The sequence below is a fragment of the Perognathus longimembris genome, chromosome 6, assembly GCF_023159225.1.
Source record: "Perognathus longimembris pacificus isolate PPM17 chromosome 6, ASM2315922v1, whole genome shotgun sequence".
Lineage (NCBI taxonomy): Eukaryota > Metazoa > Chordata > Mammalia > Rodentia > Heteromyidae > Perognathus > Perognathus longimembris.
Genome location: NC_063166.1, coordinates 28,987,805 through 29,131,983, shown reverse-complemented (window position 1 = coordinate 29,131,983; position 144,179 = coordinate 28,987,805). Strand labels below are relative to the sequence as shown.

Here is a 144,179-nt window from a genome sequence, read left to right as displayed (position 1 = left end):
AATAAAACCTGTCCGATTGCCACATTTCTGGGAACTTCTTCCTGGTGAAGGCGAACTACTTCTTGCTTGAGTCGCTGAAAACTCAGTTCGATAGTTAAAGATATGGCGTCTCTGCATATTTTGAGACTGTACAGTTTACTTATGGAAGATCACAAATATCAAGCCTCTGGATTTTTAGGCTCAAACTTCAAAACTCAGAGGTGTCCTCTTGCGTTCTGAGTCTGCTGTCCTTTTTAAGATACTCTACCACCCCATCCCCAGCCCCCAAGGAAAGCGATTTTTTTAAAAAGGCTCTAGAGCCCTAGGGAGGCATTGTGTTCAAATAGCTTTGAGTTTTTGTCTCCTTATTTTGACATACAAGTTGCATTCAAAATTTAAGCTGACAACTTAACAAAGCCAGATCAAATACACCAGGCTGTTTTTTTTAATTGACAGTACACATCAATTTTTATTTCCAAACTTAAAATGTTCTCTTTCTGCAGCCTATATTGTAAACTGTATAACTTTTCTAATTAGATAATGCCAGCCATGAGGTTGTGAATAGACTTATACAATTTTCCTTTGAAGTGTGTCATTCAAACCAATGAAAAGGAAGTTTTCTCTCTGGAAGCCATTGAAAACAAACACCCAGACCCGACAATTTATACACAGTTTCCTTTTGGACTTGACTGATCCCTCTGAGAATTGCAATTTAAAATGCCAGCATTACAGGATACTGAGTTAACTGTGGGCTTCAGCCTAAACATTTCATTTCTGATTCTGGAAAAGTGGTTTGCATTTGCATCAGAATACTTTAAAAGCAAAATTGTCTAAGATATTTAGTTCAACAAAGACTCTGACAATAGCATTTGACTTCTTTTAGTTTCAAACTCCTGAATGTTAAAAAAGATTAAAACTACAGGTTGAATAAAGAAAGCATGCTGAAAATAATTTAAATATATATATATATTCTTTTACTACTAGAGAGCTCACACCCATTAGATAAAATTCAGGGAAGCACAATATGCAATATTGTATAATCTTTCTTTTATTCTTTCTTTCTTTCTTTCTTTCTTTCTTTCTTTCTTTCTTTCTTTCTTTCCCAGTCATTGGGCTTGGACTCAGGGCCTGAGTACTGTCCCTGGCTTCTTTTTACTCAAGGCTAGCACTCTACCACTTGAGCCACAGCACTATTTCTGGCCGTTTTCTATATATGTGGTATTGGGGAATTGAACCCAGGGCTTCATGTGTACAAGGCAAGCACTCTTGCCACTAGGTCATATTCCCAGCCCTCATTCTTATATTCATACAAAAACTATAAAAATCACTGGGCTGGGTGTGTGTTTGCACCAGGTCAGCAACTTGAACTCAGGGCTTTGACCCTATTCTTGCTTTTTTTCTCAAGGTTGTGGTGTTCTACCACTTGAGCCACAGCTCCACTTCCAGCTTTTTTGGTGTGTAATTGGAGATAAGAGTCTCATAGATTTTCCTGCTTGGCCTTGCCTTAGGACTTCAGATCTCAGCCACATGAATAGCTAGGATTATAGGCATGAGTCTCTGGGCCTCGCTTTTCATCTCTCTCTCTCTCTCTCTCTCTCTCTCTCTCTCTCTCTCTCTCTCTCTCTCTCTCTCTGTCTCTCTCTCTCTGTCTCATACTTTATACTAACAAAATGAAATCTCACCAAACAGTGGGATTTGTTCTACTTTGGCAAGTTCTGTATTCCAATGCTAACATTTAATAAGAAAATCTATCTTATCATATTTGAAATTAAACAGTGGCACGGCTATCCTCCCAAGGAGATAGAATTCAATGTAAATTTTGACAGATTTATTCAGAAGTAGAAACTTCTAGACTCACAGAATTTCAAAACCTTATAGCTCTCATCACAGCTGGTGGTACTGGTGGTTCATGCCTATCATCTTAGCTGCTCAGGAGGCTGAGATCTTAGGACCATGGTTCAAAGCCAGGAAAAATCCATGAGACTTTTATTTCCAATTAGCCATCTAAAAATCAGATGTAGAGCTGTGGCTCAAAGTGGCAGAGAATTAGCTTTGAGAGAAAAAAAAAAAAAAAACTCAAGGTCAGTGCCAGGCCCTGAGTTCAGGCCTATGACCATTAAAAAAAAAAAAATCCCCAAACAAAAGAACCCCTTTCACCAAAACAACACATTAGGCTGGAAGTTGGTAGCTCACACTTGTAATCCTAGCTAATCAGGAAGCTGTGATTTGAGAATCATGGTTCAAAGCCATCCAGGCAGAAATCTGTCTGTGAGACTCTTATCTCCAATTAACCACCAGAAAACTGAAAAATGGCTCTGTTCCTCAAAGTGATAGAGTACTAGCCTTGAGCAAAAAGAGCTCTTGGATAGTACTTAGGCCTTCAGTTCAAGCCCCATCACTGACAAAATAAAATAAAACAAAACAAAAAACATATTATAGGCATATGTATACTGAACCCACTACACTTGTATATACTGAATCCAGAACAATTTTGTATGGTGCTATATCTTGATTTAAAGACCTGATTAAAATAATTTTTTTTTGTTGGTTGTGGGGCTTGATCCTCAGATCTCAGCCTCTTGAGTAGCTAGGATTATAAGCATGAGCCACCTACACCTGGCCTGATTAAAATAACTTTTTAAACTTATGAATATTTGTAAACCTAAGCATCCAGTGTGTTTAAAGGGGGTAGAGGTAAAACACAATGCTATGGGCTAACACCCCATACTCTAGCTACCCTGGAAGCTGAGATCTGAGGATCACAGTTCAAAGTCAGCCTGGACAGGAAACTCTATGAGACTCTTATCTCCAATTTAACATGAAAACAGCTGGAAGTAGAGCTCTGACTCATGTGGTAGAGCTGTGGCCTTGAGCACAAAAATTCACAGACAGTGCATAGGCCCAATTCAAGCTCCAGGACCAGTACAAAAAAAAAGCATATGAAAGATGGCGGCATGGGGAGGGGGGGAGAGGAGGGAGGAGAGAAGGAAAGGGAGGACGGAAGATGCTGTGTATTCATCACTAATTACAGACAGGAAATGTGCACGTTGAGGTTTAAACCTCCTCCAACACTTTAGCTCTGGATAAAGCTGAGAAAGGGCTCTTCAGGGGTGATGACTCCCTAGTGACTCTTTTCCTATCAGCCTCCACTGAAAACTACCAGAAAACTAGAGCAAATGTAAATCTCTGCCCTTGCCTGCACCTTTAACGTACCTTCAAGTGTTTGGAGGTAGGATTCACATTCTGTGGCAATAAAATTTCTGTATTTGAATTTAAGGCTTCCCATGTTAATAGGCAAGTGCTCTATCACTGGAGCTATACTCTCTTTCCTTTTGCCTAGTTTGTTTTTCAGAAAGGCCATCAAGCTTTTGCCTGGGCTGGCCTCTGATCAGCATCCTATCTCTGTCTCCAATGAGCACCAGTCATATCTTAATCTCCCAAGTAGATGGGGATTACATGTATAGGCCACCACCACCACTCCCTTTCTCCCCTTCTCTCCTCACTTCTCTGTCTCTTCCCTTCTCCTCCCCCTCCTCTCTGTCTCTCTTTCTCTCATTTTTACTATGTTTCCAGAATGGCTTCAATCCTCCTACATCAGCTTGTAAGTAGCTCTGTACCTGGTCACAGTTCTGTCTTTTCAAATCAACAGACAATAGAAGAAAAGCAGGAGCAGTTCCTCAAAAATCACTGTTTGCTTGGGAATTATCAAGGGGTGATAAGAAAATTGAGAAGAGGGTAGACATTGGATAAATTAAGGAAAAATTTAAAAGGTATCTTCTAAAAGGTAAATGTTTTATTCATCGATAATCATCTACAACAAAAATGGGTTAGAAGTCAGGCATTGGTGGCTGACACCTGTAATCCTAGCTACTCAGGAGGCTAAGATCTGAGGATCAAAGTTCAAAGCCAGCCCTGGCAGGAAAGCCTGTGAGACTCTTATCTCCAATTAATCACAGAAAAAGCCAGAAGATCAACTGTTAGAGTGCTAGCCTTGAGCAAAAGAAGCCTTAGGGACAGTGCTCAGGCCCAGAGTTCAAGTTCCAGGACCAGAAAAAAAAGTTAGAATAATAGACAATAAAAGGAAATTCATTTGATTATACTCATCCCCAACTCTGAGACACCAAATCACATTCGTTTCTATAAAGATGTAACTCAAAATTAATAAGCATTCAAAAGGACACGTCTCCAATTTAAAAGGATTTCTTTGCTATAACTGTAACCCCTTTGTACAACTACATAATAATAATAAATTTTAACGTTGATCAAGATCATATTCATAAACTGCTTTGTTAAGTGACAATTCCTTTGTACAACTACTTAAAGGTAATAAAAAAATGTAAAGGAGGATTTCTTTGCATAGCCTCTTAGCAGAATCATATTGAATTTCTGTCACTAATGCTTTAAAAAAAAAAAAAGAAAGAATCCCAGAACCAAGCTTTATGAAACCCTAAACAATGTCAATGCCCATCCATAAATAAGCCAAAGCCAAGCAGATAAAACCCACAGTATCTCTTTCCCAAACATTTTGCAAATGCATATGTAGATGTACAAGTTTCAAGTGCGATTGCAAGCCTAAATGTTTGCTGCCCTCATGTGTTCCTTTGAAAAACTGAGGTTAAAGCTAAACTGTGTCCAATGTTGGCTACCAAACCATCCACAGTGCAGACTCAGCAAATGGCATCAGAGAAATATACTAAGGATGGAGGAAAGAGCACCAGTGTGGATGCGGGAAGACGGGGGAGGGCTGACTTTCACCACAGATTTCTGAGGTAATCCACAGTAAACCACTACCTCTGTGTCCTGAGCTCCACAAACTGGAAAGTCGCGGCAGGCTGATGGATGAGGAGAGGAATCCAAGCTCCCTCGTGTTTCCTCCTAAGGTTTGGAAGATAACAAGGTAATGCAGACAATTCCAGCTGCCTTCATTGTAGATGGACGTGGGTGGGTCAAAACTCCTGCATTCATTTCCTGCTTTGTCACTGGAATTCATGACTTCGCTTCTCTGTCATCTTGGCAAACCTGCTCTGGAATAGCTCTGGGACAGAAGAGACAAGAAGAAATTTGCATTTTTTTAAATGTCCAAAGATGATTTGGTATACTGCTGTGGTTTTGGCATGGGAATCACCTGCCATGGTTACTGTGTGGGTTGGTAAAGACGCTTCTCTCCCATGATCTTAGAGCCCTGTTTTTGTTCAGGTCTCAGGCAACCATTTGTCTAGAGAGAGACTGGCTCCTTCCTCTGCCCGGAAGATGAATCTTGATTTGTCTTAAGAATTATATAGCCAAGTGCTGGTGACTCTCAGCTGTAATCCTAGCTAATCAGGAGGCTGACATCTGAGGATTGTGGTTCCAAGCCAGCCCCAGCAAGAAAGTTTGTGAGGCTCTTATTTACAATTAAACACCAAAAAAAAGCTGAAAATGAAGGTGTAGCTCAAACGGTAGAACACTAGCCTTGAGTAAAAAAAGCTCAGGGACAACATCCAGGTCCTGAATTCAAAGAATTATTCTTTACTGATTCTTTGCCGTAACTACTATTCAGGCTCTTTGAAGGGATACAAAAATATCGATGCCCAAATGCCTCTTCAGAAATGCAATTTTTTTTTTTTTTTTTTTTTTTTTTGCCAGTTCTGGGCCTTGGACTCAGGGCCTGAGCACTGTCCCTGGCTTCTTCCCGCTCAAGGCTAGCACTCTGCCACTTGAGTCACAGCGCCGCTTCTGGCCGTTTTCTGTATATGTGGTGCTGGGGAATCGAACCTAGGGCCTCATGTATCCGAGGCAGGCACTCTTGCCACTAGGCTATATCCCCAGCCCCCGAGAAATTCAATTTTAATTAGTATGAAAGTTGACAGTTTAGAAGAAGTTTCAGCCAGGTGTTGGTGGTTCATGTTTGTAATCCTAGCTACTCATGAGGCTGAGATCTAAGGATCATGGTTCAAAGACAGCTCAGGCAAGAAAGTCCATGAGACTCTTATTTCTTTTTTTTTTTCTTTTTTTTAAATTTATTTTTTATTAATTGGACATAAATTTTTTTACAAGGTGTTGTGCAAAGAGGGTGCAGTTACATAGTAGGGAAGTGTGTACATTTCTTATGATATCTTACGACCTGTTTTTCTATCCCTTGTCTAGGTCAGGTTGACATATATGCAATATACAATGTATCAAGAACATATACAGTATTCACAGACTTGGTCTCTACTGTCTCTCCGTCTCCCTTTGTTAACAGTCATATATCAGGGAGATCATGCCCCTTTGTTTTCTGTGTTCTAGGCTTGTCTCACTCAACATTATTTGTTCGAGTTCTGACCATTTCCCTGCGAATAACAGTATTTCACCATTCCTAATCGCTATGTAGTATTCCATTGTGTATAAGTACCATATTTTTTGGATCCATTCGTCTGTGGAGGGGCATCTGGGTTGTTTCCATATTTTAGCTATTGTGAATTGTGCCACGATAAACATGGAAGTACAAATGCCTTTTTGATATCTTGGATTTTGCTGTTTAGGATAGATGCCTAGGAGTGGTATGGCTGGGTCATAGGGTAGGTCTATATTGAGCTTTTTGAGAAACCTCCATACTGTTCTCCAAAGTGGTTGTACTAATTTGCACTCCCATCAACAATGGAGAAGAGTTCCTCTTTCCCCACAGCCCCCCCAGCATTTGTTGTTTCCTGAGTTCAGAGTATAGGCCATTCTAACTGGGGTGAGGTGGTATCTCAGGGTTGTTTTTATTTGCATTTCCTTTACTAGCAAGGATGTTGAGCATTTCCTCATATGTTTCTTTGCCATTTTTATATCTTCTCTTGTGAAGTCTCTCTTTAGCTCTTTTGCCCATTTCCTAATAGGTTTATTGGGCTTGGAGGGGCTTAGTTTTTTGAGTTCTCTGTAGATGACCGATATCAGGCCTTTGTCTGTTGCTGTGCTGGTAAATATCCTTTCCCATATCGTTGGCTGTCTTTCTATTTTGGTGGCTATGTCCTTAGCTGTGCAGAAACTTTTTAATTTGTAGTAGTCCCATTTGTCGAGATGAGATTCTTATTTCTAATTAACTACCAGAAAACTGGAAGTGGAGCTGTATCTGCAAGTGATAGAGTGCTAGCTTTGAGCAAAATTGCTCAGGGATAGTTCCCAGCCCTGAGTTCAAGCCCCAGGGCCAACAGGAGAAAAATAAAGAAGTCTCCAAGTGCAGCTAGATGTGACCTAGTGATAAATCATTCATTAAAGACAACGCCACTCGGATATCCCGTTCATTCTTTGTTTCTGATTGGTTTAGGAAGGAACACAGGACAAATTTTTTAGCTAATTTTTATATATTAAGACAAGACTTCTTCAGTGTTAAAAAGAAATAGAAGATAAGGTTACTTCCTTATATTTTTCTTTCAAGTTTGAGTAGTTACCACAGAAGGACATAAGAGATATGTTGTTGTCTGGAGCTTCTGCAGCTACCTTGTGGCATTTAGAAAGCTCCTACACAAACAAAAGCTTCCTTACAGCAAAAAAGAAAGGGAGGGAGTGAGGGAAGGAAGGAGGGAGGGAGGGAGGAAAGATGAGACCTTTTGTGATCTTGTCAAGCTACTAAATTAACCAATTCTGTTGATGTCTAATTCAGAACTCAGTGTGTATGTGTGTGTTGGTGTGTGGGCTAGAAATCAGGGCCTAGGCACTGTCCCTTAGCTTTTTCACTTAAGACTGGTGCTCTACCACTTGAGCCACAGCCTCACTTCCAGCTTTTTATTGGTTCATTGGAAATAAGAGTCTCAGGACTTTCTTGCCCAGGCTAGCTTCAAACCATGATCCTCAGATCTCAGTCTCCTGAGTAGATAGGATTGCGGGTGAGCCACCAGAACCCAGCCTGATCCCAGGGTTGCTATGCATGCTAGCAAGCACTCTATCCCTGAATTGACACCCCAAATCCCTCCCCCTTCTTAAAAATCCCAGATCAAGTATTTATATCTTTTCCCCTTCCAGCTTTTATACATACCCATAGCCCACTGATGTACAAAGAAACCCTGTGACTCCTCCTTAGCATGTGATTCTTTGCACATGTTGAGTTTGAGTGTGAGTATAGTAGATATACATCTGACACGTCAGGTTGCACACACTTCCTGCTTCCATTTATAAAAACCATACATTCAATACTCACAGCCCATGATGGGGGAAAGAACTAGGCTAGGGATTGCGCCCTTAATTGTTGATCTTCCCTTCCTGTGATTGGCTGGTTGGTTGCTTGCTTGCTTTTTTGATGCCTGCTCTGAGACTTGAAGTCAGGGCTTGGGCTCAGTCCCTGAACTTTTCAGCTCCAGACTAACAGGCATTGTATCACTTGAGGAACAGCTCAATTTTCAGCATTTTGGCAGTTATTTGGAAGTAATTGTCTCAAAGACTTTCCAGCCCAGGCTGGCTTAGAACCCTGATCCTCAGAGCTCAGACTGCTGACTAGCTAGGATTACAGGAGTGAGCCATGGGTGCCTGGTTTGTTCTTGTGATTTCTGAGCACATTGTGTGTTAGTGAAACATGGGTCATATTGTGTGAATTTCACACATGTGTACCCAGATGCAAATGTGTTCATATCCAAGACAGCTCTTACTTTCATCCCTGGTATTATCCATATAAACTTCACAATTTTTTAAACTTTTATATTTTATTTATTTATTGACACTCCTGGGGCTTGAACTCAGGGCCTGAGCACTGTCCCTGGCTTCTTTTTGCTCAAGGCTAGCACACTTCCACTTGAGCCGCAGCACCACTTCTAGCTTTTTCTGTGTATGTAGTACACAGAAAATGTAGGCTGTAGAATCAAACCTAGTGCTTCATGCATGCTAGGCAAGCTTTCTACCACTATGCCACATTCTCAGCCCTAAACTTAAAAAAAAAAATTTTTTTTTGGCCAGTCCTGGGCCTTGGACTCAGGGCCTGAGCACTGTCCCTGGCTTCTTCCCGCTCAAGGCTAGCACTCTGCCACTTGAGCCACAGCGCCGCTTCTGGCCGTTTTTCTGTATATGTGGTGCTGGGGAATCAAACCTAGGGCCTCGTGTATCCGAGGCAGGCACTCTTGCCACTAGGCTATATCCCCAGCCCTAAACTTAAAAAATTTTTTAAACTTGAAGTTGGAAGGCAGGAAATGCAACCTTTCATGCTAATCTATATAGATTTTTCAGTTTCTCTATTACTCAATGGCCTAATTTTTAACTGAGTAAAAAAATAGATCTGTAATATAAAATATTCATGTATCCTTATCTAAACAATGGTTCTATTATTTGATCAAGAAACCATTGGCTTTTTTTTTTTAACTACTGGGCTTGAACTCAGGGCCTCATACTCTTACCTGGCTTTTTCACTCAAAGTTGACACTCTACCTACCACATGGTCCACACCTCCACTTTTGGATTTGGCTGATTAATTGGAGGTTAGACTTTCCTGCCTGAGCTGGCTTTGAACTCGGGACCTCAGATCTCAGCTTCCTGAGGGGCTAGGATTACAGTGCTCAACACTTTTGTTTACTTTTTTTTTTTTTTTGGCCAGTCCTGGGCCTTGGACTCAGGGTCTGAGCACTGTCCCTGGCTTCTTCCCGCTCAAGGCTAGCACTCCGCCACTTGAGCCACAGTGCCGCTTCTGGCCGTTTTCTGTATATGTGGTGCTGGGGAATCGAACCTAGGGCCTCGTGTATCCAAGGCAGGCACTCTTTGCCACTAGGCTATATCCCCAGCCCTTTTGTTTACTTTTTACACAAGGACTTGATGTATTGCCTGTCCAGCCTCAAAACACACACACACACACACACACACACACACACACACACACATACACACCTTCCTATGTCCACCTCTCATACAGCTTAGATTACAGGTATGAGCCATTACACCCTTTGGAAACAAGTGTCACTTCAAGGACAGTATTGTCCACAATAACCAGAAGTTTCTGCTGGAGGAAATGCACAACCAGGCATCTCAAGACAAGCGGTAGGCTGCAGGCCTGAAATCCTTTGTCCTTAGTTAGGGCCACAGTTCAATTTGATGAGAGATCAATGATCCAGGAGGTCTGTGGCACCCACTGTTCATGCCTGTGGTTTTACCACTTCTGCAGTGCCTTCCCCGCCCCAGTTTCAGTCCCTATCTCTCTGATAAGCTCATCCTTTTCTCCACTTTCCTGACAGGCTTAAGTGTGATCTATATCCTTGCAAGGAGCGCAGAAGTGACTGGGATAGGGGTGCTCAGCTGTTTGCGGATGTTGATGCGTTTCCAGAGCAACATGTGACTGGAATCAGAAGAACTGGGTTCCAGTGTTGGCCAGCTGTGAACTGCTGGATGTCTTGGGCAAGTTTCTTCTTGCCCTGGGCCACATATCCTGGCCTGGAATGCATGAGCGTCAGTCCCAGTGATTTCTGATCTAAGAGCTCTTTCCTCATCCCAGAAGCCCCCTCAAATCCCACATAGTGCTCCCCTTAACAGCCCAACCTAGAAACAATGAACTTGAATAACCAAGTGGACAACTGAGAGAGCCCAGTCACAAGACTAGAAGACTTCCTTGAGTACATTTCATCATCTCCCAGTGGAACCCAGGTAAACAGCTTCAAGCACATGAGACTCCAGCCTGTCTTCACTCTGCATTATTTAATTTAGTTCACAAAGGCAGCATGTTGTTGCCAAGCTGGGGTGTGGCCCGTGGTAAATTGCTTGTTTACCAAATCCAAGGTCCTGAGTTCAAATCTCAGTACTGAGTAAAAACAGTACCAAATGTTTTCACTGATTTTTGTCTCTCTCTCTCTCACCTAACTTATAAAATCCTAGGAACTTTTGGCTGGCATAAAGAGAGGAGTCTCTTCGCTGAGTCTCTTCACTGAGGAGAGAAATCTGATTAGCCACATGCTCAGACTGTTCAGGAATATCGTAAAAATTATGACAGTTCCTTAAGGGACTGGTTCATACAAGTCGAGGGAAGAATATATAAATAATAGTGATAGGCAACTTTTCTATTGTGCTAATTTTGGGGTCTTTTATTTAAATATTTTGTTGTTACTTAAGATTAATAATAATAAAAGACACTTGGAATAAAAATAAACTTTTTGGCTGGGTGCCTGTGGCTCATACCTGTAATCCTAGCTACTTGGCAGGGTGAGATCTGAGGATTGTAGTTCAAAGCCAACCCAGGCAAGAAAAGTCTGTGAGACTCTTACCTCCTATAAACCACTCCAAAAAAAGCTGGAAGTAAAAAAAAAAAAAAAAAAAAAAAAAGCTGGAAGTGGCAGCCTCAGAACCAGCAAAAAAATTAAAAATAAACTTTTGTATTGGTGTGTGTGTGTGTGTGTGTGCGCGCGCATGTGCACATGTGAGCGTGTACACTGATACTAGGGCTTGAACTCAGGGCCTGCACTCTGTCCCTGAGAATTTTTTATCAAGACTGGCAGTTTGTCACTGGAGCCACAGCTCCATTTCTGGCTTTTTGATGGGCGGGCAATTGGAGAAGAGCATCTCATGAATTTTCCCCTGCCTGGCGTGGCTGGGGTGGCTTTGAATTGTGATCCTGAGATCTGAACCTCCTGAGAAGTTCGGACTACAGGCATGAGCCATGAGCACCTGGCTTGTTGTGTGATTTTTAACAAATAAGACTTGTTTTACAAAGTTTCTCATTGTCTAAGCATATAATAATATTGCATTTCCCTATTTCAATGCACAAAATCAGAAAGCCAGGTCCACTTGAGTCAGGAGGCTCCTGAGAAGAGGTGGCCTTCCTTTGCACTGCTGTGGAGTGATGATAAACATCACCAGGAAATGTAAAGTATGGAACTGGAGGGTAGGAATGGGACGGGGAAATGATAGAAGGGGTCACATTAACCAAGACTGACTTATGGAATTGTAAACCCTTTATACAATTACTGAATAACAATGAGCTTTTTTTTAATTTTTAATTTTTAATTTTTAACATTTTTTGTTTTTAAATTCAGTAATCTGCAGATGTTCCAGGCCTTTTTTGACAATGAGCTTCTTAAAAGAAATTGCCCTATTTTCCAGCATCATTTGTGTCTTTTTCTGTTTTGGGTGCCAATCCCGGAGCCAAATGCTGTCCATGAGCTTTTTTGTTTTTGTCCTCAAGGCAAGCACTCTGCCACTTGAGCCACTGTCCCACTTCCAGCTTTTTGTGGTGGGTAATTAGAAATAAAAGTCACCAATTTTCCTGACCGGGATGGCTTTGAATCTCAATCCTCAGTTCTTAGCCTCCTGAATAGCTAGAATTATAGGTGTGAGCCACCAGTGCCCAGCTGATTTCTCTCTCTCTCGCCCACCCCCCTCTCTCTCTGGTGGTACTAGGGCTTGAACTCAAGGCCACATGCTTGCTGAGCTGCTGTTACACCACTTGAGTTATACCTCTAGCCCTGCACTAGTACTGCCAAGTATTGTCAGCAACAGGTTACTGTTGAGATAGCATCTCTTTATCCTGCCCAGACATGCCCTAAGTCACAAGCTGCCTATTTTAGGCTTCCCATCACTACTGAGATTGTAGGCGCATGCCACCACAGCCAGCTTCCCTCCTTGATGGAGTCTTGTGAACTTTTCTGCCCAGGTTAGCCTGGGACCTTGCACCTAATCTCAGTCAATCTTAGCCTCCCCTGTAGCTAGGATGAGAGACGTGCGCTACCACATCTGGCTTGGATGTTTCCCTTCGTAGCCTATTGCAAAACCTGAGAATGCCTGTCTGATTTTAAAATTTTTCATCCAGTCTTTCACACAGTTGACGACATGTGATCATCTCTGGCTCTGCATAAGATTACACAATGACATTCTCAAGGTGTGTGTGTGTGTGTGTGTGTGTGTGTGTGTGTGTGTACGCTCACGTGCTCTGATAGTAGGGACTTGAACTCAGTGCCAGTGCTTGGGCACTGTGCCTTAGCTTTTTCACTCAAGGTTAGCACTCTACCACTTGAGCCACAGCTCCACTTCTGGCTTTTGGGTGGTTCATTGGAGATGAAAGTCTCACACACTTTCCTGGCTTTGAACCTTGATCCTCACATCTCAGCCTCCTGAGTAGCCAGGATTTCAAGCATTAGCCCCTTGCACCCAACTTCATAGGTATTTGTTGTTGTTGTTGTTATTGTTTTGTTTTCTTAGTTAGCAAACACATCTTTATAACAGCACTGTGCCTTTTGAGTCTACATCAGTGAAAACCAAACACAAAAAATCCATGTTTTTATAGATTTTGTGTGCAAAAGAAAAGAAAACCAACAAACTCAGTAAGTAAAATATGTAGTGTATTAGGTAATGAGATGGGCTAAAGGGACACAAACAAAGAAAGGAAGTTAGGAAATAGTAAGAGAGTGAATGATGTGTGATTTAGATTGGGTGCCCCCAAGGATAAGTTAACCATCTGTACAACCAGAGACATATTACAGACAGAGAGATAAGTAAGTGCAAAGGCCCGGAGGCAGAAGCATGACTAACTTGCCTGGTAGGAGAGCATGGGCCAAGGAAAGAGCAGCAGCAGCAGAAGCCAGGAAGCACTGAGGAGTGATGGAGGTCTGGGGGCCATTTAGAAAGACTTCAGCCTTTCCTCTGAGAGCAGAGACTTTAAGCGTTGGAGCTAAGGAATGAAATGATTTACCTCATGATGAGTTTTTGGTTGTTTTTTTTCTTTTTTCTTTTTGTGCCAGTCCCAGGGCTTGAATTTATGGTCTGGATATTGTCCCTGAACTTTATTTTGCTCAAGACTACCACATGAGATGAGCCACATCTCTACTTCCAGCTTTGGGGTAGTTTTATTGGAATTGCACAGACTTTCCTTTCTGCTAGCTTTGAACTGTGATCCTCAGATCTGAGCCTCCTGACTAGCTTGGGTTACAGACATGAACCACCACAGCTGGCTTAATTCATGCTTTAACAGCACTCCAGGGGCCAGGTGAGGAACTCAGGGCCTCACACTTGCTAGGTTGGCACTCCCCTGCTGCCCTGGTTTTCCATAGATTATTTTTTAGGATAGGACCTCACTTCCTGCCCAGGCAGGAACTGAGTCTTCACCTGCCTACTGTAGGCTTCCTGTCCATCACAGGCACTGTGTTTCCCTTCCTTGGAGATGGAACCTTACTTTTTTTTCTGGGATGGAATATTGAAATATTTGGAGGCTATGGTAATGACTAGGAGTCTGGCTGAGGTCCAAGAAAGAGTGGCAGATGAACAGGGACAAGGCTGGACACAGCTGGGGGCTCTACAGTGTTGAGAGTCAGACAGATGACAGTAAAGTGCACCCAGGACAGAACAAACATAGGAGGCTGGGAATATGGCCTAGTGGTAAAGTGTTCACCTCGTATACATGAAGCCCTGGGTTCGATTCCCCAGCACCACATATATAGAAAACCGCCAGAAGTGGCGCTGTGGCTCAAGTGGCAGAGTGCTAGCCTTGAGCAAAAAGAAGCCAGGGACAGTGCTCAGGCCCTGAGTCCAAAGCCCAGGACTGGCAAAAAAAAAAAAAAAAAAAAAAAAAAAAAAAAGAACAAACAGAGGAGCAGGGACTGTGGAAATCAAGCTTCCAGGGATGCACTCTGCTCTGTGGGTACTGGGCTTGGGCCACACGGTGCTCAGAGAGTGTGGAGGACAGAAAAGCATCGGGAAGACTGGAATCACAGGACCTGCTGAAACCCCAACCTTGTAAGCAATACCCTGCTCCTGGGCCCTCGTGCTCTGCTTGTCAGGCAGGTGGGGTAACTTGTGCCTGGGCTTCAGGGCTTGGAGATGCAGGTGTGTGTGCCTTTTCGGGAGATTGGACTAAAGGTGCTGTTGTGCAGGCTGGTGGCTGTAAGCGAACATGTACTTTCTCATGGCTCTGAAGCTGGAAGCTCAACATCCAGACACCACAGGGTAGTTTCTGTGAGGACTCTGTCTCTACTTGTAGTTGGCTGATTTCCTGCAGTGTCCTTGTAGGGCCTTTAATCTGTGCTTGCAGTGAAATTCAGGCACTCCTCCTCCTCCTTCTCTCCTTCTCCCCCCCCCTCCTCCTCCCTATCCTCCTCCTCCTCCTCCTCCTCCTCTTCCTCCTCCTCCTCCTTCTCCTCCTCCTCCTCCTCCTCCCTATCCTCCTCCTCCTCCTCCTCCTCCTCCTCTTCCTCCTCCTCCTCCTCCTCCTCCTCCTCCTCCTCCTCCTCCTCCTCCTCCTCCTCCTCCTCCTCCTCCTCCTCCTCCTCCTCCTGCTGCTGCTTTTGGTAGTACTAAGGGTTTTCAAACTCAGGACCTCAGGATTTCTAGGTTGGCACTTTACTGCTGAGCCACCCCTCCAGGCCTGTTTTTCACTGATTATTTTTAGGATGCACCTGAGCCTCAATCTGCCTACTGTGGACTTCCTGTCTATCCCTGTCATCGCACGGCAGTGGACTGGGTGCAGCATCCCTTCCTTAAGGATGGAGTCTCACTGACTGTCTTCTAGGATGGAGCAGAACCCCAGTCCTCTCAACCTCAGCCTCCCATGTCTTTGGGGACGGGACATGCATGCCACCACTCAAAGCCATGAGTTGAGAAGCAATCTCAAGAGCTTTCTGCCCTTCCTGCCCCTGAATGGCTCTTCTCCCATCCTCAGCCTCCCAAGTGTCTAGGATTACGGGCACGAGTTCCTAGCACTTAACTCTTCTTCTTCTTCTTCTTCTTCTTCTTCTTCTTCTTCTTCTTCTTCTTCTTCTTCTTCTTCTTCTTCTTCTTCTTCTTCTTCTCCTCCTCCTCCTCCTCCCCCTCCCCCTCTTCCTCCTTCTCCTCCTCCTTCTCCTCCTCCTCCTTCTCCTCCTCCTTCTCCTCTTCCTTCTCCTCCTCCTCCTCCTCCTCCTCCTCCTCCTCCTCCTCCTCCTCCTCCTCCTCCTCCTTCTTCTCATTACTGTACTGAGGATAGAACTCATGGCCTTGTTGTGAGTTATCTGTGTCACTGAGCCCCATCCTCACCCTTTTAGACCTCTTCTTAGGAGAACATCAGCCCTAGCTTACTAAGACTCTACCTTTCAGACATAACTTAACTTTACCTTCTTTATGACTATGTCTCCATCCAGTCACATTGCAGGTGAGGCCTTTACCTGTGGCATTAGAAAGGGAACACAACTGAGTTCCTAGCAGAGCCCCTAGAATGTATTCATTTTTAATGGTCAAAGCAGTTCATGCATCTCACAATTACTCTATTATTATTGCTTGTTGTTATTCTTATAATTTAGAGCATGACATAAAAAATAAAAAGCTGTCACTCAGAAATTGGAACATATAAGCTTGGCACCAGTGCTCACACCTGTCATCCAAGCTACTCAGACTGCTGAGATCTGAGGATCATAGTTCAAAGCCAATCCTGGTCAGGAAAGTCCTTGAGACTCATCACCAATAAACTACTCAGAAAAAGCCAGAAGGGTGCTGCAGCTCAAGGGGTAGAGCACTAGCCTTGAGCAAAAGAAGCTCAGGGACAGTGCTTAGGTCCAGAGTTCAAGCCCCAGTTCCAGCAAAAAGAGAGAGAGAGAAAGAGATAGAGAAAACTTTTATTTAATTTGCTTACCAAAGTCTTACTGGCATCATGGGAAATAATTTTTAAAAATTGGTCAATGCTGCCCCCTAATGGAATTTTGTTCAAAGATCAGTTGCTGCATGCTCAGCCTTTGTCAGCGCTGTTTCTTAGCCACTGCTGATTTTTTTTCTTCTAGTGAGAAATCAGATAATTTTGTTTCCAATTTAATCTATGGAAAGTATTCTAAGACATGCATTAATATCCTAACATGAAGAATTTGCCACCGGGCATCAGTGGCTCATGCCCATAATCCTAGCTACTCAGGAGGCTGAGATCTGAGGATCACAGTTCAAAGCCAGCTCAAGCAGGAAAGTCCGTGAGACTCATCTCCAATTAAGCACCAGAAAACCAGAAGTGGCACTGTGGCTCAAGTGATAGGGTGCTAGTCTTGCGCTGAAGAGCTCAGGGACAGTGCCCAGACCCAGAATTCAAGCCCCATGACAAAAAAAAAAAAAAAAAAAAAAAAAAAGGCTTTTTCTTAGATGGCTGAGATCTAAGGTTCAAACTCAGTAGACAAGTCCTTACCTCCCATTAACAAGTGAAATGCCAGGAGTGACGATGTGGTTTAAGTAGTAGTACACCAGCTGAAAGTGGAAAAGCAGAGCATGAGTAGGAGCCAGATGGATTGGAATGCAGTGTAAACATGTGTGGCAATATAGCCATGAGCCTTGCCCACCCCATGTAACTAATATAAGCCAATAAAAAAAGTAACAGAAGTCAGTCACTAGTTGCACACATCTGTAATTCTAGCTATTCAGGAGGCTGAGATCTGAGAATTGTGGTTTGAAGCCAGCCTTGACTAGAAAGTTTGTGAGACCCTTATGGCCAATTAACCAGCAAAAAGCTGAAAGTTGGAGCTGTGGCTCAAGTGGCAGAGTGCCAGCCTTTTGTAGAAAAGCTCAAGGATAGTGACCAGGCCCTGAGTTCAAGCCCTAGCACCAGTGCGCACGCGCGCGCGCGCGCGCGCACACACACACACACATACAGTAACAGAGTAAAATGGTCTCAGGGCATGAGTCAAAGCAAGAGGTTCTGAGGACCTAGAATATCACAAAAAAGACAACAACAAAAATAATAATAGTCATAACAGACTGGGTCACTAACTCTGCCCATTATCGTCGAAGGAAGCATTCTCAGGGTTGGGACAAGGTATGTGGAGGGGAGTTGGTTGCTAAGAGATGTGTCAGCAAATAAAAAGAATTGGATTGATTCTGTTGTTTCCCCCAAACCCCAGATATAACCAAACTTCAACCAATGCTTTGTGAATGAATGAATGAGACATGCCTAATTAGTGACTGTAAACTATACTAGAAAGAGGATTCTTTTCTTTGTTTCTTTTGGTGCCAGTCCTGGTGCTTGAACTCAGCATAGTTTCTCTCTCTCTCTCTCTCTCTCTCTCTCTCTCTCTCTCTCTCTCTCTCTCTCTCTCTGAGCTTTTGTGCTCAAGGCCAGTGCACTAGCACTTGAGCCACCACTCCCCTTCCAGCTTTTTAGTAGTTAATTGGAGGTAGAGTCTCATGGACTTTTCTGCCCAGGCTGGCTTTGAACTCCAATCCTCAGATCTCAGCTTTCTGAGTAACTAGGCTTATAGGCACGAGCCACCAGAACCCAGTATATGATTCTTCTTTTAAAAATAATTTTATTATTAAGTAGTTGTACAAAGAAGTGACAATTCCAAAAGTCAACTTGTAAGTACAATGTATCATGACCAATGTTACTCTCTCCATCATTCTCCCCCATCCCCCCATCCCATCCCTACCCTCAAGTTGTAAGGTTCAATGTTCATTGAATATAATGACTGCATATGTTCACTCTTCCCCCCTCCCATTCTTGTGCCTCATTCCCACCCCCCAATAAATCCGTGCTTCTGCTTCCTGGTATTCATTTTGTTAAACAGTTCCTTGGTTGTTCAGAGGAGTTACACCATCATTTAATCTGGTTGTATGTATAAAACACTGTATTTGCTGTTGTGTAGATATTTATTCTAGATCTAGATTCCACATTTGAGGGAAAATATTCACTATATGTCTTTCTGAGCCCGACTTACTTCACTTAACATAATTTTTTCCAGGTCCATCCATTTCCCCATAAATGACATACTCTATTCTTTCTGATAGATGAGTAAAATACCATTGTATATACGTACCACATTTCCATTGTATGGCATCTGGGTTGCTTCTGTAACTTGGCTATTGTGAACAGTGCAGCAATGGACATGGGTGTACAAGTGTCTTTACTCTATCCTGACTTGTAATGCTCTGGATAGATGCCCAAAAGTGGCAAAGCTGGGTCATAGGGAAGAACTATGTTTAGTTTTTTGAGAAATGTAATTCTAATGTGTGTATTTTAGAAAATCGTAGGAGAACACACACTGATACCGGGGAATAAATACATGCCAGAAATGACTAGAACTCAATATTAATTCTGACAAATGTCTTGAAAGGAGAAAAGAATCAGAAAAGGTAACTACAGCAAAAGGAAACAACAGATGGGTATTTGGGTTTGATGATTTGGATCATTCTTCAATGTGAGGCCCTCTTGAAGTAAGCGACACTTCTGCTTAGGAGAAAACACATTTGAAGACAGGCTTCAGGACACTACTGTGCACATGGTTATAAAGATTCCACTGTCAGATACATTCCACTTCAAGGCCCCATTAAGTTTGGTGAAGAAGGGCTGATCCTTTACTGAGCCCCACAGAAACAACTGGTGGAGCCAAGCATGGTGACATACATCTGAAGTACCAACTCCTCAGGGAGTGGAGGCAAGTGGATCAGGAGTTGGAGGACTTCCTGGACAAATTTAGTGAGACCCTACCTCAAAAACAACAAAGGAAAGACAAGAAACAACTAAAGAAGAAGAAGAAAGGAAAGGTGGGCAAAAACTTTCATTGCACTGGACAAACACTATGTAAAAATTGACCTATGTAACTTGAGGGTAGGGATGGGATGGGAAAGATGGGGAGAAGGGTGGAAGGGGTGACGTTGATTAAGAAGTCTTGTACTCTTCATCTGGCTAATGGAATTGAAACTCTTTAGTACAACTACTTAATAAAAACAAAGAGTAGGATGACTGTGTCATGTTTTTATTCCTAGAGGTTCAGGAGGATTGTGGTCTAAAGTCAGCCAGGGCAAGAAAGGCCTTAAGACTCTTGTCTCCAACTAATAACCAAAAAGCTGTCCATGGAACTATGACTTAAGTGATTAAGCGCTAGCCTTGAGCACAAAAGCTCAGGGACAGTGCTTAGGCATTGGGTTCAAGCCCCAGGACTGGCACATAAATAAATAGAAATAAATAGAAAGACAACAGCAACAAAAAGGCAGTGGGAGTGGCTCAAGTGCTAGAGTGCTTGCATAGCATGCGCGGGGCTCTGAGTTCAATCCCCATTACTAGTGTTGGTCTAGAATTTGCGGGATTTGGGGGTCCTGAGGCCTTGAGGATTTAGGGACCTCAGTATATTCAGTCTTCAGCTTTGAAGCCAGTCAGGCAGAGTCCACACACTGTTGTTCCAAACCGCCGCTTATCCCTCTCCCGCCCCCGCCCCCCCCCCCCCCCCCCCGCGCCCAGCCAGGAGCAAAGCAATGATGGAGACCGGACCCTGGAACTGGTACCAGGGACCTGCTTCGCGCCGTCAGCAACAGATCCCGAGGGTCTCATCAACCGGGCTTTTATTCAACATCAAATAGAGGAATACATGCAGAAAGCAAGGCAGCGGGCTCTTAGAAGTTACCCAGAATGGGGGAAACAATCCTGGAATTGGTGACTTCCTGAAAACGGGAGGTGAAAGTGAGCAGCAAACAAACACCTGTTTGGTGAGGCTCCTGCCAGGCTCCAAGGTCCCAAAGCTGGGTAGTTTACACCTAGGGGAGAATCTGTGGCCTTTGGAATGCTAAGGGCAAGAGAACTTCCCTCAGGCAGCTGTCATCTTTCTGAGAGAGAACTGGCATTCCAATTCTCTTTGGCAGACCTCTTGGCTCTGCACTTACAGATTCCCACAGACTGTATCTCCAAAAACCAGCAAAAAGCCATACTGGAGTCATGGCTCAGCTGGTAGAATGCCAGCCATGAGCAAACAAGCCAAATGGGTGTAGGGTCCTGAGTCCAAGTAATGTTTCAATCTACTTAGTGTACAATCCTATTGTTCCTTAATTGGTTCTATATTCAGCCCAATATTTTTAGAATGTATCTTCTATATAAAAGTCAAGAGAGGCTAGGGGTGTTACTTGTGGTAGAGTGCTTGCCTGGCATGCATGAGGTTGTAATTCCCAACACTGAAAAAAAGTGGATGTGGAAAAAGCATTTTGAAGATTCTTTTTAAGTAAATAAAAGTCATCTTCTAGTTAATATAGTAGATTGTATTCATATCTATGATATATGTATGTGTACATAGATATCCGTTATATTAGAACCTCAAGGAACAAACACATTGTTATATTTCCTGCCCCAATAAACAATATGGAACATTAAAAATAATATACATTCATGAACAAGAATAAGAAAATAGTTTGGCAGTATAAAATTAAGCACATTATAACTGGATGGTGTAGGAAGAGCTTGACTGATTTCTTGCAAAAAATTTTTAAAAAGCATTTCCAGCTGAACTCATACATATTCAGTAAAAGAAACAGCATGGCAATGAATTCAATGAACTGCCACTGAAAGCCAAACATTACTTTCTAGCATCTGTTGGTGGGAATTATACAGAATGCATGATGCAATGTGTGTTCACTGAGATCCTTGTTTTTGTTTCCCGACTAGTAAATTCACATATAAACTGATGTTAGTCTGAGACTCATATGCCTGTATTTATGGAAACTAAAATACAGTCACAGACGCAGACATCAACTTGGAGGCAGATCAGTCACTTTTCCACCATAGAGCCCCATGTAATAGCAAGTACACACAATTATGGGGGCAGGGAGGGAACCTGATGTGTTAGGTCATAGTGGTACATCTCAGATGTCTTGAAACCTTGCTACTCAAAAGTATTCTCCAAGCCAGGCGCCAAAGGCTTATGCCTGTAATCCTAGCTACTCAGGAAACTGAGATCTGAGGATCTTGGTTTGAAGCTAGCCTAGGTAGAAAAGTCCTTGAGACTCTTATCTCCAATAAACTACTCAGAAAAAGCCAGAAGTGGCTCTGTGGTCCAAGTGATAGAGCTTTAGCCTTCAGCACAAAGAGGGACAGCGCCAGGCTCTAGGACCAGCAAAAAAAAAATTCTCATAACCACCAAAAGACAAGGGCAACTTAGCTGTTCAAATGAGACCCCTTCCTTTCAAAAAAAAAAATAGGATAAAGAAGAACTATGAGGCTGGGAATATGGCCCAGTGGCAAGAGTGCTTGCCTTGTATACATGAAGCCCTGGGTTCAATTCCCCAGCACCACATATACAGAAAATGGCCAGAAGTGGCGCTGTGGCTCAAGTGGCAGAGTGCTAGCCTTGAACACAAGGAAGCCAGGGACAGTGCTCAGGCCCTGAGTCCAAGGCCCAGGACTGGTGCAAAAAAAAAAAAAAAAAAAAAAAACCTATGAGAAATTCACTTGATTGGGGGAATCATTTCATCATATGTACATATATCAAAATAACACTGTCCATATAGACTATAGACAATTTCATTTGTAAATTATACTTTGGTAAGCCTGCTGAGAAAGTTTTCTGTTTTCCCAGTGGATGGACTGCTTAACAAAATCAAGATTGGAAATGAGACCATCACAAGGAGCAGGAGGCAAATAAACTCTGGGCTTTTAACCTGTTACCCATTGAAAACATGCCTTTGACAGCGTTGTCATAAACAGCAGATGACTCCTCAAGGCCAGAATGTTTCCACACCGGGAGCCCTTGTGATTTAGATGAAGCCCACGCTAGTGGGGTTTAAGGTAACTATGCAAGTGATGGTGAGGACAAGAGGGGAGCTGTGACCAAGGGGAAAACCTTCACCCATGAAATGCCCATGGTGAACCCACCCTCAGAATCAGCTCACAGGTCGGGAAATCTGCCAGAGCTAAAGCTTAGCATTTCCCCTAGTGGCTTTTAAAATCACAAATGTGAAGATCACATGGGTGAGTAAGAAGTGCTCTGCAGATAAAAGCTCTGATGAGGTTATGCTAGGAGAGCAGCTGAGTTATTTGATAACAGTCGCCTGGGTTACTCTGTGACAACAGGAAGGTTGTTTATGAGAAGCGCCCTGACTCTGTCCTAGAGCTGTATCTGATGGGCCATGAAAACAGGCTAAAAGTCTCCCCATCCCTGTCTTCAGAGCACGTCTATCCCCTCTGTGGCCTCCACCCCCCGAGGAGGACTCTACTCAGCTCTGCATGTTGGCATGTTTGTCAGTTGAAAAGTGTTTTTTTCAAGACTGTGACAGAGGGCAAGTTTGGTTTCTTGCACAGGAGAGCATATATATATATATATATATATATATATATATATATATATATATATATCTTAAATGGCAGGAGTGGCCTCAGAGATGAATGCAGCATGGCCCAAGGAGGCCCGGCTACTGCTCATGCTGGCAGTTGACCCACAGAACTGTTTCTATCCTGCTGGTCTTGAAGGCAAGCAGAAAGGCAAGCATTCAGGGCCATGGAGACTTCACAGGAAAGTGTACAGGGCCAGGCAATGTGTGACAGGGTGAAGTTCCTTGCAGGTAGCCTCTGAATGAGTGGGCCATAAAGCTGTGACACTGAAGACTCAGTTGCCATGGAGACCACAGAATGACTAATATGCCCACCTCCTTAATCCACAAAAATGGCCTTAGTTGGGTTAGCATATTGCCCTCAACTTAAACTTTGAGGCTTCCCTGGCCAGCTTGCCAAGAATCTTGAAGTGAATGCTTAAGTAGCAGAGGCAAGGGCTCACATCCTACCCTGCTCTGTGCTCTGGTTTCTTTCTGTGCACTGCTCACCTCCTCCTCAGAGCCTAGAGCCACACACAGAGCGTTCTGCTTCTCTCCACGACAATCCATGCTTGTTTTACTTAGATGTGTGTGCACCAACAGCAACGACATTCATTAAGATCATCTTTCATTGAAGTAAAGACATCAGCCTTATTTTTAAAAAAAAGATACCACATGCTACTATACCAAGACTCATAGCAAATAAGGATGAACTGTTTGCTTCAACTGTAGAGAACCAATTCTGGTGCCCCAGACACCAGCGTACCACCCCCCTCCCCACAGTGGCAGACACATCCTGGGCACAGATGGGTCATCGTGGCAGGGCCAGGCCCAATGGTTCAAGGAACATGAGTCTAGGGATATGATGACCCTCACAGTCCTGCCATCTCACGGACCTTGCTACTGTGTCTTCTCTCTTCCCACTCATTTCCCAGAGAGACAGAAGTGGGCACTGAAGGGGCCTTCGAACTTGGGAGATCCTAGTATCCACCATGTTGTGAGCAACTTTGGGGGAAAGCCTCCAGGTCTGAGGCAGCCAGATGTGGCTGTTACAGGAGTGGCAACACTGATGGAGGCCAAGGAGGATGGAGCAACAAGAGGCGACATTGTTTCCTATGGGACAGGGGACTGTGAAGTCAGACCCAAGAGGGCTTTGTGCAAGTTGGCTTTGTCCTTATAAGTTGAGGTTTACTGTTAAGTTAATGGTGTATGGTCATAAAACAGACTGAAAAGCCTCAGGAATTCATGGCTGTGTGCCATGCTCAGCTAACCTTAGCAGGGAGCATCTGCCTTTTATGTGACTTTGAAGGTATGAGTTGAAAATTCTAGGCCAAGGCTGAGATTTGCAGGCAAAAAGTTGGTAACTTAAGAGCAGACTTTCTAGATTTTCTTGCTGCCGGGCACTGGTAGCTCACGCCTGAAATCCTAGCTACTCAGGAGGCTGAGATCTGAGGATTGTAGTTCTAAGCCAGCCCAGGCAGGAAAGTCCATGAGACTATTATCTCCAGTTAACCACCAGAAAACCAGAAGTGATGCTGTCGCTCAAAATGGTAGAGCAATAGCCTTGAGCTGAAGAACTCAGGGACAGTGCCCAGGCCCAAAATTTAAGCCCCAGGACGACCAAAAAAAAAAAAGATTTCCTTGCTGTTGACACTGAGGCAGATAGTATCTCTGGAGCAGATTTTCAAGGCAGAGGTTATCCCTGAGAAGTGGGTAACTAGCTTATTTCCTCCAGGATTTTGGCCGGGTTACACCAAATGAAAATAAATACTAAATGCAATCCTGAAAACAAAAAGCAACAGGTGTGAAAGTGTATGTATGTGTATAGTGAAAAGCTCTTTTAAAAAGAATTACTAAGTAATGCTTGTTTTCCCAATCACCTTCTTTTATTACTCAACAGAGTAGCAAAGGAAAGACTCATGTGAAAAAGGAAACAGAAAAATGAAAGAATAAAGCAAAAATGAAATAGAAAGGAAGGAATCATGGGAGATGGATCAGGAAACAAGGAAAGTAGGTCCAGGGGTGGCTCTGAGATGTTTGCACGTTAGCTAAACTGTTTATCTGCTGAATCCACCTATGAGACCATGTCCAGTGTGACTCAGGATCAGGAAAAGGATTTCAGCTCAGTAAATGTCAATGCCATCTAGAATTACCTTTGCTGGAAATGAAAAATACATGAGCAAATCAAGAACCAGAACTCCAAGTGCCATCGAAAGTCCATGATATTGGAGATGCTAGGTACATGGAATGTCTACCAAGAAAAACTACAGGGCTGAGAATGTGGCTTAGTGGTAGAGTGCTTGTCTAGCATGTATGAAGCCCTGGGTTCAATTCCTCAGTACCACATAAACAGAAAACACCGGAAATAGCGCTGTGGCTCAAGTGGCAAAGTGCTAGCCTTGAGCAAAAGAAGCTCAGGGACAGTGCCCAGGCCCTGAATTTAAGCCCCAGGAATGGCCAAAAAAAAAAAAACCACAGAGAATGAGGGGAGCCAGCCTCGGGACAGGACATATGGGCTACAATTGGCAGAAGCATGGGGGCAAGGCTGTCCAAGCTCTTGGGAGCTTACACTATGGCCCTGATACTGGATGTGGGGCTATGGTATTTAAGTTTCAGTCTTGGTGTGTGTGTGTGTGTGCGTGCACACATGCGCGTGCGCACATGTGTGCATGTGGGCATGCTGATGCTAGGGTTTGAACTCAGGGGCGGGCACGGTCCCTTAGTGGTTTTTTTTGCCCAAGATTAGCATCCTGCCATTTAAGCCCATTGTTTCATTTCTGACTTTTTGCCAGTTCATTGGAGATAAAAGTCTCATGGATTCGTGGATTTTTTTTTTAAGCTGAGCTTGCTTTGAACCACTATCCTCAGATCTCAGCCTCCTGAGTAGCTAGGATTACAACTGTGAGTCACTAGCACTTGGCTTGTTGATACACACACACACACACATTCACACACATATATAAATTGTTGTTGAATCAGTTAATAAATACTTAATACCTATATGTGTTAGGTACCTGTGCCAGGTCTGTTACTTATGTTTTGAGTATGTATTTATATTGTGTTATTTAATACTTATATTAACTCCAAAGGTAGGTCTTATTATCTCCATTTTGTAAAAGAGAAAGCAGATTACAAATAAAGCACTTTGCCCAGATTACACTGCTAACAAGTGACAAAATCAAAACTCAATTTACATTTCTAAGGATCACCCAATCTGGGTTATCAAGTTGGGACTAGAAGTTTCCTAGTATTCATGGAGAAAGAACTCATGGACTGACAACGAGCACAAGTAGCAGGAATAGGTGTATTAATGCAAAGTGACCTGAAAGTACGCTCTCAAGGCAGGGAAGTGGGTAGACTCAAGAAGGAATGGTTGCCTCAAGATTCTCAAGACCTTGAGTCTTTATTGGGGTCTGCAGGAGTAGGGGCAGTCCTTCCCGGAAACCAAATTATAAATAAAAATAATCTCTTCCTGCATGTTGAGCAGGGAGTTGGGGGATTTTTATTTCCAAGGGCTACAGAGGTTGCATGTTAACAAGATCTACTGGGTGTCACTAGTCATTCACCAAATGTGAGCAGGATAGGATATAATTTTTTAAGTCAACATTGAAGCCATTAGTCTCAAGCATAGATTTCCCAATACCCTGCCTCATTCCTGAATCATGCGTTTACTTATTATATTAGTTGCCTGTTGATGCTGTAGCAAATTACTGAACCTTTGGTGGCTTAAAACCACCTAAATGTATTCCCAGAGTCCCTGAGCCTGAGATCAAGGTGTCAGCAGGGAAGTGGGAGACCAGGAAATGTGAATTAATGAGCTGGGCACAAGGAACACCAAACTCCCAAGCTAAGCACATCTGCAGTGTAAAGTTCGGGGCACTGATTGGAGGGGAGGAGGATACAAGCATCTGTGTTAATGACCAATCATTCTCAACTTTTTTTTTTTTTTTTTTGGCCAGTCCTGGGCCTTGGACTCCGGGCCTGAGCACTGTCCCTGGCTTCTTCCCGCTCAAGGCTAGCACTCTGCCACTTGAGCCACAGCGCCGCTTCTGGCCGTTTTCTGTATATGTGGTGCTGGGGAATCGAACCCAGGGCCTCGTGTATCCGAGGCAGGCACTCTTGCCACTAGGCTATATCCCCAGCCCCCATTCTCAACTTTTAATTTCTTGTGGACCCTGGGAGCAGATATGAGCTCTCCTCCATAGCAAGTGCCAGCCCTTCATCTCCTATCTCCCTTGTTTGAAGACAGGGCCAAGGCTTCTTTCCTTCAAGACAGCCTACCTGCTAGTTGGAGGTGCCCCCCATCTCCCTTCCTGGGTGGTAAGCAAAAGCCTCTGAGATGCAGGGGCCTAAATTATAGGGAAAGAAAGGGCTTATCCTCATGAAAAGCTGCACAGCTCAACCAGCAGGGGGCAGCAAAAACCAAGAGAGCATGCATAGGACTGGCTTCTGAATGAGCTTGCTCAAGGTCAGAACAGAAATGCATACAAGGAGAGTGTATTAACTTAGTCTGCCTCCATGATACAGGATCCCTGGAAATGGATACCCTAACTGCTAGGACAGTGTAGAGGGATAAATGGGTCCCCCAAAAGATATCCTCATAGACCCGTGAATGTGACCTGACTTGATTGAAATACCTTTGCAGAATTAAGGATGTTGAGAGACCGCCGTCCTGCATTATATAGTTAAGCTCTACTTCTTCTTATGAGACACACAGAGAAATGGGGAGCCCACGTGGAGATGGAGGCAGAGAGACCACAGTGACACTGCTAGAAAAGACAAGACACTATTACCCCTGTCACCTTCAGCAGAGAGTAGGGCCCTGCTGACAGCTCTATTTCAGACGTCTAGACTCTGTAGCTGTGCAAAACTGTTTTTTGTTTGTTGTTTGTTGTTTTTGTGCCTATCCTGTGGCTAAAACTCAGGGCCTGGGCTCTGTCCCTGAGCTTTTTTGTAATTTACTGGAGATAAGAGTCTCACAAACTTTCGTGCCTGGGCTGGTTTCAAACAATAATCCTCAGATCTCAGCCTCCTGAGTAGCTAGGATTGCAGGAATGAGCCACCAGCACCTGGCTATTTCTGTTATTTTAAATCTATTTAGTCCACAGTCATTTCTTACAGTAGCCATAGGAAAGTAATACAGATGGCTTTGTGTGTGTGTGTGTGTGTGTGTGTGTGTGTGTGTGTGTGTGTGTGTGTGTGTGTACTGGGGCTTGAACTCAGGGCCTGGGTGCTGTTCCTGAGCTTTTTTTGCTCAAGGCTAATGCTATACCACTTGGCCCATAGTTCTACTTCTGGCTTTTTGCTGTTTAATTGGAGATGAGAGTCTCATGGACTTTCCTGCCCAAGCTAGCACGAACTGTGGTCCTCAGATCTCAGCCCTCTTACATAGTAATATTAACCAAGAAGCATTCATAACCCGACTTAGGGAATTGTATCCCTTTGGTGGAACTACTTAATTTAAAAGAAAAAGAAAAAGGAATCCAGATGGTGAAAGGAAAGGGATTTTCAACAGATTTTACAGAAACATGTTTGATTCTGAAAAAAAAAATATTTTGTACTTCTATTGCTTCATTTAAAAAACAAAAAGCATGCCCACTGGAGCCACCACCTGGATGGACAGAGAAGTGACACCATACAGACAGAACACAGGGGACCGGAAACAGCTCCCAGAGTGCATCTGCTCCCCCACCACACACACGTTTTCTCTCTCTCTGCAGTCCTGGGGCTTGAACTCAGCCTGGGTGCTGTCCCTGAGTATCTCTGTGCTCAAGGCTAGCACTCTACCACTTCAGCCACAGGACCACTTCTGGCTTTTTCTTGAGTAGTTTATTGGAAATAAAGTCCCATGAACTTTCCTGCCTGGACTGGCTTCGAATTGTGATCCTTACATCCGCTAGGGTTACAGGCATCCGCCACTGGCACCTGGCTCATCTGCCTGACTTTACTGAAAGAATCAGGTGGCTTTCAGACATAGGAAAAGAGATGCGCATGATAATTAATGGTGAGACGTCAGAATTGCCAGTATTGCAGACTGTGCTTGGAGTATTGAGTCTTACCTGGACTAGACTTGAGCATCTGCATAGACACTGTAAGGCCAGAGAACTTATAGGGATCACAGAAACAATCCTTCGCAGAGACCATGAAGCACCCATATCATACACAAGGCCCGTGATGGTGCTTGCAGGCTTGGGAAGGCAGTAGGAGAGCTCCCACAGAGCTGGGCTCATGGATAGATAGCAAGAGTGGGGAGAGGACCCTGGAACAATGAAGTTAGGAGGGGCACTGAACCCTCCAATGTCTTATGGATGCACTAACTATAATCAACAAAAGCTTCCAGTGGCAGTGAATGGCTTTAACCACAGAAAGCCATGAGCATTGTGAATAAAAGACCACTCTGTGTACAACTGTAATTTCCCATATGTAACCATGTTTCCTAAGAGATGAAGTCCTAGTTGGGTGCCAGTGGCTCACATCTGTAATTCTAACTACTCCGGAAGCTGAGATCTGAAGATCACAGTAACTAGCCCCTTCCTAGCCCCTGCATGATGCTGTGTCCTCCCTTTGGAACCCTCTCATCTAGCAGGAGTTCTGCTTATCTTTTTCTTCAATAAATCTTTGCTGTTTTCCTCCACCCACTGTGTCCTTGGACTCCATTTTTCAAGGCCATAAATACAAAGGACAAGCTACAGGTGTTCCAGTTATTTCACATCTGAATCTGACATCCCAGTGTATACTTTTCAGTTGGAGTGTGAAATGACCACTCAGCAGAAAAGTAAACCAGTTCAAAACCAATCATTGCATTTCTCAAGTACACCTGTAGAGGGTGCCATAAGCTTGCTTTTTCCTGTCAAGGCCAACAATCATGAGCTTTAAGACAGTTTGGGCTACTTAGCCTCTGACCGTGTAGGGGGTGGGGGTGGGTGGGGGTTGTATATGTTCCCATTTGCCTCAATTGTCCACCCCATGCCCCAGTGACTTTGTTTAATCTGATGGGGTTTTTGAGGATTGAGAATTCATCTTCTGTGGCGGCTTCTGCTACAGTCATAATAAGGCTAAATAAAAATCAACCTATTATTATATTACAGTGCTTCTAAAAACTTTTTTTTCTATAGAAAAAATGTGCAGAGCCAGGCACAGGTGGCTCACGCCTCTTATCCTAGCTACTCAGGAGGCTGAGGTCTGAGAATGACGGTTCAAAGTCAACCCAGGCAGAAAAGTCTCTGTGAGACTCTTACCTCCAATTAACTACCAGAAAACTGGAAGTGGCACTGTGGCTCAAGTAATAGAGCGCTAGCCTTGAGCTGAGGAGCTCAGGGACAATGGCCAGGCCCAGAGTTCAAGCCCCACAACTGACAAAAAAAAAAAAAAAGTTGTAGAAGTAAATTGACCATGTGGGCATAGATGAATGTTACCTCAGTTTCTTAGGACAATTACACTCTGGAGCATGCTGGTTCCAGGCTAGTCTGGGCAAAATAGTTAAGAAGACCCCATTTTAATAGAAAAAAGTAGGTGTGGTATACATCTGCCATCCCAGCTGTCATGGGAAGTATAAAATAGGAACATCACAATCTAGGCTGACCAGAGCCCAAATCTAGACCCTATCTCAAAAATAACCAGATCAAGCTGAGCACTGGTGGCTCCTGCTTATAATCCTAGTACTGAGATATGGAGGATTCTGTGGTTTGAAGCCAGCCAAGCAGAAAGTCTATGAGGTCTGTCTCTAAAATAACCAGCAAAAGCAGGGCTAGAGGCATGGCCCAAGTGGTAGAGAAAGCAAGCTAAGAGATTGTAAGAATCTGTGTTCAAACCTAACTAATGCCAAATAACAATGAATAAAAATTAATAATAAGGCTGGGAATATGGCCTAGTGGCAAGAGAGCTTGCCTCGTATACATGAAGCCCTGGGTTCGATTCTCCAGCACCACATATCTAGAAAATGGCCAGAAGTGGCGCTGTGGCTCAAGTGGCAGAGTGCTAGCCTTGAGCAAAAAGGAAGCCAGGGACAGTGCTCAGGCCCTGAGTCCAAGGCCCAGGGACTGGCAAAAAAAAAAAAAAAAAAAATTAATAATAACCAAAGCAAAAGGGTTGGAGCAGTAGAAGTCAAATGGTAGAGCATCTTCCTAGTTCAGATGATGTTCAAACCCTAGTACTGCATATATTTATCTCTGCCTTTATAGCTATGTATTCCTTCAAATGGACCCAGTTTTTCAAAAGAGTTTAGAAGAAAGCCAAGCACTGGTGGCTCTTGCCTGCAATACTAGCTACTCAAGAGGCTGAGAACTGAGGAATGTGGATCAAAGCCAGCGTAGGCAGCAAAATCCAAAAGACTTTTATCTTTAATTAGCTGTGAAAAACCCTGAAATGGAGTTGTAGCTCAAGTGGTAGAGTGCTAGTCTTGAGCACAAAAACTCAGGGACAATGCCCAGGTCTTGACAGCAAAAGGCTCTGAGTTCGAGCCCCACTACCAACACAAACAACAACCACACACACACACACACACACACACACACACGCACACACAAAATCAAGATGGTAATGGAGTGCGGATGATTCATGCCTGTAATCCTAGCTACTCAGGAAGTTAATCTTAGGATCATGGTTTGAAGCCAACCCTGGACAGGAAAGTCCATGAGACTCAGCTCCACTTAACCAGCAGAGAAAGAGCAAAAAGTAGAGCTATAGCTCAAGTGGTAGAGTGATAGCCTTGAACAAAAGAAGCTCAGAAAGTACTCAGGGCTTGAACTCAGGGCCTAGATGCTGTCCCTGAGTTTTTGTGCTCAGGGCAAGCAATCTACTACTCTGAACCACGGTACCACTTTCAATTTTCTGGTGGCTAGCTGGAGGTATGAGTCTCAGGGACTTTTTTGCCCACGCTGGCTTTGAACTGCTATCTTCAGATCTCAGACTCCTAAGTAGCTAGGATTATAGGCATGAGCCACTTGCGCCATGTGTGACGTGTTTTCAAGATTAACAAAAGTTAGTCTTCTAGGGAGAAGACTTAATTGAGCCATGAATTATCTTAAGAGCCTCCTAAATTCCCAGAATAAAGGGGTGGGGGGGGGGAGACAGGCTGACAATGTGAACTGGCTTAACACAGAAGAAAAACAAATGCTGCTTGTTTTGTAACTAGTTAGCCTTCCTCCTCCTTTGCAAAGTGGAAGGTAGACAGAGGCAACAATGGGCGCAGTGGGCGCCCTCAGCACCCCCCACCCCCACAGCTGCGTGGCAGGTGTGGCCCTCTGAGGCAAGCAAGGCTGGAATTGGAGCTCTCAGGCTCTGAGAGTAGAAAAGCAGCCAGCCTGGGGATTTTACACTATAGAACTTGTATACAGCTTAGAAATCAACACAATGCCTGACCCTGAAATGGGGGCAGGGAATGACAAAAGAACAAGGAAGTAAAACAAATTATGTGAGGACAAAAGAATGAGAAAATAAGGCTGGGGCACTAAACCTTTGGTGCTAGAAATTTACAGGAAACAGAAAGAGCTCTGCCATTCAGAAAGCCATCTTTTTGTTTTAAATTTTATTTTATTGTCTCAGTGATGTACAGAGGGGTTATTACATACGTAAGGTAGTGAGTACATTTTTGTCAAGCTTGTTACCCCTCCCTCTATTTTCTCCCACTTTCCCTCCCCCCAACTCTACCCCCAAAGTTGTACTGTTCATTTCCAACATATTGTCTTGTGAGTACCACTGTGGCATTGGTTTGCCCTTTCTCCTTTGTCTCACCATTTTGTTGTTACTTTTCCCTTCCCTAACTCAGATAAACATATATACAATACCCAGGGTACCAAAATCAAATACAGTGATAACAGTAAAGAAAACTAAAGAAAAAATAACTTCACATAGTGCATTAAAAACATCAGAAAGCCATCTTTAAGAATTTAACGGAAGTCAATTTATTTTACAAGGAACATGGCTGAGATAGGCTGAAGTACTGTCTGTCTCTGGCATGCACATGTTCTCTCTCTTTCCTTTTTTTTATCTTTCAAATTTTTATTATCAAACTGATGTACAGAGAGGTTACAGTTTCATACGTTAGGCACTGGATACATTTCTTGTACTGTTTGTTATCTTGTCCCTCATACCGCCTCCCTCCTCCCCCTTTCCCTCCCCCCCCCAGGTGTTCAATTCCCTTACACCAAACAGTTTTGCAAGTATTGCTTTTGTAGTTGTTTGTCTTTTTTTACCCTGTGTCTCTCAATTTTGGTATTCCCTTTCAATTTCCTACTTCCAATACCAGTATACACGATTTCCAATATACTTAGATAAGATTACAGAGATAGTGTAGGTACAACCACAGGAAAGTGATACAAGAACATCATCAATAATAGAAGCTACTTGGGCTGGGGATATGGCCTAGTGGCAAGAGTGCCTGCCTCATATACATGAGGCCCTGGGTTCGATTCCCCAGCACCACATATACAGAAAATGGCCAGAAGTGGCGCTGTGGCTCAAGTGGCAGAGTGCTAGCCTTAGGCAAAAAGAAGCCAGGGACAGTGCTCAGGCCCTAAGTCCAAGCCCCAGGACTGGCCAAAAAATAAAAAATAAAAAAAAATAATAGAAGCTACAGATGCAGATGGGACGTTGAAAGTAGTTACAACTGTGATATAACAATTGTTTCCATAACATGGGGTTTATTTCACTTAGCATCATCTTATGTGTTCATAAGGGTATAGCTATTGGGCCTTATGATGCTCTGCTATGACTTGCCTAAACCTGTACTAATTATTCCCAATAAGGGAGACCATAGAGTCCATGTTTCTTTGGATCTGGCTCACTTCACTTAGTATAATTTTTTCCAAGTCCTTCCATTTCCTTACAAATGGGACAATGTCATTATTTCTGATAGAGGCATAAAATTCCATTGTGTATATGTACCACATTTTCCTGATCCATTTGTCTACTGAGGGGCATCTGGGTTGGTTCCAGATCCTCGCTATGACAAATTGTGCTGCGATGAACATTGTTGTGCTGGTGGCATTACTGTGATTTTGTTTGTGGTCTTTTGGATAGATACCCAAAAGTGGGGCTGCTGGGTCATAGGGGAGTTCTATATTTAGCCTTTTGAGGAATCTCCATACTGCTTGCCAGAGTGGCTGAACCAGTTTACATTCCCACCAACAATGAAGTAGGGTTCCCTTTTGGCCACATCCCCTCCAACAATTGTTATTGTTAGTTTTCTTGATATATGACATTCTTACTGGGGTGAGATGGAATCTCAATGTTGTTTTGATTTGCATTTGTTTTATGGCCAGTGATGTAGAGCATTTTTTCATATGTCTCTTGGCCATTCTCATTTCCTCATCAGAGAAGTCTCTTTGTAAGTCTTTAGCCCACTTGATGAGGGGGCTATTGGTTCTTTGCGGTTTTGTTTTGGAAGAAGGTAATTTTTTTAGTTCTGCATGTATTTTAGATATGAGGCCTTTGTCTGCTGAATGTCCAGTAAAGATCTTCTCCCAGTCTGTGGGCTTTCTGTTTATCTTGCGAGCTATGTCCTTTGCCGTGCAGAAGCTCTGCAGTTTGATGCAGTCCCATTTGTCCAACCTTTCTTTGATCTGTAGCCTTTCTGGGTCTTTGTTAAGGAAGTTCCGTCCTGCGCCAAGGAGCCCAAGTGTTTCTCTTACTCCTTCCTTTAGAGTTTTCAGGGTGTCTGTTTTGATTTCGAGGTCTTTAATCCATTTGGAATTGATTTTGGTGCAGGGTGATATATAAGGATCTAGTTGTAGTTTGTTGCATGTGTTGAGCCAGCACCACTTATTAAAGAGGCTATCTTTCTTCCAGACTATTGTTTTAGCTCCTTTTTCAAAGATTAAGTAGGCATAGTTCTGTGGGTTCATTTCTGGGTCTTCAATTCTGTTCCATTGGTCTTCAGGCCTATTCCGGTGCCAATACCAAGCTGTTTTTATTACTATAGCTTTATAATACAGCTTGAAGTTGGGTATTGTAATTCCTCCAGCACTGTTCTTTCTGCTTAGGATTGTGTTTGCTATTCTAGGTCTTATATTGTTCCATATGAATTTCTGGATTGCTTCCTCTATTTCATTAAAAAATGGTGTTGGGATATTAATGGGTATTGCATTGAATTTGTAGATAGCCTTTGGCAATATTGCCATTTTGATTATATTAATCCTCCCAATCCAGGAGCATGGGAGGTTTTTCCATTTCCTTAGTTCTGACTTAGTTTCGTTTTTCAAGCTTTTAAAGTTCTCATCAAAGAGGTCTTTCACTTCTTTGGTTAAGGTTATTCCTAGGTATTTTATGTTTTGGGGGGCTATTGCAAAAGGAGTTGCTTTTCTGATTTCAGCCTCGGTCTTCGGGTCATTAGCATAGAGAAAGGCTGTTGATTTTTGAAGGTTTATTTTATATCCTGCAACTTTGTCAAAGTTTTGGATCAGCTCTAGTAGCTTGGGGGTAGAGTCTATGTATAGGATGATGTCATCTGCGAAGAGAGAAAGTTTAACTTCATCTTTTCCTATTTGGATCCCCTTTATATTCTTTCCTTTTTTTTTTTTTTTTTTTTTTTTGCCAGTAATGGGGCTTGAACTCAGGGTCTGAGCACTGTCCCTGGCTTCTTTTTGCTCAAGGCTAGTACTCTACCACTTGAGCCACATCACTACTTCTGGCTTTTTCCATATATGTGGTGCTGAAGAATCAAACCCAGGGCATGCACTTTTGTACTTTATACCACTAGGCCACATTCCCAGCCCTCTTTTTTTTTTTTGGATCCATAGCACCACTTCTGGCAGTTAATTGGAGATAAGAGTCTCACAGACTTTCCTGCCTGGGCTGGCTTTGAACCAGAATCCACAGATTTCATCCTCCTCAGCAGCCGAATTTGGGGTCCAGCTTATATGGGTCTCAACAAGGAAACAAAGGAGTAATAAACAGGGTATAGTTGCTCAGGGGAGCTAGGAGTGGGTACTTGTGGTTAGGTCCAGAGTGGAATGTTCCACTTGAATTCTCAAGGCTGAGCCCTGGTGAGAGTGGTCTGCCTGCCTGCCAGCAGCATCTAGTGCTTTGCTTCACCTGGGAGAATAAGGCGGGAGTCAGTCCTTCAACATCTGGACTGAATTCTTCTCTTGCCAGATGCAAGGACCAAGAACAACTTAGCTGTGCTAAATTTCAGGTACATATTTGGTGCATTGGCCAGGAACTTGGGGGTCAAATAGGTCTTTTTTTTTTTTTTCTTCATCAAAAGGCAACATTGCTGACTTCACTCAAGAATGAAAATTGGTCCACACTCTGGTGGCTCACACCTATAATCCTAGCTACTTGGGAAGCTGAGATCTCAGGGTCTCCGTTCAAAGCCAGCCTAGGAATATCTGTGAGCCTCAAAGAAAAAGCCGGAAGTGGCACTGTGGCTCAAAGAGCACAAGCCTTGAGTAAAAGGAGCACAGGGACAGCACCCAGGACCAGAGCTCAAGCCCTAGGAGTGACAAAAAAAGAAAGAATGAATAAATGAAAATTGGGAGAGATACTCTGTAACTGGGGTTAACTTTCACTCCTTAGTCTTCAGGTGTCCACATGGCAAGACTTGCTTTTCCCTTCTGCAGAACCAGCTTAATAAGGAGCCTACTCAGGCTCATAGGATAGCTTCCTCTCAGCCCAGCCATCTGGTTTCCCAGAGCCTCTGTCTCGTGTTTCTGTGGTCAGGACTTTCTCATGACACAGGAAACTCTGTATGTGCGTTGGGGAGAGTGCCTTGTGACTTCGCACACAGTGGATACACTCCTTGCCTAGTGCAAAGCCAATAAATAAAACCAGAAGAGAAAAGGAAAGAAAAGTTTGTTATTTGTAGCAAGTAAGGAGTGTACTGGAAACTAATCCCAAAGAGAAACCAGAACTTTAGACCCCAGGCTCAAACTCCAGGATTTCTACCCACCAGAGCTGGCCCCTCACTCCCATAAGCCGAATAAGGAGACATAGAAAAGGACAGAGAAAGGAGGTTTTATTATGTGGCAGCCATAGAAATATAGCAGTTCATAGTATCTTCAGTCATCTTTGGGATACTAGCATAGCTATATGCTTAAATAGATAGGGAACAAGAAAAAGAAAGGAGAGAGCAAGGAGAAAAGATACACAAAAATAGTCTGGTCATAGGTATATTCAGAGGTGGTAAGAAGTAGCATTGTAGTAGATGTTGGCATGGGGCATCTTGATGCTGTTTTTGTTTTTCAGTTTACTTCTTGGTTCTAAATTTCTGAGCCTGGAATCTTTTAAAAGGCATTCCTTTTTTTTTTTTTTTTGGTCAGCCATGAGGCTTGAACTTGGGGCCTGGGCACTGTCCCTGAGCTCTTCAGCTCAAGGCTAGCACTCTACCACTTGAGCCATAGATCCACTTCTGGTTTTCTGGTGGTTAACTACAGATAAGAGACTTTGAACCACGATCCTCAGCTCTCAGCCTCCTGAGTCGCTAGGCTTATTAAATGGCTTTTATAAATTCACTTTTTCATCTGAGGTTGCCCTTGGAGGACAGTTGGTAACATCTGGAGACATATTTGGTTGTCACCACTCCTGGCATGCAGTTGGTGCAGGCTAAGGCTGTCTTACAATTCACAGAACATCCCTAACATTAAAGGATTATTTGGTGTCAAATATGAGTAGCTCTGAGGCTCAGATCCACTTTAGGCAATAATGACATCTGGCTCATGAGAAGCTGTAGAGCTGCAAGCTGCTATATTCCTGCTTTCCAAGTGGATTTTTCTAGTGGGACAACCATTCTTGGGAACGTAAGTCTGTATGGATCTCTCACCATAAGTTCTTACAATAGCTGAATGCCATTAAACATGCATTAGCAAATGGGGGAAGGAGCCTGCACTGGTGGCTCACACCTGTAATCCTAGCTACTCAGGAGGCTGAGATCTGAGGATCATAGTTCAAAGGCAGCCTGGGCAGAAAATTCCATGGAACTCTTATGTCCAATTAACTATCTAAAAGTCCAGAAGAGAAGCTATGGCTCAAGTGTAGAGCACTATCCTTGATCAAAAAAGCTCAAGGACGGGCTGGGGATATAGCCTAGTGGCAAGAGTGCCTGCCTCGGATACACGAAGCCCTAGGTTCGATTCCCCAGCACCACATATACAGAAAAACGGCCAGAAGCGGCGCTGTGGCTCAAGTGGTGGAGTGCTAGCCTTGAGCGGGAAGAAGCCAGGGACAGTGCTCAGGCCCTGAGTCCAAGACCCAGGACTGGCCAAAAAAAAAAAAAAAAAAAAGCTCAAGGACAGTTAGTTCAAATCCCAGGACTGGCAAAAATAAATTAATTAATTAATAAAACTTTTTGAGGTAATTTGACCAAAATGCCAGGACATGGTAAATATGGAAAGACAGTGGGCAATGGTGATGAAGAAGGGTTTGGGTTGTCGTTTTTTTTTTTTTTTTTTTTTTTGCCAGTCTTGGGCCTTGAACTCTGGGCCTGGGCACAGTCCCTGAGCTCCTTTTTGGCGCAAGGTTAGGATTCTACCACTTGAGCCACCGTGACACTGCCAGCTTTTTCTGATGATTAATTGGACATAAGAGTCATCAGACTTTCCTGCCCGGGCTGGAATCATGATCTTTGGATCTCAGTCTTCTGAGTAACTAAGGTTACAGGCATGGGTCACTGGCCCCAGCAAGGAAGGGTCTCATTAGGTATTTTCCCTCATGCTGGAGACCTGAGCCAGTGGGTGGTAACAAACCTAGCACACTGGGCTTCTTCTGGAGTTTATAAGAATAATTTATTTACACAAGATAACAAAGGATCTAGAGGGCATTCATACATATGAACGTTGTTAGGATTAGATGCCCTTCAAAGGTGCTTTGAATACACCCATTGGCTTCAGTCACATGGGTTCCAAATCATTTTTATTTCACTTTGAATATATTTACCTACTCCTGATAAGTTTAACCCATGTGGAATGTTTTCACCTCTTTCAACATGCAAATATTTTTCCAAGCTCTTTGTAAAGCACAAATATTTTTATTAGGCTGCCGGCTGAGAGTAGAAAAGCCTTTAAGAACAGATCTCATGCATGTAAGATAATCCCATTCAGTATTCCATGTGACCTCCCGCAGATGATCGAATTGCAGGATTTTGCATTCTGAAGTCCTGGCTGTGGGACGGAAGGAAGAAAATGTGTTTGCAAGCAGCTGATGGCACTAGAAAGGAATGGCCAGCCGTCAAGATCCAGGTCACTTTCCTTTCCTGGCAGCATTTTTCTTCCCTCTTAAACTGCCGTCTAAGTTCCATTCTATCCTGTCATGGGACTGTCTTTAGCATTCCGTTTCTCTTTTGGTGATACTGGGGATTGAACTCAGAGCCTTGTGTTTGCTAGGCAGGTGCTCTACCACTTGAGTCACACCTCAACCCCTTTTATATGTAATTTTGCTTTCCAGATAAGGTGTCACAACATTCTCCAGGCTGGCCTGTAAACTCATGATCTCCCTAACTCCACCTCCTGAGTAGCTGGATTATGGGTATGCGTCACCAGTTCTGGTGTCATTTAACTTTTCCGAACTAAAAAACAAAACAGTGCTCAGGCAAATGACACAAAGGTAACTTTAAACAAAAATGATTTAAGTTTTATTTGAGTGTGTCTAGGACTTTAGGACACTCTTGATTTGTCTCCTATTTCTTTTCTTTTCTTTTCTTTTTTCTTCTTTGCCAGTCCTGGAGCTTGGACTCAGGGCCTGAGCATTGTCCCTGGCTTCTTTTTGTTCAAGGCTAGCACTCTACCTCTTGAGCCATGGCGCCACTTCTGGCTTTTTCCATTTATGTGGTGTTGAGGAATCGAACCTAGGGCTTCTTGAATGCTAGGCAAGCACTCTACTGCTAAGCCACATTCCCACCACCACGACTTTTGATTTGTAAGATTCATTTCTAAATGGGACAGGAGCCCAAGTGGTGTATGAAATCCTGGATGCGATCTCCAGCCTTCGTCTGCTCTCTTGGGGTACAGCCCTCCCGGCCAGCATACTCTAAAGGATCACCAGCAGGAGCCCAACTCCAGGCCTGGCTTGCTTTTATCCCTAATCTCACCTGTTTCAAGTCTCATATTTTCAGGATCTGTATAGTAATTGGTTTCCTAATGGGATGTAATGAGGTATAAAGAAGCTATCAGGGGGCTGGGAATGTGGCTTAGTGGTAGAGTTAGGCTTGCTTAACATTCACAAAGCCCTGGGTTCGATTCCTCTGCACCACATAAACAGAAAAAGCCGAAAGTGGTGCTGTGGTTCAAGTGGTAGAGTGCTAGTCTTGAGCAAAAAGAAACCAAGGACAGTGTTCAGGCCCTGAGTTCAAGCCCCAGGACTGGCAAAAAAAAAAAAAAAAAAAAAAGAATCTATCAGTCAGCCTTGTTAGATAATAACTTAAACACTGTGTCTTCTTATGGAACCTCTTGTTTTTATTTTTTGGGATTTTTTTGTTTTGTTTTGTTTTTGGTGTCTTGGCTTGATCTCTAGGCCACAAACTCTCACTCGGCTCTCACTCTTACTCATGACAGGTACTCTTCCACTTGAGCCATACCTCCAGTCCAGCATTTTGCTAGGTAATTGGAGATGCAAGTTTCTCACACTTTTCTGCCCAGGCTAGCTTGAAACCTCCAACTTCCATTCTCATCCTCCTGAGTAGCTAAGAGGACAGGAATGAGCCATCAGAGCCAGGCTTACTGGTATCTTTGTGGATATCTCAGCTAGCTGGCTTCTGTGGGCTGATTGAGTTGGATAGACTTTTACTGTCCCTCAAATGTCACATTGAGGCATGCCTTGTTGTATCTGTGGAGATTGTTCTTCCCTTTGAGCTGCTCACAGGCAAGGGGGAATAAAATGATTCTATGGCATGAACATTCTCCCTTCCTCTTCTCCTCCACCGGCCCCAGTCTTTTCAGCCCTCCTGAGTGAAAGAATAAAGCACGCTGAGCTATTCCATCTGAGCTTCTCTGAGCAGAGCCACTGCATGGCAGCACTGTCTCACCACAGCTAGGGCCCCGAGGGAGCCAGGCTTCCCAGGGCATTAGCCACACTGGTAGCTGGTAACAGTGAACAGGGGCAGGGCAGGCAGCAGTGAGAATGTTTACCACGTGTCAGAGTTCACACAAAGTACACATTTTTAACACAGGTATCCACAAAATCACCTTGATTGTTTTCTCCTTATTTTACAAAGACTGAAGCAGAAAGGTAAACTCACCTGCTCAGGTTACATAGCTAGGAATCAACTAAGCCAGGATGGAAATCCACACAAATTCCTATTTTCTCCTCTCTCAGGGGATCAAACCCAGGTCATCATGCATGCTAGACAAGCACTAGACCACTAAGCTACATGCTCAGCCCCGCACATATGTCTCTTTTTAGCATCCATATTCTGCTCTCACCAAATATGATGTCCATGTAGCATTCACCAGATCTGAAAAATAAAGCAGAGGGCAAAAATGGTACCATGCCTCCAACAGCCACCTTAATTTGTTGGAAACCTTTGGTGTATAGTTTGGCTGTCCCCTGGCACAAAGAAAAGGAGGCAAGCTGGACTAAATTCAGTGGTAAATGTTTACTCTGAGTGAGGGGCTGACAATACAGTGCTCAGTAGACAGGACTAGTGCCCCATGGATGGTATTAGAGTAAGTAGAAGAAGAATTTCAGGGAGCAGGAAACCCCATTAGGGCAAAAGAAGTGGCTCCCAACACAGTCTTGGGAGGGTCAGAAAGGCTCATCAGAGAAGCTGGGTTGCACCATGACCTAAAAGGAAAAGAAGTCATTCAGAAGAGATAGAGGGAGATAGAAAAGATAGAGTTGGAAGGCCTGTGAGCTGAAGAAAAATCAGGGTTGAGATCTAGGTGTAGTGGGATATGCTTTTAGGCCCAGCTACTCAGAAGGCTGAGACAGGAGGATCACATGAATCCAAGACTTCCAGGCCAGCTTGCATATCACAGCAAGATGTGTGTGTGTGTGTGTGTGTGTGTGCACGTGCACGCACACATTTATATATTTAGGTTTAAGACCCTATGCTACCGTGTGCTCATTAAATAGCAGGTAAGTCAACATGTTCTTTGGGCTTCAGTTTCCGTGTGTGCGCGCGCGCGTGCGTGCGCGCACGTGTATGTTGATTCTTACCTCCCAGGTTGGAGTGGTGAATGTTAGCTGTCATTCAGTTCTACTGTTCTCCATTTGTCAGCTGCTTGAATGAGTTGGGATGAACAGTCCATACATTCCCTCCAGCCTGGAAATACTCTGGAATTCTTGATCTTTCTTTTTTTAAATTAAGCTATTGAGCCATGGCTCTTCAGTTGGGGGTGCTGTTACTATCACCAATGACCTACTACTTCAAGACAAGTGACTGTCCCAAGTTGAAGAAGTGTCCTTTTTGTTCCACGGAGCCACCAGTGGTTGTAATGGTCACCTCTTCTAGAGTTGCAGGATGACATACGCCCTGTAGGCATACCACCCTGAGATGGCAGTCTTTATGTGATTGACTTGGACAGAGGTGCCCAACTGTGCTTGGCTGGTATTCAGTCCATCCACTGGCCCATGATTCTTTTTTTTTGGGGGGGGGGGCTTTTATATTTGTGTTTATTCTTCATTTAACTTTTAAAAACACTACTATAGTTGAATATTACAACAAAAAACAATAGCAAGTAGTGAACTTATTTATGATTACAGTCCTTCACACCATCACTATTGCATTTAAAATGCCAGTAGTGGGTGCTATTCACTGGCTCTATTATGAGGTTTGACACTGAATACCACCTCTAGGGTGATGTTCATCATCCTCGTAAGCTTCTCCATTATAATGGTGTCGTCTTTCCTGATTTGGATCAAAATCCACAAGTTTTATCTGATCCATTTCATCAGTCTCTTCTACTTCCTTCCTCTCAGGAAGGAGTTTTTCCAGCAAAGAGAGTTTGTCAGGAGAGAGGAAGCCGTTTTCAGCAAAGTTTACCTTAAACTCAATGATTAGGCGGCCCTTTTCATATGGTTGTCGGTAAAGTGGCATGCCTTCATTTAGCACACTTTTGATATCTCCATGCTTGACTTGGATGAGAAGTGATGATTATGGTTCAGCTGTCAAGAGTGAAGATTGGCTTATGGAAACCACACAATGCTTCAGCCAGTTGTATGTCCATACACATGAAAAGGTCTTCTCCTCGTCATGTGAAAACAGCATGGTCCTTCTGGTCTAATATGTTAGGTCCTCTCCCTGAGGGCTCCATGTAGATGCCCCCACCTCATTAAGTCTCCACCCAGTTACCTGGGTAACCTGCAGACCTGGAGGCAGTTACCTCCCCTTTCCCTGAGGTCACATCCTAATCCACCTGGCCACACCCCTTGCCCCTGCCCTAGATATAAGGCAGGGCTGGGTGGGGGTCTCTCTCTCTCTTTCCTTTCTCTCGGGCCATGGATCATCTTGGCCACAGGCCAGCAGTTCGGTAATAAACTAACTTTCCTGCCTGAATACTGCATGGCGTTCTCCATTACCGGCTACCTACTTTAAAAAACCTAACATAATACAATGATGATATCTCCAGGCTCCAATCCTGGTTCTTGGTCTCTTCACCATGAAATGTTATCTTCTGGCCATCTTTCATGCCTTTGTCAATGTGAACTTCCAGAATCTTCTCTCGAACTATTTTCCTTCCATTGCAGATTTTACATCTATCTTTAGGACTGATCCTTTCTCCATGGCCCTGGCACTCCATGCACACAGACTGAATTTGCTGAACCATTCCAGGTCCTATCTGATGAATTCGTATTCGCATCCCAGTACCTTGGCAGTTGGGACAGCACTCCACTGCCCCTTTTTTTACCACCACGGCCGTCACATTTGTCACAAATCACATTCTTTTGCAGAGCCAGTTTTCTTGTTGCACCATTATATAAATCTTCTAAGGTAACTGAGAGCTGATGCACAACATTTTTACCTCGCCTTTCTCTCTGCATCTTTGCTCCTCCTCTAAAACACATATCAAAGATGTCCATGGGGGAGCCAAAACCGTCACCTGCTCCACCCTCCTTAATTGCCTGTTCTCCTCCTTTGTCATATAATTCTCTTTTCTTGGCATCAGAGAGAACCTCATAAGCTTGAGAAATCTGTTTAAACTTTTCTCCTTCATTTGGATTCTTATCAGGGTGGTACTTCAAGGCTAGTTTCCTGTAAGCCTTTTTCAATTCTTCCTGGGTGGCATTGGGTTTGACTCCCAAAACATCATAGTAAGTGGTTTATTTCACCATTTTCTAGCCAGTGCGCGGGCTGGGGCCTATGAAGGAGCATGTAGCTGTGCGCAGCTGGGGCAGCTGCTGCTCCTCCAACCTCTCTCCGAGTGTTCTGGAAAGTTCCTGGCCCATGATTCTTATTCTCAGCTCCACCTAGTCCCTTCAGTATCAAAGAAGAATTTCAGATTTGGAATGACTCCCCTCCTCTTCAGTGAATTCTTGTTGAATTTTACACCTGTCTGAAAAAGATGTTATTGCCAGGCATTGGTGGCTCACATCTATAATCCTAGATACTCGAAGTCAGCTCACACAGGAAAGTCTATGAGACTCTCATCTCTAGTTAAACAACAAAAAGCTTGAAATGGAGATGTGGGTCACGTAATAGAGCACTAGCCTAGAGTGAAAAAGCTAAAGGAGAGAGCCCAGGCTCTGAGTTCAAGACCCAGGACCAGTACAACAAATAGAGAAATATATATGTACATAAACAAATACATAAATGTGGAGTTATTAAGGATTTCTGCAGACTGAGTCTGGACCTGACTTTGGCAATGGTGTGAAGCCAGACAAATGATAAATGAAGAAGAGGTTGTAGGAAAATGAAGTGGAAGGCATTCACACTTATCATGGGGCTCCTGGAATCTCAATAATACTTTCAGTCTTGTCTACCAATTATACAAAATTACCTGGGAGTGGGAAAAGTCTGCAATGCTTTACTCCTCACAGAAGTCTGTGACATGATTGTGATGGGGGAAAAGGTCTTGGGTGAAAGTGGTATCATGGAGACATCGAATTTGTCAATAGGACTTGATCCAAAACCACTAGATAAAGAAAGTTCTGTCCAGAGACGAATCTGCCTTTCTTCCAACCTATGTCATAGTTGTCCAGAAAAACTCTGATATATTCAAAAGGCTGTCCAAGGCCATCTACATGCCCCCAAATCTCTACTGTGTTCATGTAGATGAAAAGGCCACAGTTGAATTCAAGGAAGCTGTGGGACAGTTACTCAGCTGCTTCCCAAACGCTTTCCTGGCTTCCAAGATGGAACCCATGGTCTATGGGGGGATCTCCAGGCTCCAGGCAGACCTGAACTGCATGAAGGATCTGGTGGCTTCTGAGGTCCCCTGGAAGTACCTCCTCAACACCTGTGGGCAAGATTTCCCCCTGAAGACCAACAAGGAAGTCTTGTGGCAGCTGAAAGGACTTAAAGAGAAGAATATTCGTGGGGGGAGAGGGAGAGGGGGAGGGGGAGGGGAGAATGAGGGAGGAGGTAACAAACAGTATAAGAAATGTACCCAAGGCCTAACATATGAAACTGTAATCTCTCTGTACATCACTTTGAAAATAAATAAGAAAAACAAAAACAACTACCAAAAAAAAAAAAGACAGAGAAGAATATTACTCCAGGGATGCTTCTTCCAGCATCCCCCAGCCGGGGTTCTCTTTTCATCCTGTGGGATAGACTAAAAGAATCCTTACTCCTCACCATCTAACCTTTCACTTTGGCTCTACCTGTGTGACTTTTACAAAGAAATTTGCTCATTTTGTTCTTAAAGACTAGAGGGCCCTTGATTTATTTGAGTGGTCAAAAGAACTTTTCTCCTCATGAACACGAGTGACACTAAGCACAATTCCAGGTATGCCAGCCAGGTATTAGTTCTACATGAAGTTAGCACTGAGTGTGGTATGGTAGTGGTGGTGATGGCGGTGGTAGTGTGTGTGCGTGTGCATGTGCATGTGTGTGACATAGAAAATGTTCTTGAAGCCTGATGCTGGTGCTTCACACCTAGAATCGTAGCTACTCTGGAGGAGGCTGAGATTTGAGGATCATGGTTTGAATTCAGCTTGGCAAGAAGTTCCATGAGACTCTCATCTCCAATTAAGCACCAAAAAATGTCAGAAGTAGAGCTATAGTGCACCAAAAGCTCAAGGCAGCAGCACCTAGGCCCTAAGTTCAAGCCCCAGACCAGCCCCCCACCCCACTTTCATCTATATCTCTGTCTATCTGTCTGTCTGTCTGTCTCTCTATCATCCATCCATCTGTCCATCTGTCTGTCTGTCTGTCTGTCTCAAGGTGAATTGTCTCTGCTTGGGCCATGGCTGATTGGAGACTGGGAGCCACTGCAGGCCAGGCTGACATGATTCCTCAATCTAATCCTTCATGTTAAATCCCCTACCCTGTTCTGGGTAAAAAAATAACCAAAACCAAAAAGCAAAAAGCCCAACTTTTTCCTTACACAATTCAGTCTTGTGGCAGAAAATCTGGGAACTGCAGAAAAATGTAAACAAGAGAGTCAAAAGTACACACGAAATGAACTGACAATTATTTTCCTCTTTCTTTTTGTTTGCCTTATGTAATTTCCATACTCACTATGTAATTTTGTATCCTGCTACTTTTACTTAGCAATATAACATAACAATTTCTAATGACTGCATTGTTTTTGATCATGTACTGCATTGTTTTACATACACACATATACTCACGAGTAGGAAGTGGTTTTATTCCAACATAGTAAAAGGTGTAGAATTGTATGAGTAATTTTTAAATTATACTAACAATATCATTACTGATTGTTGCCTTTTTAAAATATACTTTTGCAAAAGGTACAAAATGCCAGACAGGGACTGGGAATATGGCTTAGTGGTAGAGTGCTTGCCTAGCATACATGAAGCCCTGGGTTCAATTTCTCAGCACCACATAAACAGAAAAAGCCATAAGTGGCACTATGGCTCAAGAGGTAGAGTGCTAGCCTGGAACAAAAAGAAGCCTGGGACAGCTCAGGCCCTGAGTCCAAGCCTCAGGACTGGCAAAAAAAAAAAAAAAAAAAAAAAAAAAAAAGCCAGACAGTGAAGAAATGGAGTCACATGCTAAGGAGAAAGCTGAATTGTTTATCTGTGCCTAACATAGGGCAGCAGGGGATGAGAGAGAAGAAATCCAAGCAAGTCCATTAAAGTTATTTTTCTAACTGGGCACTGGTGGCTCACGCCTATAATTCTAGCTACTCTGAAGGCTGAATTCTGAGGTTCAAAGCTTAAAGCCAACACAGGTAGGAAAGTCCATGAGACTCAAATTTCTAATTAACTAGCATAAAGCTGGAAGTGGTGCTGTGGCTCTGAATTCAAGCATTTTTCTACTGGATCTTACTGGTTCCTTTGGCTTTCCCTTCGGAGCAGGAATCCATTTGAATGAAACACACATCAAAGTCTGAGAGATATCAGCCTGGACCTGAGGCTATGGGATTTCTCCCTAGGAACTAAATGTGAAGGCAGAACCTTAAGTGCAAGAGATTGGACACAAGGGATCCAAGAGCTAGCTCCCTCTATGAAAAAGGCAGCTTTTAAGAGGCTAAAATGAAAGAAAGTCCCAGGAAAATAGCAGGAAATCATCATCCTGAGCTCTATGTCAGAAGGCCCCACGGGGGGGCGGGGTTCATACCCAGCAGGGTAGTAACTATGCGCCTGAGCAGATGGCTTCTGGTGACAAGAGTGAAGTTAGAAGCTCTCCTAGAGGGAGGGTTCGGTCTCACTGTGTCCCTCATACCTCGCTCTAGGATTCCAGACAGCAGCTGGTCCCTGTGGATATGTGTTTTCTTCTCTGAGGGCAAGGTTTGGGGGAGACAAACCTACCTTTGGAGGCAAAATGGCCTTTGCACTTCAGCATATCTATGTTTGTAGTTTTACTTAGAAACACTGCAGCTAACTCCCTTTAACTAGATTGACCGTCTCCTTGTAGAATGGTTCTGGGCAAATTTACCTTGCTGGGGTCTCAATAGAGACTAACTGTGGAAAACTACCAGAGGGAGGAAACAGGGAGAACCTGGTCTCCTCCAAGGCATCTGTTTAATCTCTTGCTGCTTTGAGAACCACGTGGGCTTGTATTCATTTTGGCTTGTATTTCATTTCTGAAGCCTAGTAGAGTGCCTGGCATAAAGTCAGCACACAAAATAGATTGACTGAGTGAATGAAACACTGGGGGATGTAGCAGACTTATTTACTTAGTCAGTTTGTTCCAGTACTAAGACAAACTCAGGGCCTCGGTGTTGTTCCTTAGCTCATTGTTCAAGGCTACTAACACTCTACCACTTGAACCACAGCTCCACTTGCAGCTTTCTGGTGGCTAACTGGAGATTAAGGTTCTCACAGCTTTCCTGCTTGGACTAGCTTCTAACTGTGATCCTCAGATCCTAGCCTCCCAAGCTACTATGATTATAGATGTGAGAAACTGGCACCAGTGAGATTTCTGTTTGGTTTTGGTGCCAGTCCTGGGCCTTGAACTCAGAGCCTGAGCACTGTCCCTGGATTCTTTTTGCTCAAGGCTAGCACTCTTCCACTTGAGCCACAGCGCCACTTCCGGCTTTTTCTATATATGTGATGCTGAGGAATCGAACCCAGGGCTTCATGTATACCAGGCGAGCACTTTACCACTAGGCCATATTCCCAACCTTACCAGTGAGATTTCTGTTTGTAAAGATTTTTCAAAGCTGGGTGCTGATGGCGCATGCCTATAATCCTAGCTATTCAGGAGGCTGAGACCTGAGAATCTCGGTTTGAAACTAGCATATTCATAGACATGCATGTCCCAGTACTAAGATTTGAATTCAGGGCCTGATCACTGCTCCTTAGCTTTTCTGCTCAAGACTAGTCTTCCTCCATTTGGGCCACAGCTCCACTTCTGGCTTTTCAGTAATTAACTGGAGATAAGAATCTCACAAACTTTCCTGTGTGGGCTGGCTTCAAACTGCAATCCTCAGATCTCAGCCTCCTGAGTAGCTAAGATAACAGGCCTGAGTCATTGGCTCCTGACTCAGACTGTGGTAGATCTTTGTGCTATGTTCTCTGACCAGCATATTGCAAATGGAAGGAAGAGAATTCCTAAAGGTTATTCTTGATCAGGGGCTCAACATCTCACTTCAAAATCATATCAACAACTAGCCGGGAGTGGAGAGAAGAGGAAAAAAAGAGCAGACATCTGTAGTGGGAGGAAATCAAGTCACCCCTTGTTTGGGCCCTTGTTCTATAGTCTCCCCATAAACCCACTGTCTAAAATACACCTAACATAGTCAAGTACCAGTGGCTCATGTCTATAATCCTAGCTAGTCTGGAGGCTGAGATCTGAGGACTAAGGTTCAAAGCAAGCCAGCCCAGGCAGGAAAATCTATGATTTGTATCTCCAATTAACCAGCCAAAAAAATAGAAGTAGAGCCACAGACCAAGTGGTATAGTTCCAGCCTTAAGCAAAAAAGCTAAGAGAGAATATCCAGGCCCTAAGTTCAAGCCACACTACTGGCCCAAAACTAAAGCAAATAAAATAAAATACACCCAACCTATAAATGCATTCAACCTTTAAAATACACCCAACTTATAAGAACCACCCAACTCAAACTTGAGTAAAGTTAGACTGTTAAAAAGTTTTCAGGTCAAGGTTCAGACTTCTTCTTTAGCATTTAAGGCATTTCAAGCCTGGGGTTATTCAGGAACTTTCAGTGTGCAAAGAGAAGCCCTAAAGTACCTGTCCTCAGAGTACCTGAACTCTACCTGTCCTCAACTCTGTCCTCCAGCCTCAACCTTACCTCGCAGCAATGACACTTGAGTTGGCTGGGTTTGGAAAGATTGTCTCCAGGCACCTGAAGTTAAGCAATGCAATTCCGTAACTTTCCTCCCAAGCCCTTTTTCTTTCCCTGGGGCTATTGCACTGGGCAGGCCTGAGCTGGGGGGAGTGGCTATAGGTACATGTGTTAACTCGTGAATCTTCCAAGAACACAATGTTGTCTTGCTTTGGACTTCAAGGTTTGATTCCCCGAGCTAGGAAGGAAGCTGGAGCTGGGAGTTGGAGATGTTGAGTTCACTAAAGCATCCCTGGCAGTCTTTGAGGAAGTTGTCTTCTTCACTCAGTCAAAATGAAACTGACTTCTATGAGATAAAATTACTCATCCAGGGGCTCCAAGCCTACCAAGAACAGCCTGGTTCACCCAGATACTTTCCCACTTCTTAAACCAATTTCCTGGCTGCTTTCCACCCTGTAGCTTTAGGCCATTTCCTGTGTAGTAAAGAAATGTCTGGCCTGGTGCTGGTGGCTCATGCCTGTAATCCTAGCTACTCTAGAGGCTAAGATCTGAAGAACATTGTTTGAAACTAACTGTGGCAGAAAAGTCCTTGAGACTCCGACTCCAATTAACCACCAAAAAATAAAAACCAAAAACCTAGAAGTGGAGCTGTATGTGGCTCAAGTAGTAGAGTACTAGCCTTGGGGGGAGAAATCCAGGAGAGCAAAGCATGGTACTGAGTTGAACAATCATTAATATTCTAAGTAATTCAAGAAAGAGAAAGGGGGCTGGGAATGTGGCTTACTGGGAGAAGTCTAGCATGCATGAAGCCCTGGGTTCGATTCCTCAGTACCACATAAACAAACAAACAAGCCAGAAGTGGTAGAGTGCTCTACCCTTGAGCAAAAGAAGCTCAGGGACTGGGCCCAGGCTGAATTCAAGCCTCACAACACACACACACACACACACACACACACACACACACACACACACACACACACACACACACACACCCTAGAACCAATTTAATCCAAGCTATTGTCTAAGACACTGAAGAAGTTTCTGTGGTTCCTAACTGGGGCATGCAGGTAATGCCATTATCAAATGAATCTGTGAAAAATACTTTGGGTATCCTGTGGTCCATGAATAAGTAAGACAAAGGTGATGACGCTTTTTCTATAGTCCGTGGCTGAAATCATACTTTAAATGCACATATCTTCATGTAATAAAACAATCTGGTTGATGTCCTGGGATGAGAGTTATAGTGCCATAAGGAGAAATTAAAAACACTGTATAGATTAGCTGGGTGTGGTGAGGTAGCCCGTGCTTATACTAGGCAGGCACTTGGGGACCGCCCCTAGTAAAAAGTTCTCCAGACTCCATCTCAACCAATGAAAAGCTAGAGGTGTTGGCATGGGCCTAGCATCCCCGTTTCATAGGGAAACATAAATGAGAGGATAACATGCGAACCCCAAGCAGAAAGCACGTATGTCTTGGGTTTTTTTTTTTTTGGCCAGTCCTGGGCCTTGGACTCAGGGCCTGAGCACTGTCCCTGGCTTCTTCCCGCTCAAGGCTAGCACTCTGCCACTTGAGCCACAGCACCGCTTCTGGCCGTTTTCTGTATATGTGGTGCTGGGGAATCGAACCTAGGGCCTCGTGTATCCGAGGCAGGCACTCTTGCCACTAGGCTATATCCCCAGCCCCATGTCTTGGGTTTTGTTATTTGAAAAATAACAAAAGAAAGGAGCTGATGTTGCAGCACAAGTGGCAAAGCACCTGCCTACAAACGCAAGAATCTGAAGTCAAACCCCCAGTACCACCAGAAAAGAGTACGGATGGACTTCTGAAACATAAATATAGTCCCTGCCGTTTATTGACTGACTAACCTTCAGGTCCACGCTGGCTCCGGATTTCTTCAGAACCCTTTACCCAGACAGATCACTGCCCTCAGTTTAGAATTTAGGGTGCTAATTTTGATCTAATGTTCAAGCTGGGAATCAGCTCTGTTCTGAGTCATTCATTACCATCATTTTCCCCCCTCCTACCCTTGGGGGTTATTTCAGCCACACAAAAGAGCAAAGAACTCAGAATTTAGAAGCAAGATTGTAAGAAGATAGATTGCAAAAGTTCATTGGAAAAGCCAGAGGGTAATACAGCATTTCTAGTAAGAAGGGAGGAAATTCCTCTGAGTCAAAGCACTTACAGCAGAAGTTGATTGCCTGCCCTGTAACCAAAGCCAGTAAACTATAAAGCCAAGGATCAGGCAGGGGATTTGAGATGCTCTAAAACCTGCAGTCTGGGAGATCGACCTGAACCGGGATTTAGGGGATCGCCAACATAAACAGAATGAAAGCAGATGTCATACACTGAATAAATTAGGAGCCACGAGGTAAGAACGATTTGACTAGTTCTGACAAGCATAATTAGACAATGATGTCTTCATTTAGCCATCCCTGAAGTCAACTTAATTTAAAGGGGGCCATTACTCCTAGAGGGCTACTAAAAATGAAATAGACACTAAAAGAATTTGAGCCATTGTCTATATTAAGAAAGTAATTTGTCCCAAAGCATTCTAGAGGGACCTATGAAAGATAGATGAGGAAAGAGATGTTTGGGTTGGTTGAACTCTATGGTAAGGTGATGTCATTGACAAGATTGTTGGCAGCTTGGTTACAAGAATCTGATTCCTAAAACAACTGCAGACAGACAGTTCTAGAGAACTTCCCTTTGTCATTGCTTCCTGAGCTCGGATGCACGTCAAGCAGATTGGCCACAGTTTCATTACTGGGTGAGCTCTCAGCTGACGTGGAGAATTCGAAACCAACAATGATTCAAAAACAGTAATTATGAAGACAATGCCTGAAGAAAACTAAGCAGCACTGTGGACAATGCTACTTTACAGCCCAAGGTTTAAAATGTAGGATGCACGTCAATAAAAAAATAAATTAATCAACATAAAGAAGTAGGTTATCGGTCTGGGAATATGGCCTAATGGCAAGAGTGCTTGCCGCATATACATGAAGCCCTGGGTTCGATTCCCCAGCACCACATATATAGAAAGTAGCCAGAAGTGGCGCTGTGGCTCAAGTGGCAGAGTGCTAGCCTTAAGCAAAAAGAAGCCAGGAACAGTGCTCAGGCCCGGAGTCCAAGGCCCAGGACTGGCCAAAAAAGACGAAAGAAAAAGAAGCAGGATGTCAATGGTTCTGGTGGCTCATGCCTTTACTCCTGGCTACTCAGGAGGGTAAGATCTGAGGATCATGGTTCGTAGCCAGCCCCGGCAGGAAACTCTGTGAGACTTTTATCTCCAATTAAATCACAGAAAAAGTCAGAAGTGGCACTGTGGCTCAAGTAGTAGAGGGCTAGGAGCTCAGGGACAGTGCCCAGAGCTCAAGCCTCAGGACCTGCAAAAAAAAAAAAAAAAAAAAAGAAAGAAAGAAAGAAAGGAAGGAAGGAAGGAAGGAAGGAAGGAAAAAGGGAGGAAGGATGTAATATGGCATCTTCTATAGACTTTTGTTTAGTTTGATTTGATTTAGTGTGATTTAGTATGGTGGGTGGGGTATATAGTAAGCAAGCACTCATTCACTGAGCTACACTTGGGGATTCCCCTATGTTCTTTTTTTTTTGTCGTGGGACTTGAACTCAGGGCCTGGGTGCTGTCACTGATCACTGATCCTTTTGCTCAAAGCTAGCCTTCTACCACTTGGAGGACAGCACCACTTACAGTTTTCTGGTGTTTAATTGGAGATAAGAGTCCCACAGTTTTTCCTGCCAGGGCTGGCTTTAAACTTCAATCCTCAGATCTCAGCTTCCTGTGTAGCTAGGATTACAGGCATGAGCCACCAACATCTGGCTCCCTGTATTCTTGGTAAAAACAGAATGTGTGTGTCTTGGGCAAAGGGTAAATAGAAATACCAGATAAGAAGGGAGAGATGTAAGATATCTATGATTTATATTATCTCTAATTAGCAGGAGTTACTGAGCCGGGGAGGTACTGACCTGGGTGCCAGTGGCTCACATCTGTAATCCTAACTACTTAAGAGACTGAGATATGAGGATCAAAATTCAAAGCCAGCATGGGCAGACCAATTTGAGAGACACTTATTTCCATTTAGCCAATGAAAGGCCAAAAATAGAGATGTAGATCAAGTGGTACCATACCAGCCTTGAGCAAAAAAGCTACATGAGAGCTTAAAGCCTTGAGTTCAAGCCCCAGGACCATGCCTCCCCCTCAAAAATGAAGAAGGTATACTTGAAGTAATAAATAGGTATGTTGAATATGACATATTAATAAACACAAATATATATCTATCTTACAAATTCTTACTTGGTATCTCTCACTAATGTGATCGAGGAAATTGAGAAGTAAAAGTCTGAGCATTCAATCTATCAATATCTGGTTGTCCACCTTGTACATTAGGAATTAATTAGGAATTAGAAACACATGAGCCACAGTACCATCAAGAGCACTGGTATGCTATGCAATTGGCTATCAAATAATATACAGCTGGGGGGACGGGGAAAGGGAGGTGAGACCTGTGATCTAATTGGCACAAACTCACAATGTGAACAGAGGCAGGAACTGAGTACTTCTCTTGAATTGTGAGAATGGAACAAGGTGTGTGTGTGTGTGTGTGTGTGTGTGTGTGTGTGTGTGTGTGTGTGTGTGTGTGTGTGTGTATATACTTGTTTGCTTTCTTTTGTTATTGTTTTTCTCTCCTTAGGTCTAAGACCAGGACTCAAACTCAGTACCTGCCAATTTCTCTCATTGGCCAGCACCCTACCAACTAAGCTATGCCTCCAACCCCTCTTCTTTGCTTTCATTTTACTACCTCTTCTCTCTCAAGCTCATCTGTTGCTGGACAAGACAAGATGATGAGCTGCTTTTATAAGTTATCTCGTGTTTATTCTCATGATGGCCCTATAATGGCAAAATTATTATTACTGTGTTTAATTTTGTCAGTATTATTATTGGAGACAAGGTCTCACTATGTAGCCCAGGCTGGCCTCAAACTCAAGATCTTCCTGTCTACACCACATCTAGTCTATTATTATGCATAATGGAATGAATACACCAGGACCAGGTGGCTTACACCTGGAATCCTAGCTACCCAAGAGTGAGATCTGAGGATTACAATTTGGAGCCAGTCTGGGTAGGAAAGCCTATGAGACTCTGATCACCAATTAACCAGTATAAAGCTGAAGTAGAGCTAAGCAAGCAGTTCATTAGCCTTGAATAAAAAAGTTAAAGGGCCAGCACCGATGAATCATGTCTGTAATCCTAGCTACTCAGGAGGCTGAGATCTGAGAATCATGGTTCAAAGCCCAGGCAGGAAAGTCCAAGAGACTCTTATCTCCAATTAACCACCAGAAAACCAGAAGTGGTGCTGTAACTCAAAGTGGTGGAGCCCCAGCCTTGAGTGAAAAAGCAGTGGGACATCTCCAAGACCCTGAGTTCAAGCCCCATCACTAACAATTAATTAATTAATTAAATTGAATTAAAGGATGGCACCCCGGTCCTAAGTTTAAGCTCCAATATTGGCAATAAATAAATAGGAACAAGTACCTTTTAAAGTATTTATATATCTGAGTTGTGTGTATTATCATTAAAAATGGAGATATCGCCCCTTTCCTACCTCGCTAGGCATCAGAATAGATCCTACTTGAACAAAGACACTAGCTAACATCAGCCTCCATGAAATTTTGGGGGTGATGATAAGCTTTAAAACACATTTCTTGGCCTGGGATGGTAGCTTAATGGTAGAGTGCTTGCCTAGCATGCATGAAGCCCTGAGTTTGATTCCTCACTACCACACACACAAAAAAAAGCCAGAAGTGGTGCTGTGGCTCAAGTGGTAGAATACTAGCTTTGAGCAAAAGAAGCTCAGGAACAGTGCTCAAGCCCTGCGTTCAAGTCCCCCAGGACTGGCAAATAATAAACAAACAAAAACCCTCACACATTTCTTTAAAACAAACATATTCATCGAAATGTGCCAGCGATTTTTGTATAGGAAGTCAGATAGTGAAGACAGCTTGCTAATTAACATGATTATTTTGTTAGAGGGCTTTCTCTGAAAGCAGAGATAACTAAGACAGTATGATTTAGCACCACAGCTAGTCTTCTGTCAGGTTTTTTTTATTTTTTAGCATACTGAGCCAATGGGGGGAGGTTCAGAGAAGGAGTGGGAGGAGAGAGAGGGAGACAGAGTGTGTGTGTGGAAAAAGACAGGGTTAAGCAAGTTATTTTTAAGCAGGACATTTTTTTTAAAATTGACAGAATATCTCTCCAGGCAGTGTTCACATGTTTCCAACTGAAGCTTTTAACTTGGCAGCTTGTTAAAACAAACAAACCCAGTCAGTTGAATGCAATGATTAACAGGAAGCCAGGCGCAGACCACAGTCACCAGCCTTTGGCTAGGAAAAGAAACTGGGTTTGAAATCCTACCATGGCGATGACTTGCTTGCTGGTGGGTCACCTTACCTGCTAACCATTCTGCCACAAGGATAGGTAAGGCTCAGGACCACGGAGCCTCCCTGAGGTGGTATGCTTCTATGTAGGGACAGTTTGGGACTGATTGGGAGACTGGGCAGAGAAACTGCTTTAGAAACATGTCAAAAGAAAATGAAAATGAGAAAAAGTCATAAATGAAGATAGAAGGAGGAAGAAGAAGAAAGAAAAACAAACAAACAAACAAGGATGACCCTGGTACCAGGAGAAAACGTGAGTTAAATCCATCTATACTCTGGTCAAATCTCCAAAGACATTGAACTCATTTCCTGCTTTCTGACACGATGGGTTCTTTGAAATACTATCTTTTCAGCCTTTCTCTTGTTACGGCCCTGACTTTATTTATCTACAATAACAAGTTATGGGACAAGAAACATTTTATGCGAGCAGCTCCAGCCAATTCTTCACTCTTAGCGGAGATCTGTCTTCAGATGATTGAAGGGGAGGGGTTTCACCTCACGGAAAACGCACTGAAGACCACCCACACTGAATCCACTTGCCACCAGTACAGGGTCCAAAATCATTATATAACAGAAACACTCTCCAAAGAAGAAGCTGCCTTCCCTCTGGCGTTCACGCTGACGATCCACAAAGACTTCAGCACTTTCGAAAGGCTCTTCAGGGCCGTCTACATGCCTCAAAACGTCTACTGCGTTCACGTGGATGAGAAAGCCCCACCTGCATTTAAAAGCTCCGTGGGACAGTTACTCAACTGCTTCCCAAATGCTTTCCTGGCTTCCAAGATGGAATCTGTGGTCTATGCAGGGTTCTCCAGGCTCCAAGCAGACCTGAACTGCATGAAGGATCTGGTGGCTTCGGAGGTCCCCTGGAAGTACCTCCTCAACACCTGTGGGCAAGATTTCCCCCTGAAGACCAACAAGGAAATCGTGCAGTACCTGAGAGGATTTATAGGGAAGAATCTAACCCCAGGGGTGCTGCCCCCAGCCCACGCCATCGGGAGGACTAAGTTTGTCCACAAGGAATTGCTAGACAGAAAAAATTCCTATGTGCATAAAACAGCAAAGCGAAAAACGCCTCCTCCACACAACATGACCATTTACTTTGGCACTGCCTATGTGGCCCTCACAAGGGAATTTGCTAACTTTGTCCTCCAAGACCAGCAGGCACTGGACTTGCTCTTGTGGTCCAAAGACACTTACAGTCCTGACGAACATTTCTGGGTGACACTCAATAGGATTCCAGGTATGTGTCTTTCTCTCCATCTCTTTATTTTATTTTGTTGCTGTTTTGGCTTTGTTTGTTAGTTGTCATTGTTTTGTCTGTTATGGAACTCAGGGTTTGAGTGCTGTCCTTGAGCTTTTTTGCTCAGGGCTAGTGCCCTACCACTTGGAGACAAAGTTCCACTTCTGGCTTTCTGGTGGTTAGTTGGAGATAAGTATAGACTTTCCTGCCCAGGCTGGCTTTGAACTCTGATCCTCGTATCTCAGTTTAGGATTACAGGTGTGAGCCACTGGCGCCCAGCTTGTTGCTGGGGTTGTTGTTGTTGTTGTTGTTTAAGAATCTAGGTCTTACTATGTTGCCCAGACTGGCTTTCAACTCCTAGACTTGTGCATTATCCTGCTGGGTAGCTGAGACTACAGGTATGTACCACTACACCCCGCTTCCTTTTGCTTTGTTTTTGTTTTTGCCACTCCTGGAACTTGAGGCCCCAGTGCCTGAGCACTGTCCCTGGCTTCTTTTTGCTCAAGGCTAGCACTCTACCACCTGAGCCACAGCGCCACTTCTGGCCTTTTCTACATATGTGGTGCTGAGGAATTGAATCCAGGGCTTCATGTATACAAGGCAAGCACCTTACCACTAGGCCATATCCCCAGCCCACTTCCTTTTGTTTTTATTACTAAATATGATATGGTCAACAGAGAAATCATTGCTTAAATGACAGTAAAAGAAAACTTTTTAGCATTTACAAATTGTTATAATTTCTAGTGTTAATATTGTAACAGAATATTTGTCGATATTACTTCTATTATTGTTTATTAATAATATTACTTATTCACAAGTCATAATTTTGTGTCAATGAAGTACAGTGTGACTGTTTTGGTATATTACACCTATCTTTGTAGGGTTGTGTGTGTTGTGTGTGTGGGTGTGGGTGTGTGTACCAATCCTGGGAAACCTATCTTTTTTTACATAGCGAGTCACTGGAAATATACTCACTTTGTTATTCTGAAATACATATTAACATTTAGTAAGTCAGTCTTGAGTATAATATAGTCTTCCTGCTGTGCAATAGATCTTGAAACTTAGTTCTGCAATCTGAAATTTTATGCTTTTGACTGACATCTCTCTTTTGCTTTCCTCCACCCACCCTTCTATGCTTTGATGCTATGAATCGCCTTTCTGTGCTGTGCTTCTTTTTCACATAGAAGTGAGATCTCAGGCACATGTCTAATGTCACCAGATGCTCTCCAGGTTCATTCATGAGGTCATAAAGAATAGGAATTCGCCCTTATACCGGTTGAGTGTCCTGTTTTGTCTGTATACCACACAGATGTTAATTGGAAACAAAACTTTACAGCTGGCTGCTCACTGTCTGGGAGGGACAATTCTATTAGCAGATGAGAAAACAAAGCATAGATAAGCAGAGAGAGGAGGGTGGGGACATTTTTGAGCTTTTGACAATTTTTTTTTTTTTTTGGCCTGTCCTGGGGCTTGAACTCAGGCCCTGAGCCTGGCTTCTTTTTGCTCAAGGCTAGCACTCTGCTGCTTGAGCCACAGCACCACTTCTGGCCATTTCTATATATGTGGTGCTGAGGAATCAAACCCAAGGCTTCATGTATACGAGGCAAGCACTCTTGCCACTAGGACATATTCCCAGCCCCATACTTTTGACAATTTTGATGACTTCCTGAGCACACAGTCCCACTCTAAATATATACCTGGCCTTGACAGGGCAGAGACTGAGAGAACACTGCCACTCAAAGGAAAAAAATTAAACTGAATTCTCCAGGAAGTACAATAGCATTTAACATCTGGGGCAAATACTGGAAATGAGTGGAATGACAAGAACATTCTAATAGTTTTGTACTTGCTGTACTCCTACAGCTAAATTTCTATTATTTAAAAGTGGGAGCAGAAAACGCCTTAAATTTTTTATTTATGGCTGGGGGCTGGTGGTTCTTGCCTGTGATCCTAGCTACTTAGGAAGCTGAGATATGAGAATTGGGCCCTAAAACCAGACCAGGCAAAAACGTTTGTGAGATCATTCATTCATTTCTAATTAACTAGTGAAAAGCTGGAACTAGAGATGTGTCTCAAGTAGAAAGGCACCAGCTTGAGGGGCTGGGAATATAGTCTAGTGGTATAGTGGTACAGTGCTTTCCTTGCATACATGAAGCCCTGGGTTCAATTCCTCAGCACCATATATACAGAAAAGGCCAGAAGTGGTGCTGTGGCTCAAGTGATAGAGTGCTGGCCTTGAGCAAAAAGAAGCCAGGGACAGACAGTTCTCAGGCCCTGAGATCAAGTCCCAGGATTTGCCAAAAAAAAAAAAAGGCAACAGCTTGAGTGAAAAAGCCCAGTGAGAGCATGAGGCCCTGAAGTAAAGCCCTAATACTAGGACTAAAAAACAAAAGCTGGGGGCTGGGGGCTCATGTGTATAATCTTAACTATCCAGGAGGCTGAGATCTAAGGATCACAATTGAAAGCCAGCCCAGGCAGGAAAGTTTGTTAGACTCTTATGTGGAATTAACTACCCCCAAAACAGAAGTGGAGCTGTGCTAAAGTGGAGTGCATAGTGATGAAGTTCTAACCTTGGGCAAAACAAGCAAAAATAGCCCAGAGACAGTGCCCAGGCCATGTTCAAGTCCCATGACAAAAAATAATAATAAATTAAAAATTCACAAGTTTTTTCCTGGAAATAGATTCAAAATTTTGAGCATGGTAAGCATTTGTAGACCAGGCCCTTCATTTTATAGAGACAGAATCTTCAAGAAGCATCATCTTGAAACACCATTTAGAAGCCAGGATTCTAAGCCTGGTCTTCTTTTAAAGCTTATTTTCAGTTAAGTATCAGATGTAACTAAACTGAGTAGTCTTTCCTTTGGTCCAAGTTCCGATTAGAATAATCTCAAGTTACTCCCAGCAAGAAGCAGCTCAGTCTGGCTAGTTCAACTCAAAAATGGAGGCTCAGCTTGGCACCTGTAATTCTAACTACTCAGGAGGCTGAGATCTGAGGATTGTGGTTCAAGGCTAGCCTATAGCCTAGGCAGGAAAGTCCATGAGACTCTTTATCTCCAATTAACCACTAAATGCCAAAAGTAGAGCTGGAGCTTCCAAAGTTACCTAAGGCCAGGCCCATGTCCCTCTGGGTGTTGGACTCAGACAGCAGTACCAGTACTTTCCAGGCAGTTCTCAGGTACAGACAAGCTTACGGACCATTACAGAGGCTTGTTTTACACATCAGTACACAAAGCTTCCTAGATTTAGAAATCTGTTTAAATATGATTCTGTCAGAGTAGGAAGAGGGAATGTTGTGGTTTGGGTTTTTTTTGTTGTTGTCTTTTCTTTAGCAAGACTCAAGAAAGTCTGGCAGGGGAAGTATACTCTATATCTCTTTAAATAAAGTGGCAATGCCCAGAATAGGGAAGGCAAAAGCCCTACTTCTCCCTTCTGTCACTGATAATGACATCGAAGTTGCTCAAGGTCTGCCACCACACTGTAAGTGGATACGCTGACAAAGCATGTTCCCAAGAGAGCAGCCAGGGAGGGCACAAAGGCAAACCCCATTTTATTTTTAGAAAGAACCAGGATAAACAGAAAATATATTAATTTTGGAAAATAAAAGTCTCTTTCCTTCTTCCATCCATCCTTTCTTTCTCTCTTTCTTTCCTTCTTTCTTTCTTTCTTTCTTTCTTCCTTCCTTCCTTTCTTTCTTTCTTCCTCTCTTCCTTTCCTTTCCTTCCTTCCTTCCTACCTTCCTTCCTTCCTTCCTCCCTTCCCTACCCCTCTCTTTCTTTGAGTCCTGTGGAGCCCTTATTTTCTGTCCAATCAGCTGCTTTGGCTATGAACTCTCAGGGTGGGAAGAGTGTCTGGGCCAACCTGAACACCACAGGGACTTTCCTTCCGCCTCAGTTGTTGCAAGACCAGGACTCAAACACTCAGTATCTCATGCTTTGCTCATTGGCTGATACTCTACCAACTGAGCCACTCCTATGCGGGCGCATAATGAAAACGTTTTCACCTAAAAAGGAAAACACTGGGGATAAGGACTACAATTTAGGAAGAAGGATTTGGGGGCACTGGTAGGAGAGTGCAGAACCATCATGTCAGGAGGTGGGAAGGGAACAGGGAGCTCCCATGGCGCTGAGCAAAGCTAGAGCTGCAGACACCTCCAAGCAGCTGCTTGGAAGGAAACTCCATGTGGTGTTCAGGTTGGCCCAGACACTCTTCCCACCCTGAGAGTTCATAGCAGAAGCAGATGATTGGACAGAAAATAAAGGCTCCACAGGACTCAAACATTGCAAGTGAATTTTGACATCTCTGGTTAGCCACGGTGTCAGCGAAGCAATAAAAAAGAAAAGTCTCGATTTGTGCATTTCCAAAATGTAAACAAGTTAGTCTTGGCAGTAGCTTCTGAGTGATGTGTGTAGTCCCTTGCTTGGTAGAGGACCCTACTAGTCCTACCAACTGTTGCCCAAGCTGGAGCCGGTCTTTGTGCAGGGCTGAGTAAGTGCACTGGAAATGTAGGTGATTGTCTTATTTAACTGTCACTCTACATATGTGGAAAGCTGCTTTATTTATGTGGCAAGGGTTCTCCTAGTGGCACATGAGGGTTGGGAAGGGGAGTAATTATGATTCTAGTTAATCACAGTGATTGGAAGCAAGCACATGCTCATGTGCGTGTGTGTGCGCGCATGCGCACGTGTGCACGCTAGTACTGGGGCATGAACTAAAGGCCTTGTGTTCTCACTTGTTTTTTCACTCAAGACTGGAGCTCTACCACTTGAGCCATATCTTCACTTCTAGTTTTTTCCAGTTAATTGTAGATGAGCATTTCTTGCCACACACAGGCTTGCTCTGAACTTCAATCCTGAGATCTCAACTTCCTGAGTAGTTGGGATTTCAGGTGTGAGTCACTAGCACCCACCCAGCTTAGAGGCTTATTGTGGAATGTTTAATATTATCACTGACTCTCAAAGATGTGATAAGGACAGAAGACAAAACAAAACCTAACAAAATAGGACAGCTGAAATGACTCACAATGAGCTTAGGGACACTGCCCAAAGAGTATATAATGTGGCCCACCACATACCGAATTTTAGAGTCTCTAGAAGCCACATTAATGAAATAAAAAGAACCAGGTATTGTCGCCTATAATCCCAGAGACTTGAGAAGAGGCAGGATAATGGAGAGTTCAAGTCTAGCCTAGACAAAGTGAGTGAGACCCCCCATCTCAAAAAAGAAAAGAAAAAAAGAAGGCTGAGGAGAGGGGACTGGGGATGTGGTGGAACTGCCCTTGCCTAGCAGACCCCCAAACTGGATTCCATGCACAGTACTGGGGGGGGGGAGTGAAATCAATCTAAATACATACATATATAATTATAATATATGTTTGTCAGTCGTGGGGGGTTGAACGCAAGGCCTGGGTTCTGTCTCTGAACTCTTTTGCTCAGGGTTAGTGCTCTACCACATGAGCCACAGCGCCACATCCAGCTTTTCCACAGCTAATTGGAGATAAGTGTCTCACAAATTTTCCTATCCTACCTGGCTTTGAACTGTGGTCCTCAGATCTCAGCCTTCTGAGTAGCTAGGATGACAGATTAAGCCACTGCTGCCAATCCCAGGTAGTTTAAAAAAACAAAAAGGAAGCATAGTTACTGTACCATATCTGTACCTATACTGTACCTTAAGAAGTGGCAGTTCCCCTGAGGCTTCTCCAAAGATAAGGTGGTCCACATGGCCATGTAATGGGTGAATGTGTCTATGAGGAGAAAAACAGCACAGGGAGGAAGCTCAAATGGTCCTTTAAAGGTACTGCCCAGTAAATTTTAGTAGTCCTGTCTTGCTTTCTTCCCCACTTCCTTCCTTTTAGCCTTTGTCTAGCTAATTCACTCCCTCCCACCTGTCTTCTCTAACCCAGTCCAACTTCACAAGAAAATGAGTCATGATCTTTCAGTTTAGCACCTGACTCAATTACAGATGGTTTCTAGTTAGGGGAAAGAACCACTCGTAGGCTTGAAGTTCAAGTTCATTGACCAGGTATTGATTCTAGGTTGGATGATTCTGCCTGTGATGAAGACATTTGGTGGGTTTGTTTTATTGACCATATGTTCCTCGGACTTGAGGATGTCAAATTAATGATTTCAGTTACTACAAAGGAGTATTTTGAATAAAACTCCACAGGAATTGATCTCAAATCTATATTAAAATATGAATGAGAGAGAAAACAGCCTTTGAGAGCAAGCTTTGTTAGACAGGAGAAAGAGTGGATGCTGTCTCCACTCTGAAAGTTTCTACCACCTTCCAACAGCTCCTTAAGCTCTGAACCCATTGATAAAGTCAGAGCCTCATGATGCAATTATCTCCTAGATCCCACCTCTAAACACTGCTGTGTTGGGGGATAAACCCCAATACATGAGCTTTCCCACAACATTTCAAATCCAAACTCAAACAGTGCTGGAAGCAGGGAGGGCACAAAGAACACTGGAGATGGTGAGCCTGGAGACTTTTCCTGCTTTTGTCCGGATCCATCCCAATGGATCCATGGCATGCTTTTGCCCTGCAGCCCTTGATATGGAAGGCTTTTTGCATCCGCATTTGGAGTGGAATCTGTGACTGGCCTGACTGGTCAGCATTACCTGAGACTGGCATATCCCTGTAGACCTCACTGTGTATGTAAGGCATGAGGCTGAGATGCCAGCAGCTGCAAGCAAGAAAAGCTCTCATCCAAGGTGGTCTTGTGAAGTCCCTCATGGCCCAGTGATGTGCCTGGGATCTTATATCCTGAAGAAATTTACATTGCTCCAATCAATCAAACTCAGAATTTCTGAGATCACTGTGTGTGTGTGGGGGGGGGGTATCTGTAGGGGAGAAAATTTGGGAGACACATTTTACAACCAGCTAGGCATAACCAAGAATTGTTTTATAGTTGCTCTAGATGAGAAGGGGTTTGTCTGTAAGTGAGCTCCTTGCTGTACCGTTGTCTTCTTTGCTGTGCTGGTCTCTGGGTTTGTTTGGGGGCATCTGTAGCTCATGCTCTATCCTTAGTTACTCTCTTTTCTCATTCTCCAGCTGTTAACGTGTTCTTTCCTGTTCCTTTTCCTGAAAGAGGGTAATACTTAGCTATGTCATCTTGAAGTCATACTCTAATAGGACACCCAGAAATTCAATTTCTGTGTTTTGTGACGGTATAGCAGGAGTACTTGCTAGAAGTTATTAAAAAGTGACTCAACACAACCTTCTAAAGATTTTTACATCACATTGAGGTTATTTGTTTTGTGCAGGATCTGGGGCTTGAATTTAGGGCCTTATGTTCTTCCTTAGCTTTTTCCATTCTAGGCTGGTGCTCTACCACTTGAGCCATAATTCCACTTCCATCATTTTTTTGGTTAATTGGAGATAAGTGTCTCATATAACTTTCCTGCCAGGCTGACCAAGATCCTCAGATCTCAGCCTCCTAAGTAGCTAGGATTACAGGTGTGAGCCACCATGGCCGGGCTGGAATACATTTTAGACTTCAGCAAACTATTGGGTATGGTGAGAGGAATGATTGCAGCTCTGTTTGCTCAGTGGAGTCAGAGAGTTGCTGGTTCCCATCGGAGGGATTTTTTTTTTTTTCTTGTAGCACTGAGGATTGAACTGGGGCCTTATACATGTGAGGCCATTGCTCTACCACTAAGCTTCACGTTTAGTTCTCAGTAGAAGATGTAGAAGCCTGGCTGTAGCACCAGTTGTTTGTTTATCTTTGGGCAAGATGCCTATATTCTCTGAGTCAAAGGGTTCTTCTCCATAGTGAGAGAAATGTACCCTGTTGTAAGATGGTTGGAAGGATTAGAGAATACACAAACTATATTATTTTTGGTCAAAAAAGATTAAGTATGAGAAGAAGGAGAGGGGTGAAAAAGATGTAGGTTAAGTAATTTCTCCATATATTTCAGCTAAGTTAGTAAGTGTAAGGAATTGGTGAGATAGGGAGAGAAAGCAGCCGTGCACTCACTGTCATGCCTATAGTTCTAGCTACTCAAAAGTTGAGATTCAAAGATCACCTTTTGAAGCCAGGCCAGCCAGGAAAATTCATGAGATTCTTGTCTCCAGTGAACTTTCAAAAAGTCAGAAGTGGAGCTGTGACTCAAGTGGTAGAATGTTGGCCTTGAGCACACATGCTCAGGGATAGCACCCAGGCCCTGAGTTCAAGTGCCAGGATTGGCACAAAAAGAAAGCTGGGGGGGGGGAGGGAATTAAAGAAGGTTATTCTGAGAAAAATAGATATATGCTTGTCAAAAATACCATGGCAGGGGCTGGGAATATGCCCTAATGGCAAGAGTGCTTGCCTCATATACATGAAGCCCTGGGTTCGGTTCCCCAGCACCACATATATAGAAGATGGCCCAAAGTGGCGCTATGGCTCAAGTAGCAGAGTGCTAGCCTTGAGAAAAAAGAAGCCAGGGACAGTGCTCAGGCCCTGAGTCCAGGCTCCAGGACTGGCAAACAAAAAAAAAAGGCAAAACCCTTTGGTACAATTAATACACGGGGGGGGGGGGGAGGGGAGAGAGAGAGAGAGAGAGAGAGAAACAAATGACAGGAAAGTAAAACAGGCCCTATTTGGGGGGAAGAGGGCACAATGAGGAGAGCTAATTGATGAATATGGTCTAAGTAATTCATCTGCATGTGTATGAAGATACAAAAATGAAACCTGTTAAAATTGTTTTAAGAAGAGGGGTTGTGTGGGGGCAAGGTAGAGTGATAAAGTGGGGCTGATTGCGATATATATGTATACTCCTGCAAAAATGTCGCAATGAGCTCCCTCCGCCACCCCCTGACAACTAACGTTTGCTAAGGGAAAAGAAATTGGGTGTGTGGTCACAGGTGTTATCTCATCAATGTATCTTTTCTTCACTGTGTCACAATGGAATTCAGGGGCCAGTTAAAAGCCTCTCCTGAAAGCTTCCGTCATTTTAGGTTGATCTGAAGATAAACGGTTTCTATGCCCTTGTAATGGTGCTCTCCCCTTGTTCTGGAATGTTCCCTTGTTCTTTGCCTTTGCTACTCATTCTAGTCAGCTGTCCTTGAGATCCAGCTAAAATGTCACATCTCAGCTCCTGTTCTGCCCACAGACCTACTCTCCAGCTCCTTCTCTTGTACCAAATGCCTCCTCCTTGGCCTCCTACCTACTGAGCAGCTCCTGGTCCACCCCACCCCCACCCGTGCTCAGCCCTGCTGCCCCCAAATACCAGCAGGGAGAAAGTAAGCGGAATGATTGGACTGAATGACACCACCATTAGGTTTAACCTCATCATCTAGTGGGGTTCCAGTACCTCGTGGAGCCAGGAGCAAAGGAAAGAGGGAAAAGATGACTCTGAAAAGCTGGGTGCCCATAATCCTAGGTATTCAGGAGGCTGAGATCTGAGGATGGAGGTTCAAAGCCAACCCCAGCAGACAAATCTGTGAGACTCTTATCTCCTATTAACTAATAAAAAGCTGGACATGGAGCTGAGTTTCAAATGGTAAAAAGGCAAGCAAAAGCACAAGGCCCCAAGTTAAAACCCCAGGAATGGCACAAAGGGGAAAAATGGATCGCCTTCTGTATTAGAGGCAGGCTCTGCATCTAAGGATTCAACCAACTTCAGAGTAAACATATTCTGAAAAATTGTGTGCCAGGTGCCAGTGGCTCATGCTTATAATCCTAGCTACTCCGGAGGCTAAGATCTGTAGATCACAGTTCAAAGCCAGCCTGGGCAGGAAAGTCTCTGAAACTCTTACCTCCAACTAACCTTCAGAAAACTGGGAATGGTAGAGTGCCAGATTTGAGAAAAAAAAAAAAAAAAAACCTCAGGGACAGGGCCCAGGCCCTGAATTCAAGCCTTATGACCAATGCCCCCCCTCCCAAAAAAAGAAAGAATTGTGCCTGTCATAAACACGTACAGAATTCTTTACTCATCAGTCATTCTCCTAAGTTTCAACACAGTATTTGCACTTAATTAGGTGTTATGAGTCATCTAGAAATGATTTAAAGTCTATGGAAAGACATGCAAATAGTATGGCATCCTAGAGAAGGGTTTTGAGCATCCAGAGTTTGTATCTGGGGACGGAGGGGAGTGTCTTGGAACAATTGCTCTTGAAGAGCAAGGGGCAACCTAACCTAGGCTTCTTTGTGTCAAACAATGGTTTCTACCAATAAAGAACTATTTCCTCCTGTTTTGCAGAATATTTATTTTGTGGTGGTTTTTTTGTTTTTTTCAATTCTGGTTTAAGCTTTGAAGCAGTCCACAGCACAGGACTCCTAACCCACTCATTCCCACCCCCACGACTTTTCCAAAGGGCGGACACCCTTTGCCACCTATGTGAAACCATTAGAAAACACTCTTGGCAGTGTGGCTGGGCTGTGGGGAATGTGAGTCACCAGGCTGCTAAGGGCAGTATCAATGATCCTCTTGATGCGTTTTTAGGATTCAAGTTGCTGTTGTTGTTGTTGTTTGGGTCTAGAAGAGTGAAACCAGGCATTAAAGGAATTTTCCCTAAGATGCTCTGGTTTTAAATATCCAGAAAATGTAGTCTATGTGGCTCCAACTTGAAGTCCCAGTGTGACTGCTGTTCCCCAGACAGAACTTTTGGCTATTATGCCAGATTTTCCCTGAGATCCTTCCTTGCTTAGAAAAATCCAAGTTATTATTGTTGTTGTTGTTGTTACTTTTATTATTATTGTTATTATTATTATTAATATTATTAGTGCTGGTCCTGGGTCTGAAACTCAGGGCTTAGACACTGTCCCTGAGCTTATGTGCTCACTGTATCACTTTACCATTCTACCACTTGAGATATAGCTCCATTTCTGGCTTAAAAAAAAAAAAAATGAACGCTCAATTGGAAATAAGAATCTCACCTTGGGCTTTCCTGTCAGGGCCGGCTTTGAAACATGATCCTCAGATCTCAGCCTCCTGAGTAGCTAGGATTGCAGGCACAAATCACGGTGCTTGGCCCAAGTTTTTGTTGTTATTGTTGTTGTTATTTGCTGGGATCGAACGCATGCACTTGCTTATACCAAGCACGAGAGCTCTGGTACTGAGCCAGCAAAGCCCAATGCAGTGTGTGTCCCAGGTACTTCTTATTTCCTCTTTACAATAGTTTTCTTCTTTTAGTAGGACTTGTGGTTTGGTGTTTGTTGTTACTGATAGAAAACAGAGCCTTGAAGGGCAGGAGCAGGAACAGTTTCTCCTTCAGCAAGGGCCCAGCATTAGGTTGACCGGAATTGCTCCTGTGAAGCTAATGAAAACAAACATGCCATTGCTTTCAGAGGGATCAGGGAGTTTTCCACCGTCTACGTCCCCCACATAGTTTACTATAGATTGAGATACATGGCAGCAAAGTGATAGAACTTGCACTCAACCTGTTCCATGCCCTGGCTCCTTATTTCCAGCACAGCAACCACAAAAAGAACCAAAATACGTATGGACAACCCTACAACTGGCTTCTGAGCCCATGGATAACATCATCATCACAACTTGTTAGCAGTGGGCTAATGGGTTTTTCCTGGAGTCCTACTTAATGTATATATGCCTTTTTTCCCCACTGCCATTTCCAGACCTTGAATTTAGGACCTTACACTTTTGCCTGGCTAGTATTCTACCACTTGAGTTACCCCTCTAGTCCAGCTTTTGGCTGGCTATTGGGAGATTCCTCAAGCCAACTACTCCTGAGTAGTATAGATTACAGGTGTGACCCAGCGGCACTGGCTTATGTGTATGGCTTTTACCTTTTGATTTCTTTCATTTCATAAGATCTGATCCTTGGCTGTAGTTTTCACTTTTGTGTTTGTTCACTGTGCTCTGCTGCCTAAATGTGTCAGAAACTTGGGAAGGGGGTTGTTTAAATGCACATTCAGGCATTCCTATTGATTTTCACTGATCCAAATGCCAATTTTTATGTCCACTGAGCTTGCCTCAAAATTTAGGGCAGCGTCTGACAGGCCTCCACAATGGACTGTTTATAACCTCAGATATTCACAAATGTGATTCTTCCTAGTTTTCTCCTTGTAAGGCACAAAGTCAACCAATTCCTATCATCACAGCAGTTCTAACTAACCTTCCTCTCGCCTTAAAAAATCGTAACAATTTTTTATGGAAGGAGGGTAAGCTAGTCGCTTTTGCAGAATTTTCCATTCAAAAACAGCCATGCAAAGCTGTTTTTAGCTGCTCTTGTGACTGTACCCAGCTCTGTTCCATTCTGTTCTGTGAGAATCTGGCATCTTCACACTTAGGAATCAGAGAGAAGCACGGAGTAGGATGAGGTATATGTTTTCTTTTGTCTTCAAAGCATTAAAAGGAGAAAAGTCTCGGGGGCTGGGAATATGGCCTAGTGGCAAGAGTGCTTGCCTCATACACATGAAGCCCTGGGTTCAATTCCCCAGCACCACATATATAGAAAGTAGCCAGAAGTGGCGCTGTGGCTCAAGTGGCAGAGTGCTAGCCTTGAGCAAAAAGAAGCCAGGGATAGTGCTCAGGCCCTGAGTCCAAGGCTCAGGACTGGTTAAAAACAAACAAACAAACAACAACAAAAAAAAAAAAAAAAAAAAGGAGAAAAGCCAGGCCCCTGTCATCCTAGCTATTCAGGGGGCTGAGATCTGAGGATCACGGTTCGAAGCCAGCCTGGCCAGGAAAGTTCCTGAGACTCTTATCTCCAATTACCCACCAAAAGAAAGCCAGAAGTGGAGAGTGGCTCACGTGGTAGAACACTAGCCTTGAGATAAAAAGCTGAAGGACAGTGCCCAGTCTCTGAATTCAAGCCCCAGGCCTGGCACGAGATAAACAAACAAGTGAACAAACAAAGTTAAAACAGAAGGAACAGACAGGGTTAGAAATGACACCAACTACCATGATAGGTCACAATTGACAAGTCTGAGGATAGAAATGTGAAGTTTTTCTAAAGGCTGAAAGGCTCAGCACAACCTAATCTGGAGTACCGCTATAAAGACTTTTCTATTCCAGAGTGTGCAGAGTATTTTTAGCTTATTCTCCAACTGCTTCCTAGAATAGGGGCCTCTCTCCTTGCTAGATTTATGCCACAGAGCTGAATCTCACAAGCCCATGTCTATTCGGGCTCAGGTGCTGGGGGACGGGGGACAGTTCAACCACATAGCAATCCCAGCAGCATAAGGCAAGCAAAAGCCAGGGTCCTTGGACTCCCTTGGCCAGAAGCTTTGCCCATTTTATTTTAAACAGGTGCCAGAAACATAGTTTGTTCGAAATATGTGTCATTATGTGAAAGTCATTGAAAATTTCTTCCTTGTTAGGCACCAGTGGCTGACACCTGCAATTCTAGCTACTCAGAAAGCTGAGATCTGAGAATCACAGTTCGAAGCCATCCTGGGCAAAAAAGTCCATTAGACTCTTATCTCTAATGAACCACCAAACAAAACAACAAAAAATCCAAAAGTAGATCTGTGGTTCAAATGGTAGAATGCTCAGCTTGAGTACAAAAACTTAGGGACAACTCCCAGGCCCTAAATTCAAACCCCAGAATCCACCCCTCAAAAAAAAAAATAAATAAAACTACAGCGAAAAACAAGAAAGAAAGAAAGAAAGAAAGAAAGAAAGAAAGAAAGAAAGAAAGAAAGAAAGAAAGAAAGAAAGAAAGAAAGAAGGAAGGAAGGAAGAAAGAAAGAAAGAAAGGTGGAGGGAAGGAGGGAGAGAGAGAGACAGAGAGAGAAAGAGAAAGAAAGGAAGGAAAGGAAAGTACTTCCTTAACAACCCAACCCATAGTTAAGCATTTTCAAATTACTTCTTGAGGTGTATTTCCTAACCACAAAAAATATACTCCAGGACCATAAAACAACTAGGAAGAGATCTTCATTACTATTTAATCTACAGACCCAGTTCCAGAACTTGCTCCTTGACAGGAGACCAATAATATTATTCCTAAGTAAGTCTAAGGTCTGAGCTCCATTTAGCCACCCCATCCATTTAGTCTGCTCCAATTTAGAACACTTTGCCTTTGATGATATTATCTTTTTTTTTTGGCCAGTCCTGGGGTTTGGACTCAGGGCCTGAGCACTGTCCCTGGCTTCTTTTTGCTCAAGGCTAGTACTCTGCCACTTGAGCCACAGTGCCACTTCTGGCCATTTTCTATATATGTGGTGCTGGGGAATGAAACCCAGGGCTTCATGTATACAAGGCAAGCACTCTTGCCACTAGGCCATATTCCCAGCCCGATATTATCATTTTTAAAACTACTGGTTTGAGGATTCCTCCTGACTAGATCTGATTTATCTTTTGCCCAAAGATTCCAAAGAAATATTTCTGTGCAGGCTTGCCGTGTTAATGTCCTGATAGTGATGAGGTGAGTCTTTTAGTACTTGCTTTAGGGAAGGCCTGCCTATTTTTTCCTCTGCAAAGTTAACTGAGAAGTATTAGATGTTTATTACTAAGCACTTAGTATTTTGTGGACTTCTTAAATATCATGCTTAATCAAAATGTTCTTTCTCTCGTTTATCTTCCACTGCTGGTGAGTGAGTGTGTGTGTGTGTGCTGGGGTTTGAAATCAGGCCCTTGCACTACTGTTCAGCTTTTCTACTCAAGATTGACTCTCTACCACTTGAGCCACAGCTCCAGTTGTGGCTTTAAGTATTGTGTATATGTATGCATATACATATGTATATAATTTTAGGGCTGGGAATGTAGTTTAGTGGTAGGATGCTTGCCTAGCATGCATAAAGCACTGAGTTCGATTCCTCAGTACCACATAATCAGAAAAGGCCAGGAGTGGCACCATGGCTCAAGAGGTAGAGCACTACTAGCTTTGAAGCTCAGGGACAATGCTCAGGCCCTGAGTTCAAGCCCCAAGACTGGCAATATATATAGTTTTTTATTAAGGTATTATACTGAGGGGTTATCAGATAATGAGTACATTACTTTTTTGGACAATGTCATCCCTTCTGTCATATAAATTTGGCATATATATTTGAAATTTTAATTGTTTATCAGTTATAGGTCTTGAACTCAGATCCTGGGCACTGTCACTGAGCTCCTTTGCTCAAGTCTACCATTTTGAGCCACATCTACATTTTCGGTTTTCTAGTGGTTAATTAGAGATAAAAAGTCTCAAGGATTTTCCTGCCTGGGCTAGCTTTGAATGGAGATTTTTCAGATCTCAGCCTCTCTCTCTATTTTTATCTCTAAAATGAAGATAACAATTGTGTCTACTGCTCAGTGTTGTTTATTGAATGATACTCTTCATGAAATATTAACCAAATATTTTGTGTATTAAAAGCTCTTCCTCCCTCCCCTCTTCTTCCTCTTTCCCTCTTCCTCCTTCTTCCTTTGTTTTTTTTTTTTTTTTTTTTTTTTTTTTTTAGTTTCTCCTTATTGTGTAGACCAGGTTGGTTTCCAACTCATGATCCTCCTACCTCTGCCTCCCATGTATCAAGATCACAGGTGTAAAACTACCATGCCCAACTTCATCAGTATCTATTCAATGTTATATTTTTTATTACTATACTACTATTACTATTGCTTTTACTGCTGCTGCTACTACTACTAGGTTGATCAGGGATAAACAGCAAATCAAGTTTGATTAGTCAAGAAAGGCATAGTAGATGTAGCCTAGCATGTGTGAGGTCCCAGGTTTGATCTCCAACATTGAAAGGAAAAATTTCAACAAGCACAGTTCAGTAAAGGAAGTATTTTTGAAGATGTGGGCAGACAGCCCCTAAAAGAAGGTTGCAAGACCTGGGACTAGTAATAGGGGAACTATTTATTACCACTGTGCCTAAGCTAGGAAGTAGTTGCCAAAGAATGTCAGTCTGTCTGGCTGTGTTTGACAAGTTGCCAGATGGAAGGAAGTGGCTGTAGTGACAAGTGGAATGAGTGCTTGCAACAGGAAGTCTGGAAGCCCTAGTGACCAAACAGAGAGCTTGTATCAGGGGCCATCACAATCCCCACTTTTCTGATGAGGAAACAGATTTGCCCTCCATTGGCAGGGCCAAGGACTCAGAGCCCATTGACACACTCCGTATAGGTCAGCCCTCTTATAGCAGGGAAGGGATGGGAATCTATGCAAGTGCCGTTGTTTAGTTGTAAAACAAGCAATAACTCTGATGGAATTCTTTAAAAGTATGTTGATATATTGATTGTCAATATATTTGTCTTTCTTTTCTTCTTTGTTGGGGCCTGGGTACTGTCCCTGAGGGTTTGTTTGTTTGGTTCCCAGTCCTGGAGCTTGGACTCAGGGCCTAAGTAAGCACTGTCCTTGGCTTCTTTTTGCTCTCTAGCACTCTACCTCTTAAGCCACAGGCCCACTTCTGGATTTTTCTGTTTATGTGGTGCTGAGGAATTGAACCCAGGGCTTCATGCATCCTAGGCAAGCACTCTACCACTAAGCCACATTCCCAACCCTTCCTCCTCCACAAAGCCACTTTTGTGTGTGTGTGTGTGTGTGTGTGTGTGTGTGTGTGTGTGTGTGACTTATTGAAAATAAGAATTGCACCAACTTTCCTGCCTGGTTGGCTTCAAACTGCAATTCTCAGATTTTAGCCTCCTGAGTAGCTAGGATTATAGGTGTAAGCCACCAGCACCTGGCAATATATTGTCAATATATTTTTCATCTGGGTGGTTTCAAATCTGTCTTTATAATAAAAGACTGAAAATGAATAGATTTAGCAGAAGTGACCAGGAGAGCAGATGTTCTGCTGGGTGCTGGTCGCTCACACCTGTAAACCTATCTACTAAGGAGGATGAGATCTGAGAATGGAAGGTTCAAAGTGAGCCCAGGCAGGAAAGTCCATGAGATTCTTTTCTCCAAGCAACCAATTAAAAACCAGAAGTGGAGCTGAGTAGCTCAACATGGTAGAGCGCTAGCCTTAAGCAAAAGTGCTCAGGGACAGTGCCTAGTCCCTGAGTTTAAGCCCCAGAACTGACCAAAACAAACAAACAAAAAATGGCACTGTGGCTCAAAGTTGTAGAGCACTACCTTAGATCACAAAAGTTCAAGGCAATTTCCAGACCCTGATTTCAAGCCCCAGGACTGGCCGGCACTAAAATAAGCTAGACTAGAAGTGTGACTCAAATGGTAAAGCACCAACCATAAGCTTTCTTCACACAATTGATCACACGTACATCTCACAAAGAGGGGCTACAACTGGTGAAATACACATGTCAATATGAGCCATAATGGATGTCTTTATTTCTTGGGATTTCTCCATGAAGCAGGTTTGGTCTTGATACCAAGACTTTCCTGAACCTCTCAGCATAGGCACAGGAATACACAGCAACCAAAAGCCAGAGCTGGGGCACAGCTGCTCATATTCAAGTCTCAGCCAGTCCTTCCTAGCTGTGTGAACTGGAAAAAGATCAATGACCTCATCAGGAAAATGAGATTTATTAATGCCAGCCATCAGCCTGAACACTCATACTTCCTGGTTCAGGTTTCCCATCCCTTCAGCTGTCAGCCCAGCCCTCCCCCACTCTTATATAATCTAATGTCCAATGTCTTAAAGGGCAACTGCTCAGCACTGTTCACAGTCAGAATGAACTTTGAATTAAGTTTGAACCTCCTATTTTCTCATGGCTACTTTTCTACTTGGCACTGCTCATTGGTTGGAGAGAGATAGTTATGTCATGGCTGAAGAGGGCTGGTATCCAAGGAACAGGGTGCAAACACCCTGAGCAGTCTATCTGCTTAAAAAAGCAGCTCTGAAAAGATGGCGTTTCTGGGATGTGGTATTGCAGATTACCAGCCCATAAGATATCTATAAATGTTAATTCTTCATAAAAATATCATGATAGTCATTCATCTTGCCAACTATCTTGGAAAAGCCATGATTCCTTCCTTCCTTCCTTCCTTCCTTCCTTCCTTCCTTCCTTCCTTCCTTCCTTCCTTCCTTCCTTTCCCCCATGTTTGACAAAGTTCTATATCAAATAGAAGGAGGCACTTAACCCTACATGTACATTTAATGCATCTTTCCACACCCACAATAAGCTATTTTGACACCCAGTCAAAACTCTGGTGTTTGACAGCATGGGTCACTTTTGCCTGCTTTTGTCCTTGTATAAATGGAAATATACAGTGCATACTGGTGTTTTTTTTTCCTGTCTAGATCTTTTAGCTTAACATTATGATCACCAGATTCACCTTTGTTTTTGTTCTGTGCAGTTATATTCCATCCGTCCATTCTATTACTGTTAGAGAAACACCATTACCTGGAGGTGTTTTGGGGTGTCATTCTATGGGAACCGGGGGGAAGGGGTGGGAGGGGCACAAGGCCAGGAATGCCCCTAAACTTCCTACAGTGTCCATCCAGGCCCTCAGTAGAGAGCATTTTCCAGCCTCAAATGCCAGTAGTATTAAGTGATCACTCAGTCCTGCAGCCTTGCTGTATGGTAACTTCAGTAGGCAGTTATAATTTGGGCAAATTGTGAATTGGCTGCCCTGAATATTGCAGTCCATGTCCTTTGATAATTATGTATCCATTCCTGTTGCACAAATACTTGAGAATGGGATTTCTGGATGATAAGAAGACATACATACTCAAGTTTATTAGATGTCAATTTTTCAAACTTGGACCAACTTACACTGCTCCAACATGAGTATTCTGAGTTCATGAGTATTTTGGTTGCTCCATGCCTCCATTAACTTGGTCTTTTCTGCCACATTTATTTATTTAGTGCTGGTACTGGGGCTTGAACTCGAAGTCTATGCACTGTCCTTTACCTTTTTCCACTCAAGGCTAGCACTCTACCACTTGAACCACAACTCCATTTTTGGTTTTTCAGTGGTAAATTGTTCAGACTCTCTTGAACTTTCCTATCTGGGATTGCATGCATAACCCCCACCCCCCGTGTATGCCTCCTCCTCCTCCTCCTCTACATCTTATTCTAAATTCTTTATTTATAACCCTTCTGTAATTCTGGATTATGGAAGACTAGATACTCAATAGAGCAGTGTTAGTAATTAATATATTTTATTCTGTGGTTTGTGGAAGATGGACTGTACATAGGTGTGGCTGCTCTGTACAGTAATTAGAGATGGTGTTAGGGGAGGGACTTGTCCCTAGGGTTTTATTTACCGTACTAACAGCACCAATGCATTATTACAAACTCATCTGCTCAGATTTTTTTTTTTGTCTTGGTGGTGCCAGAGCTTGAAATCAGGGCCTTATGCTTACTCTACTTGCTTGTATAGGTGGTGTTTGAGCCATGCTTCCAGACCAACTTTTTTGCTGCTTATTTTGGGGATGGATCCTGGAGAACTTTTCTGCCTGGGCTTCTAACTGGGATCTTCCAGATCTTCCAGCTAGGATTATGGACATAAGCCTCAGGTGCCCAGCTTTACATTCTTAGTACAGCTAGCCTATCATGTTATAGATGTGTAGGGATGTTGGTTGGAGTGTCATATAGGAATAAGGACACCAACTAGAAAGGAACCTGGCACTTGTGAGTGAGTACTGGACAGGCGTGCAGCCTTTTATCCTGATGCGATGAGCTCCGCCCCCTTACCAGGATTGGTCAGGCTCAGGGTTCACAGTCTTTTCCAATTGGCTAATACCCAATATTTAAACAAAAAGAGTGGGAAGTCCTGGTAGGCTTTTAACCAACAAAGAGTCCTGCTGTATGAGTCTGGGCAAAGTGTAGGCTTTACATATTGGTGGGCAAGTTTTAGAAAGGAAGGAGGGGCCTGGCAAAGCAAGAATCTGGAAAAAGAAACCGGGGCAGTGCAAGTAAAAATGGATTCTTACAAAGGAATGTAACAAGGGCTGAGAATATGGCCTAGTGGTAAAGTGCTCCCTCGTATATATACATGAAGCCCTGGGTTGATTCCTCAGCACCACATATATAGAAAAAAGCCTAAAGTGGCGCTGTGGCTCAAGAGGCAGAGTGCTAGCCTTGAGCAAAAAGAAGCCAGGGACTGTGCTCAGGCCCTGAGTCCACGCCCCAGGACTGGCAACAAAAACAAAAAACAAATAAACAAATGAATGTAACATATGAATCCATTAATTCAGCCAACCTGGAACCTAAGAAATTACCCTCTCCAATATACTACATCTATACTGTTATGTATGACCTTCTCTTGTTATTCCCTAAATAATATGCCATAACACTGTTTCTATAGCGTTTACATTGCATTTGGTATTTTAAGTCCCCTAGAGATGGTTTAAAGGCTGTACGTTGGTTCAATGCAAATATAAGGAACATGAATATCTGGGATTTTTTTGGTACCCTGGGACTGGGGGAGGGAGTGTTCTGGAACGAGTCCCTTGTGACACCAGTACTGGAGGCAACTATTCTACCTATTCATTTCCATAGCAAATTGTGCTCTAGGGATCCGATTACCTGTCATTTGAGTTCGTGTTTATTAATATTTCTATGCTGTACAGTATTGCTTATCCCAAAACATTCGTTTTTCTTACAGAAAATGCTTAGTGATAAGAAAGTAAATCAAGTGGAACTATCTAGGAAAAAATCAAAGAATTTTCCTCACACAGCATTGTTGGCTCACACCTGTGATCCTAGCTACTCTGGAGGCTGAGAGCTGAGGATCATGGTTCAAAGTCAACCTGGGAAAAAATGCCCCAGGGCTCTTATCTCCAATTAACCAGCAAAAAAAGAAAGAAAGAGACAAAAAAAAACTGGAAGTGGAGCTGAGCTCAACCGATACAGCACCAGCTTTACATTTTTGTTTAATTACCTTTGAGCAGGTGTACAACGGAGATGCCATATAACAAAGCAGTTTATGAATACAATGCATCTTGATCAGTGTCACTTCCTTCAACATCCTCACCACCACCACACTTTGGCCCACCCTTCCCTTACTTTTAATATTGTGGTACATACAATACATTCTTGATTAGAGCACCCGCTTTGAGCAAAAAAGCTAAGCAACAGTGCCCAGGTTCTGTATTCAAGCTCCAGTAATGGCTCTGGTCCGTTGATTCTCATATTTTGCTCTCAAGGCTCCAGAACTAAAATGCAAATCATTCAGCTCACTTGGAATCCACCAAATTTTTGGCCTAAAGAACCTGCAGCCTGTATTTTTTTTTTAACCTCTCCTTAGGAATGAGATGTTAAGCTTTAAATTTGCAAACCGTTGATTTAGACTCTCCTTATCCTCAATCTACAGACACACCCAATTTGGCTGAACATTTGTGGAAACAAATGTTTTGGTAACACTGTTAATGAGTCAGTTACCCTCCCAAGGCTCGACAATTAATTCCCAAACATAAATTCAGTAATTAAGTTCCACTTGCAATGTGAGCTGATGATCATGATACATTTTTGGTAAATTATGTTTCATTTTTTCAGTTTCCAGTTATCAGCAGCTTCCTGTATTTACTTGCTAAATGTGTGTTACAAGAAGATTGCCACCTAAGTGCCCGAGCTTCCACATTTGCCTGTGTGTGGCCCTTTGCAAGTATTTGCTTAGCATCATTCAGTGTCTAGGGAGTGTCTCCATGGTGCCTTTGCTACCTCAGAATCAGGTGCAGCTCACTGTGTGATGCCAGGGACTAGGTGACCCAAAGTCCTGGCCACTTGTGTCTTTAAAATTCTGCCTGTGGGAGCTGGAGGAATACCTCTTGCTATAGCCTAGCAAGGCTCTGAATTAAAACCTCAGTACTGCCAATAATAAATAAATAAATAAATAATCCATAAATACATAAATAAATAAACAAAATGCATTCTGTCTATGAAATATCTCCCTTCCCTGAGATGAAAATTTAAAATAATTCCGTGAGGGAAAACTATGGAATAGGTGATATTGACCAAGATACACTGTATTCATCAATTGTTGGATTGAAACTCCTTTGTATAATTACTTAAGGATAAAAATAATAATAAAAGAGATAATGTTCTGGGCTCTGAGATCAAGATAACAACTTTTGCTGCTAATTAGATAAAAGGTATAGAAAGCTAAATGATTGGCCCCAGGGGAAGGTTTTCCCTAGTGAACTTCATTGTTTCTGGAGAGTTGTTTTTAGTTATGGACCTGTTTTGGGAATGTCTTTTTTCTTCTCTTTAGCTTGGTGATGATCATGAAAAAGAAAAATAAAAGAAGATTATCAAGTAGCTGCTAGTGGCTCCTGCCTGTAATCCTAGCTACTCAGGGGGCAGAGATCTGAGGACTGAGGTTCAAAGTCAGCCTGGGTAGGAAAGTCTGTGAAGCTGGTATCTCCAATTAACCACTAAAAAGATGGAAGTGGAGCTGTGGCTCAAATGTTAGAGTGCTAACCTTGAACAGCAACAACAAAGCTCATGGATAGTGCTCCTGAATTCAAGGTCCCCAGTCCCTCCACAAGAAAATGGAAGAGGAGAAGAAGGAGGAGGAGGAGGAAACTAGACAAATGAAAACTTGAACTTCCAAATGAATTGCCATAACAACACCCTGTATGTTTTCTGCATAAGACTTAGCTCAAAGGAAAAAGCAAGTCCCTGTGTTTTATAATTAGGAATGCATCCCTGAGCCATTTGATCTGCATCAATAACAAAGCAAACTCCAGATCTGGACACACACCTGTAATCTTGTTTCAGGAGATTTTAGGTCCCATGCTTCAGTTTCATCAGGGAAATGTGGCCACTCATGCCACTAAGCCAAATAAAAACAGGAGTTTATTACATGACATGGGCAGCCCTTGGATAGAGGAAAGGGAACATTTAACCCATCTTCCACCCTCTTCACAATATAGACATGAGCTATAGGTTTAAACAGACAAAGCATCAAGGGAAAGGAGTAAAAATTATACATCATTAAACAGTCCCAGTCCCAGGTATGTTCGAGTGATCAGAGGTGGCCAGAGGTGGTACCTGACACTGTCTTGGGGTTGGTTAGATGAGGCCTGATTATTAAGAGTCATTAATGTATGGCAAATGGTCCAGTCTCCTGATCCATGCCTTCCTAGTTTCTAAGATGGCTTTAGAGTGACTATAGAAGAGAATGACTCAGGCTGGGAGTGTGGCTGAGTGATAGAATGCTTGCCTAGCATATATGAAGCTCAGTATCCTCAGTATTCCTCAGTATCACATAAACAGAAAAAGGCAGAAGTGGCACTGTGGCTCAAGTGGTAGAATGCTAACCTTGAGCAAAAGAAGCTCAGGGACAGTGCCCAGACCCTGAGTTCTAGCCCTAAACTGGGCAAGAAGGAGAAAGAGACAGAGAGATACTCAGGACAAAGGACCTAGGTATAAAATGGAAGAAAAGCTTAGCTTTTGATTTCTTTTAGTTAATTTAGGGGCCGGAGTAAGGAATTGGTGTATCTCAGAAAAAGCAACCATTAAGCTCCTATTATATTCCTGTACTCACAGGAAGATTTAAAGTTCCAAGACAGCCAGCCATGTAGCAGGGCACCGTCAAAAGAAGAGCCATCAGCACACCAAAACCTCCTCAAGGTTACTTCTACAAAGTAGCTGAACCAATTCTTTTTGCTGTTAGCTTCACTAATCGAATCTGGTGCTGATAACCTCAAACCCATATCCTTTCAAGTTCTGTCCAATGTAAGTTAAGGCTAATTATTAATTGGGAATGGAGAAGCAAATCCCAGAACAATCAACAGCATAATGAAGTGTGTGTTAGCACAGGTAACTGAGCAAGAGGAAAAAACACATGCTGAAGTGGGTCCAGAAATCTCTCCCACCCACTGTAATAGGGAGGTCAGATCTGGCCAGTGCCATCATTAACTGTGGAGGGACTTCAGGTTGACTCCAGCTCAGATAAGAGCAGAAGCCAACTCCATCTCCACTAAGCCCTTCCCTACCCTATTCCGGGAAGCTCCTCTTTATTTTGATAAGTTATGTAGATTGACCACTTGAGGCCTAGGAGCTTCAAGGGAACCTGTGCCCTCCTATGGGTAGGTATATCCACCTGCATCATGTGAGCCCAGCCAAATCCATTCGCCAATTCTAACTAGAATGATAGGTTGGTTCAAACAGATACTATGAGACAGACTGTAACTCTATTGGCCACCTGTGTGCAGCCTAACATGCTCTGTAAGTGTTGTATCCTCATTGGCCGCCTGCGTGTGTTAAGTTTGACTGTGATGTTTGCCTTATCTTATAACCAGGCTGGAAGGCCACACACAGGCGCGGTTCCAGCTCCCAAGTCTGGGCCCTGATCCTGCACACTTGGTCGGCAGCTCCAGCTCCCGAGTCTGGCCTGCGACCAAGGCCGGTCGGCTCACCTTTTGTTCACTTTTTACTTCCCCAATAAATCTGTCTTTTTGTCATCTTGTAGCTGGAGACTGTGTGGTGGACTCTTGGGGGAACCAGGAATCCCTTCCCTTGGGGGGGGACCCCGCTTCATTGTAGCGAACCCCCACTCTACTTCACCACGTGTAAGTGCCTGCAAGTTCTTCACTTAAGCTTTTGGGTGCGCCCCTGGCAACACAAGTACAAGCAACGTTTTTCCACAGGTCTTTTTTTTTTTTTTTTTTTTTTTTCCCCTCTCTCACTGCTCAGCTTAGCCTTGCAAGCCAGCAACTCTTCAATGCTGTCTGCCTCCAGCTCTGGGCCAGATGAACACAGTTTTGACCCCTTCATTTAAGACATCCAAGAGATGCTGTGTGCACCTATTAGAGGACATATCTTCCTCTTTGATTGTTTTATTCACTGAGATTAGAGCCTCCAGCATTTGAAATCAAGGATCTTCTTTTCATGTTGTGTTTGTGGTGGATGAGGGGAGTCACATTTGATAGCTCAGGCTGGCCTTGAACTTACAATCCTCCTTCCCCAACTTTGGGAGTACTGTGATAACAAGGGGGAGCATGCCCAGCTGGAGCTATGTTGTAGGGATCTTTATCACTGGAAGGGGAAAGTCTTGAATAAAAGTACACAATATAAAGGCTTCTGAGCCTAATCTTAGCTACTCAGGAGGTTGAGACATGACCTTCATAGTTCAAAGCCAGCCTGGGCAGGAAAGTCTGTGAGACTCTTACCTTCAACTAACCATCAAAAAGCCAGAAATAGAGTTGTGGCTCAAGTGGCAAAATGCTAACTTTCGGACATCATCCAGGCCCTGAGGTCAAGCCCCACAACCCACTTACAACACCCCCCCCCCCCACACCCCAACTTCTGGATATAATCAAAGAGAGTCTGTAAGATGTCCTGGGGGGAAGGGTAAACATGTCTAGCCTGATTCATTGGCTAGTTCTGAAATAATTACTTCTAAAATGAGGGGCACTGGGCGGTTGCTAGGCATGTAAACATCAACTCTGTCCTTGGCTAGAGTAAAAAGCAGGTAGGGAAGGCTGGGCCTTCTAGTCACAATAGCCACAAAGCTCACCACAGTCCACACTGGATAAGCAGATCAAAGTATCAGCTACCCAAAAGGAAGGGCAACACTTAACTGACATCCTCTCATAGGACAGATAAGCCCTTTTGTTAAAGATCTCCTGTAAGAATTTTTAAAATACCAGAACTTGAAAAAAGGAGAAAGTAGCCTGAGGATAAGGTTAAATTGCTGAATCAAACAAACAAAACAGCTATGTTTTTCAACACATACACAATGCCATGTGAATTATTGGACTGAATATAGAGTTAGTACAAAAGTTTCTATTTTGGCTTGCCTCTACTTAATATAGTAACATCATTAATGTCTGTCTCCTTAGCCTGTGTGAATCTGAGCCCCTGTTTATGCTCTTGCTGGAAATGGTTATATAAACAGATTTTGTTGCCCTAATTAAGTTATATATCTGTACCTGGAATGCTTTGTCAGGCTGCAAATATTTTAATATTCATTCAGAGTCCCAAGACTGCCAAACAAGATACTAAAATTACTTTTGGTTGTTTGGAAAGAATACCCTGGTATTTGTTAGGTTTTTTTAAAAGTAGGTAGCCGGTAAAGAAGAACGCCACGCGGTATTCAGGCAGGAGAGAAAGTTTATTACCGAACTGCTGGCCTGTGGCCGAGGTGATCCATGGCCAGAGAGAAAAGAGAGAGAGAGAGACCCCCACCCAGCCCTGCCTTATATCTAGGGCAGGGGCAAGGGGTGTGGCCAGGTGGATTAGGGAAAGGGGAGGTAACTGCCTCCAGGTCTGCCGGTTACCCAGGTAACTGGATGGAGACTTAATGAGGTGGGGGCATCTACATGGAGCCCTCAGGGAGAGGACCTAACAGTATTTAAAAGAATTATCTGGGGGCTGGGATACACGAGGCCCTAGGTTCGATTCCCCAGCACCACATATACAGAAAAAACGGCCAGAAGCGGCGCTGTGGCTCAAGAGGCAGAGTGCTAGCCTTGAGCGGGAAGAAGCCAGGGACAGTGCTCAGGCCCCGAGTCCAAGGCCCAGGACTGGCCAAAAAAAAAAAAAAAAAAAGAATTATCTGGGGGGAAATTTGCCATATGCCACAGAAGATATAAAGAATTCTAGCCAGGTACCCATGGCACATGCTTGTAACTCCAGGTACCCATGGCACATGCTTGTAACTCTAGCTACTTAGAAGGTGGAGAGATCTGGAAGATTGTAGTTTGAAGCTTAGAAAAGCCTGTGAGTCTCCATCTCCAAAATAACCAGGAAAAAACAGGACTGTAGGTGTGGTAGAACAGCAGCTGAGCAATCATAAGTTCAAATCCTAGTACTAAGCCCGTCATCAGTTGATGTCACAATAATGCCTATATTTTCTTTTTTCTACTTGGCCTCAGAATCTGGTTGGTTATATCAAGAGTTTACTTGTAGGAAATGCACAGGTAACTTAGTACGGTAAAAAGGAAAATCCCAAATAGGCTTGAAAAAATAAAAACTGTAAATAATGTAAATAATGAAAGCTAGAAGAATGAAAAATACTACGAGCTGGGGATGTGGCATCTGGGTAGGCTGGGGCACCATGAATCATGAGGGTAGCTCTCATGTTTGTTCCCTTAGTGAAAGCAAGCCATGGGTGTGGTAGCCTATCAATTTCATTAGTAGCAGCTCGGAGGCAGTTCAGAAGGAGGGAGAGAACATAATTTGTAGGACATTCTTCCTTTACTGGATGGGGTAGCCATCTAGTTTCCACTGTGACTTAAAGCTGGGGCAGGTAGAGCCACTGAGTGGAGGAGTTTGCATTGAGTGGTGAAGGGAAATGGAGGTCAGTGGTTTAAAAAGTCATTTTAAAGAGGATATTTAAAAATGCACGAACCTATTTGCCATTTAAAAATAAGCCACGAGGCCTGGCTCCAGTGGTTTATTCCTGTAATCCTGGCTACTCAGAAGGCAGAGATCTGAGGATGAAAGTTTGAAACTACCCTGAGCAGGATATTCAGATTCTTACCTCCATTTAACCACCAAAAAACCAGAAATACAAGTATGGCTCAGGTGGTAAAGTGCCAGCTTTAAGTGACACAGCGAAGGGACAGCATCTAGGCTCTGCATTTAAGTCCCAGAAGTGCCCCTCCCCCACCATGCAAAATGCACGATTGAAGGTGGAAAAGTTCTAAGTCAGAGACTTGGAATTCCTTCAATGAAATGCTGTTTGTGAACACGCATCTCTCCCTTGGGTCATACACATTGGGTCATGTTCTGGGCAGTCAGACTCTGCGCCTGGGGTCCTCTATCTGAACATCCTTTGTGGTCTTGATCAAGCTTGTTGCTGTGAAGCCTCAGATGTCATCCAAACCTGGGAGTGTGGCTCTAGATTTGCTCATCTGACCCCAAAATTTTCAGCCAAACCAGAGCATATGCTGGAGGTGGAAGGAGAGGATTCCTTTCAAAGTCAACGCCCCCCACCCCCACCTCTGCGATTTCACATCTCCTTGGAGACTAAAGCTCCTCCCCCTGGAAGCTCCTGTTTTGGAAACCAATGAGGTGGGGCCAGAAAGCATGAAAGAGAGTTTCTTTTATTTTACATTTTGCCATTTGAGTCTTGCAGAAGAGAGGCAGTGTTATATGCCGTGGGTGGTTCTGGAACCGCCAGGAAACCAGGCTGGGGAACATAGCCCTGAGCTACCCTGAAGAGAGCAGCTGCAGGATGCCAGTCGCCTGCCCTTTCACACTGGCTTTCACTGTGTTAATTCCCTGAACGGTAAAAAACAAGAATGGGAGTGGGGAGAAACACAGGAAATGAAAGAAGAGAGATCTGGGAAACGAACTCTGCGGGGGGGAGGGGCGGGGGAGAAGAAGAGTTAGCAGAATTTTAGGGGAGAAAGGGGAGCAGATAGATGCAAACTAGGAGGCAGAGGGCAGAGGAAAAGGCTGGGTTTAGCAATCTGCTACGGGGGTTTTAGACAAAGGAGGCTTGAGAGGGGCGTGATTGGTTTCTAATATCAGCTGGGAGAGAGAGAAAGAGAGCCAGCACACTCCGGGCATGGAACTGGATGAATCTACAGCACATCTTTGTGGGCAGCAGCCGCTGGAGCATGTACCACAGTAAGAACTGGAAAGAAACAATACGCCTGGGAAAAGATTTGCAGATCTGGATGGACTTGGCATCTCACTCTTCTTGGAGGCATGCCTTTATCGGTGCGGTCCCTATTTATAGTTTCTGTCTCAACTGTAATTGTTTTTATCGTGTTCTATGTGGTCAGCTTTGGGGGAGATCAAAGCTACCAGAGATTAAATATCTCTGACGTTGGGATGCTGACTCAAGTTTGCACATCCTTTATCAACGGGAAAACTCCTTTCCTGTGGAGAAATAAGCTCATGATCTATGAGAAATCTTCCTGCCAGGAATACTTGACTCACAGTCACTATATCACAGCTCCTTTATCTCGAGAAGAAGTTGAATTTCCTTTGGCGTATATCATGGTAATTCATCATCATTTTGATACTTTTGCAAGACTCTTCAGATCCATCTACATGCCCCAAAATGTCTATTGTGTTCATGTGGACGAAAAGGCCACAGTTGAATTCAAGGAAGCTGTGGGACAGTTACTCAGCTGCTTCCCAAACGCTTTCCTGGCTTCCAAGATGGAACCCGTGGTCTATGGGGGGATCTCCAGGCTCCAGGCAGACTTGAACTGCATGAAGGATCTGGTGGCTTCGGAGGTCCCCTGGAAGTACCTCCTCAACACCTGTGGGCAAGATTTCCCCCTGAAGACCAACAAGGAAATTGTGCGGTATCTGAAAGGACTTAAAGGGCAGAATCTAACCCCAGGGGTGCTGCCCCCAGCCCACGCCATCGGGAGGACTAAGTTTGTCCACCGAGAGCACCTGGGCAAAGAGCTTTCCTATGTGATCCGAACGACCACCCTGAAGCCACCACCTCCCCATAACCTCACCATTTACTTTGGCTCGGCCTATGTTGCTCTATCAAGAGAGTTTGCTAACTTTGTTCTCCACGACTCACGGGCTGTTGATTTGCTCCTGTGGTCCAAGGACACTTTCAGTCCAGATGAACATTTCTGGGTGACACTCAATAGGATTCCAGGTAGGAGATCTCATGGGTTTTTTTCCATACAAAGAAGGAAGCATAGTATTCCTTCTATGTTTCTATGCTTCCCACACCCTCAGGTTGCAAATTCAAGGTTCAACCAAAGTCAAATGGCAAAGCTGCATCTTGTCTTGAACTTGTACAGACTTTCTTCTTGTCATGATTCCCTAAAAAATATATAGTCTAACAACTACTGACATGTCACTGGCATTTTATTAGCCATTGTAAGTAATCTAGCGATGATACTGTTATATGGGAATTCGATGAGTGTGAGGTACAGAGATGCCACAATTTAAGAAGTCGAATCTGGAGCATTTATTAAAAAGCCAGCAACTGCATGGTGGACTCCTGTTTCAAAGACCAGGAGCTCAGAACAGAGTTAGCACATAGCTTTTAAAGACAAGAACATATGCCTGGGGTGGAGACCAAGCCTTAACAGTCTTAACAAAAGTGCCATACATAAAACAAAACAAGCTAAATGAAGATATTTATCCCTAATAAAGTAGTTATACATAGCAGAGTAAACATACTTATTCCTAATAGAGGAGTTATACAATAGCAAACTAGATGAGAATACTTAACTCTAATGAAAGTGTTATACATAGGCAGAGCAGAGCATCCAGGGGAACACTAAGGGGCAACAGGACCCCAGTTATCTAGAGGAAGCATGACTTCCTGGAGCCCTCCATCTCATGACATATTTGCAATCCAGAGAATGCCCTCTCAGAAAGTCCCCATCTTCCAGTAACTTCTGTCAGGATGCTAAGATGGTGTTACTTAGATCCAATATTCACATTTCAGTATAAAGTATATGAAGAGCATTTGTATGTTTATCCACATACTGTACCATGACACATACTATTGATGTAAGGGACCAGAGTATCTGTGGTTCTTTTACCCAAGGGGCACTGTAGAACTGGAACTCTTCCCCCAGGATTACAGAGGGATGGCTGCCTTTGAAAGGGCTTTTAAAGACTCCACCACTTAAAAAAATAGAAAGTAGAAGGTAGATGAAAACTGAAATGTGTAGTCCTCAATCTCATCCTTTCCAAATGCAATATCATGTCCTCTGTGCGATCATTAAAGTATTCTAGCACTAGTTAGAATACTTCCCTGTGGTATCTGTTTGTAGTTTGCCATGTTCGTGTGTGTGTGTGTGTGTGTGTGTGTGTGTGTGTGTGTGTGTGTGTGTGGCTGGCACTCTACCACTCAAGCCATGCCTCCACTTTCAGTTTTTGGCTGGTTAATTGGCCATAGAGTCTCTGGACTCTTTTTTGCCCAAGGTGGATTCTAATAGCAATCTTCAGATCTCAGCCTCCTAAGCAGTGAGGATCACAGGTGTGAGTCACTGTGGCCTGGCCATATGCATCATCTTATGAAATCCTTGCCTCATCACTTGTTTCTGTTCCCCAAATTTGTCAGACTCACTCTTAGCCCAAGATCTTTGCCTGGCCGGTCCTTCTACCCATCCTTGAAGAAGCACAAGCCTGTTTTACATCTGCCATATCTCAGAGCCCTCCTCCTAGCAAGTCATGGGCCAGCTTGGGGCCCACATACCACCCTGGTTTTTTTTCCCTATCCCAAATAATGATATTTCCTATTTGCATGGATTTGTTGGCCTCGCGTAAGCTATGAAGCCAGGGTTATTTTCTGTTTTTTTTTTTTTTTTTTTTGCCAGTCCTGGGCCTTGGACTCAGGGCCTGAGCACTGTCCCTGGCTTGTTGGCCTCGCGTAAGCTATGAAGCCAGGGTTATTTTCTGTTTTTTTTTTTTTTTTTTTTTGCCAGTCCTGGGCCTTGGACTCAGGGCCTGAGCACTGTCCCTGGCTTCTTCCCGCTCAAGGCTAGCACTCTGCCACTTGAGCCACAGCGCCGCTTCTGGCCATTTTCTGTATATGTGGTGCTTGGGGAATCGAACCTAGGGCCTCGTGTATCCGAGGCAGGCACTCTTGCCACTAGGCTATATCCCCAGCCCTATTTTCTGTTTTGTCAACTACTATTTACATGGTCTTTGCATTGCATTAGGTGTTATGAGACATCTAGAGGTGATATATGAAATGCTCAGAGTTCATAGTACCTGCTCAATAAATACATACTAGGTGACTATTGAATTCTGAATGAGTGAATGAATGAATGGCAAAGCAAGAAGCTTTCCTATGATACCACAGCTACCGCTCTAAAACCTACTGAGATAAGAACTAGTCGGACTCAGGCATGTATCTTAGCTGCACATAGTTTTTAGAAGAAACTCATTTTATTTGAGACAAATAGTAAGATTCTAGAACTCCTTTCTTTCCCATCAAAATATTTCTGCCTTTACTAATTTACCAGATAGGCTACTTTTTTTTTTTTTAATATATAAGATACAATAGGTAGGATTTCTTTAGAAGAAAACAATAAGCTTTGGACTCAATGAAAAATAATTAAAATGATCTCTAATGAACTAGACAGCATTATAAAAGCAAGAGAAAAGCAACCATTGTTTGGGTTGTTGGGGGGCAGCCAAGTTGGAAAGCTGGGAAGTGCTCTGGGCCACGGGCTTCAGGGCTGGGCTTGCTGGGTGATAAACATGCCCGAGTTCTCTGGAAAATACCAAGTTGTGGCTGTGAATCCCAGAGGACTAGCCTGGCACATTCTCTGGGTCCCAGATCCCCTTCTCCTTTTACCTTTGACCTGTTGTTTCCTTTGGACCTACGTAATTGGAGGACATTAGATACTTAGAAATGAGTTTCCGTATTTAAATATTGCATCTCTTTCTAGTTCAACTGTTCCCTTAACATTATGCAAGTACGGTCCTAGCCATAAACTGCCTCAAGTACTGTGGTGAAGACATTTTGTAACTCAGTAAAAGGGTGGTTTGTCGCTTTAACAGGGAGAAAGGAAGGAAGGGAGGGAGGGAAGGAAGGAGGGAGGGAGGGAGGGAGGTAAGGAAGGGGGGGGAGGGAGGGAAGGAAGGAGGGAGGGAGGGAGGGAGGGAGGGAAGGAAGGAAGGAAGGAAGGAAGGAAGGAAGGAAGGAAGGAAGGAAGGAAGGAAGGAATCTCAACACTTAGAGGCTGAGGCAAGGAGGATCATGGTATGGGGCCAGCCTGGGCAAAATACCTAGACACCAGTTCTTTTTTGTCGATCATGCAAAAATAATAATAACAATAAAAAATTACTATTTTAACTTTTTTGTGTGTGCTGGTTCTAGGGCTTGAATTCAGAGACTGGGTGTTGTCCTTAAGTATTTATGCTCAAGGCTAGCACTACCACTTTGAATCATGGCTCCATTTCCAGCTTTTTGGTAGCTCATTGGAGATTAGAGTTTCATGGACTTCCTGCCTGGGCTGGCTTTGAACTACGAACCTCAGATCAGCCTCCTGAGTAGCTAGGATTACAGATGTTAGCCACCAGCCTCCAGCTTCCTTTTTTTGTTTTGTTTTTTAAAAAATATTTATACTTAAAGGTTTGGGGTATAACATGCTAACTCTCTCACGGCAATAGTATGATTCCTTTAAGTCACAGAAGCTCACAGAACCTGAAATATTCCCCAGTATGGAAATGAAGGGTTCTGTGTGGTAAGGATGAGGATGATGGGCTTCCCAGGTTCTATGAAAATCTCAGGTCTTTGAGATCCACATAGGAAAACAAAGGATCTCATAATTGGGAGAGTCAAGGGAGAAGTTTCAGCAAGGATTTACTTAAGTGTCACTGAATAAAGTGGAGAAGAGAAACATTTTCTGCTCCTAAGGCCCAAAGAGGGTTCCCAGGCTTTTTGAGCCTTGGGAAAACACAAGGTCAGGTTGCCTAGCAACTCCTAATCTGTAAAACAATGGTTTTGGTTGGACAAAATGGGTGAGCCCTAACCCAAACCCTGGTAACCTCCAGGACTTCCTGTTGCTAGAGTTGCCTTTCTTCTTTCAGGGCCCCTACCAGGAGCTGAGCAGCTCCTTAACATGTAACAGGAGAAGGCAGGTGCAGACATTCCCCTGTGGTCTCCCATGCTTGTAGCTTAATATCTAAAAGAAAGGAGCCTGTTGTTTGATCTACTAGTTTGTACTTCCTGGTTCTAATGTAGTCTGGTTCTTTTAATATTTGTTAATTAATTTCATTTCCTGGTCTCCTCACCTGTATCTCCTGTGTCAAGATCAGCTGGAGGGGAGAGGGAGAAAGGAGAGGCTAAGGGAGATGGAAAGACCTGAAGAACATCAATCAATGTGATTATCTATGTATGTATCTCTCTATAAATCATCTATCTCTGTGACTACCATCTATCTACTATTTATCAGCTATCTATATCTGCCCTATCTGTCTATCTATCTGTCCTCTATTCATCTCTCTGAATAAATGAGGATAGCTTAGTGAAAAGTACTAAATGGTATTTGAAAAGGGGTGAAGAGCTAAAGTAATTGAGGGAATGAACGTGTCCAAAAGGCATCTGGAATTATCACAACTCCTGTGGACTACTAGTGTATGCAAACGAGTAAAACCAACTGAAACTAGAAACCCTGATGGGCTCATGTAGAAAGACCACCACCCCCTTTTGCATGCCTTTCTCATTCCAGAAGACCCCTAAATAACTTTCATGTCGGTCGCAGAAATCCATGGTGAGAAAAGTGGCTGCTGTTTACCTTGCCCCTTAGCTTTGGTGGTGGCATCCCATGTGTCCTTGCAGGAGTGGGTGGGGCATCTCCTAGACTGGAAGCCTGGCCAGTCTGATTATGCACTGTGTATTAAAGGAGAGTGACATCTCTGAAAGTTCTGCCTCCTTTCTTTCTTGGATTGCTTCGGGGAGAAAGGATAGCATCCTGGTTCAGAGAGAAAAGATATCCGGCTGGTAGTCAGCATCCTCTCCCCATCTTCAAAGGCAATGTCAAATCTAATAATCACTTACTCTGGCTATTCCAGCGATGGAATATCTGAGGGTCTTTTGATTGAAGATTGTAGATAGCAGCTTTGAGTCACATCAGCTCTTCTGTTTTCAGTGTTGTGCTTTTAAGGGGAAAATTCTTTTGTAAATGCAGAGTCCAACATCAAAGTGGGTGTGAAAGAAAGACCCTGTCCGGGTATATCAAGGTTCCTAAGACATTTCTAGGAGTAAGATGACCAAGATGAATACACCCTAGAATTATATGGTGTCAGAAAGCTAAGTGGAAATCATTTAAAATTGGAGATAAACTGGGCACTGGTGACTCAGACCTCCTAACTACTTAGGAGGCTGAGATCTGAGGATCTAGGTTTGAATCAGTGTAGGCAGAAAAATCTGTGAGACTCTTTGTTTGTTTTTTTGTTTTTTTTTTTGGCCAGTCCTGGGGCTTGGACTCAGGGCCTGAGCACTGTCCCTGGCTTCTTTTTGCTCAAGGCTAGCACTCTGCCACTTGAGCCACAGCGCCACTTCTGGCCATTTTCTGTATATGTGGTGCTGGGGAATCAAACCCAGGGCCTTATGTATATGAGGCAGGCACTCTTGCCACTAGGCCATATCCCCAGCCCCTCTGTGAGACGCTTATCTCCAATTAACCAGCAAAAAGCTAGGAATGGAGGTGTGACTCAAGTGACAGAATAACAACCTTGAGTGGAAAAAGCTAAAGGAAGCACAAAGTCTTGAGTTCAAATTCCAGTACTGGTGCATGTGTGAGCATGCACGTACACACACCCCAAACTAAAACTAGAGATAATGTAAAGAAAAGCTACTCATAGAGGTACAAGAGTCACAAACCCTCACATTGCTTTCCTCATCTTTCCTTTTTCTCCCTTTTCTTCCCTACCCTTTCTCCCTTCCTGTCCCCTCTCCTCCTCTGTCCAGTTTTCTTTCATCCTCTCCCCTCTTCCCTTAGAGACCTCAGCCTCTTCTTACTGCCCTCTTCAGGGGTACCAGGCAGCATGCCTGTCATTCTGTTCTATGTGAACAGGACCCCCAGTTGCTCAGCCTCTGTAGCGAGCCTAGCCTATGATAGCAGGAACTCAACTGGCTTCTGCTACTCCTTTATATTCAACATTTCCACACCACCTCTTAAGAAAGGCCCATTTTCTCTAGCTCTTTTTGTTCTTCTAGAACTTTCTTCTGCATGCTAAGGCAGAACTCCCGAGACCATGGAGTTTTGGGTACTTTGACTTTGGTTTCCTTCTTCCCTTACTGTGTCAAGTTTCTTCATTTGAGCCTTTGCTCAGTTCTGCTATGACCTTTTTCGTGATTCTTTTCTTTCTAAGAACATTTTCATTTACTCGCTTTTTACACATACACACGCATTTTTTCAGAGCCTCTTCCTCAACTATTATGACCTTAGAAAGGGCCACATACATGCTATTTCCTCATTTAAAAAAAAATCTAAAACTAATGTATTTTAGCTGGGCACCAGTGGTTCATGCTGTAATCCCAGTTACTCAGGAAGCTGGGTTCTGAGGATCGCAGTTCAAAACTAACCGGAGCAGGAAAAAGACTCTTATCTGAAATAAACTACTCAGACAAAGCCAGAAGTGGCTCTGTGGCTCAAGTGGTAGCGCACTAGCCTTGAGCACAAAGAGGCTCAAGGACAGCACCCAGGCCCTAAATTCAAGCCCCAGGACCAGCAAAAAAAAAAAAAAAAAAAAAGAAGAAAGAAAGAAAGATATATAGAATGTGTTTCCTGTTTGATTTATTTTGCTTTTTGAAAAAACTGACTTTTATTTATATGTGCATGTTCATTGGAAGAGCTTTATGACTTTATGGGTTGTGTCAGAAACTCAAATCAAAGTTGTTTAAATACTAGAACTTCTTAGGAAGTCACAAATTAAGACACTCCCGGTGAAACCAGGTTTTTAGACCACAGACTCAAAGTCCAGGGGTCCCAAATTATGTCTCACCACCCCCCTCTTCCATTATGCCAAAGAAAGAGACATGGTAAAGGGTGGAGAAAGGATTTATTATGTGGCAGCCATGGGAAAACATCACTTCAGTACAGCTTCAGTTCTCTTCAGAGGTACAGACAATGGCTTCATGGTAAATATGGAGAATTGGGGACAGGTGATGACAAAGGTATGCACAGTTAAAGCAGTCTCTGGAGTGGGTACTGGTGGCTCATGCCTGTAATCCTAGCTACTCAAGAGGCTGAGATCTGAGGATTGTAATTCTAAGCCAGACTGGGTAGACAAATCCTAAAGACTCTTATTTCTAATTAACCACCAAAAAGCTGGAAGTGGAGCTGTGGCCCAACCTTGAGAGAGTCAACCTTGGGCAAAAAAAGCAAAGGGATAGCACCCAGGCCCTGAGTTCAAGCCCCAGAACTGGCACAAAAATAAACCCAAACAAACAAATAACTCCCACAGTATTGGTACATGAAGAGACCAAAAGATTAACAGAAGAGAGTCTAAAAAAAGACACCATAATTAAGTGAAAATTTATTTAAAATTAGTTAATAACAGTATGGTGTTCCAAGCCAATAGAAGAGATGGTGTTGATTCTTGGCTTTCTCTCAATGGGGTAGACTTCTACCTCTAATTAACTAGAAAAGCTAGAAGTAGAGATGTGGTTCAAGTGAGGTGTGGCTCCAGGGGTAGAGTACCAGACTTGAATAAAAATATTACTCAAGGGCTGGGAATGTGACTTAGTGATAGAGTGCTTGCCTAGCATACATGAAGTCCTGGGTTCAATTTCTTAGCACCACATAAACAGAAAAGGGCAGAAGGGGTGCTGTGGTTCAAGTGGTAGAGTGCTAGCCTTGAGCAAAAGGAAGCCAAGGACAGTACTCAGGCCCTGAGTTCAAGCCCCCTCCCCCAGTACTAGCAAGGAAAAAAAACTGTGACTTTTTTGTTTTGTCTCCTAAATGCTTGTAGGTTTTCTTTTGTTGTTTGTTTGTTTGTTTTTAGTTTTCTAGTTGTGAGTCATGGGTGTTATCCCTTAGCTCTTTATGTTCAAGGCTAGTGCTCTACCACTTGAGCTACAGTGCCACTTCTAGATTTTTAGAGCTTAATTGGAGATAAGAGTCTTATGGCCTTTCCTTCCCCAGCTGACTTTGCACTGCCATCCTCAGATGTCAGCCTCCTGAGTAGCTAGGATTACACGTGTGAATCAGTGAATCACCTGTGCTCAGCCGGTTCCCCATTCTTACAGTGAGCCAAAGGTATCAGTTGAGTTTCAGAATCACTGTTCTTAGTGAAATTTTAAATGAGGGAAACTTGACTTAATAAAGGTAAACATCCTCCTGGGCTCTTTCCTCAGTTTACTCTTTGGCTCTTGCTGTTCTCTCAGTGATGCTCTTGACATTGAAGCACTTTGTTGTTAGTGAACAGATGGATCAGAACCCAGCATTGTGCTCGCATATCCTCATCTACCCTCCCCTTGCTTTTTGAATGTAAATGCTGTTTGTCCTTCCATTGGCCTCCTCCCCCATAGACCCATGACTGTAGTCATTGTCATTCTTCATAGTGGGCAACTTCTCCCCACCAGGTTCACATACTGAATTGACACATCGATTTGCCTGCCTAGGATGGGAAGGAGTGATCCTGTTCTTACTATTCCTGTCCGTAATGGACAGGCCAAACATGTTGTCCGTAGACTCCTCCAATTGGTCTCTCTTGCCTAAGTCTCCTTTGAAACATTCTGACACTTTCGTTGTTGTTGTTGATTTGTTTATTTTTTGTGTGCCAGTACTGGGGCTTGAACTAATATTCTATATGCTGTCCCTGAGCTTTTTGGGTCAAGACTAGTGTTCTACCACTTGAGCCACAGCTCTACTTCCAGATTTTCAGTAGTTAATTGGAGAGAAGACTGGCTTTTCTGCGCGAGCTGGCTTTGAACCACAGTCTTCAGGTCTGTTCTTTTATATATATATATATAATTTATTTATTAATTAAACAAATTTTTTTGACAAGGTGTTGTGCAAAAGGGGTACAGTTACATAATAGGGCAGTATGTACATTTCTTGTGATATCTTACACCCTGTTTTTCTTTCCCTTCCATAGATTAGGTAGACATATATACATTACACAGTGTACCAAAAACATATACAGTAGCCACGTGGCCTACGCCAAAGGAAATTCACCTAGGACTTTAAATGTAATGTCAACAATAGAGTTTGCTTATCCTTGTCTTACATGAATGTACATACATAGCTTTTGAGCTGTTGTGATCCACTGAGAGGTCTATTTTTGGGCCTTTATATGTTGAGTAGTTGTTTGGTTTTAGTTACATAATGTTGGGTCGCTGACCCAAACCTGTGGGAAATACCATTTGACAAGAAGTTTTTGGTTTCGCAGACCTGGTCTCTACTGTCTCCCCCTCCCCCCACCTTAACAGTCATATATCAAGGAGATCATGCCACTTTGTTTTCTGTGTTCTAGGCTTGTCTTCAGGTCTGTTCTTGAGTAGCTAGAATTACAGGCATGAGCCACTGGTGCCCATGGATTCTTTTCACTTAGCAAGCACATTCTCATAACAGCAGCATGAACTGATCGACCTTTCAAGTCTAAAACAGCGAGCACTAAACACAAAAATCCCTGCCTTAATAGACTTCATGTGCTAGAAAAGAGAAAATAAGAAATCAACAAAAATAAATAAGTAAAATATGTTGTACGTTAAGTACTAGGATAGGTTCAAGGGACATAAAGGAAGGAATTTAGGAAATAGTGCCCCCAAGAATGAGGTGACACTGTGCATTTTGAGCCAAAAGGAACTATAGTTTCAATCATAGTATACAAATTTGGAAGTTGTGAGACACAGAGATCAAATGGCTGGATACCCTGCTCTGTAAAATGAATTTCTAGTCTTATTACATATATTTTTAATATTGGTTTGTTTCCTTTTAAACGCTGGGCCTTGAACTCTCATTTGGCTTTTTCCATTCAAGGCTGGCATTCTATCACTTGAGTTGCACTTCTACTTCAAGCCCAAGGATTTGAATTCATGGTCTGGATGTTGGCCCTGAGCTTCTTTTGCTCAAGGCTAGCATTCTACCACTTGAGCCACAGCTTCACTTTCAGCTTTTTTGGTGGTTAACTGGAGATTAATTAAGTCTCACAATTAAGTCTCATGGTATGGACTAGCTTCCAACTGTGATCCTCAGATCTCTTTCTCCTGAATAGCTAGGATTACAGGTGTGAGGCCCAGGTGCCCAGTTTCATTTATATATCTTAGAATACGCACTTCCATTCTTCCTAAGTCACATGTGGTATGCAGGGAGGGCATTTTACATACCATGATTAACACTTACAGTAACTATTACCTCATTTGTTTCTCCCTTTATTATTTAGGTTGAGACTAAAACCATCGAATATGCACTGGGGAGCATCTATGGATCTGGTCCAATTTCAGTGCATTCTTTTAGGCTTCCTGTGAAGCTATCACATGAATGTTAATCATTGCACCCCCTTGCCTCAGTGATTCCACGCAATGTGAGGAAGGATCACGTAGAGTTTTCTGTGTAATATCCTTAGTGATGGTTGACATGCTTTCCCCTACCCTACCAGAGCTTGGGTGTTCCTTTCCCTTTCATACTGATCTATGAGTGAACACTGGGCAGTCAGTTATACCTCTAAGTAATGATCCTCCATCCTGGAGTGGGTGAGACTGGTGATATAGAAGGAGAGCAGTTCTTCCTGGTTTGTCTGGAACTTACCTAGTTTTAGCTCTGAAAAAATACTGTTTTAGCCAGGCACCAGTGGCTCATGCCTGTAATCCTAGCTACTCAGGAGGCTGAGATCTGAGGATCATGGTTCAAAGCCAGCCCAAGCAGGAAAGTCTGTGAGACTCTTACCTCCAGTTAACCATCAGAAAACTGGAAGTGGTGCTGTGGCTCAGATGGTAGAGTGCTAGCCTTGAGCTGAAGAGCTCAGGGACAGTGCGCGGGCTCAGAGTTCAAGCCCCATAACTGACAAAACAAAAAACAAAAACCCTATGTTTTAGAAAACCAATCTTGGATAAAAGGAGGTCTTGGTCACTGTGCATCTCCTCCTCTGTTCTTGCTCACTTTTCTACTGCCAAGGCATATAAGAATCAATGTTAGAGCCCAAATATTTATATGCCATGGAATAAAGCTGATCAATAAGCTGAAAGATGACTGATACCTAGTCATTTAATTCACATAGGATACATATTGCTCAATTACATAGAGAAAGTTATGGTTATCAGCCATAAGGGGCCAGACAAAAGTGGTCCAGGACTGGGCCTACTCAAATATCTGTATCAGTTTCCCCACTGGGTTTGCTGTTGTTGTTTATTTGTTCTGTTTTGTTTTGTTTGTGCTAGTCCTAGGGCTTGAACTCAGGTCCTGGACACTGTCCTTGAACTTTTTTGCTCAAGGCTAGTGTTCTACCATGCTAGCAACAGTTCTGTGTCCAGCTTATTGCTAGTTTATTGGAGGTAAGATTCTGATAGCCTTTCCTGCCTGAGCTGACTTTGAATCGCAGTCCGCAGATCACAGCCTCAGGAGTAGCTAGGATTATAGGTAGAAGCCACATGCCTAGCTCCCCACTGTTTTTGAGGAAAAGAGTGTAGGGTTTGAGGAAGTCATGTAAAAGGATGAATGGATGAATATAAAATTTGAGTCTAAAACCACTTTACCAGAGGGAGAATCCAATACAAAAATTCCCACTCAGAGACACAAACACAGAGCCTATCTTGAAGGCAAATTTGTTCCAGCTTGAATTTCTAGGAAAAGAAGAACCAAGAACTCTGCCCTAGAAAAATGTTTAAAGCAAAGTGAATGTCAAGCTGGGAAAAAGTGTTTGAAGATTGAAAATGAGACAAAAATGTAGTAATGCTACTAAAGTTAGCAGTTAGAGGAAACCACTGCCTAGCACTATTATTTAAATTTTTTGTTAATTTTTTTTTTTTTTTTTTTTTTTTTTTTGCCAGTCCTGGGCCTTGGACTCAGGGCCTGAGCACTGTCCCTGGCTTCTCTTTGCTCAAGGATAGCACTCTGCTACTTGAGCCACAGCGCCACTTCTGGCCATTTTCTATATATGTGGTGCTGGGGAATCGAACCCAGGGCTACATGTGTAAGAGTCAAGCACTCTTGCCACTAGGCTATATTCCCAGCCCTTTTGCTAATTTTTTATTAGCATATATCATTTGTACAAGAGAGGGTTTCATTGTGACCTTTTGACACATGTGAACAGTGTAGCCAGATCAACTTCATGCCCTCTGTAATTCTTCTTTATGCCATTCCCCTGTCTTAAAATAATATAATAAAAAGTTTCATTTACTGTTTTCATAATGCAAATCAGTTGTTTCTACCATATTCATCTTCATTCCACCTCCTTCATTAGCTCTTCCCTCTCCCACTGCTACCCCCACCACCCCACCCCAACAGCCTGATTTACTGTCCTGTCACATTATGGTTTTGATGCACCAAGGGTGCACTATGGTATTTCAGATGTGCACATACCATATTTTGTGCACAATAGCCCTTTCTGTTGCTTGTCTTTCCTCCTCCCCTCTATTGGTCAATAGCTTTCATTGAGGTTGCCTTATGCCATCTTCATACATGATTGTACTACATATGGACATTTTTCTGCCCTATCTTTCTTTTTCCCTCTTCCCTTCCCCTTGTCCTCCTACATAGTCTCATAGTTAGAATCTACCTATCTTTATTTTAATTTATTTGAAAATGTCCAGAGGCTAAAGAGGATGAGATCTTCAAGATACAGATCTCTGTCAACAGCTGCATTGTGAAATACTGTCTCTGTGTCTGGGCGAGCCGCTAGCTTAGTGGTAGACAGTGGTGGAGTGTAGGCTCAGTATGTACAAAGGTTTGGTTTGGTTCCCAGCACCCCCCAAAACAGCTGTGGTGCTGTGGGCGATTTGTAGGAAGTTGAGATGAGAATGTTTGCACCTGTAAGGAACTCTCCCAGAAACTTCGCAATCTGTTACCGATGTTCTTTCTTGAAATGGAACCAAGTGTTGCCAAAGGTAACTTTTGAGGTTGTGGTTTCTTGTCTTTTGTTGTTTCTGCTTTTGCTTGAGCCATTAGAGTTAATAGCTAAGCAGGCAACCTCAAAAGAAGAAAGCCTGCTACCCGGTGGAACTGCAGGGGACATAGGAAAAGACAGTGTGGCTCAGAAAGAATGAGGCAAGAAGCTAGGGTCAGGGGGAGGGAGAACTGCAGAAAGCGACCGCATGGGAGGCTGCTCAGACACACTCACTTTCCACTCCAAATGTGGACTTTCTTCTAGTCCTTTCCTAAAATTGGGAAACTAAAGCATGGAGAAAGGAAAAGACTTTCTCAGGGTGTCACAGTAGATTTAAAATTTGGCCTTGACCACCATGCTGTGCATCTGTTTGCTCTGGACAGGCCTAATTCCTAAAGACTTTAATCAGGTGGATGAGGTTTGGAAAAATGTACAGGAGGCTGAAGTTGAGAATGAAGGGAGGTTCCCTCCTGCTGGGCTTGGAGTAGAGAGGCAGGAGAGACAAAAGGCCAGGAAACTGGTCTTGAGGGGCACCTACTTTGACCTAGGGGCATTTCATATGTCAGCATGACCTCCTCAACGCAGTTGTTCTGCATCGCTGAACCTACCTAGGAAGGTGGGTAGAATTTGTAGGGTCCCATAGGAGCTAGATTTGGCAGCAGGAGGAAGAGAGATGCCTTTTTAAGCTTTGTCAGGTACTTATTATGTGCAAGACATTGTCCAGAGGGATTTTTGTATGCTTGCTTATAGTTAAGTCTTCTAGAAACTTGTAAGATCAGTGTTCTTAATAACTTCACTTTATAGAAGAAGAAAGCAAACCAAGGTACAGAGGGGCCCTACAGCCAGCTATAAAAGCTGACATGAAAGCATCTAACTTATCTAGCACTGGCCAACAGTTTTTTGGTTTTTTTTTTTTTGTTTGTTTTTTGGGTTTTTTGTTTTTTTTTTTTCCATTTCTGGGTCCCTTTTCATTTCTAGCAGAAACCAGAGGTGCATAGGCACCCAGGTACTCACAGTAAGGAAGCCTTCTTTGTGGATTACACTTGAGTGGTTTTGAGGGAAAGTGGTTAAATAATAATAATTTTTTAACCGTCAAAGTTCTAGCTGGGTGCCTGTGGCTCATACCTATAATCCAACTCAGGAGACTAAAGATCTGAGGATTTGGGTTCAAAACCAGCCTGAGCAGGAAAGTCTGTGAGACTCTTATTTCCAATTAACTGTTAAAAAAAAAAAAAAAGATGTGACTCAAGTGGTAGAGAACCATCCTTGAAAAGAAAAGCTAAGGAACAACTCCCAACAACTCTCAAGCCCTAGTACAGAGAGAGAGAGAGAGAGAGAGAGACAGAGACACAGACACAGACACAGACACAGACACAGACACAGACAGAGATAGACAGAGAGGCAGAGAGAGAGACAGACAGAGACAGAGAGAAATTTCCAACACAAAAGTTAAAACTTTCATTCAAGAGAAGCTTTCTGTCTGACATAATAGCCAGTTGTGTTTTAAAAAACAACACAAAAAAACTTTGTGGCATCTGCTGTTTCCTTGCCCTTAATTTTGCGAAAGTTTGCCTTTCCAAAAGCAAGTAATGGCCAAAAAGCAAAGTTAAAGGAATGTGCTTAATTGGAAGCAATAAAGTGAAATTTTGAGCTTTGTTGAAAGGTAGCTTGTCTTCACCGGAAGTTATGGGAAAATTAAGTCTGTGAACGCTATGCATCCTGAGCATGCTCAGTTTTTCCTCAATGGCGGTCTCCTTGGAACTAGCCACATGTTCCCCGATACCAAGGCCTCCTGTATATGTAGATGCTTTCATCTTCTTGGTCCTAGGAGGCAGTTTTTGTCATTTGGTAGTTTTCAAATTATTTGTCCAAGCTCTTTAAAAATTCATTAGTTTCTCTGTAACCCAGATGGTATATATCAAGGGTTTTGTGTGTGGGTTATAAATGACCAACATTATTATTTCCCACCACTTGACACTTGACAGAAATTCTATAGATTACAACAATTTTGAACGTGTAATATTTAGGCTTGGATTAAAATATAATTAATACCTAGGGCAGAGATCAGCAAACTGTACTATGGGCTAAATCTGGCCTGTTTATATGTTGCTCTGGGAACGAAAATTGAAAACAACGTCAAAAGAAGATGAATTTATGATATGAAGAGTTAGACTGAATTTAGATTTCAGTGTCCACTAAAAAAAAACGTTTTACTAAAGGATTGATTGGAGTTGTGGTTTAAATGGTAGATCCCCAGCCAGGAGCAAAAATAATTTCACAAGTGCGGGAGGCCCTGAATGCAAGAGAAGCACAAAAATAAATACATAAATCAATTAAATAAAAGCTGGACATTGGCAGCTCATGCCTGTCATCCTAGCTACAGAGGAAGAAGAAGAGGAGAAGGGGAGGGGGAGGTGGGGAGGAGGGGAGGAGGAAGAGGAGGAGGAGGAGGAAGAGAAGGAGGAGGAGGAGAAAAAAAGCTAGAAATGAAGGTGATCATCCTAGCTACTCTAAAAAAAAAGCTGGAAGTGGACTTGTGGCTCAAGTGGTAAAAGTGCCAGCCTTGAGTGAAAAGCTAAGGGAGATTGCCCAGGCCCTGAGTTCAAACACCAATACTACTGGCACGCACACACTTGCCTTGAAACATTGGAAGAGTGTGAGGCATTTGTTCGTGTTGGTTCTCCTTCCCCACGGTTTTCATTCTTCCTGTCCACAGCACCTTGGGCAGGTGTGAGCTGCACCTGCCAGTTCATTATCCTTATTTTCCTACTGTCTACCATTTCCATTCTCGTATTGGCCCCCTCTCCTCCCCTCCCCACCCCATATATGGGAAAGTAAATCCTGCCCACAATGCACCCTCTATTCCTGTTATGTGGAGAGCTTTGCTTACTTTCTGTGTCTCCTTTGTGATGGATGAGTTTGAGGCTGCCAGTCAGACCCTGCTGGAGCTGAGAGGTCCCATCAAAAGCATTGCCTTAGACAGCCAGGTGCCCTTGGCTCATGTCTGTAATCCTAGCTACTCAGGATTACTATTGAGGATTCAGATTTGAAGTTAGCCCAGTTAACTTCCTTTAAAAAGCTAAGGGACAGGGCTCAGGCTATAAATCCAAGCCCTATTACCTGTGTACATGCATGCGAGTATGCACTCACACACACACACACACACACGCACACACATATACACACACATACAAAAAATATCCAGGGTTGCCTTTACATAACTTTTGACTGTGGATTGAAGGCAGTGTTTTTATTTTATTTTATTTTATTTTATTTTGTTTGCCAGTCCTGGGCCTTGGACTCAGGACCTGAGCACTGTCCCTGGCTTCTTTTTGCTCAAGGCTAGCACTCTGCCACTTGAGCCACTGCGCCCCTTCTGGCCATTTTCTATATATGTGGTGCTAGGGAATCGAACCCAGGGCTTCATGTATACGAGGCAAGCACTCTTGCCACTAGGCCATATCCCCAGCCCATTTTTATTTTTTTTTAATGACATATAATATTTGCAACCTGGCTACAACCTTGAACCTTTGCCTTTGTTAACCTAGCTGCGATGTTGGCAAAAGCTCCTGTAACATTACTAAGAACTAAGTGGTTGCCTACAGGCTCCAAAGGCCCCCCAGAGAGCACAGCTCTTTTGTTTTACTGTTTAGTCTAGGCAGATTAAAGTTATTCTGGGGCAGAGAGGCTGGATAACGAATACCCACTTGTTTTCAATAGGTTAAGCCAACCTGAATGAACGGAGCAGAAATAATGTCCTGGTTGGAAGTTAATAGTGTAGCTCTCCCAACTTGCTGGAAAAGAAAAAAATGCCGGTGCCTTTACAGTTACTATAGAAACCAGGCCAAACAAACCTACCTCTGCTTGACTCAGCTGGCAAAACATAACATTCTAATCTTGCTCTGTGCATCTAAACCATTGTAACTCAGCTAGGACACACAGGCATTTTTGGATCATTTTTTTATATTCTCTTCCAACTGTAAATCATGTTTCAGTCTTTCATGTGCAGTCTGCTTTCAAAATCAAGTTGAGGGCTGGGAATATGGCTTAGTGGTAGGGTGTTTGCCTAGCATGCATGAAGCCCTGGGTTCAATTCCTCATCACCACATAAACAAACAAAAAGGCCGGAAGTGGCACTGTGGCTCAAGAGGTAGAGTGCTAGCCTTGAGCAAAAAAAAAAGAACCCAGGAACAGTGCTCATTCCTTGAGTCCAAGCCCCAGGACTGGCCAAAACAAACCCCAAAACAAACAAATAAAAACACACACACACAATCAAGTTGAAAGCTTTCTTGCATTTGGTTCGCATTGGCATCTACTTGGGGCAAAGAGAAGGAAAAAATCAACAAAACAAAACTGACAAAACAGTTCTTCTAGCCCTCAGCCTCTAATCCCTTCCCTGATTTTCCCTCACCAGTTTGCCACAGTCTTGCCACAGATATTGCTATATGGGAATTCAATTGTGAGAGATTTTGAGAGATTGAATTGGGAGTTTTTATTAGAAAGCCAGTGACTGCAGGTGGACTCATATCCCCTAAAACATTGCAGCCTCTAATGCACTTAATACTGCCAGGAAACTGAGCCATGAGGGTAGTAAAGAAAGAGCAGAAAAACAGTCTCAACAAACCAGATGAACTGTAAAAGAGCATTGAAGAGGGGCCTATGGTGACCTGAGGAGAGTCAGGTGTGTTACAAGGCATGATGCAATGGCAGCTGAGGTGGTGGGGCCTAAATAGAGCCATGGGCAGGGGGCAGAGTCACAGAGAACTCAGAGTCTCCTGGATACAGGTCTGGCAGGTTTGGGAACCTATGTCTAAGTGGGAATTTAGGCCTCTCACCTGGGGGTCAGGGTGGGGGAGTGGATTTCACCTCTAGCAGTTTTCGGGAAATCCTTATCACCCATGGAGATGATGGCTCAAGTTAAACCCAGTAACCACATTTCAAGATTTTTCATAAAAAATGCATCACAATAAACTATTCAATTGCTTTCTTTATATATCTGGATTTCTAATGTGGTTACAGTGATTTGTCTGGGTCAGATAGCAGGGAATGGATGCGGAGGAATGATTGGGAAGGAAAAGTATGGGGTATTTTAGTTTTGTTGTTTTGAAGTCTTCATTTTCCCCTTATTCCAGTACTGGGGCTTCAAGTCAGCATTAATGCTCTTGCTGAGCTGTTTCCACTCAGGGCTGGTGCTCTACTACTTGAGCCGCAGCTCCACTTCCAGAATTGTGTTAGTTGATGAGAGGTAAGAGTCTCAGGGACTTTTCTGTCTGTCTTTGAAGATCTCAGCTTCCTGTCTGGTTTTGTGTGTGTGTGTGTGTTATTGTTGTTGTTTTTAAAGACAGGGTCTCAATTTGTAGCCCAGGATGGTGTTGAATTTACCAACTTCCCAAGTGCTGGAATTGTGAGTGTGTACTACCACACCCAGCTAAAAGTGCTATTTACCCTGTGGAAATAAATATAAAAGCCTTAGCCTTAAAACACATCTTTTTCTTTTCCTTTAGCAAGATGAGTTCAATATTTTTCGTAAGAGAAATAATGGCAATCTTCACAGGCAATGTGTGTTGAATTCACAGTTGATACCGTTTCCTACTAAACTATGAACAAGAGTAATTTCATTTAGCCTAACAAATAGTGAAATGGGAGCCACTGGGTTTTTTTCATTGTTATTTTTTCCCCAACCGTTTCACAGACAGGAGGCCTGTGAAAGAAGCCTGGTTACTGCCACTGGCTCAGCTTTCATTTAGCCTTGGGCCCTGAGAGCTTCAGGATGAAGATTCTGGTTCTATCCAACGGATTGACTTTGGGATGGATGTTGTATTCCTCATCTGTATGATATAAGGGCTGTGTTTGGAGAATCTCAAATATTTCTGCCGTCTCTTGGGCAATTCTCCACACCAGTAATCCTCTCATCCATCCCATTGTGGCTCCTCATTAGTACCAAACTGCAGGAAGTTGAACGTGGTATGGTACTTCGTGCAGGGCAAGGAGGGGCAGGAAGAATGCTACATGGAATGCTCACTGATTTCCTGGGGGCAGCTACCGCAAGACCTCAGACAAGTGGGTTAGCCGTGTGACTTCAAGGGTGAAAAGGGAACAGAGCCAATTTTATTTTTTTTTTTTTTTTGCGCCAGTCCTGGGGCACTGTCCTTGGCATTTTTTTTTGCTCAAGGCTAGCACTCTACCACTTGAGCCATAGCGCCACTTCCGGCTTTTTCTGTTTATGTGGTACTGAGGAATCGAACCCAGGGCTTCACGCATGCTACCCAAGCACTCTACCACCAACCTACCTTCCCATCTCCTGGAGCCAGTTTTAAATCCATCTCCTGAAAGCTTCCACCATAGATCGTTTTTTGGGGGAGGCATCTGGGAGGCTTTTCCTCAGGGCTGGGGTATTGTCCCTGAGCTTCTTTGTGTTCAAGGCTAGTACTCTACTGCTTGAGCCACAGAACCACTTCTGGCTTTTTCTGAGTATTTTCTGGAGATAAAAGTCTCACAGACCTTCCTGCCTGGACTGCCTTTGAATCACGACCCTCAAATCTCAGACTCCAGAGTAGCTAGGATCCCAGCCCACCATAGATCTTTTAGCAGGACCCAACTGCTCATCCCTCAGAAGTGTCCCCACAGCCCCACTCTTTCCAGCCTCCCTTGCATCAATCCGAATCCCCAGTATACTCTACATTCTCTGTGGGCTCATTTTCAGCAGGTGAACTAGAAGAAAACCCTGTGCAATGTGACTAGACCTGCTCTTCCTGGCTCTGCCGATTTACTCTGACTGGTACTTCCAGGAATTTTGCAGCAGCCTGAAGCATTTGTTCTTGCTTCAGAGTCCAGGAAGTGGGAGGGGAGGGTGGGTGGGAAGGAGTCTGGAGAGTCCTTTGAGTTTTATAAAGTGACCTCAAATCTGATGACATCTCATCTTTAAAATGGACCCCGTGGCTAGTCACACACATATTGTAGATAATACAGAGTCATCAGCTCCAGTCATCTGAAGCTCTCTGTGAAACGAGAACCAACTTGTGCTGTCTGGGAACCGGGGACTATCACATTTCTTCCCCACTGGGCTTATAGAGGTGTGTTTACTTCATTACATGTCACCTGCCGCGACCCTTTATTGTGCGAAGTCACCTCATTCCACACCCCCCACTGGTGTGATTCTTAAGTTCCCTAGTGTGCACATTTGCACCCTGCCAAGTCACACACTAGAATCTGCCTGACCCCACCCAGCAAATATCACCATCGAAGATCTACTTAGATGGGTTGCACGGTTATTTTTCCTTATCTGTATCCATATGGGTACCAAGGTGGCGACAAGGCTGATAGGAAAAGAAGTAGAAGAGAGAAACCATAATAACCCTGAAGGAGATGTCTTAAAATGGTGAACTGTTAGCAGGTAGTGGGGGCCTGGCCAGGAAAACGAGAAGCACTCTGGAAGATTAGGATGGAGAGGCGTGGAAAGACAAGGGAGATCACAGGGGACTCGATTGGTTGGAAGGAGGAAAGGTAGGTGGGGTGTGATGTAAGAGAAACTGGCCTTCCCTTCACTGCCTTCTGCAACGCAATTTGCTAAGAGTCACACTTGCATGTCATATGCTAATGAGGAGACTTCCCCAGGGGCGGGGCGGGGCGGGGCGGGGCGGGGCGGGTCCGGCCAGAGCAGTCGAGGTTCGGCCCCGCGGGGCTGCAGACGCCCAGAGCCACGATCCGTGTCAGCAGCGCATCTGCAGCCGAGCCCCCCCCCCCTCAGGGAAGTTTCCGGACAAGATCCGGGCACGGGGAATCTGGGAGGATTAAAAGGGTTTGGGGACCGGGGGAGGTGGCTGGGGGAAAGGCCAGGCAGCTCTGGAGCAGCTTCCGAATTCCAAAGAGGCCAGAGACAAAGTCCGTTCAGTTTCTTCACACTGCTGTCTCACCCCGAGCCTGCGAACGTTTTTCCTCAGCCTCTGAAGACTTTTTCCTAGCCTTCCCGCCCTCCCCCACGCTGGGAATTGAAAAAGAATGAACTTTTGCATGAATTACTTTTTTGCTTTCACTGTGCTCTGTGTGGTTATTTTTGTGATCGTTTACCATAGCCAGTTAAGCCCGCCAGAAAGTTCCCAGAGACTGAATAGTTCCAGCGACCGATCTTTCAGACCTGAGGTCTGTGATTACGCCCTCAAGAAGAAGCTGGCCTTCTTGTGGGGGAAGACTTGGGTTTCACCTTTGGGGAGAGTCCCTTGCAAGGACTACAGGATCCAAAGCCACTACATCTCCAGCCCGCTGTCCCAGGAAGAAGCTGCCTTCCCACTAGCCTATGTCATGGTGGTCCACAAAGACTTTGATACATTTGAAAGGCTCTTCAGGGCCGTCTACATGCCTCAAAATGTCTACTGCGTTCACGTGGATGAGAAAGCCCCACTGGCCTTTAAAAGCTCCGTGGGACAGTTACTCAGCTGCTTCCCAAATGCTTTCCTAGCTTCCAAGATGGAATCTGTGGTCTATGCAGGGTTCTCCAGGCTCCAAGCAGACCTGAACTGCATGAAGGATCTGGTGGCTTCGGAGGTCCCCTGGAAGTACCTCCTCAACACCTGTGGGCAAGATTTCCCCCTGAAGACCAACAAGGAAATTGTGCACCATCTGAAAAGATTTATAGGGAAGAATCTAACCCCAGGGGTTCTGCCCCCAGCCCACGCCATCGGAAGGACTAAGTTTGTACACCAAGAACATAGAAGCAAAGGTGGCTATTTCATGAAAAGGATAAATACCTTGAAAACTTCACCACCACATCAGCTGACCATCTACTTTGGCTCTGCCTATGTGGCCCTTACCAGAGAGTTTGTCAACTTCATTTTCAGTGACAGCAGGGCTATTGATCTACTACAATGGTCAAAAGATACCTATAGTCCCGATGAGCATTTTTGGGTGACACTGAATAGGATTCCAGGTAGGAGCCGATTTCCATTCTCATTTCTTGTTATTGCTAGATTGAATCTCTTAACAGAAGAACCCATCCATTCAAATTCTGTACAAAAGTGTAAATGCTTAGAAAACGATTATTTGGGTTGCTTTTAGTGGCATTTCCAGGTGAACTGTTTGGTCTTCTAAATATGTGAGACACAATGGCCTAAGAAATTCCGGCAGTAACTAACATTTTAACCTTTGTGTAAGAATATAGTTGTGACTTTTTTTTTCTTTTTAGTCGGTCATAAGGCTTGAACTTGGGGTCTGGGTACTGTCCCTGAGCTTTTCTGCTCAAGACTAGCCCCTCTACCACTTTGAGCCACAGCTCTGATAGTTAGCTAGAAGTAAGAGTCTTGTTGGACTTTCCTGCTTAGGCTGGCTTTGAACAATCCTCAGATCTCAGCCTCCTGAGTAGCTAGGATTACAAGTGTGAGCCACTGACACCCCGTTGGTTGTGACTTTTTGCTCCCTCTCTTCTATTCTTTCTCTCTTTTCTGGTGCCTATACTAGGGCTTGAACTCAAGGCCCAGGCACTGTCCTTGAGCTTTTTTGCGCAAGGCTAGTGTACTACCATTTGAGCCACAGTTCTTTTTCTGCCTTTCTGGTGGTTAATTGGAGATAAGAGTCTCAGTCAGACTTTGCTTCCTGGGGCTTAGAACTACGATTCTCCGGTCTCAGAGTCTTCTGAGTATCTCCTCTTACATTATAGGCGGGAGCCACCCCACCCTGCTTCCCTCCAGTCAATAGTACTTGATAAGCACAGCTGTAAAGTGGGGAGAGTAACTTAAACAATCACCTGTGTCCTGGCAGTCATTGGAGCTATTCTGGGTGGAGGTGGTTTGTAATCTTGGCAACCTCTTTAGATGCTCACAAGTTCCCACTCGGGCAAAGATGCCTCTGTTCCTGGAGCTGTACAAGTGCCCAGGTTTCAGTTCATCTCTGTTCAACAAATCCTGCCTGGCATTTCATTGCCTCAAGGAGTTACACTGAGTGGAAACAGATTTCAGCTGGAGTCAATCCAAAGAGAACTTTCAATGTTCAGGTCATAGATTTTCATGGAAAGTCTCACGTTTTCATATACTGCGAAATGCAGTTGTTGTTTTTTTCTTAAAAAAAAAACAACCCACAAAACTTTGCTGTGGTATTGGTGTTTGAACTCAGGGCCTTGTGGTCTGCTGGGCAGGTGTTGTTGCACTGAGCCATGCCTCCAATATGCACTGTGAAGTCTTTTTGGTTATTTATGATATTTTGGAAATGGATCCAAGGTATGCTAGGCAGCTGAAAACAGAAGGTAGCCACAGACTTATGGTTTGATTCAGGACTGGGCTTCTCTTCAAAACTTTCCCATAGGTGGTTTGTGACCTTCAGTGCCTCCTTCTGGGGATGTCCCAATACCCTAGTTTCCACTATTGCACCTTAGGGTTGTGGGTGTCAGCCCTGTGTGGTGCTGTATTTGTCATTCTTGAAATAACATCTGGCTCTTACATACCATGTAGCCTTATGTTGACTGTTTCAAGTGCTGCTTGACTCTGCTTTCATATCTGAAAGTGTACTTAAAGCAGTAGGACTATTTAGGTCCCTGATAACATAGCATTCCTGAGAGCTGAACTTGAGAAATCCATTTAGGGCCAGAAAAGAAGACTGGCAAGGTGTCTGGGGACAAACAGGCCAGCCCATGAGTTTATTTTCAGAGATGCTAAGTTATTAGGTCACAAAGATTCCTGGGAGGGGGAGTGGACCAGCATTTATCACAGTGTGGTACCCTGTTATTTACAAATACCTATTTTAAATGTATGCAATTATTCTTCTACCCAATGAATTTGATGTGGTTTCTTCTACTCAATGTTCTATACTGCCTCATAATCTCGGTAATTGTCATGTACAGAGGGAGAAAATAAGAATTAGATTGAAGTGAGGCGCTCATGTTGTTTACAGCTTCCTTAAGACTAAGCTGGGAGCCTGGAGGCTCACACCTATAATTCTAGCTGCCAGGTGGCTGAGATTTGAAGATGATGATTGTTCAGTGCCAGCCTGGACAATAAAGTTCATGAGATTCTTATCTCCAGTTAACCACTAGAAAAGTGGAAATGGAGCTGTGACTCAACGTGGTAGAGCACTAGCCTTGACCAGGAAAGTTCAGGGACAGTACCCCAGGCTGCTCTGAGTTCAAGCCCCAGGACACACACACACACACACACACACACACACACACACACGCACCCACACACACACACATACACAGGACCAAGCTGGGATCTGATCCTGGGCTTGGGTGGTCTGAAGTTTTAGCTATTTCACTTGCAGCTGGAAAAGAAGGAATAATCCTTTCTTCTTTCCTGCTGATTGAAAGTAAATTCCTAGAGAGGAAAAAGGAGTGAAGAGTTAGGAAAAGGACTATTGGGGAAAAATAAGGAGGGCTGTGGAATCACGTTCCACTTGATCATTATTTGGAAATGTGTGTGTGTGTGTGTGTGTGTGTGTGTGTGTGTGTGTGTGTGTGTGTGTGTATACAGCAGGAACCTGAGAACCCACTGTGCTGAATGGAGGTTTACGACAACTGCTGCCGGCTTCTAGGATTCCTTGTGTCCCATCTGGTACAGGCTTTCATCTGTCCCCTTTCCTGGGCCAGTGGATGCTGTAAGTGAAGAGGAGGAGAGGGAGAAGGGGGAAGGCAGTAGAAGAGGAGGAAGAGGAGGAGGAGGAGGAAAATAGGCTCTTCTGCCTTCTTCCCACTCCTTTTCTCTGCCATTGTGATACATGCACTTGGCTCCATTCTTTTCCATGTATTCTCACAAGACTTTTAGGATCAAACAAGCTTCTGGTCAAAAAAAGGGAAGCAAGATGCCCTCTATCTTATTCTATAGTGCTGAGGCGGGAGTCAGGGCCTGGGCATGGTGGGCAAGTGCTCTGCTACCAAGCTCCATTCCCAGCTCTACCCCTCCCCAGCAGATGGAGGTGAAGACCCAGAAGAGTCTCTGAGGAACTGCATATAGGATGAGAGATTTATGCTGTGACAAGGTCCTGGTTTCCCTTCCCAGCACCAAAATAAATAAAAAGCAAGAAAAAAAAGCTGGGTTCTGGTGGCTTATACCTGTAATCCTAGCAACTTTGGAGGCTGAGATCCAAGGATCAAGGTTCCATGACAGCCTGGGCAGGAAAGTCTATGAGACTTTTTATCTCTAATCAACCACCAAGAAAAGCTGAAATTGGAGCTGTAGCTCAAATGATAAGAGTACTAGCCTTGAACCGAAAAGCCTAGGGACAGCTCCCAGGTTCTGAGTCCCTAAGTTTGAGCTCTAAGGCCAGCAAAAAAAAATAAATAAAGCCAGCAAAAATATTAAAGATTCAAAATGTTTAAAGATCGTGTTTCGGCATCTGCCAATGCTCTTGTCTCCTAATATATACTTCCATAAGTATTTCTTGTATTTATGAGCACAGTATTAATTAAATAGCATATGGAAAACATTGCAAAGAATTTTTTTTATTACCTTCAACACCCAGTTATGGTTTTGTGTTATCTTCAGGGCCATAACCATACAGTATGATGTGACCTCAACTTCCTGAGCCTCTCCCACCTCTATCCCCACCCTCTGTCTATCTGCCTCCTCCACCCCACCCCCAGTAGTAGGTCTTGAATATGGGGTAAAGGCAATGTCCCTTACCTTTTTCTGTTCAAGGCTGGCATTTTATCACTTGAGCCACAGCTCCACTTCTGGCTTTTTGGGGTTAGTCAGAGATAGGAGTCTCATGGACTTTCCTATCCTGGCTGGCTTTAAACCGAGATCCTCAGATCTCAGCCTTCTGAGTAGCTAGGATTTCAGGCTTGTGGCTGATGCCCCAGCTTCCTCATCTTTTTAAATATGACCTCTCATAATTTATGCTCAGGAACAACTTAGCCCTAGACACTTCTTCAATTTGTCCCCTTTGTACTTCTACAAATTGTCCCTTTTGTTCTTGGCTTTTAATTATCTCATAAAATATGACTTTCCTCCTGTTTCTACCTAACCTCTCTTGCTTCTTGGGTACCTGTGTTGGGTGCCACTTTCTTTTTTTATTATTTATTTATTTATTTATTTATTTATTTATTTAGCCAGTCCTGGGCTTGGACTCAGGGCCTGAGCACTGTCCCTGGCTACTTCTTGCTCAAGGCTAGCACTCTGCCACTTGAGCCACAGCTCCACTTCTGGCCATTTTCTATATATGTGGTGCTGGGGAATCGAACCCAGGGCTTCAAGTATAAGAGGCAAGCACTCTTGCCACTAGGCCATATCCCCAGCCCTTTTTAATTTTTTTTTCCTTGGACTCCTGGGCCTTGGACTCAGGGCCTGAGCACTGTCCCTGGCTTCTTCTTACTCAAGGCTAGCACTCTGCTACTGGGGAATCGAACTTCATGTATTCGAGGCAAGCACTCTTGCCACTAGGCCATATTCCCAGCCCCGGGTGCCACTTTCTGAATTGTCGTTTATCATGTCTTCCACCAGACACTTGGGTGTTCTAACTCTATTTCTCCTGTACCCAAGGTCGCTGCTGAAAGCACTGAGTTATAATGACCTGTTAAGGAAATATCCCTTGTCCAGTAGCTCAGCATTTGGTCTTAGGAGGAAGAAATGCTACATTGGTAATTTTTTTTTTTTTTGCCAGTCATGGGGCATGGACTCAGAGCCTGAGTACTGTCCCTGGCTTCTTCTTTTTTATTTTATTTTTTTATTCCTGGCTTCTTTTTGCTCATGGCTAGCACTCTACCACTTGAGCCACAGCACTGCTTCCACCTTTTTCTCTTTATGTGGTGCTGAGGAATCGAACCCAGGGCTTCATGCATGCTAAGCTAAGCAAGCACTCTACTGCCAAGCCACATTCCCAGCCCGTTACATTTGTACTTGTGTACCCCTCAAAGCCTCCACACTGCCATTACCACTGAGCATGCTTGTGATGGGAGAATGTGCATAGTGCCACTTGGCTGTGGATTGGACCTGGGGAGAAGAGGAATGAACTGAATAGTTGGTAGGCACACTTCCAAGAGTCCTGTAGTTTGGGCCCTGTGGAACATACTAGGAACCCCAATTGTTCTGGAGACTGGGGAAGGAAGATAACAAAATTCAATGTTAGTCAGGAGCAATCTATCAAGTCTCTGTTTCAAAATTTTCTTTTAAAAGTGTGTGTGTGTGTTTGTGTACACTGAGGATGCAGCTCCTCAGAGGTTGAGCTCTTGCCTTGAATATGTGAACTTTTTTTTTTATTATTAATTGAACATAAATTTTTTTACAAGGTGTTGTGAATATGTGAACTTTTGATCCCAGCAACCAACTCCTTTCCCCTCCAAGGTCTCACACATGGCAGGCAAGTACTCTACTATGAGCTACATTCCCAACCTTTGGCTATTTTTAGTTATTTATTAATTTTTATGTTAGACCTGGGGCTTGCACTCAGGGCCCAGGCACTGTCCTTCAGCTTTTTCACTCAGAGCTAGCATTCTACTACTTCACCCACAATTCCACTTCTAGTTGTTTGTTTTATGTCAGTTGTGGGGCTTGAACTCTGGGCCAGGATGCTGTCCCTGAGCTCTTCAGCTCAAGACTAGCACTCTACCACTTGACTATAGTGCCACTTTCAGTTTACTGGTGCTTAATTGGAGATAAGAGACTCACAGATCTTCCTGCCTCAGATAGCTTTGAATCTCAATCAGATCTCAGCCTCCTAAGTAGCTAGGATTACAGGTTTGAGCAACACAGCTCCACTTCTAGTTTTGTTTTGTTTTGTTGGCCAGTCCTGGGGCTTGGACTCAGGGCCTGAGCACTGTCCCTGGCTTCTTTTTGCTCAAGGCTAGCACTCTGCCACTTGAGCCACAAAGCCATTTCTGGCCATTTTCTGTATACGTGGTGCTGGGGAATTGAACCCAGGGCCTCATGTGTACGAGGCAAGCACTCTTGCCACTAGGCCATATCCCCAGCCCCACTTCTAGTTTTTTTGGTGTTAATTAGAGACAAGAGTCTCATAGACCTTTCTTCCTGAGCTGACTTTGAACCTCAATCCTCACATCTCAGCCTCCTGAGTAGCTAGGATTACAGGTATGAATCACTGGTACCTGGCTGCCCTTGGTTGAGACAAGATTTGATCCAAGCTGGCCTTAAACTCAGAATCCTCCTGCTTCATCCTCTCAGTTGCTAGGATCATAGCCCTGTATCACTACAGTACCTAACAAGAGGATCATTTTGACACTAAGTAGGTAAATTATCATTTGGAAATATATAGCCTACCATAGCCAGGCCAAGCAATGATACCAGTCACAGCGACAAGGGGGGAGGGATGAGAGGAGAGAGCCTGAGAGAGATCTAAAAAATCTAGTTCACACGTAGACAATCTAGGCCCATGATGCCATGGGCTGCAAATGCCAAGAGAAACACCAGCAGACACCCTCAGTGAGTTTCTGCTGTACACCCACATGACTTAAGTTTACCCCATAGTTGGCATTCAGTCAACCCTATGGTTAATACCATTCCTGCATGAACTCACCATTCAAGAAGTGACTGCTCCTTAGGAAAGAAAGGAAGACAATAGGAATGGGAAAGGATAAGAAAAGACAATAGAAAGAAACTTAAAACATCCCTGCAGGTGTAGCTCTTAATAAGTGTAAACACCAGGCTCTGGGGAAGGTTTGTGTTCTCTACCCAAAGGTTCCCTGGGCCTTAAATCTGGGCATGGCTGGATCTGACCCAGTCCTTTTCAAAGTAAGCATTGTGTTCTCTGTACATTAGCCCAAATTTAGAGTTCCATTTCTAAAGCCACACAGAAAGCTTTCCTTCATGTCTATTGTTAGTCAAGACTGAGAATCCTAAACCCTAAAGGAAGCAGTGTAAAGTCAGGCGCAGTCAACATCTCCGGAACATTTAGGTCTGTTTTTCTGTGCTCATAGGGCTACCCACATTGGCACTAGTTTTGTCAACGTGGAAACCATCTTACAACACATACATTCCATGGGTTTTTGTTCACTGAACAGAAAATAAAAAATAGGCTATAGTTTCTTGGGGCCCAAGGGCAATGTTCTTGGCCAGGCCCAGAATGGAATGCCCCACTCAAGGTGCCAGGGGGCAAAGGGCGGTGTCCTTGGCAAGGCCCCAAGTGGAATGCTCTGCTGGGGGCAGAGGGACTTTCAGCTGCGCCCTCGTCGGAGTAGCCTGCCTGCGGGCAAGCAGGTGAACACATACCTGGTACTTTGCTTCACCTGGGGAAATAAGGCAGTAGTCAGTCCTTCACAGATAATATTAAAAACATGTAATCAATGTGAACTGAATTTTCAAAACACTGTATTAGCACTGTGGACCTGTTTGGCTGGTTCAGTGTGTGTGGTAAAGGTTCTTCCTAAGCCAGGAATACAGGCATTCAGGTAGGACCTTGGGGGAAGATTTGTATCTACAATGCTTCCAGCTCTTCAGTACCTACATTGAAGAGTCTATGACAAAAAGATGCCAAGAGGGAAAAGTTAGATTGTAGAGTACTTCCATAGCCAAATCATGCTGAAGCTATAGGCATTTGAAGACTCATTTGTGGTGTTTGCATTCTTGGCATCACCAGAATATTTAAATTCATCTCCTTCAGTGGGGGAATCTGTGCCCAAACAATTCTGGCCTCCACCCTTCAGAAGGAAAAAAATAGAAAACATGAATCTTTAGCTTTGAATCCCTAACCTTTAGTATATTTTACAAGGCAAGAAAAGATGGATTAAAGGGTCTGTGGATATTTAAGTAAATATAAATACAATTTTGATTGACAAACATCCACTGAATTGAATTGCCCATGACCTTTATCCTGCAGAAGGGATTAATATAGCTCTAACAGGTATGATCATTTCCTCAATTCATTCAACTAGCCATCATTCCCTAATAACCCTATGACTAAAACTTCTTTAGCTTTTCATCACCAGGCACCAATAGCACACAGCCTATAATCTGAGCTATTCATGAGGCTGTAAGCCATAGAATGACCCTGGTACCCACAAAAAGAAAAAAAATTTTTTCAAATTGGGAATCATTATTAGAGCATCAACAGTCTGCAGATGGGGACTCCTGTCTCAAAGATCTGCAGCCCCAAACAGAGCTTGAACCAAGCTTTTAAATACAAAAACCACACCACAGTGCTTAGAGACCAAGCCTTAACAAAAGCAGGCCATATTTGGACATACTTAGGTACAAGCTCCATTATCAGCAGAACTTTTCCGTCTAGGTAGGATATGCCTCAACCTTCCATATAGGGGAAACCTTAGAGGCTATGTAGAGGCAGGTAATTCAAGCCATTTAGGGAGATAATTGAAGCAGAATCAGAGCATTTTCTAGGCAAAGCTTTCCTAAGGCTATGATGTCCACATTTCCCTAAAGCAGAGCCCTAGGCATTTGCATTCATTGAATGGTCTCTCTCACCTTTAGGCTTTGCCACCCTGGCTGGTGAGCTCCACCCAATACAAGGCACCAGAATGGCAGTAAGAAGCCACTCAGAAGCTGGGTGCCAGTGGCTCATGCTTGTAATCCTAGCTACTCCAAAGGCTGAGATCTGAGGATCATGGCTCAAAGCCAACCCCTGCAGGAAAGTCCACGAGACTCTGATCTCCAGTTAATCACCAGAAAACCTTGAGTGGCACTGTGGCTCAAGTGGTAGAGTGCTAACCTTGAGCCGAAGATCTCAGGGACAGTGCCCAGACCCAGAGTTCAAGCCCCACAATCAACAAAAGAAAACAAAAAAGAAGTCCCTTAGACTCAGCCTCCTTGCTTCATTAGAAGCACGCAGAACTTTTTTTTTTGTGGTGGGGGGAATTGGTCGTGAGACTTGAACTCAGGGCCTGGGCACTGTCCCTGAACTCTGTTGCTCAAAGTTAGCACTCTACCACATTGAGCCACAACTTCATTTTCGGTTTTTGAGTGGTTAATTAGAAATAAGAGTCTCACAGGGACTTTTCTGCCCATGCTGGCTTTGAACTGCAATCCTGAGATCTCAGCCTCCTGAGTAGCTAGGATTATAGGTATGAGCCACCAGTACCTGCTTTTTTTAAATACAAAAATGTAATACTACATCTCAATGACTCCTTTAAACGATAACATATTAACTGCATATGAAAGCAGTATATATCAATGTCTGTAACAATGATCAACACATACTCAATATCTAAGTTACCTCTGTCACATTAATATCTCTACCCTATTCTCTGTACATAATGCCAAAACATTTGCTTCCATCCGCCTTTGAGTTTAGTGGGTTTGAGGACCAGACAAATTTGGGTTAAGTCTTCGCCACCGCTCCCTCCCCCCCAACTTGGAGAGCCCAAGCCTTAGTTTCTGCTGAGTCTCACTAAGTTTAGTCAACTCTGTGATAGTGGGGATAACAAGTAGAACTGAATTCCCAGAAAAGTTTAAGAGTACTCAATAAGATGAGGCATATAGTACAGGAGGTCCTGGAGCTGAGTGGGCCTCAGAGTTCCCCACAGGGCCAGCTACTGCACATTGCTAGGCCGCACTTCCCTATCTCTGCTTCTGCAGGTCAGGAGCAGTCTCCAGATTTTGTGTTTCTGAGAAGTTCCCAGGTGAGATGGTGCAACTTATGTTGTGCCAAGTCGTGAGACCACCACCAAGAAGGCCACCGAGACTCAGATACTCCGAAATGCAAAAGCAGGGCAAGGCTTTATTTAAGCGAGCTGCAACTCGGGCCTCGTCCTACCCACCGACACAGTGGAGGTTAGGAGGGAGCCCCGAGCTGTGATTACACAGGGCTTATAAAGGCAAAGAACAAGGTTACAACAATCAGGTGTTCAAGCAAGCAAGATTAGGACACAGGTACAAATCTGATTGGCTCAGGGTTCAATTCTAAAATGGGGTTCACGTGGTAAAATGGGGCCTGACTTCAAAGTCTGGCACTTCACTTGTCTGGGGAACACATTTTCAGAACTGCATACCAACACCATCTTTTACAGACATTGGCTTGTTTGGGTTTCCAGGAAATGTGGATTCTGTTCATTTCTTGGGGGAGACTAGCTGAGGGGAAAAGTAGCCAATAGCAAAAATGAAAGAGAGTTTCTATAAGGAACACTTGATAGTGGTGGCTTGTGGCTGCTGTGTGTGGGAAATAGGATGCTGAGAAGGTGAAGTGCCAGATTTTGAAGTCAGGCCCCACTTTACCACGCAAACCCCACTTTACCATGTGAACCTGAGATAAGCAGGCCCTGTGAGCAAACCCAGGACAAGCTTATTAGGGCCCAGCCGGTCAAGAACTCTAACGACTGGGAATGCTTAACTCTAACCACCCCTAGAATGCCTCGAGCCCTGAGTCAATCAGATTTGTACCCGTAATCTTGCTTGCTTAAACACCTGATTGCTGTAACTTTGTCTTTGGCCTTTATAAGCTCTGTATAATCGCAGCTCGAGGCTGCCTCCTAACCTCCGCTGTGTCGGTGGGTAGGACAAGGCCCGGGCGTGGCCCCGCTTGAATAAAGTCTTGCCTTGCTGTTGCATTTCGGAATGTCTGAGTCTCGGTGGTCTTCTTGGTGGTGGTCTTGCAACTTGACACAACAAAGGTAGGGGGGAGGGCCTGGATGAGCTAAATCCAGTGATTAGTGTTAGCTCAGCTTCTACTTGTTTCCTGAACTTGATCATCAAACGTTAAACTCTTCAACTTGTACAGTCACAAGGATGATGACTACTTAGAGAGGTTGAGAATTAAATGGGAAAAACGGTGGGGGTATTAAAAGGTTAAATATTCAACAAATCGCTAAATTGACTGTGCAATTTTCAGAAATGAGTAGCTTCTCTATTTAAGGAAATGCAAAATTCCAGTATTCCTGACTGTCTTGTTGTGAATCCCATGATAAGTGTTTATTACAAATTCATTAATACAGCCGGGTGCTGATGGCTCATCTCTCTACTTCTAGCTACATAGGAGGCTGAGATTAGGCTGGGAATGTGGCTTAGTGGTAGAGTGCTTGCCTAGCATGCATGAAGCCCTGTGTTCGATTCCTCAGTACCACATAAACAGAAAAGGTCAGAAGTGGAGCTTTGGCTCAAGTGGTAGAGTGCTAGACTTGAGCAAAAGGAAGCCAGGGACAGTGCTCAGGCCCTGAGTTCAAGCCCCAGAACTGGTTAAAAAAAAAAAAAAAGAAAAGAAAAGAAATAGGATCAAGGTTCAAAGCCAGCCCAGGTAGGAAAGTCTATGAGACTCTTATCTCCAATTCATCACCAGAAAACCAGAAGTGGAGCTGTGGCTCTGGGTAGTAGAGCACTAGACTTGAGCAAAAAAGCTCAGGGACAGCACCCAGGCTTGGCCTAGACCCTGTCCCTTAGCTTTTTTCCCCCTGAAAGCTAGCACTCTTCCACTTGAGCCATAAATCCACTTCTGACTTTTTGCTGGTTAATGAGAGAGAAGAAGAGTCATGGATTTTCTTGCCTGGGTTGGCTTCCAGTAGTGATCCTCGGATCTCAGCCTCTCCTGAGTAGCTAGGATTACAGGTGTGAGCCACTAGCACCCTGTAATAATACAATGCATCTTACTTCCATCTTTCTCCCTTATCTCTCCCAACTCTCCCCCTCCCCTCAAGTTACATGTTCTGTCTTTACATGTATACATTAAATATTATGACTACATTAACTCACCCTTCCTGTCACCAAGGAAGGGAGGTCCCTTGACCTCTCCCCATGTTTCTATATTGAGATCATGTTACAGGAAAGGAGCAGGAACTGGGCTTACTTAGTTAGTTTATGTTTTTTTAACCCTGCCATGTTGCACTGTAAAGGACTTTAAAAAGATCTGTTTAAGAACACAGTTTCATGGGAAAGGAAATCAACATAGCCAGGACTTGAGAGGAAGGAGAACCTTTGCACCATTATGTGGACAGGTTTGTGCTGGCGCAGCCATATCCTTCCCATTCTGGTTGTCCAACTTCCCCTGTGGTAAAACCAGTGTTCCTTGTCCTAGGTACAAGTACAGTGAGATGTTTTACCTCTTATTACAAAACACGTATCCATGTACACAGTAGTTCAGAGGAATGGACAACTGTCCTCTGTGCCATGGGTCTGTCCACAGCCATCCATCTGTTACAGAAATCTGTTACAAGAACACTTAACAGTTGCCATTAAGTCTTTGAGTTGACTTTACAATTCTCAAAAATGAGAAGCATCTCATTTCAAGGAATGTAGCAGATTTCAGTATTTCAAAGTCCTTCTCTAAATCCCATCATAGCAATTTGTGGGAAAGTGATTTTCATCTAACTTAAACTTTTAAAGTGTTCTACTCAGATTGATTTTTGGGTCTGGGCACTGCCTTTGAGCTCTTTTGCCCAAGGCTAGTGCTCTACCACTCTGAACTACAGCTCCACTTCTGGTTTTCTGGTGGTTAATTGGAGATAAGAGTCTCATAGACTTTGCTGCCTGAGCTGGCTTTGAACCATGATCCTCAGATCTCAGCCTCCTGAGTAGCTAGGATTACAGGCGTGAGCCACCAGTGCATGACTACACATGCACTTTAGCTTCCTAGAAGGAATAGACTTCTGCTTGTTTAAACTTCCATTTCCTTAGCCTTCCCTTTTTGTGCAGAAATAGGAAAAGGATATGGGACTATGGTAGTAAATTGGTTAGTGGGATGGGCATTTCCAGGTGCAGTGTTTGGGGTACCTTGTTAACTCCCCTCCCCTCCCCTCCCCTCCCCTCCCCTCCCCTCCCCTCCCCTCCGTTCCCTTCATGGCCTGGGTACTAATTCTGAGCTCTTTTGCTCAAGGCTTCTGTTCCACCATTTTGAGCCACAGTTCTACTTCCTGTTTTCTGGTGGTTTGTTGGAGATAAGAGTATCACGGACTCCCCTGCCTGAGCTGGATTCAAACCACAGTCCTCAGATCTCAGCCTCCCTAGTAGGTAGGATTACAGGCATGAGTCCTGGGCATCTGGCTAGACAAAAGTCTTAAGGAAGCATAATTTCTCATTTGGTTGCTTAGATGTAAAATTGGAAGTAATGTTTAACAAATTACAGATGAATTTTTGATTCATAGCCAGGTAGGTGCAGCCTGGTACTTTTCTTTGAAGGTGAAGAGGGAACTTTGTGTAGAGCAAGATAAAAATTTGACTACTGGAGTCATTAAGGACTTTTCCCCAGGTAACAGACAAAACTATACAAGCTATGCTCAGTTCCAGTGATTCCAATAAGGGCATGCCTGGCCATAATAGAAAAATTAATAGTATGCTTTTACTAAGCACAAGACACATAAAAACTGGAGGGGGTATACGATGCCACTTAAAATACAAAATACCTAATTCAAATTGCAAATAAATGCCCAAATGAGATTCAAAAAACATTTACTGCTTGCTTTTCCTGTAAGTGGCCTGAGGTAACCTGTGAAAATTGTTCACTACTCTCTAGATCCAGAAAACCCCACAAAATCATGCCAGTCGAGAGGTTCGAATCTTTGTGTTCACTTTAAGAACACCAGAGAAACATCCCAGGGCTGGGGATATGGCCTAGTGGCGAGAGAGCTTGCCTCGTATACATGAGGCCCTGGGTTTGATTCCCCAGCACCACATATACAGAAAACGGCCAGAAGTGGCGCTGTGGCTCAAGTGGCAGAGTGCTAGCCTTGAGCAAAAAGGAAGCTAGGGACAGTGCTCAGGCCCTGAGTCCAAGGCCCAGGACTGGCCAAAAAAAAAAAAAAAAAAAAAGACAAAAACCTTGGGGCTGGGGATATGGCCTAGTGGCAAGAGTGCTTGCCTCATATACATGAGGCCCTGGGTTCAATTCCCCAGCACCACATATATAGAAAATGGCCAGAAGTGGCGCTGTGACTCAAGTGGCAGAGTGCTAACCTTGAGCAAAAAGAAGCCAGGGACAGTGCTCAGGCCCTGAGTCCAAGTCCCAGGACTGGCCAAAAAAAAAAAAAAAGAAACATCCCAGGCCATCAAGGGGATGCATATCTGAAAAGCTACCAAATACCTGAAAGATGTCACTTTAAAGAAGCAATGTGTGCCATTCTGGTATTACAGTGGTAGAATTGGCAGGTGTGCCCAGGCCAAACAGTAGGGCTGGACACAGGGTCGGTGGCCTAAAAAGAGTGCTGAATTTCTGCTGCACTAGCTTAAGAATGCAGAGAGCAATGCTGAACTGAAGGGTTTAGAGGTAGACTTCCTGGTCACTGAACACATCCAGGTGAACAAAGCACCCAAGATGAGCCGCTGAACTTACAGAGCCCATGGTAGGATTTAACCCATACATGAGCTCCCCTGCCACACTGAAATGATCCTTACTGAAAAGGAGCAGATTGTTCCCAAACTAGAAGAGGAGGTTGCACAGAAGAAAAAAGTATCCCAGAAGAAACTGAAGAAACAAAAACTTATGGCACGGGAATAAGTTTAGCATAAAATTGCAAATAAATGAATGTTACCATTATTTTAAAAAAAACACAAAAGCATTTACTATGTGATGTTCAAGTATGCTAAGTGACAAAATGTCTCTAGTTCCCAATCTAATAAAACGTCCTAGGAGAACAGTTGTTGAGCTGGGCACTGATGGCTCACACCTGTCATCCTAGCTACTCAGGATCACAGTCCAAGGATCACAGTTTGAAGCCAGCCTGGGCAGAAAAGTCCCTGAGACTTTTATCTCCAATTAGCAACCAAAAAAACAGGAAGTGGAGCTGTGGCTCAAAGTAGTAGAGCAGAAACCTTGAGTAAAAAGACGCTCAGGGACAGTTCCCAGGCCCTGAGTTCAAGCCCCATGACTGACAGAAGAAGAAGAAAAAAGCATACAAGTACTTGAGTTCGTTTGACTTAAGAGAAACCCAAAGTATATAAAATATATATCAATGGTGAAGGTGACTTGTTAGCAAGGGCCAGTTGGCTAGTGGGTATTATGCTGTTGGAGGGCAGAGGGGGGTAGTTTAGTGATAGAATATATGTTTAATATGGCCCTGGGTTTAATCCCTAGCATCAGGGGGAAATTTTTATTTAAAAAAAAAACCAAAAAACCTTATGGCAATAGGCACTTGGTGGCTCATACCTGTAACCCTAGCTACTTAGGAAGCTGAAGTCTAAAGATCAGAGTTCAAAGCCAGCCCAGGCAGGAAAGTTCATGAGACTCTTATCTCCAGTTGGCCAGCAAAAGGCCAAAAATGGAGCTGTGGCTCAAGTGGTAGAGCACTAGCCTTGAGTTTTTGAAAAAGCTAAGGGACAGCGCTCAATTCCTGAGTTCTAGTCATTTTTTTCTTTTTAAATGTTTTCTAAATGGTGGTTACTTGCATGTGTGTGTGTGTGTGTTTCTACTTTGTACTTTTTATACTTTTGTGCCTTACTTGAATCCATTCTCATGTGCCTTTTATTTTCTCCACAAGTTATAGAATACTCATTTTAATAGGGAAGAAGTAAAAAATAAAAGGTAAGTGTGCCAAGGGGTTTGCAAAATCAATTTGTCTCTTCTTTGAACTTTACTTTTGAAATCCCTGAACAATAAAACATAGATCCAGTTGCTGTTGTTTGACGAAAAGTAAATTCTCTCCTTACTTGGTGAAGAATGGTCAGGATAATGTTCTATAGGGCTTCAGCCCTATGAAGAAAATATTCAGTAAAAGACTTCTGGAAGGATGAATGTTCTCCACATAGCTACTCATGTCAGTCATGTAGGCATTTAGGAAAACATTTCTAGTACTTGTGCTCAGACCAGGTATTCCTGAGGGGTGAGGGGGCTCAGGCTTGGTGAGGTTTTGTTCATCTGTTTATTTCTTTGGGTGGTTGGTTGGGTGGATTTTAGTTTTCTAAGACAGGGTCATGAGGTGTGGCCTAGACTATCCTGGAACATTCTGCGTAGCCCATTGTGGCTCCAACTTGAAATCCATCTGCCTCTGTTGCCCAAGTGCTCGGATTATAGGTATGCTTCACTGTATCTGGTTTATATCTTAAAAAAAAATAGCAATCAGGGGGCTGGGAATATGGCCTAATAATGGCAAGAGTGCTTGCCTTGTATACATGAAGCCCTGGGTTCAATTCCCCAGCACCACATATATAGAAAAGGGCCAGAAGTGGTGCTGCGGCTCAAGTGACAGAGTGCTAGCCTTGAGCAAAAAGGAAGCCAGGGACAGTGCTCAGGCCCTGAGTCCAAGTCCAGGACTGGCAAATAAATAAATAAATAAATAAATAAATAAATAAATAAATAAATAAATAAATAAATAAATTAGTAATCAGCAAAACAGGCTACAAGTTACTTGACACTAATTTTTTTTTTTTGGTCAGTCCTGGGCCTTGAACTCAGGGCCTGAGCTCTGTCCCGGGCTTCTTTTTGTTCAATGCTAGCACTCTGCCACTTGAGCCACAGCGCCACTTCTGGCCATTTTCTGCATATGTGGTGCTGAGGAATCGAACCCAGGGCTTCATGCATACGGGTGAGCACTCTTGCCACTAGGCCATATTCCCAACCCTGACACTAAATTTTGTTATCATTAATGTTCAACTTTTTGTGTGTGTGTGTGCCAGTCTTGGAGCTTGAACTCATAGACTTTCGTGCCCAGGCTAGCTTTGAACTGCAGTTCTCATATCTCAGCCTCCTGAGTAGCTAAGATTACAGGCATGAGCCACCCGTATGTGGTAATGTTCCACATTTTAATCATTAAATAAAATCAGCAATGAGCAATGAACATTTTGTGTATTTCTTTCATTGAATTCTTAGCATATTCACAGTTGCTAAGTCGCCAAACAAATATATGCTCATCTATGTCAATGAACTTACTTAAAACAATATAATATTAAAGGAAGTTTTATAGGCTGGCATAGTTGATGACATTTTTTGTTTTTGTTTGTTTATGTGTGTGCCAGCACTGGGGGTTGAGCTTAGGGCTTGGGCATTGTCTCTTCGCTTTTCTCACTCAAGGCTGGTGCTCTACCAATTGACTTCCTGCTGGTTCTGCCCAGGAGATATTGGGGCGAGGGGGTGATAGATAAAGAAATGCACATGCAGTGAGAGCTCATATTTAATACTTTAATATTAAATAATATTCCAGTACCACCATGGGGGGGGGAGAGAAATGAGTTTAACTGACAGACATGATGAAATTGAAGATATCTCCCCCACTTTCTGCTTTTATGGGCTCAGATTGTCCTGGGGCCCCCAGAAAGGAACAGAACAGAAGAAGAGCACATTTCAAAGAGGTGGATAACAGGATGCCGAGAAGGGGCCGGTGTGTGTATGTAGGAGAGAGAGATAACAGTGGGTAGATAAGTCTTTTGGTAAGATTACTCCAGGTCAGACATTCAGCCTGAGCTGAGAGGTTCAAGGCCAGACTAGGCAAAAAGTTACCAAGATGTCTGTTTCAACCAGTAAGAGCTGGATGCAGTGGTATGCACCAAAGTTCATAGCCCACGCTAGCCTGAGCAATATGTGAAACCTTATTCAAAAAGTAACTGAAGCAGAAAGGGCTATGGGCTGGGCTCAATTGGCAGAGCACCTGCCTAACAAGCATAAGAATAAATAGGAAGAAAAGAAAACAACTTGCATATATATTTCCTAAGTGAAAGAAAGTGAACTTGTTGCCACACACATGTCTCCCATAGTGAAGATCAAACCATGTGAGAACAATAAGGAGAAGTTAAGTCAATATAAATAATGCTTGCATTTCAAAGATCATATTTATTTATTTAATAAACACAATTACCAAGGCTGAGACCCAAGGAAAACATTCCTGATTACTCTACAAACTTTCTCCCAAATGTCTATTTACGTAGACCTGTGAAGAGCAAATGAGAGAACTGTATTTTTTTTGAGTGAAGTGTTTTCTCTAATAATATTGTCAGTCTTCTTTTTTTGCTGCAACTAGCCTAGAAATAATGAAAAGGAGGCCCTTCTTAGGATGCTTGTGAACGGAGAGTAGGTTCATACCCATTTAGCCACAGATCTACTTCCTAGACTCCTGACAAACAAGAATAACAGTAGCCAGTGACTGGGTGTGGAACGTGCCTATAATCCTATCCATGTGAGAGACAGAAGATTGTGGTTCAAAATTAGTAAGACCACCCCTCCCCCATATCTCAACAAACAAGCTGAGTGATGGCAAATGTCTGTTATCCTAGTTATGTAATAAGAATAAATAGGATTGTTATTCAGGCTGGCCCCAGACATAAACAATATTAAAAATAATTAAATATAAAAGGTGGGAGACATGGTTTATGTGGTAGAGTATCTGCTTAGCAAGTTCAAGACCCTGAATCCAAACCTGTTACTTAGAAAAAGAGAAGAAAGAAAAGAAAAGAATAATAGTAGTCATACTAGCAAGAACAAGCCAGCTGCTGGTGGCGCAGGCCTGGAATCCAAACTATTCACTTTTCAGTAAATTGTTTTGGGTGTGACCAAACTACTCAGGAGGATGAGATCTGAGGATCATGGTTCAAAGCCAGCCTGGGCAGCAAAGTCCATGAGCCTCTTAACTCCAGTTAACCACCAAAACGCTGGAAGTGGAGCTATGATGCAAATGGTAATCCAAACACAAAAGCTAAGGGACAGTGCCTAGGCCCTGAGTTCAAGCCCTGGTCTGGCATGTGCATGCGCACACACACATACACAAACAAGCAAGATCAAGCATAGAATTAATTCCAATATTTTTCAAGTAGGAGCCGTATTCAAGGAGATGATACTGAAATCATTTTGGCAGTCTGGAGCCATAATGTTTTTAGAAAATGAAACTAGACTAGACAGGAGCACAAAACAAACAGCTCATCTCATGTGATAAGCCTAAGTATTGCCTTGCAATCTATGTGGATGGGGAAGACAGATGACATCATGGTTTTCCCGTGGTTTGCAGTCTAAATTGAAAATCACTTATCTAATCTATGGACGTCACTGAAGCAGGGAGTGTAGAGATGTTCAAAGATGTCCAGCTGGCTAACAGCAAAGCTAAGAGGAGTTGAGTTTCAGGACGCCTAGGTCAGTGTCTGTTCTATCAGAGATTGGACTAAGGTAGGTCAATTTCACAGAAAAAGAGGAAAGAGATTTAGAGTGAGAAAAGGCTCAGTGAGTAAAAGGAGCAACTGGATGCTAGAACAAGGGATAGGGTAGGTAGGTGGCATCTGGCTGCTTGTATCTTTTAATCCAAGTCAAAATAAATTGTTTATGGGCATATTGTACTTTTAGGTGGTTCTGTCTTTGGGCTAGCTTCCAATCGTAATCCTCAGATCTCAGTCTTCTATGTAGCTAGGATTATGGGAGTGAGCATGTGCCCTTTTTTTTAAAGTGGTGCTGAAGAACCAGTTTAGGACTTGGGTGTATCCTTAGCAAGTAGTCTCTCACTAGACAAGAAGTTTCATCTCAAAGGTTTTACCACCAGTATAGATGACAGAAAAAAAAAAAAAGAAAGAAAAGAAAAAGACCAAGGATACCTAAGCAGTTGCTACAGGGAAGTTGGAAATGAGTTGACCGTTACTAAAAGGGCAAAAGAAATGTGCCCAAATATTGAGAAGTAGGACCTTATTCATCTTAGGTTACTGTGGCCTTCTGGAAAACCAGGGCAGATGTGTCTGATGGGTACAAGCTATGCAGGCCTCACCATCAGCTGTAGAGGCTAGTGAATGGGCATTGGGTCATTTCTCCCACACTGACTGGAAATTTCTAAGCAGCCAAGTGCTGTGACTTCAGTGGTACTGTGAGGAGCCAGGAACATGCCCTCTGTGGGAGGACTGTCTCCTAGCACAGGGCAGCTTCTCCCCACAGCTCTTGGGTGGGCAGTCTTCAGGAAGTACTTGAAGAGGTCTATTAAAATTCAGGGCTGGGGTGCTGCTGCATAGTAGAGCATTTGCCTAGCATTTACCGGGCCAGATGAATTACCAAAAAAAGAAATATGCATAACCTGTTCCCAGCAGTGGGAACAGGGTAACCAAATGATGTAAAACAGCCACATTCCAGAATTTCAGGGAGCGGAGAGCCTCTGGAGCTGTGGGTTGTGTGGTACCATAGGTGTGGGATGGGACCAGGGTTCAGCATTTGCCACAAGCTCCTGCATGATGCAGATCTGTGCTCCAAGTTCAAGAAGCCCAGGGATGGCTGGGTCTATCCCCATGCCCACCAGAGCTCAGAGCATCAGAATGCTTTGAAAAAGTCGGAGATGGATCAGGTGGCAAGGTTGGGCTCAACCTTCAGCTAGAGTTCATTCCTATACGGCTCAGGAGCCTGAGATCCCAGTATCACAGTTCAAAGTCAGCCTGGGCAGGAAAGTATGAGGTTTTTATCAATTAATCCGCAAAAAGCCATGGCTTAACTGGTAGAGCACCAGCCTTTAGTAAAAAAGCCAAGTCTGAGTGCTAGACCATGAATTCAAGCCCCAAGACCTGTACCCAAAAAGGAAAAATTGTTCAATGTCTCTGCCCCCATCCCCCATCCCCTTCCACTTTTATTTTATTTTTTTGTGTGTGCTAGTCCCTCGTGTTTGAACTCAGGGCCTGGTTCCTATACCCAAGTTTCTTTTTACCAAGGCTAATGCTCTACTACTTGAGCCACAGTACCACTTCCAGCTTTTTCTTGGAGATAAGGATCACATAGACTTTCCTGCCTAGGCTGGCTTCGAACCACAATCCTCAGATGCCAGCCTCCTGAGTAGCTGGGATTACAGGCAGGAGCCACCAGCACCCACTCCCTTCCACCTTAATACATGCAATATTGTAATGCATAGACATGGACAATACTCAAACATAACATTTAATATTTACATGTTAGTATTTAGATGTCTGAGGCCTGTCATTGATTATGGAAGTTGAGGTATGGAATTTCACACCCAGGTAGTTACTAGGGGAATGTGTGTATTCAAAAGACAGTGAGTCATTAATTATAAATGTAATGATCTTATCTCTGGAATAACAGAACTGTGTTTCTGAGTAAGTCTGTTGGTGATAATAGAAATGAGAATGAGAGAGGGGGAAAAATCATCTTAAAGGCGAAGAGATCCTTTGTCCAGGGATTGTTTTATTCACACATTTCTGATGCAGTTATTATTTAATCTAAACAGAGTTAAGAACACCACCCACGTCAGCTAGTCTTGCTGACGTAAATAAAATAAACCAAATTCTCTGTCTTCATTCCAGATTCCCCTCCCTTCATACTTGCCTTAACTAAGGCAGGTTTTAACATAAATTCTTTAAAGTTTATGGCAAGAACAAACCAAGAGCTTCTTTTAGGACAAGCAAGCACTATTTTTTTAATGCCAGTACTGGGGCTTGAACTAAAGGCCTAGGTGCTGTCCTTTAGCTTTTTTGGCCAAGGCTTGTACTTGAGCTACAATTTCACTTCCAGCTTTTTGCTGGTTCATTGGCGGTAAGGGTCTCAGAGACTTTACTGCCTGGACTGGCTTCAAACCACAGTCTTCTTTCTGGTCTAGCTAGGATTACAGGGGTGAGCCACTGGCAACCAGGTTAAAGTTTTAAAGTATTTAAATGAAGTAATAAGAAATAATATTTCTTGAAGTGTTTTTATTCAACAACAACAAGAAAATGGCTCTTGCCTTACAGAGAACCCTAATGGTTAGAGAGTCGATGATTTACAGGAAAGACTGTAGTTTGAAAATATAACTTTAGTTGGGAGACATGCATCCCATTCTATATTTAGATCATCCTATAATTAACATGAGACCACAGGGCAAAAGAACACAGCTGTTTTTCTTTTGAAATGCACATTTTGTGCTAATGTTTTGAAGAAGGAAACGTTATATTTAAATTTAAAAGCCCTATCTTATTAATTGGTTTTATCTAACCTGAAGAATGAGGAAGGTGTAAGGGAGAATGGTAGGGGTGGGGGAATTGGTTGGAATACATTATCTACATGTGTAGAAATGTTACAACATATAGCTAACATATGTTAATAAAGAATTGGCCTAGAGCTAGGAATGTGGCTTAGTGGTAGAGTGCTTGCCTAAGCATGCTTGAAGCCCTGGGATTTGATTCCTCAGTACCACAGAAATAGGAAAGGCCAGAAGTGGCACTGTGGCTCAAGTGATAGAGTACTAGCCTTGAGCAAAAGAAGCTTAGGGACAGTGCCCAGGCCTTGAGTTCAAGCCCCAGGACAGACAGGGGGGGAAAAAAAGGTCTAGTCTGATTTGTTTTTCTTATGAAAAAATCTATTCAAGTACTTTTTCTCATGTTAGTATGTAAATTCATTTTCTGCTTGCTACTGTAATCAGTGACCACAAACTTAGGTTAAACAACGTAAGTGTGTCTCATCACAGTTTTGAGGTCAGAGGTTTGACCCTGGTCTCTCCGGGAAGAAGTGGCTACACTGACGGGGTTGTGTTCCCACTGTGGGCTTAGGGTACCTTCCTTGCCCTTTGTAGAGATGCAAGGGCTGCTCACATGCCTGGCTGGTGGCCTGTTCCCCACCCTCAGACAGACCACAGTGGTGCATCCATCTAACCACTGCTCACATCAGTGCACAGCGAGCCTGGGAGGTGTGAAAAACGGTCCACGGCATGAAAAGAAGCACGACAGGGAGGCTGAGCGGAGGAAATTGACAGCCTTGTCCCCTGGTTCTCACTCTGCTCTTCCTTATCCACCTTGCAGGAGTTCCGGGCGCCATGCCCAATGGGTCCTGGACTGGCAACCTTCGGGCCGTGAAGTGGATGGACATGGAGAATAAACACGGAGGCTGCCATGGTGAGGCCCACCCCTACGTCAAGCTGCTGTGGGGGCTGGGAGAAGATGTGGAACAAACACTGGGGTTCTCAGAACAGCAGGGATGGGGAGATCAATTGACTCATTGCTGAACAGAGAAGCCACTCTCTTGAAAATACGTTTCAATATCTCAGACATTCTCCACCCTGACCTAGAGAGATGGAGAAGGAACTTCTGATTACTGTAATACTTTCTTGCTAGTCTCTGCTTTCTGGGGAGTTTGTTCCTTATAGGGTTCCTTTGGTGATTGTAGCTATTGCTATTGGAAGAAGTGACGTCATGTTCTCAGAGGGAGCGCGCCGGCCCCTCTGCTCCTCCGCAGGTAGGCCTCTAAGGGGCTTGGAGAGCTGCAGGTGTTTGTCACTGCTCTAGCACAGGTGACATTAAGAAAAGAGGGTTTGTCTTCCAAATAGACATAGACTAGAACTCTTAGGGCATTTTCATAGAATCTTATCAGTCCCAGCAATCACTCCACTCAGAATACTGCCTGGTATACCTAATATATATGTGTATTATTCGGCTCAAGCTGCTATAACAAAGTAGCACAGATTGGTCAGCTTACACAATAGAAGTTAATTTTCTTGAAGCTTTGGGGGCTGCTTCTTTCCTAGTCTTCTCCTTTTGGCTTATGAATGACCACCTCTTCCTTCCTTGTGTTCCCGTATGGTCTTTCATTGTGTGTCTATCTTCTAATTTCTTCTTCTCTTTTTCTTCTTCTTGTTCCTCCTCCTCCTCCCCCACTTTCTTCTTTTTGGTGCTGGTCCCCAGGCTTGAACTCAGGGCTTGGGAACTGTCTCTGAACTTTTATTGCTCAAAGCTAGCACTCTACCACTTGAACCACAGTTCCACTTTTGGCTTTTTGCTGGTTATTTGAGATAAGAATCTTGAAGCTTTTCCTGCCCAGCTGATTTCAATCCATGATCCTCAAATCTCAGTCTCCTGAGTAGATAGAATTACAGGTGTGAGCCACCAGCACCCAGTTTCATCTCATTTTCTTTTAAGGATGAAATCCTTACTGTTATCATTTTCATTTACCTCTTTAAAGATCACATGAGAAGTCATCAGATGAATTTGAGGGCTACACAAGTCAGTTTCTAACAACAAACAGTAAATACTGCATGAATAAATGGGAATGCATAGTACATGAACTCAAATACAAATGAATATTCAGTGATGGGCGAGTGAGGGAGAAAATGGAGCTTTGGCCTTTCCCCATTATGGTGACAAGGCTTTGCTGCCACTTGCCATTGAATCCAGGACTTCACTTGTCAGTTTGTGTTACCTGCCCTTGTGCCAGGTGGAAGTCTCAGCTCTCTACTACACTCCAACCTCTTTCTCTTGACAGTCCCGACCTTCCCCCAGGGACATCACTGTCAAGATGTCACTGAATAAACATGTCCATTTATTCCAACCACATTCACATCTTTACCTCAACTCACCCACATTTTCCCCAGAAGGGGCATGCCACTTGCCTGCCTTTTCGTGTGGTGACTCCTCCATGGAAGGAAGGGGATGGACAAGAAGTCACTTTGCTCTTTGATCTCCTGTGTTTTCTTCAGAAAACTGTCACCATCAGTCAGGCTCTGGGTCTTTGCAGTATGTCATCTCCTCCTCACCCCTTCCTCAACCACCTGTTCCTTCCTCTTGGGCCCTGTGTGCCCCCTCTGGTGTTGTTGTGCAGCTGTATCACTGGAGGACCTGTGGCATCGTCACCTTGCTGCGCTAGCTTTTCCAAGCCTCCATCGTGCCAGAGGAAATGTGCTTGTAGTCCCGTTATTGTTTCATGCGTCCCCATCTTCTCCCCACGTGGAAAGTGAAGACAGATTATACTAGCATTCCTATACCCACCTTTGGGCTGGTTTTCTTTCTTAAATTAATATAATTTTATTGTTATTATTTACAGAAGGATTACAATTCCATTGTGTGTGTATGGGGAGTAATAAGAGCTACAAGAGAAATGAGTGAGGAAGAGGAAGAAGCAATCAGGAAGGCTTCAGCCTCTCAGAGACCTGAGGCCGAGCTGCAGGAGGCTGAGGATGTGTGCAGGGCGGGCTCAGGGGGGATTCTCAGAGGAGCACTCCTGTGTGTGGGAGTGATGCCATTGTTAAGGGCTGAGAGGAGACAAGTTCCACTTAACCATTGGAGAAGAATATCCCTTTATTGTGATGAGCGGGTGGAATACTGACTGGGCAAGGGGTGAAATTGAGGAGCCCACTTATTACTGCCATTCAGACAGGAAGATGGAGGTGCGTGGGACCACGGTGCTGGCAGTGATGGTGGTGAGAGGTGGTTCAGTTCTGTCAGTTTTGATGGTTGAGCAGACAGATTGTTAATAGAGGTGGGGTGAGAAGCACTTCGGGCATGAAGAATATGAACTGATGGGGAAGACATGGAAAGGAACAGGCTTGTAGGGAGGAGATTAACAAGTTCAGTGCTGGACTAGGAATGTGACTTAGTGGTAGACTGCTTGCCTCGCATGCATGAAGCCCAGGATTCCATTCCTCAGTACCACATAAACAGAAAAAGCCCGAAGTGGCTCTGTGGTTCAAGTGCCATAGCCTTGAGCAAAACAAGCTTAGGGACAGTGCCCAGGCCCTGAGTTCAAGCCTCAGGACTGGCAAAAAAAGTCAGTGTTGCCAATCATCAGTGGCTCACACCTGTAATCTAGTTATTCTGGAGGCTGAGATCTGAGGATCAAGGTTCAAAGCAAGTCTAGGCAGGGAAGCCTGTGAGATTCTTATTTCTAATTAACTACCCAGAAAGCCAGGTATGGAGCTGTGGCTCAAACGCTAGAATGCTAACCTTGAGTACAGAAGCTCAGGGACAGTTCCCAGGCACTGAGTTCAAGCCCCAGGACCGGGGGGCGGGGAAAGTTCAGTGCTAAAGGGTATGATGCTTCACACCTGTAATCCCATCAGGAAGATCATAAATCCAGGCCAGCCCGGACTGCATATTGCAACACTCTCTCAAAAAAAAATCAGTTCTGACATACACTGGAGTTTATTACACATGTAAGTAGAAATATAAAGTAGACCCTTGGATAGGTTGGACCAGAGCTCAGGGAGGAGACTTAGCAAATGCACTCAGAAAACCCATGAGTATGTATCTAGAACATCTCTTCCATAACTCATTCCCTAACACTGGGTTCCCTCATGTGACCGACTCCCTTGGATTGTTTCACTCTCGTCTATTCAAATCGTATTTGCACTCTTGTCTCAGTGAGCCAGGACTGCCCAGTCATAATTCATCAGAATTTCCTAACACTTGGCACTGCATCCCCTCCCCTGTCATCACTCGTACGGTTCTGACAGCCCCATTGCCTTTGACCTTGCAAAACAAGCATGTTTTGACCATGTTTTCTTCTCTCCTTTGCAGGTCACTATGTACATGGCATTTGTATCTATGGAAACGGAGACTTAAAATGGCTGATTAATTCACAAAACCTGTTTGCTAACAAGTTTGAGCTCAACACATACCCCCTGACTGTGGAATGCCTAGAACTGAGACTTCGAGAAAGAACCCTGAACCAGAGTGAAACTGCAATACAACCCAGCTGGTATTTTTAATGGATGCTCTGAAGGGTGATGACAGTTGGAATGAAGATCGTCTTTGTAAGAGACTTTGGCTTTGGTTATTCTAAGGGATTTAGGACCTGACTACAGAATGACACCTACAATATCCACTAGACACTGTGAAAATACAACAGGATGGCTGGGTAGAGCAGTCCTGGCACTTTGACCAGCCTGGCAATTTCTTCCTGCTCACCTCTTTATTAGGCTATTATTATGATCAGTGATAAATTCAAATGTTACTATTATTATGATCAGTGATAAATTCAAATGTTACCAGATACTTATCATATAATTAGATCCTAATAGAAAGGAAAATGGTAGACAATACCTAGGAAAATAAGACATTTGGTTTATTTGAAGAAGTAATCATTTTTTAAATTTTTTAACACATTAACAATCATTACTCTGTGCACAAGCATATATAGGTATAGCAACAGCTTTCTGGTTAATGCATTTCCTTTAAACAAGAACAGATCTTGAAAGGCTGGGGTGTGGTTCAGTGGTAGAGCACTTGCCCAGTATTCTTGAGGACCTGGTTCAATCCCTGACACTTGCAAAACAAACAACCTACAGACAAAACTAGATCTTGTTGAGTTTCAACATGAGCATACCAGGCTCCCCATGTCTGAAGTTCTGCACATAAAGCCATTAGCAAGACAGCGTGTGTGCTAAAAGACAAGAGCCACTGTCCACTGCCACAGAGAAAAGACCTCGGGGATACCATACGTTCCTTTGTTTTATGCCAGAATGGCCCCCATTCTCTCTTCCTGTTCATGGTAAAGTCCTCCCAAGAAGGAAGGCATCCTGTCACCTTCGTTCTCTAGTCTAGTGGAGTCTCAAGTCTGGAACACCTTGAATGAATTACTTCTGGGACTCCATCCCAGCAAATATATCCTTCTGTAGAGACCAAATTCAGTCTTGCAATGCTTTTAACCACACTATAGAATGCTCTGGGAACTTTGCAATGCCTGGTGCTGATAGAATTGCCTCCCTTTTTAAGAGCTTTTGGCTGCTGTCATGCATGCCTCACTCATTCATTCATTCATTCAGCCCACCTGCAGTGATATTTCTGGAGTACATTGTGGTTCTCCCCCAGACATATGCTGAAGGAAATAAGAGAGAAGACTTAGCCCAATACTGATGGTTCACACTGGTAATCCTAGCCACCCACAAGGACCCAACAATCACAACTTAAAGCCAGTCCCAGATGGAAAGTCTGAGAGACTCTTATCTTCAATTAACTGCCCAAAAGCCAGAAGTGGAGGTGTAGTTCAAATGCTAGAGCTTCAGCCTTGAGTGAAAAAGCTAAGGGAGAGTGTCCTAGCACTGAATTCAAGCCCGAGTAACTTCACAAAGGAAAAAAAAAAAGTGAGAGAGAAGCCCTTTCAGTCTCAAACTCTTCATGATACAGTCATCCTTGGAAAACCTGTTCCAGAGAATCCTACAAAGTATCTCTATCAAATCCATTCCTAAAAAAGGAATGGTAGGTACAGTGATCACAAACCAAGGAGATTGAAGTTATAAACTGAGTTAAACCAGAAGTGATCCAAAAGAGAGAGGATGGAGGAGACTGATGCTAAAGGCTGGTATGTCCTCACATTCTGCCCACTCCTGTCTACATTCTGTTTTCTACAAACCTCACAACACTCGTGATTACCCAACTCTGCAGAAAAAGTAACTGAGCCTTGAGAGCTTAAGAAGCATTAGGAAACATATTCTCTGTGTGAGAATTGGAGGTTCTCTTACTGGTCTTCTCAGTTTATTTCCCGAGGTGGAATATTGAGAGAAGTCAGATAAAGCCATATTTAGTATACCAGAGAGAGTAGAATGTAAGAATGGTCTCAGTGTTATATTGAGAAAAAAAATTTTAAGTCCTATTACTGAGAAAAAAATAAATGTGAAGTCTACTTTAGTATTGCTCTAATCTACTGAATTCCTAAATATTTATTTATTCTAATGAGTAGTTAATACAAAGAATGATGTACTTAATTAGCAGGATTTGATTCTTCTATAATTGTATCTGTTGAATGTCAATCATATTTAAAGGGAATGATGTTGGTGTAGAACTTTTTTCTGGCTACTGAAAAAAAAAGAATTGTATTAAGGAATAAAGAGTTAACTGTAAGGCCCATACCCAGGGTCACAAGGGTTTTTTTCAACTTGATGTTTAAATGACAGCACCTGAGAAGAAATGTTTTACACTGGATCTTTCTCATGTAGGATGAGGAAGTTTTCTGGAGTAGAAGATGTTTACATATCTGTGGCTGGTCATCTCTTTCTGAATCTTAAATTCTTTCCTGTTGGAAGAGTTTATGATGGAGCTAGTGGGTGTGTGAAAGCCCCCGGAGATGCCCTGAAACTACTGTACCCATCTTTCTTTTTGACGGTGTTCTGTGTTTTTCGTTGGAAATAAATTAATATATTATTTTCCATTTCTGGGGATGTCTGTGTTTATTTGCTGGTCCTTACTATCCACTAAGAAGCACAGTCAGCAATGCACTTCTAGCATTTAAAAAAGAGATGATGAAAGAAAGTCACAGTAGGATCACATGAAATGATATTTATCAAAATGAACTCCAAGAAATGGAAACAAGAGGTCTTGTGTTATTTTGTTTTTTTGTTTTTGTTTTTTTCTCCTTTTTTTTTTTTCGCTGTTTTTGTTTTCTGTACCTTTTGTCTTGTATAGAAGTCTATCTGTTTTGGGCCGGTGAAGGGGAGCACAAAAATGGTGGGACAAAGGATGAACAAATGCAGCAATGATAGCAGTGATACTAGACACTATGTGGAAAATGAACTGTACAACTTGTAAGGAGGAGGTCGGGAGGGAAAAACTGGAAAAAGTAAGGGACAGGGTGATACTGGCTCAAAAAGAAATGTACTTATTACCTGACTTAGCTCTGTACATCACCTTTACAATAACAATTTAAAAAAGAAAAGAAATGCATGCATGCATACTTGTCTAAAAACAACCCATCCACTGAAAATGAACTGAACTTTCCTTTTGTACATTGCTAGGAGGAAATATTAAGACACAGGGAGAAATGGAAATTTAGTTTTTATTAAATTGTTTTAAAATTAGGAGCAAGAATTTTTTATTTTTTTTAGTATTTGCCTGCCTTTTGTACTTATTTTTAAATCCAAGACACAATTTTAGAGAAAAGATTCATGTTAATATTACAGGGGGAGAGCAGTGGAAAGGTGGCTGATCAGTAAACACAAGCAGACATGTTACCTTGACGCCCCCTTGTACAACTATTTGAAGGTAATGAAATATATATAATTACCATGTGCCAGAGTTTTTAACAGCATTTCAACTGTAAGTTCTCAAAATAAATATCGCCTCTAATGAACATATGGAAAATGACAAATGCTGAGGAAAACAACTCATTTATTTTGTTTTTTCTTTTTTTTTTTTTTTTTTTTTTTTTTTTTTGCCAGTCCTGGGCCTTGGACTCAGGGCCTGAACACTGTCCCTGGCTTCCTTTTTGCTCAAGGCTAGCACTCTGCCGCTTGAGCCACAGCGCCGCTTCTGGCCGTTTTCTGTATATGTGGTGCTGGGGAATCGAACCTAGGGCCTCGTGTATCCGAGGCAGGCACTCTTGCCGCTAGGCTATATCCCCAGCCCCGTTTTTTCTTTTTTTGGTACTGGGGATTGAACCCCGGATGTTGCACTTGCTAGGCAAGCCCTTTGCCACAGAGCTACATCCCAGCCCAAAACAACTCATTTTAAGGCCATCTTATGCACATTTTAAGATGACAAAAAATAAAGTAAAATGAAAAATGTTTCACAAAACTAATCAATTGGAAATAATACAGAATATGAAATGAAAGTGAAATAATACAGAAGACACAGGATAAAAAGTAGCGTTCAAGTATATTTTAGAGGGAGACAACTTTCCTAGCAGGCATGAGGTCCTGGGTTCGATCCCTATCATTATGGTGTCATAACATATGCATATACTATGGCAGTTTCATTAAAAATTCAAACTCTAGTATTGCTTTAATAGCCTGGTGTCTTTTTATCCTAGCTGAGGAGGCTGAGATTTGAGGATCACAGTTTGAAGCCAGCCCCAGGCAGGAAACTCTGTGGGACTCTTAGCTCCAATAAACTACCAAAAAGCTGGAAGTGGAGCTGTAGCTCAAGTAGTAGAGCAATAGCCTTAAGAAGAAGAAAAAAGAAAGCCCAAGGACACTGTCTAGTTCCTGAGTTGAAGCTCCAGGATGGGTACCAAAAATTTTTTTTAATAATAAAATTTATTATAATAATAATATATAAATAATAATAAATAATAAAATATAATGAAAAGCAGTTGCTACAAATGATATGCTTAGTGAACATGACTTGTTTCTTCTTTCCTTTAATGATCTTTGATGATCTTGAGTACTGGTCAGACATTTTGTAAAGTGCTTCAAAATCCATTTTGTCTGCTGTTAGCCTGGGGAAAAAAGACTCCAGGGGTAAAATATGTGGTTTCTAGGGTTCATGACATCCCCGTCACACACTTTATGTTGACCTTTACCATCTAGGTGCAGTGAATGCTATTGGCCATGTTTCTTCACTTTATGTTAAGATGTCTCCATACAGTAATCTTTGGAAATCACTGTGTGATGCCTCTACTTGAGGGGAGGGGGATGAGTGCCACCCCTTTATCAAGTGTGTTCACTCCTGATCTGGAAGGTTCTATACAGTTTAGATTCATTGTCCCCATTTATTTACATATTCAGCCAGCTACCTATTTCTATCATTGTGGGCTCAAAAGATATTTATTTTATACTTTGGGATCTCATTTCAATATTCTGTCTATCTTTATTTCAAATTGTTGCACATTTATTTTGGCTCCTCAACCCCTTGACATTTCCCTCTTACTTACTCTGTTGTTTTCCTTGCACAATTTCTTACTGTTGTTATAAGCTATTCCAGTAGAACAGCCCTGGTTATTTTCATACTTTATTTACATACTTTTGAAGCTAAAAGGATGAGTAGTAGCCATGAGTGGGGATATACATGTGACCAGAGGCTCCCGACCCCTTGGAAGAGGGTCTGGGTCATGCCAGGAACAAATGTGCCAGCAAGAGATAAGGGCAAAAGGAACAGTGACAAGGGACAGATGAAGGAGATGACAGGTTAGCTGTGGCATCAAGAGCAGCTGCTCTCATTCTACTCATCTTTCCTTCATGTTTCCCCAAGAAAGTATGCTCAGCAGATCGGGAAGGAGCTGTTTCCCACACTGGCATGAAGAAATCAACACACAGCACTCACGTGTGGGCTGTAGTGGCGCTCCACTGCACGAATGGAGCCTTCCCAAGACTGAATATCCATTCCCAGCCCCCAGATGCCCTCAGCACCCCACCCAGTATCAGGTGCTTCCTCAGGCCAGCCAACTCCCAATGCCTGAAGATGTAGGCTGTGAAGACCCAACTCTCCACTAACTGAGGCCCACTGCAGTGTGTGAACCCTGTGAGGGTGGACCAGGTCTAATTGTGATTGTATTTCTGCCCAATCCCAAATCCCCCCTCATTTCCTGTAATCCAGCCTTAGTATTGCAAATGACTAGAAATCTCCTGTATTTAGCCGCACTTTCCTGTTTTCCCCTCTCTGTCTCTCTCTCTGTCTCTCTCTCTCTGTCTCTCTGTCTCTCTCTGTCTCTCTCTCTCTCTCTCTCTCTCTCTGTTGTTGTTTTTTAGCCAGTCCTGAGGCTTAGACTTAGGGCCTGAGCACTGTCCCTGGCTTTTTTTTTTTTTTTTCCTCAAGGCTAGCACTGTGCTACTTGAGCCACAGCGCCACTTCTGGCCTTTTCTATATATGTGGTACTGGGGAATCGAACCCAGGGCTTCATGTATACGAGGCAAGCACTCTTGCCACTCGGTCATATTCCCAGCCCACTGGTTTCTTTTTGCTCAAGCAAAAAGCACTCTACCAGTTGAGCCACAGCACCACTTCTGGCCTTTTCTGTATACGTGGTATCAAGGAACTGAACCCAGGGCTTCATGTACGGTAGGCAAGCACTCTACTATTAAGCCACCTTCCCAGCCCAGCAGCATTTTCAAAAAATAAAATTCCTTGTTTTTCTTTTCCAACATTTCTCTCCTTATATTTGATCTTTTTTTTTTTTTTTTTTTGACAAATGTTAGAAATAGCTTTTCGAAGTCCTTGGACGCTTGGGATTTTGCTGGAATGTCATTCGTTGACAGCATCAAGCTGTCATCTGTCGATTTATGCAGTGCTTTTCTGTCCTTCGCTAAGATCGTTTTCCTTGTGTAAGTTCTACATGTTTCACGTGTGTCTATTGCCATGTATGTGTCAGTTTCTTTATGCCTTTTGGGAAGGCTTTTTCCAAAGGTTTTGACTTTGCTATCCATAATTTAAAAGAAGGCAATTTATATTGATACTCTTGGTGGATATCTTATTGAAACTTGTTGTTTCCAATAGTCTCTTGATGTGTTATAATTTACATATTCTGGTACTTACCAAATAATAGCTTTGTCTGTTGTCTCAGCATCTTATCCCTTTTTGTACATAGAAATGCTTCCCCTGGCCCCCACACCAGTACTGGGGCTTGAACTCAGGGCCTCAGTGCTGTCCCTTACTGTTTTCTGCTCAAGGATGATCATTTTACCACTTGAGCCACACCTCCACTGTAAGGGCTTTTGCTGGTTGATTGGACTGGTCTCATGGACTTTCCTGCCCAGGCTGATTTCAAACCACAATCATCTGATCTCAGCCTCTTATGTAGGCTGGATCAAAGCCATCAACCACTGGATGGCAGCTCTCCTTGTGTTGTTTCCCCACTAGAGGTTACATGAGACTATTATGTATGATGCTGAAGATTCACTACAAGTCTCTAGTTGGAGACCTTCATTTGAGTTCAGAATCAAAATACCAGAAAATAGATATAAGGGTATTATAACTTTGGTATTTTTTTCAATTCCAGTTGCTATCTCATTCAGCTTGGCTTTATGAGACTTCAGATTGGAATTATGAGTATCTTTTTAAATTTTTCCTCCCATTTACAACTAATATGTAGGTGAAGCAAGAGTTTACTACTTTTCCTTCCTTTAAATAGCCAGGATTGAGCAGTGGTATATGTCAGATGAGAAAATGGAGCCAGGAACCACATGAATAGAATGGTAGTTGGAGTTCAGGAAGACCATTGACTCAACTGTCATGTTTCTACTCTAATTATTCCCTTTTCTGGTCAGAATGGTTTAGGATTTAGGGGTCTAACCAACTGGAAAAGCCATTAATGGACAGCCTTCCCTGGGGGCTGAATTCTGACCTTGAAACCAGGCTGTCTTTGAGAGTCAACCAAGTTTGTCTTGCCATTAGTCAGTTTTATATTACCATAATAAAACACCCAAGGCTGGGAGACTTTTTAAAGCAAAGCAGTTTAATTAGCTCACAGTTTTGGAGGCTTGAAGACAAACATTAAGCCTCAGCCAAGAGTTTTAGTGCTGGCCAAGTCACTGCAGAATGAATGTGATAGGGAATGATCCCATCACAAAACAAGGAGCCCAAGAAAGAGTAGTCCTATAATCTTTCTTGAGGGTGTGCCCCCAGATTGACTTAGGTCACTTTGACGTGTGGACCCTTGAGGAACAAAGTACAACCAAGCATAGCTGATGAGGGGGGCACATGCTCTGAAAACACCAAGCACCCATGATTCCCATTTGGAAGATCAGCTTTGACAATCCCTGCCTTAGGCTAGGAAGCCAGGCTTGCCTCTGGGGAAGGATCTGAGGGATGTATTGGAGAGTGGCTGAAGCAATCCCCAAGGAAATGGTTCCTGAGAGTGGAAGACAGAATTCAGAAGCTGGCAACCGGGATCAAGTGTCTCACTACAAAAGCCAACCTTGGGTATAGTGTGACTGAGATTCAAGGATATTAGGAAAAATCACTTAGCTAGAAATTAGCTAAGCTGGATTATTTCAAGTTCAGGCTGGAAGCCAGGCAAATGTGTAGCTTTTAGAGGCTTTTAAAAGGAAATCATTATTTTGAAATAATATTAGCATTGGAGAAAAGTTACAAAAGTGGTACAGAGAGTTCTCCAGGATCTTTCATTCAGCCTCACATTAGGTGAACAGCTTACATAACCCAAGTTCATGATCAGAACCAGTTTTGTTCTGTTCTTCATTCTACGCTTACCTAAGAGCTAAAGCAAAGTGACAAGACTGTCCTGTTGGGGAAGGTATGTCCCAAGAATAATGTAGATACCAGGGCTGGGGATGTGGCTTAGTGGTAGAGTGCTTGCCTAGCATGCACGAAGCCCTGGGTTTGATTCCTCATTACCACATAAACAGAAAAGACCAGAAGTGGGACTGTGGCTCAAGTGGTAGAGCTCTAGCTTTGAGCTGAAGAGCTCAGTGATAGTGCTCAGGCTCCTGAGTTCAAGTTCGGGGACTGGCAAAAAAAAAAAAAAAGGATATGTAGATACCACTAGACCTAATGCCTAATGATGGCTAGGGGAACCATAGTGATCTTCCCACTGGAAATTGTATTATGGTACTGGGTTCTGGTGTAAAACCCAGACACCTTAGGTGATAGTGTCAGCTGACAGACCTCTAAGAGATGATAAGGACTAGTGACCTTAAGGCCACACTCCATGGTGCATGCCTGTGATCCTATTCTCAGTAGGAAGAGACAGGAGAATTGTAAGTTGGAGGCCAGCCCAGAACACCTGGCAGTACCCAGTTTCAAGAGCTGTTTTACCTTTTCCACACAAGGACAGACAAGGTGCCCACCTGTGAATAAAAAAGTGAGCCTCAGGGGACACCCACTCTGCTGCTGCCTTTGTAGCCTTTGCATCTGGAAGAGATAAATTTGTGACATTTATGAGACAGCCAACCAATTTGAGGTATTTTCATTATAGTTACCATGACAGACTGACACATGGAAACAAAAATTCTATACATTACACCTCCAAGACTGTGGAAATGAGCTAAAAGTAAAGAAAAAAAACAGCTAGATGTGGGTGGCTCATGCCTGTAACCCTGCCTACTAGGGAAGCTGAGATTTGAAGATTGAGGTTCAAAGCCAGCTAGGGCAGGAAAGTCCTTGAGGCTCTTATCTCTAATTAACCATTGGAAAAAAATCCAGAAGTGGAGCTGTGGCTCAAGTGGTAGAACACTAGCCTTGAGCAAGAAAGCTAAAGGATAGTGCCTAGGCCCTGAGTTCTAGCCCCAGTACCAGCAGAGAGAGAGAGAGAGAGAGAGAGAGAGAGAGAGAGAGAGAGAGAGAGAGAGAGAGAGAGGAAAGAAGGAAGGAAGGAAGGAAGGAAGGAAGGAAGGAAGGAAGGAAGGAAGGAAGGAAGGAAAGAAAGAAAGAAAGGAGGGAAGGAAGGAAAGGAGAAAGAAAGGAAGGAAGAAGGGAGGGAGGAAGGATGAAAAGAGAGGAAGAAGGAAGGGAGGAAAGAAGGGAGGGAGGGAGGAAGGAAAAAGCATTATTCCTCTACTAAGAAAGTGGTGAAGAAAAGAACAGGTAATGAATAGGTTAAGTGTGATTTGTTAATGCATGAATCACTAATTAGAAGTGTTCTGTTCAGATTCATTTTCTT

General features: G+C 43.4%; 1 protein-coding gene and 2 pseudogenes across 3 annotated transcripts; 2 read left to right on the top strand and 1 right to left on the bottom strand.

Annotated features, from left to right (window-relative positions):
• Positions 1 to 42,577: 42,577 nt before the first annotated feature.
• On the bottom strand, positions 42,578 to 44,085 carry LOC125353037 (annotated as a pseudogene).
• An 11,768-nt stretch (positions 44,086 to 55,853) lies between these two features.
• On the top strand, positions 55,854 to 135,892 carry Gcnt2 (glucosaminyl (N-acetyl) transferase 2 (I blood group)). Of its 3 annotated transcripts, none has more exons than XM_048348490.1 (3): positions 55,854 to 57,315; positions 130,946 to 131,038; positions 134,432 to 135,892. In XM_048348490.1, the coding sequence occupies exons 1-3, from the start codon at positions 56,397 to 56,399 to the stop codon at positions 134,620 to 134,622; spliced, it is 1,203 nt and encodes a 400-aa protein (XP_048204447.1). In that variant the 5' UTR covers positions 55,854 to 56,396; the 3' UTR covers positions 134,623 to 135,892. The 3 variants fall into 3 exon arrangements, with proteins under 3 accessions (XP_048204447.1, XP_048204445.1, XP_048204444.1); XM_048348488.1 differs by lacking the exon at positions 55,854 to 57,315 and adding an exon at positions 84,750 to 86,610; XM_048348487.1 differs by lacking the exon at positions 55,854 to 57,315 and adding an exon at positions 107,475 to 108,399.
• On the top strand, positions 122,322 to 122,817 carry LOC125353038 (annotated as a pseudogene).
• Positions 135,893 to 144,179: the final 8,287 nt, after the last annotated feature.

Bases quoted from the DNA above. Each gene is read 5' to 3' on its own strand.
- Gcnt2 (XM_048348487.1), top strand. From the start codon at position 107,475: ATGAACTTTTGCATGAATTACTTTTTTGCTTTCACTGTGCTCTGTGTG. The intron at 108,400-130,945 runs GTAGGAGCCGAT...TCCACCTTGCAG, and splicing joins GACACTGAATAGGATTCCAG to GAGTTCCGGGCGCCATGCCC. The intron at 131,039-134,431 runs GTGAGGCCCACC...TCTCCTTTGCAG, and splicing joins TAAACACGGAGGCTGCCATG to GTCACTATGTACATGGCATT.